Here is a 144179-nt window from a genome sequence, read left to right as displayed (position 1 = left end):
TTTACTTGGAAACATTTTATGTCTTGTAAGAGTGTAATGTTCAGTGGATACCTAATATAATTGGAATAACTCCTCGGTTACGAATTCAGTTGGTTCGGCATGGCCAGGTGATTAAGACACTCGACTCGTAATCTGAGGATCGCGGGTTCGAATCCCCGTCACACCAAACATGCTCACTCTTTCAGCCGTGGGGGCTTTATAATGTTACGGTCAATCCCACTATTCGTTTGTGAAAAAGTAGCCCAAAAGTTGGTGGTGGGTGGTGATGACTAGCTGCCTTCCCTCTAGTCTTACACTGCTAAATTAGGGATGGCTAGCGCAGATAGCTCTCGAGTAGCTTTGCGCGAAATTCAAAACAAACAAACAAACAACCGAACTAACGAATTCATAAATTTATTTAAATTTCACACAAACTCCTCTCGAATTGCAAAGTGTTGTTTCCCGGTGAGACAGCGAGCTTACGAACTTACATCGCTAATATCTTGGTCTCGACTCGTTGCGGAGGACATGAAAGATAGTTCAATGTGCTTTACTCTAAAACAAACGAATATTACCACCTGTTTCAGACATTGACAAATATAAGTTACTAAGGTTTGAATTTCTTCAAATTCTCTTATACCGAGAAAATAAAACGTGTCTCACAATGAAAGAGATCTAAGTTTACAGACTTGCAACGCTATGATCTAAGTTTCGTTTCCCCGTGGCGGACACGGCAGACGCCTCAATGTAGCTTTGCTCTAAAAGAAACAAACAAGAAACAAAGTTTGTTTTGAATCAAGCACAAAGCTACACAATGGGCTATCTGTGCTCTGCCCACCACGAGTATCGAAACCCGGTTTTTTAGCATTGTCCGGAGACATACCGCTGAGTCACTGGAGGGCAAGAAAGTTTAAAGACGCTGATTCTTAATCTTATTTATAACTGCTTGAAGAACGGAATTTTCTTTTTATTGTGATTAATATTACAAGAGTATGAAATTCTGACAAAATATTGTTACAATCTAACGGTTTTGGTTTAAATTTCGCGCAAAGCTGCACGAGGGCTATCTGCGCTAGCCACCCTTAATTTAGCAGTGTATGACTAGAGGGAAAGCAGCTAGTCATCACCACCCACCGCCAACTCTTGGGCTACTCTCTTACCAACGAATAGTGGGATTGATCGTTACATTATAACACTCCTACGGCTGAAAGAGCGAACATGTTTGGTGTGATGGGGATTCGAACTCACGAACCTCAGATGACGAGTGGAGTGTGTTAACCGCCTGCCCACGGCAGGCCCACAATCTAACGGAATACTTTATAACAACTCATTGCTCTGGCAAGAATATCGGAAAGCTTGAGAAAATGTATTACATATTATAATTTAGAATTCACACAATGTGTATACAATTATTATCATGATTTTAATCTCTGTTTGAAATTTTGCTGTTTAATTTTTGTCATTAACTCATAATAGTTTCAATTTTTTGGTGAACAAAAAATCTGCTTAGGCCTAATTATTTCTTGTCTAGTCTATTTTGTTTATTATTTTATTTTATATCCTTTTTGTTTGTCTGTTTGGAAGTAATCACAAAACTACACAATGGGCTATCTGTGCTCTGCCTATTACGGGTATCGAAACCCGTATTCTAACGCTGTAAGTCTGCAGACGTGCCGCTGTGCCACTGGGGAGAACATTGTTTGTCACCCAGTTATTCGATAACTCTCTCTCTCTCCACTCGCTTTCGATACCCGAAGTTAGAAAAAGTACAAATAGTTTATTGTACAGTTTTGTCATTAACAAAAACAAAACGTCTCTTATACATTATGTGTATGGGTGTGTTTAATATATATATATATATATATGTATATACGCACATACGTCTTTCGTTTATCGAGATGAATTCATATCATAAACCGGCCGGGAATAATATACATGTTTATCCTTTCTTAAATTTGAGGGCTTACATCGGAAATCAAGACTTTGCCTATCGTTATTAATTACTTTCTTGGACTACTACAGACCATCCGAGAGCGCCTGATGTCCTTCTGTTACAAATTCATGAATTCTGCTATACTGACGAGGAAAGGGCCGAACCTACACTGAAATCTCATTTATTTCTGTCAAAGCTTCATAAAGAATAGGCATGGTTGACATACTCGAGACACAGTCGAAGAGATGATAGAAATGAGATTTATGAGTGCCTGTGTGAGTTATGAAGAACTTTATCAGAAAGAAAAGTTTGCCCTCGTCCATCCGATTAATGATCGAGGAAGAGCAGACTTTTTCTTCTTTAATTTGTTGATAATTCAAAGCTTTGTCACACTTTTTTTTAAGAAGTAACTGAAATCCTGCAATCACAAAACTTACTTATTCTGTAATTTCAGGAAAACTATTAGTTTTTGTATGTGTATATGTATTTGATCCGAACAGACTTGTCACATTTTGGAAAAGATGAAGAAATATCGTTAAGACTTGGATCGAAACGTCAGATTAATAAGTACTCCTTTCATAGCAACGTTCATTTTTTCTGTGCTTTATTTTGTTTGATCCTCTTAATTTCGCGCAAAGCTACACGAGGGTTATCTGCGCTAGCCGTCCCTAATTTTGCAGTGTAAGACTAGAAGGAAGGTAGCTAGTCATCACCACTCACCGCCAACTCGCTTATCAACGAATAGTGGGATTAACCGTCACGTTGTAACGCCCTCACGGCTGAAAGATGAAACATGTTTGGTGGGACGGGAATTCGAGCCCGCGACCCTCAGATTGCGAGTCGAATGCCCTAATCACCTGGCCATGCCGGGCTCCTGCTGTACCGAGCGGAGAATGCTTGGGTATTCATTGTAAGGTGTGCTATTACATATGTTGTTCAAGTGTGTGTGAGTATTGGAATGACCTTCTTCGTTCGGTTCGAGATTTTCCTTGATTCACACCACCAGGTTGCATGTCATGAAATAATATAAACCTGACGAAATAACATAAATAATACGTCGGGTGGAGAAGCCTTTATGAAGACTTAGTGATATCTCTTAATTCTTCTTTTCCGATATTATTAAAATTGTATGGGTGCTGCATGGCCAGGTGGCTAAGGCACTCGATTCGTAATCTGAGGATCGCGGGTTCGAATCCCCGTTACACTAAACATGCTCCCCTTTCAGCCGTGGGAGCGTTATAATGTGTTGGTCAATCCCATTATTTGTTGGTAAAAGAGCAGCCTAAGAGTTGACGATGGGTGGTGATGACTTGCTTCTCTCCTTCTAGTATTACACTGCTAAATTAGGGACGGCTAGCGCATATAGCTCTCGTGTAGCTTTGCGTGAAATTTAAACAAACTTCTGGGCATTCTCAGAATTTGGTTGCATTTCCTTGAACTTTTTAACCCCTATGAGGCAACAACCCTTCCAAATGTTGTCAAAAGTCTAGAATTATTTGTTTTCCGGAAAAGTGTTTACGGATGTAAAGTTATAAAAGTAATGAATGAAAATTATAATTCATGAAACGCAAAAACAAACCTAAAAATAAACAGAAACTGGAAGAAGTGCGTCAGTGATGAGGAAGTTTGAACGTGTTATCAGTAACAATCTAGTTATTAGTTCTAGGATACTGTTTGTTTTGGGCCAAAGGTTCGAGACATTGAAACCATGATAATTGTCATACTATTCAATTAATAAACAAACAAACAATTAATAGAAACCACGTAGGCTGCTGGTGCTACTTGTTGGCTGCATTTCCTCTAGCCAGCAGTTTAGGATAACAACGCCTGAACCCTAAGAGTCTCTGACTTGGTTGCTTAGACCCTAGCAGTTTATGTATGAAAATGCCTGATATCTAGAAGTTTCTAGCTTGGCTGCTAGTCTCTAGCAGTTTAAGGATAGCAACGTTTGAATTGTAGAGTTTCCGACTTGTCTACTAGTCCCTAGCAGTTTAGGGATGAAAACGCCTGAACTCTTAGAATTTAGTCTTCTGTGGAGTCTCTGACATGGTCGTTTAGTCTCAGTCATATTAAGGATAACAACGCCTGAACCTTAGGAGTTTCTGACATGACCATTTATCTCCTGCGTCGGATAAAGTGTCGTTTAGGTTGACAATTCAATAGTTTATATTAGGATACCGATATATACCTAAATATTTATATGAGATTAGAAAAAAAACCACTAAAAAGAAACGTTAATATAAAGCAGAAATAATATTATGTATTTTAATCAAAATTTGAATCAACAATATTGCTGCTACAATAATTTTCAAGCATGGAAAAACCTAGTCCACTGACAAAATGTTTCTCATGATATTGAAGTATTTTCTCAAATATTCGTCATTTTATTATATAATCACCTGCTGTTATTTTCAATGTTCTAACCTGAAAATCCTCTCAGTTCTAATTGCAAGTGGACATTTTAAAATCTAGTGTGTAAAAACAGAAGTTTTTAAAAGTAAAGTAGGACCTTATCTTCGGAGGAGTGAACAATGAGAGTCCATGTATTCAACTGTCTGTAAAACGATCACGTCTGTGTAACATAAGCACCCGAATTCAGTTCTCAACATCTGCCACTTTCTTCAAAGTGTATCTCCTCCGGCTGGAACTTCTAAGAAATTCAATTCACATTTTTCTGAGGTTGACACATGAGAACACTGAAAAAAAAATCTAACAAGATTTAACATAAAAGGTACTGGGACTAGATCTTTGTTCTTATAAGCTCATAACTTTTGAAGGCTTTCAACCATATTGAACAAAACGAAGCAGAAGCATGCCATGTTTTATTCACTTGGCTACGATGCGTAAAAGCAGCTACCAAGAAGGAGATTGAAGTCCCTGATCGTCACTAGAGGACGCCAACGCATGAACACTAATTTGTCTGTTTCTTTCCAGTTAAGCGCAAAGCTAAACAGTGAGCTATCTGGGCTGTGCTCAAAATGGGTATTGATACCTGGTTTGTAACGTTAGAAGTCTACAAACTTACCGCCTCATCAATGAGGTGGAAAAACGAATACAAATAATAAATATAATTTACCTATCTTGATGTACTCAATTAAATCCACTGTTCTCATTATATCAAACATATGGAACTTTACATTTGTTCCGTATCTTTGATATAATAACGAATTATATATTATGATTAAGTGAACTATTTTTATTTTATACTCAAAACTATGTTTAGTGTTCTCGTAAGTAGGTGTTATCAGAAAAAATCAGGTAATAACGTTTCCTTAAAAAAATGTGAAGAAGAAAAAAGCCAAAATTTCTGGTTTTTCATTTTCAAACTTAGGATATTTCTATTTCATCTAGAGAGATAAGACAACGAAGTTAGAACTTTTAACTTATATTAACTTGGTTAATATTAAGATACCTCACCTAATTAAACAATTAACTATTAAGAAAAGGAAATCTTAACCTAATTTCAATTTTTATTTATGGAAAAGCAACTGAGAATATCATGATATACTGCCCTAATTTTGATCAACAGAGTAAGTCGTGCCTGAGCTTTTCAGAAAAGAAAGAATGGTTTATGTGAAATATTCATTATAGTAATAATTTTATTATACATTTTAAATGTTTTTATAAGGTATTTATTGAGGCTGATTCTTTAAACCCAGTATAAATGTTTGTTTTCCCAAGGTTGAAAACTTTGAAAGTCTTCAAACCACTTTATATCTCTTTTATTTATACTTGGCTGTGGGTTTGGCCCTCTGATAGATCGCATTTTAAGCGTTATGAGAGCAACAGTCAATCCACCAGTGTAGTTAAATGCAGTGATAGATAGTCTAAAAAGCTCCGCCATGAATACTAACAAACATTCATGCATGCCGTTACTTATAAGTTATTATATCATATCGTACACAGCAAGAGATCATCTTACACACCTACGTTTACAACTTCGTAACTATTCTGCTTATAAGCTAGTTAACACAAACACTGCCTCATGTTTATATTCTCTCTTTGAACAGATGGGTTTCACTGTAAATGTCATGTTTGTTTTCCTTACGTGAGCAACTTATACGTCTTGAAAAGCAAGAGGTGTTTCAAGAATGAATATATCTGTGAAAGAGGAGAGGTTGACTTTATGTGAAATAGGAGAGGTTGATTTTATGTGAAATATTAGAGATTAACTTTATGTGGAATAGGACAGGTTCACCTTATGTGAAATAGTAGACTTTTAACTTTATGTGAACTAGGATAAGTTGAATGTATGTGAAGTAGGAGAAGTTGACTTTATGTGAAGTAGGAGTGGTTGACTTTATGAGAAACAGGAGAGGCTAACTCTAGGAATGATAGCTTTCAATGATTAAAATTAGTGTGGTGGTCCTGAAAGTACATTAACGAGGAGGGAGATTTTGTTTGTTTGTTTTGTTTAGGAATTTCGCACAAAGCTACTCAAGGGCTATCTCTGCTAGCCGTCCATAATTTAGCAGTGTAAGACTAGAGGAAAGGCAGCTAGTCATCACCACCCACCGCCAACTCTTGGACTACTCTTTTACCAACGAATAGTGGGATTGACCGTCACATTATAACGTCCCCACGGCTGAAAGGGCGAGCATGTTTGGCGCTACCGGGATGCGAACCCGCGACCCTCAGATTACGAGTCGCACGCCTTAACACGCTTGGCCATGCCGGGCCAGGAGGGAGGGAGAGAAACTGATTTCTTAAGATATAGTTTATTTTAATTTCGCGCGAAACTGGTCGAGTGCCACCTGTGCTATTCATCTCTAATTTAGCACTATAAGACTAGAGGGAAAGCAGCTAGTCATCACCACCCACCGCCAACTCTTGGGCTACTCTTTAACAACAAATAGTAGAATTGATTGTCACATAATAACATCCCCACGGCTGAAAGGGCGAGCATGTTTGATGTGACTGTGATTCGAACCCGCGACCCTCGGGTTCATTGTTGATTTTGACTTTTTAGAACTTTCATTTGGCTAAGAACGTAAAGAAGTAAATATTGTTTCATTTCTGTCAGAAGCGATTTCTCTTAATCTCCCGGCTTGGGTGTTTATAACAATAAAAATTCAAGCACCGATACCCACGGTGGGCACAATGTAAATGGTTCATTAAAAAAACAACCGATGTTGAATAAAACGCTATCGAGATATTTTTATTAGGTTTGAGAAAAAACTTTATCAGATCTCTAGGATAGTGAAAGGAACTCTCACACAAGTATTTGACACATACAGAATTTTATTAACTAAAAAAACAAAGTTTTCAATAAACTTTCCGAGACAAGTGGGGTTTCTCACATAGATACTTATCAAATAACTATGAACTATCTTATTCAAACCAGCGGTATTATTATATTCCAGGACGAATTGTAAGTAAAACTAGTTGACGCGCACATTTACAAGAGGTCCCAGCATGGCCAGATGGTTAAGGCATTCGACTCGAAATCCGAGGGTCGCGGGTTCGAAATTCCCGTCACACTAAACATGCTCGCCCTTTCAACCGTGTGGACGTTATAATGTAACGGTCAATCTCATTATTCGTTGGCAAAATAGTAGCCCAAGATATGGCGGTGGGTGGTGATGATAGCTGCCTGCCCTTTAGTTTTACGCTGCTAAGTTAGAGACGGCTAGCGCAGATAGCCCTCGTGTATCTTTGCGCAAAATTTAAAGACAAACAAACATTTACAAGACAGAAATGGTGGTTGTAACCAAATTATCATGTTTTTCTTTCCCGTTTCATTAACAAAGGAGATTGGTGTTTTGACATTTAAAGCTATTATGCGGAAATTTGGAGTCAATAAACCTTAATGCTGAGCACAACTCTTTCTTTTGACTTTATAGGTCAGATTATGTTGTGTTTAACGTACTATTGTAGACACGGTGATATTCAAACAAGTATATACTGTATTTCGTGCTTTATCCACCGTTAGTGTGCACAAAGAAACAGCCTTATTGACGTTCCAATGTAAACTACAACTTAGAATGAAAGTCATTTACATAGTATATAAATTTACACAATCGTGAAGCTGTCTAATTCTGACTGTTACCTAAAGGAGCAACATTTCATTCATTCCAGTAAATAATAAAAATAACAACTTCTAATCTATTTTCCTTTTTTACATTTCACTGGTTAAGAAAAGACTGCTGAATCCAAACTAAAAATTTGGAAAAATAAATCAAATAAAGATTTTTACTTTAGAACACTAAGTCTCTAATAACAATATGGAAAGCAACAATGGTGTCAATATTTTAGAAAAATAAGCCTTTAATGACGATTTAGAAAACAACAAAGGTGTCTATACGTTAGAACACTAAGCCTCTAATAACAATATGGAAAACAACAATGGTGTCCATACTTTAGAAAACTAAACCTCTAACAACAATGCGGAAAACAACAATGGTGTCAATAATTAAAATAACAATTTCTAATCTTTTTTTTTTTTTTTTTTGACGTTTCACTAGTTAAGAAAAGACTATTGAAACCAAACTAAACCTTTGGAAAAATGAACCAAATAAACATTTTTTTGAATTTCATTAAATTTTCTTGGTATTACTTTTCAGCACTACAAACAATATCTTAAATTATTTAAAGCAAATGTGAAAACAAAAAGTTATACGAAAGGTTCTTAGGTATAACTCCATCTCAAATACCTATTTTTAACCTTTATTACCTAAAGAAAGGTTTAACTAAACACAAGGCTCGGAAGTATAAAAACATCAGTAAATAGACGTATGCAATGTTTATATTCAAGGTAAAATCAGGATTTTAAATTCAACTTCCCAAAGAAATAATACTGAATGAAAGGTTCTTAATAATAAATGTAAAGGCCCGGTATGGCCAAGCGTGTTAAGGCGTGCGACTCGTAATCTGAGAGTCGCGGGTTCGCATCCCCGTCACGCCAAACATGCTCGCTCTTTCAGCCGTGGGGGTGTTATAAAGTTACGGACAATTCCACTATTTGTTGGTAAAAGAGTAGCCCAAGAGTTGGCGGTGGGTGGTGATGACTAGCTGCCTTCCCTCTAGTCTTACATTACTAAATTAGGGACGGCTAGCACAGATAGCCCTCGAGTAACTTTGTGCGAATTTCAAAACAAACAAACAAATAAATGTAAAAAAAATGTTTTTTTTTCCTGTTGTTAAGCCTAAAGCTGCACAATGGTCTATCTGTACTCTGTTCGCCACAGGCTCGAAACCCGATTTTTTTAGCGTCATAAGCTGGGAGACTTATTGATGAATTACTAGAGGGAAAATGCACAAAAAGTATATTGGTAAGATTTAATGGGCGATTTTTCCACAATGTTTTTCACTATTGTTTGTTTTTGGAATTTCGCACAAAGCTACTCGAGGGCTATCTGTGCTAGCTGTCTCTAATTTAGCAGTGTAAGACTAGAAAGAAGGCAGCTAGTCATCACCACCCACCGCAACTCTTGGGCTACTCTTTTACCAACGAAAAGAGGGATTAACCGTCACATTATAACGCCCTTACGGCTGGGAGGGCGAGCATGTTTAGCGCGACTCGGGCGCGAACCCGCGACCCTCAGATTACGAAGCGCACGCCTTAACGCGTTAGGCCATTTATTCACTATTAAAACTATCTAATACTTTTTTTCCTCATTAAAATTTTTAGTTACTAAGTACTAAATAAATATGAATGGAACTGAATTAAATGTATTTTTTTTAATGAACAACTCAGTTAAGAGAGTAAAAAGGGTTAATATCGCATTTCATAAATATGTGTGTGTTGATGTTGTCGTGTGATGATGCAGTTGCGATGTTTGTCATGAGTGGTGACATATTTTAACAACTATATATTTGATTCACAGTGAACTTTCGAACATTCGACAGTATTGTACCTATACGGAAAATTTCATGGCTGGAGAAATTTATGTCACAGCACTTTCTGCAGAAAAAATATTTTTATAGCGAGATTATTAAGCGATGAAGAGACAAAAGACACATCACTTCGAACAAGGAAGTTTCCAATATTCTTAATGGAAGCAGAAAATCTCGCTCAGGCCCTGAAGTTAAACCTCAATCCAATTTGAAACAGCACCCTCATCAAGAGAGTAAAGACCATGTGTACGAAAGAGAACCTTTTCACCACGAAAGCTATTCTAAAGATGATGGTCATACTTACTGTAGCATTATGAAGACAATAAACAAATATTTGAAGTTAAAGATGAACAGCAAGCCAAACGTTCACAAACTTTCAGACACACCTCGAAATCAACAGATGTTTTCACAAGAAAAACGTCAGAAGAGATTGAAAGCCTAAAAATCCGATTCTATGATATATACACCGAAAGTTGTCCGATGAACTTTTATATTTTTGGTTTCATTAAAAAAATTGTTTTGGCAGTTTTTAATGTTAGAAAATCATTATAATAAGATTGAGTAGAGTTAAAGATCGATGAAAGAGTTCTTAGGACAACACCTAACCTGGAATGTCGTTTTTCAAATATGTGATTAATCTTTAGTAATTTTGTTTTAAGAAATAAATGGAAGGGAGTAATCAGTACCTTAGGGTACCCAATAAATCATTCTGTATTTTTGTGTGCGTGATGATATAGTTTTAATTGTGGAAAGTGTAACGGATTTACTGTTATACAGTTGTTTTGATATATATATTAGTTTTATATGTATTTAGAAATGCATGTAACAATTCTCTAAATTTGTAGAAGATGTTGTTGTTTTGAATTAAGCACAAAGCTACACAATGGGCTATCTGTGCTCTGCCCACCACGGGTATCGAAACCCGGTTTTTAGCGTTGTAAGTCCGCAGACATACCGCTGAGCCACTGGGGAGCTTGTAGAAGATTCACGAGTGTAAGAATCAACAATGTATGACGTGTAAGTAAAATACCAGTGATTGCCAGTCTTATTGCCAACTGAAATTTTGAGAACATCGTTAATGATTATAAAAGGTAGTCATCGCAACACGCGGAGACACAGTTTAATATTGTTCGTTTGCTAGAGTTTGTGTGCTACAAACCTTGGAAGCTTTAACAGTGATAAACGCTTATTAATTGGAAAAATTAGAAATATCTGACCAGAACGTTTATATATTTCGAACATTATAAACCACTTAACTTCAACGAATTAATTTCAAACGTTAATATTTCCATGGAGACATTGCATATAACTTCAGAGGGATAACTGACTTCCTGTCAAGTGAGAGTACCTGTGTATCAACACAGAATTAATTCGCTCATCGTGAAACGTCGATAAAATATTCAGTTCCAGATAGATAAAAGACTCAATATTGTTTTGTATATAAACCATTATTTGTGATAACCGTTATTATAATTTGTATTGTTGTTCGTATATTAAAGTATATTTGCATTAAGAAAGAAAATTTTATTTATCAATCTTTTTACCAAACATCATAAATTTCATACATACCGATATTCAATTGACTTCTAAATTAAAATTAAAATTTCAGGCTATTTGAAATATCAGTACTTAACATTATAAACTGCAGACTCGTCCGGGATGAATTATGATACGTAATACATGCTATCGCAATTTTGCTAGTGTTTAAAAACCTAACTACTTGGGATCTAAAAGGAAAATCTGCTAATACCTAAATGAAAAAATACAACCATTTATTCAAAATCACAATGCTTGTAAGCGATAGCAATATACTATTAGGAATGTTTCCCCTTTAAGCATTAAAGTATATTGATAGTTACAATTTTTATTAATATTTTTACAGTAACAGAAATAAATTAAATAAGTTATTAAATTACATCTAACGTTTACACGTGGCTTATTGTAATTGGAAAGTGAGATTTGACTGACTCTCTTAAAAATGAACCTGTGGGTTCATAGCTCGGAGCATGATTTTTAATGTTTTTCTGTGGTTACGGTGGTGCGAACAACGAAACTTTGGATTCCCAGCCGTACTACTATGCACTGAGCCTTCCTATATCACAAATGTACAAAACATTTAAAACGGGTGAAAAAAAGAAAAACAAACAACTGAGAAGTCTACTTATGCATTAAATGAATTTCGACATATATTTTTTACGAATTCAGTTCCAGCTGAGTTATCATTGGTATTACCTGCCATCTAGTGTTAGAAAAGTTATTTCAGTGATAAATATGAAAAAAAAAAGTAAATATATTTGTACGTGATTTAAGAAACTGATTATAAGCCAGTTCAGTATCTCAGCAACTATGTTAACGCTACTTTATAAGATCAGTACCTAAGTGGAAATAACAATAAAAACAAAGTCATTGTTTATGCGCTACAAAGATGACCGAATTCACGCGAATGTACTATTTACTTTATTACATTTCAAAATAACTGCACGATTACATTACTGCCTAATGAATTCATTTTTCAAATTTGTTTCACATTATAATTGTCTTTATAGTTTTTTTCAGGTTTTTAAATAACAATTTTTTACATTCAACATTGGTTTCTATGAAATTTCCCTAACCTCTGTAAGAATAAAAACTATAATCATAATTAAATCACTAAAAAGTTACACAATAATTTAAATAAACATTGATTATCTAACGCTTTGATACTTATGATATAAGGAATATTATTGTAACAAAATCTTTAACACAGCTTTGTCGATACGATTCAGGTTTGTGCGTGAACCTTAAATAAAAACCTTAAAACGTACTGAAGTTGACTTAGGGAAAATTTTAAAAAGTTTTTCGGTAGATGTCGTGATGATTTATCAGATGTTGCACATATGTTTAAGTTTGCTTGTTTGTTTGTTTTTTAATTTCGCACAAAGCTACTCGAGGGCTATCTGTGCTAGCCTCCCTAATTTAGCAGAGTAAGACTAGAGGGAAGGCAGCTAGTCATCACCACCCACCGCCAACTCTTGGGCTCCTCTTTTACCAACGAATAGTGGGATTGACCGTCACATTATAACGCCCCCACGGCTGGAAGGGCGAGCATGTTTGGCGCGACCAGGATGCATATGTTTAAGACAATTGCATTGGTCTAGAAAAACAAATCAAAAGAGCATGATAAAAAGTTATTACACAGTTAAAAGTTGGTAACGCTAACTTAATTTCTTTGAAGCCTTTTAGATGTGTAAATGCAGAATATTTTTCATTGTATTAAAGTCAAAGAACCATAATTAAATATAAATTTTCAATTGTTTGGCTGTTTTTTATGCCATGCATAAAAGTATCAAAATTCAATTTTTAGCGTCATAAGAAAAGCCACTCGGAAGGGGCAATCTATAATGAAAATGAGTGTTTCATAACAATAACATATTTGGAAACTGAATAAACTCGCGATAATACATGCAGACAAAATGATAAATTAATACTTTACATAGAAATATATGAACATTTGAATGCAAACTACTAAACTATCTGTAAGCCAAAGAAATTAATAAGCAAATAAACTATTTTTGGATTGATTTTTAGTTTTACATCTGTATTGTACACTAAGCTATATAGCTCAGTGGCACTGTTCTATTAAAAAAAAAAAAAACTTTAAATTTAAATTCTGGACAGTAAATATATTAATTAAACATCTATACGTACTAAACTGTGTACTGCAACTTTGTCAGGATATTGAAATATTACCATACGAACAATATCAAAATGATCGATCGTATTGAACGTTTTTAGACGATAGACTTTCTACAATTACTTGTTTATTGTTTTAAATTTTTGTAAGCTCGTTTTATTAATTTTATATTTGAACGTTCGAGAACGATAAGTAGGACATATTAGGTTTTAAGCCTAAGTTTGAAAACAGGCTTAATTGTCGCTATTTGAGATATTCACGGTAAAGGGAAAGAAAGCAAAAATACGTTCTCTGCTGAACACTTGACAAGATTTTGACAGTTTGTTAGCTAAAATGACAAAGAAAAGTTACTGAAAACACAACTGAGTGTAGCTCAGCAAACACTTATTTCACTAGAAGCAAAAGTGAAAGACATGAGAGAAGAACAATTTATTGAATAAAGAAGGAGAACGTATCAAATGAGTATACATCAACACTATGCTTAATCCTAGGCCTAGAAGTCTTACAAACATTGTCTAGTAGCCTCAGGCTAAACCATCATGGACGTAAGATTTAATGTTATATCTAAATGGAAGTTTTTATTCAAGCGTTATGATTCTTCAATCGGTACCCAACAAGATCACAATGTATTTACTCAACTCGTATTGAAACTTCGTTGATTCGTTAAATCAATATATTATGAATCGTTTGTTATCGTTGTTTTTTTTTTTTTTACTTTTGATCTACATGGTCATAACATATTGCTTAAATGAATATTCGAAATTTTGACTCGCATTGCAATTTGTTTTAACTTCGTAACTGATAAATGTGGCTTGCCATAAACCTCACTATTTCCTATTCTAATGTTTTTCTTCATTTTTATTTTTTGTGTCAAAATCCCGATCTCGAAGCAGTATTAATTAATGGACCTCTACTTTCAAGTATTGACTGTACTTTGTGGTTGATTGAGATAATGAATTAACGCATAATTCTGCTTTATTAGAACATTTTATCTTTGGATTTACAAAGCTAAAATCAGAGGTTCGATTCCCTTCGGTGGACACAGCAGATAGCCTGATATGGCTTTGCTATCAGGAAAACACAAGCACAAATAGAACATTTTAAACAATCACAACAAGTTTTCCTAATTCATTCACTCATGACTTAGGAAAACATTTTCGTCATCGTCCTGAGTTTAAAAGCAGTTTTCCGTCTTTAAAACGCATAAGATCAAAATTATTTGCAAAAATGTACACAGTCTAATTTAATTTAGTCAAGTGTAAATAAAGGAATGACAGTCCGAAACTCGTAATTTTGCAAAGTGTTTGATCTTTGACTCTAGTAAAATGATATAGCTCATAATTGTCTGCTTCAGTCTCTGAAAGTGATCGCGAGATATTTTCGTGCAAAATTTTGTCTGGAATGGTTAAAGTATAGAGAAATATTACATTTTTTAAAAGTATATAATCCGTATGAGATCAGCAGAAAGACACAAGTACGAAATATGTCTGCTTTAATCTGTATGGGTTGGCACTAAATACATTTGTGCCAATTGTTATTCGGATTAATGGAAATATAAGGGAACTGCTGGCTAAAATTTTGAACCAATAAAAACGAAGCAACGGACTAAATGAGTACAAAAAATGGCGAACATATTGAACCAAGATATATGTTTACCAAATATCAAAACGCTCGATACAGAATTAAAAGAACTTTACATTATTGTAATCGTTGGAAAGCAAAAGAAAGAAATTTAGGAAATAGAATATTTTTTCCTCCCAATAGGCTGTCTTTCCTTTAGTCTTACACTGCTAAATTAGGAACGGATAGCACAGATAGCCCTAGAGTAGCTTTGCGCGAAATTCTAAACAAACCAAACTTCCCAATGGAGAAGATATAATAAATAAAATCAGTATGATATATGATTATTATAAGAAAAGGTAATGTTCAACATTACCTTATTGCAAATAATATATTACATTATATTTAAATTTTAAGTTTGGTCTCCACACAGTGTTAACAAACTGACACGAAAAAATCCCTTTTATTGGTGGATTTTAAAACTCATAGGGCCATAAGTTTTTAAAGAATACTTCAGTTACTTATAAGTTTACATTTTAATGAGTTCATTTTAGAATATGTTACCATCACTAAAGCAAGTTCTGTTAAGTACTTCTGTTGAGTAGTTAATAAACAATTTGTACTAAATTACTTCTGAGCAATAAGTTGGACAAATTAATATTCTAAACGTTTTTGGATTTAAAAAAAAAAATTAAATTACTCGTTCTGATTTTAGAAAATTTCATCTACATTGCAGGTACTATATAGATTAACCGGAGAAGGTAAATAAAGTTAGTATTTAAGAAATGTTTAATCTTGAAAACTAAGTTCAGGGTTGATCCAGTTCAGTTAACATTTTGTTCATCGTGTATTACTGGGTTATACTAGTTTCGAAGAATTCCGTTTCTCATCAGTTACCCACCGGAACTAGTATAACCCAATTACACACGTTGAACAAAGTACAGATTGATTTGGACATTCTTTGAACTTAGTTTTCGAGATTTTTAAACAATTTTATAAATACTAGGTTTATTTATAGTATCCGCTACTGTGTGGCTATATAACGTCAAGAACTGAATAGTGACTAAATATACTTTTTTTCTTCCCTTAACTTATTTAATATAGGTTATTCTCATAGTAAATACAAAGCACCTTCACACCAACAGTATTAAACAAACACAGAGATGATTATACTTTTCACATCAACCAGTTTTTAGAATAACTAAACCCACAAATCCAAGTATAACGTTGCACGTGAGATGGGATAAAACAATAACAAAGAAATAAAAAATATAGCTTTTTAAATTTATAAAGAAAACTTGAAACGTTCGTTAATACAAAATAGCCTATGCATCCTTACTTCAAAAAAGATATATTTTTTCTATTCTGATTCTACGATTAGTTGCTCAAGACATGCCATAAGCCAATTATTTTAAAATACTCAATGCAATGACCATTGGTTGAAGGGACAAGCTACAAAATTATCTTAATATTTGACGGCAATGACGTGAAAGCACTTTTGTATGCGTTGAACGAGCGTACAGCTGTCTTATCTTACGAAGATCTGGTCGTAGTTGTCACAAATAAAACAAGTTAAACCTTGAGATGTACAGCTGGTATAACTATTACAGAAGATGTTGACTCAGGCCCTTAATATATTATCAGTGTTAGGACAAATGTTGTGTTTGCTCCTCTTGCAATTTTTCTGGCAATTTCTAGCACGATCATGCTAATATCTCGTTTATAGGATACGATAGGTTTGTTAGCAATATATGAGCGATCTGTGTGATGATTGATGGCGTGTGAGTACACGGAGAATGTATTTATGATCAGTGCCAGTCGGTTTGTAATGTATAAAGTTGGCGAAATGATTATTGTTCACGGAAATATTTTTGTAAAGACACGATGTGATTTGCATGAAATAGAAGACGTGTATAAGCGTGATGGATTAAAGGATTTAATACACTAAAGTAGATGAAATTCGTTATTAGTGTATGTAGTTGCGTGAAAAAATATCATTGTATTCTTATCATATAAGATTGGGTGGGGGCTTCAGTAGGTACGAAATATGCAATTTTTAATCTAACGAGGTAAGCTAAATAGAAACCGATTTTAGTTGTCATGGCTACACCTTTCACTTGTTTGTAATATATGTCGTCAAAAGACAAGGGATGTAATAGTAGAAGACGTTTGATTAATATGACCTTTGTTTAAGTAGGAAGATTTATGGGCTCTTTTTTCACAGTATTGTGGGACTTTTAGTTCATTTTCATATTCTAGTTCTTTTAAAATCAGGGTTGACATAGGATGGCGGTTAAGGTGTTCGAATGATTGCAGATTCGAATTGCCGTAGTCGAACACGTTCGTCCTTCTGCCGAGAGAGAGAACAATGTAATGGTCAGTCACGTTATTCGTTGGTAAAATAGCAGCCCAAGAGCTGGCGGTGGGTGATATTGGCTAGGTTCTTTCTATTCTATCACTGGTAAATTTGGGATGGCTAGCGTGAAGGTCAAGATAAAACAATAAAACTCTTACACTTAAAGTTTCAGCTTCTTATCTCCTGTTTTTTATCAATAATTTTATAGTGATACAGAGAGTGTTGATATTTATCAAGGAGAGTTATGACAAACAATTTTGTCAGTTGAGATTATAGTTATGAGGTGAAATGCCCGAAGATAAAACTATTTCTTTCAAACAACGAAGATTGTGTGTAAAACCGTTTCTTTGTCGATAGTGAGGTTTCCAAAAGACGCCATAGCTGTGAAATCCAAATTTGGAATTTTCTTTCTTCGTTTCTCATATAATAATCGTAAGTAACAAATGTTACAGATCGGGGTGTCCGTGTGTTAGTATATTTCTGTAGATGAGATTAGAAATAATGTAATATTGTTAGTAGGTGGCATTCTTTGATTTTTTTATGTTTCGCGCAAAGCTACGCGATGGCTGTCTGCGCTAGCCGTTCCTAAGACCAGAGGGAAGGCGGCTAGTCATCACCACCCATCGCCAACTCTTGGGCTACTCTTTTACCAACGAATAGTGGGATTGACCGTCACATTCTAATCCCCCACGGATGAAAGGACGAGCATGTTTGGAGCGACGGAGATTCAAACCCGTGACCCTTAGATTACGAGTTGAACGCCTTAACCCACCTGGTCAGGCATTTTATGAATGCCATATGTATCAATAGATTCGTACAGTCGACAAAGCACAATTCAAATAAAAAGAACCTTTTTCAGAACAAAGTGTCTTAAGGTATCAAATCGGTAGAACATTTCTTCAATTTGTTCATTATCACAGCTTTATAATGTGAACAAAGGTAATTGGACTACCATTAAAAACCCTAGAGTATTAATATTAGATTTGAACAAATGGAAAGAAACGGTATATAACTACAGTGCTTGGTTATAGATATAATAGTTTTGTTAACTGTCGTTTCATATGTTTCATATACATATGTTCTTAATTATATTTTATCTCCTTAATTTTAATCAGTAACTCGTCCCTATTTTCCTTACATTTGTTATTCTATTATTTAATGTTCGAGTTTATTTCTATCGTTTTTTGGTATTTTTCAGAAGGACCTTCAGTGATTTCTCAATAACTGACAGGCTTGTTTCGTACTTGTAAAAGAGTGTTTTCACGAAATGTTGTCAAGAAAATAAAAAAATAAAATTATTTTTTCGATGTTTATCTGGAATTTTCATGTACTAGTAACTAATGTCATCTGTAGCTAAGTTTCAACATTAACGATTTACAATACTATGAAACGTCACAACGAATAATGGCTTTACAAGTTTTTTTGAAACTGCTTCGTGTATTACAGGTACATGAAAACCTGTCCACTGTGTATATAATTTCAAAAATATCTTATGAAAAATTTAAATCCACGATGAAAAGAAATCCAACAAAATTTCAAAGCTAATAACAGAAATTCTAAATGTGTTTTCCACAATCTATATTGCAACATATTGTGGTTACTTTGGTTCGAGTCTAATTACTAGTGATGTACATATTTTAACAAGTGATATATATAACATACGGTGTAAGGATGTATTTTATAAAATAAGTACGGCCTTTCGACAGATGAGATGATCAATATTGAGGACTCGATTGAGGACCACCTAAATAAATTATTCTGACACAGTAATGACTAGACCACATCAGTCAATAAGAAATCGCTATCTACATCGAGATATACAATTGAGTATAAATAAAAACGTCCATACTTTCTACTGCTTCAATATAGAATATATAATTCATAAAATATTATATCGTATAACAATGTGACCCTCTTATATTCCCAAGCAGTGGCGGAACAAGTACTTCAGGTACCTCTCAGAGCAAATAAATGATCAGCGTCATTTCCTCAAAAGATAACACCAGACAACAACACTAGGTGGCGCGGGCCATAGTCCAGTCTGCCCTGCCCTAATTTCAACTCTATTTCCAAGTCGTCATCGTGAGCATATTTAACTTTTTTGTCACGTTTACAGACGAAAATCTCTTCCGGTGGCAGTTTACTTTTTACATATACGTTACAAAAAACAAATAACAATGTTACTTTGTTACCTATCTGGGGAATTTGAAGGGGAATATCCTTTATTCCCTGTAGGAAAAAAAAATATCAAACTTTTATGTCAGTGCTCTTGTTCGGGACATACATCTGTTAAGTTTTCCAGTAAATACCTAAACCGTCTAAATAGATTATAAGAATGAATAAAAAGTATATTTTAACCAGAGTAACTATATTGTGATTTCTACGATATATTGTAAGGTAGGAGATATGAGTCATTTCTCGTACCCAGTACAATGAGCAACGAAAAACAGCAAACACGTCTATAACTGTTTCATATAAGTTGGAGATATTTATAATGATTATTGATTTTTTCTTCTCAGAAACGTCACATAAGAATACAATAAATATATTGAAGAAGTCATAGAAAAGTAGCAAGTGAAAGCTGCTGAGTTATTTGGCGAATATTATTCGAAACAAAGGTAAGATTACATTTCGAGGCGTCACTATAAAATTAATGAATTTTTATATCAACTACATCTTTTGTTTATGAAAAGTAATAAATACAGAAGGTAGTATCAAATATGTAATTTGATCTGTGAGACAACTGTAAAACAGTATTTTCTTATTCCAACATAAATTTTCCCATAAGGATTTGGGCCCGGCATGGCCAGGTGGTTAGGGCGCTCGACTCGTAATCTGAGGGTCGAAAGTTCGAATCCCGGTTGCACCAAACATTCTCACCCTTTCAGCCGTTTGAGTGTTATAACGCGCGGTCAATCGCACTATTCATTCTTAAAAGGGTAGCCTAATAGTTGGCGATGGGTGGTGATGACTAACTGCTTTCTCTTTAGTCTTACAGTGCTAAATTAGGGACGACTAGTGTAGATAGCCCTTGTGTAGCTTTGCGCAAAACAAACAATAAGCACTTATTATAAGCCTTTGTAACTCAACGGTAAGACTTCACATAGATGAAATATTCTATTATAAGAAAGCTAGAGTGGCTTAGTAGTTAGCCTATTGTACTAGTGTGATATTACATTATGTTTCTTGCTAACTTAGACTTTTGTTTGTTTCTAAGTGCAAACTAACCCTGGATATTGTTCGAATTTAACGATATAAGCCTTCATAACTAAATGATAACAATTCACTAAGATGAAATATTCTGTTATAATAATTCTAGTGTGGCCTTGTGTAACATATTATATTTTTAGTAAATTCGATATTCTCTGCTTTTTTTTAAGTGTAATCACCACAAACTCTCACTTTGCATTTTTAGGCCAAAGAGTTATAAGAGTGTCAGTCAAATCCCAAGAGTTCACTATGTATACTGTTGACTAGCTGCTTTCTCTTCAGTCTACCGGTTTACTCCCTGATTTTATACTTGTCTATTTTTCCTCAGTTATTCGAAACAAACAGACAGTTTTGTGAATACAAAGAGTGTTTGATTATTTTTGTTCCCTGTGCGTCATTTACTACAGAGACACTGAAAACTTTTAAGAGCCGTCCAGCTCCAAATTTAGGCTTATTCGTCGATTTCTAGTTTGAACCATCAATGTCAAACTTCACGTACTTGCTAAACAAACTCAGAAAGTAGAAGAAACGAAAGAGACTATGTATATCACTTTCATTTGCTAGGTTTTGAAATTTCCCAACATAAAAAGAAATATCAGTTGAAAATAGAATAACGTAATGTTTGTTTCGAATTGAAACACAGCGTCGCATATGAACTTCAAAGGAAAGGAAAAAAACCAATTGTTATTCTTAATTTTGGTTATATTTTCTCTTGAAAGAGGACTCTCTGAAAGTATATCTTTTACCTTTACTACAGAAAGCTAAGGCAAAAAAGAGGAAATTATCCAATCTCACAAAAAGCAAACGACTGGGTTAAAGAGAACTCTGACAGAAAAAAAAAAAGCATCTTAGCCAAACTGAATCTCCTACTGGCTGACTTGCAGTCCTACCAATGAATAGAAAGAAGGCAGACAGCACGCATAAAGCAGCTTGAAAAAGAGATTGAAGAAATGAAGCATCGGACTTTTACTGCAATGGAAAAACTTAGAAAAGAACTACTAAGGGTCGGATAACAGTTTAAACTTAGTAGTTTGTTAACATTCTAAACATTGTAGTTTGATAAAGTCTAAACGTAGTAGTTTTATAAAGTCAAAACTAAGTAGTTTGTTAACACTCTAAACATTGTAGTTTGATAAAGTCTAAACTTGGTAGTTTGATAAAGTCTAAACGTAGTAGTTTGATAAAGTCTAAACGTAGTAGTTTGATAAAGTCTAAACGTAGTAGTTTGATAAAGTCAAAACTAAGTAGTTTGTTAACAGTGTAAACTTAATAGTTTGTTAAAGTGTACATTTAGTAATTTGTTAACAGTCTATACTTAATAGTTTGTTAAAGTCTAAATCTAGTGGTTTGTTAAAAGTGTAAACGTAGTAGTTTGTTAACACTCTAACCTTAGTAGTTTGTTAAAGTCTAAACTTGGTAGTTTGTTAACAGTATAAACTGAGTAGTTCGTTAACACTCTAAACTTAGTAGTTTGTTAACACTCTAAACTTAATAGTTTGTTAACAGTCTAAACTTAGTAGTTTGTTCACACTCTAAACTTAGTATTTTGTTAATACTCTGAACGTAGTAGTTTCTTAACACTCTAAACTTAGTAGTTTCTTAACACTCTGAACTTGGTAGTTTCTTAAAAGTGTAAAGTTAGTAGTTTGTTAACGCTCAAAACTTAATAGTGTATTAGCACTCTGAACTAATAGTTTATTAACAGTGTAAATTTAGTAGTTTGCTAACACTGTAAACTTAGTAGTTTGTTAACAGTGTAAAGTTATTAGTTTGTTAACAGTAAACTTAACAGTTTATTAACACTGAACATAGTAGTTTGTTAACACTCTAAACTTAGTAGTTTGTTAACAGTGTGAAGTTAATAGATTATTAACACTCTAATAAAAACTCTAAACTTATTAGTTTGTTAACAGTGTAAATTTGGTAAGTTATTAACTGTGTAAACTTAGTAGATTGTTAACAGTCTAAACTCAATAGTTTGTTCACAGTCTAAACTCAGTAGTTTGTTAACAGTCTAAACTGAGTAGTTCGTTAACACTCTAAACTTAGTAGTTTGTTAACACTCTAAACATAGTAGTTTGATAAAGTCTAAACTTGGTAGTTTGATAAAGTCTAAACTTTGTTTGATAAAGTCAAAACTAAGTAGTTTGTTAACAGTGTAAATTTAGTAGTTTGTTAACAGTGTAAACCTAATAGTTTGTCAAAGTCTAAATTTAGTGGTTTGTTAGCAATGTAAACTTAGTAGTTTGTTAAGGTGTACACTTAGTAATTTGTTAACAGTCTCTACTTAGTAGTTTGTTAAAAGTCTAAACTTAATAGTTTGTTAAAGTCTAAACTTGGTAGTTCGTTAACACTCTAAACTTAGTAGTTTGTTCACACTCTAAACTTAGTATTTTGTTAATACTTTAAACGTAGTAGTTTGTTAACAGTCTAAACTTAGTAATTTGTTAACACTCTAAACTTAGTAGTTTGTTAACAGTGTAAAGTTATTAGTTTATTAAGAGTAAACTTAACATTTATTAACACTCTGAACATAGTAGTTCGTTAACACTCTAAACGCAGTAGTTTGTTAACAGTCTAAACATGGTAGTTTGTTAACAGTTTAAACATGGTAGTTTGTTAACAGTCTAAACTAAGTAGTTCGTTAACACGCTAAACTTAGTGGTTTGTTCACACTCTAAACTTAGTATTTTGTTAATACATTAAACGTAGTAGTTTGTTAATACATTAAACGTAGTAGTTTGTTAACAGTCTAAACTTAGTAGTTTGTTAACAGTGTAAAGTTATTAGTTTATTAATATCTACACTTAGTAGTTTTTTAAGAGTGTATACTTAGTCGTTTGTTAACAGTTAAAACTTAGTACTTTGTTTTGGGAGCAAAGTTTAAAACAACAAGTAGACATGTGAGTGGGAAACATTGGTATTCAGTACTCAAATTCTTATGTTTTTGTACATTCATATAATGTTAAATAAGTCACCAACTGAGTTCTATCGTTTGAAAGTAGTAGGCGATAATAATGTAATAGTATTCCAGAACTAGCATTACACTATCCTTTTTGTTGGAGAAATGCTTCCTTTAAATAATCGAATTATCATATTTTAATTATCTTGACAGCACAAAGAAAACGACTGAAGGTACCGAGAATAAGGAAATTCGGCGTTTAACCAGAGATATTACAGAAAATGCTTGTTTATCTTTGAAAAATTACATGAGAGAAACTGTAGAGAAAAACAGCGCCTTCAGGAGAAGGTTGAAAAAACATTTGCAAAAACAACAACAACAACAAAATTATTCTGCAGAAGAAAAAAATCAGAACTTTATGAAAATTTCAAACAGCTGACCATAGCGCATGAGTACCGAGAAGATTTGAAAGAAATGGGTCTTTTTTGGTCTTATCACTTAACTGGACAGCTAAAATTTGAGCTTGGTGAAAGATTGTTACGTGAAAACTGAATTTCTCTATTTTAAACTCTGGCGAAAGATATAAATTTAACAATAAACATATAGATTTGCATTGGTGCCCTTGGTTTATTCTAAATTTATATATTCAACTCTAACGGTACCTTATGCGATACAAGAGCTGTACTTTGAGGTCAGAGCTTGGGCTCCTAAGGTTCAGGCATAGCCATTCGTAATTTAGAACCAGAAGGAGGGAAACAAGTCAGGCTATTCATTATCCAATACCAGGATTGACTGTTACAACTATAACGCTCCTACAGTTCAAAATATGTAGCGTGTTCAGCAGTATATTACACCTCGAATCTTGGACCTCTGATTCACAGTCCTTCACGCTAGTTACTTATAAAATACCTAAGAATGGGGAAAAAAACGAATTCTCTATACATTTAATAAACTGGCCACACGAATGAAATGTTAAATTACTTGGTATTTCAAAGTTCGTGACATTTAACTATGATGACTTCTAACTAATTGTTTGGAGTAGGTTTAGCTTCAAAGAATGTATTAGATAGTGTCAAATGCATAAAATAATAATTAAAGATAAGTTGCCATAGAAATCAACAATAACAAAACAAGTACTATCCTTTTCAGTTATGAAAAACAGCAAATGATCCAGTATCTATTTCAACGATGTGCGTAAAACTAAAAACACGTAAGCTGGAATATAAATCGTATGGTTATGATGCGCAAATAATTATCTGAAGCCACGTTGTATGACATAAGTATCTGTACAAACTAGAAATAAGTTACTATGGAAACAAAAGCAAAAGAACAAAAAGAAAAGAAAAAAATAATGTAAAGAAAAGTGTTGAAGTGTGACACACATTGTGGATATTTTAACAACTTAAAATCAGTATTATCTATCACATGTAACAAGATAAAAAGAGGGAATCTTCTATAGCCGCGGCTTGAAACTATTTTAGGCAAGATTAGAGTAAATCAGTCAATGAGGCCTTTTTAATTTTCTTTTTATTAGCTACTAATACACATAAAAGATATAAAATATCTTTTTTTTTCCAGAAACTTGCTACATATTGCTTCTGAATACACTGCATATTACTGAGCAAACATGTTACATATGTACATGGTACCTTTGGATGAAAGAGTAAAACATACAATGACCGGATGATTACATATACATCTATTCCTTTTCTGAGGAAAAGTCGTCCTTTTTCTTACAGATAATTGATATCTTCAGTTTATTTTAACAAATACGTTTTTCGTAATAATTTCCAAGCTTATATTCGCGCTAATTTTTGACTTAATTTTTACAGGAGTCTTCCCGACTTTCCTATTCAGATCCTATCTAACTTGACGTCATAATGATGTGGATGATGTAGTGCCACACATATAACGCCATGTCTGATCTGGTCCTGAGAACTCCTTTTCTGAAAGTCTCTTATATCTCTGAAAAACTGCTGAAATTAAGGAGTTACTTACGCTTGTGTTAGCGATTAAATTCAACTAAAATGAAAATAAGCAATCAAAAAAGAAGTATTATAGGAGAACAAAAAGAAAATTGGACCCACGTAACTCGAGAAGTTCGGAGAAATCGAGCGTGACCGACACTTGGTTTTTATACGTATATATATTGATATTTTTGTACACCAGCAATACCAAGCACTGGACACTCCTATACTTGATTCGGTTATATTACTCATCAGGATTTCTACCAGCTTATCCTCAAATTGAAATTATTTTACGCAGGATTGGAGTAAATTAATGTGTGAGACCTTGGACGTACTCAAACATATCAATTAAAGAGGTTTGACTTCATGTGTCCAAAACTATAATTAGATCTCAAATCAGTCAAGAGATGGCAGTGTTATAGCTTTTAAGTTAATACTTGGAAAAAACTCAACTCGGAACAAAATTTGAGCGGCATAAAATAAACACTTCTGTCAAGCTATTATACGACTAGATGTAGTAAGCGACATCTACATTGGATTTTCTTTCATATTTTAAATATATTAGATTGTTGTCGATTATGTGTTTTAGCGTAAAGCCATACTAGGCAATCTGCTCTGTCCATCGTGAGGAGTCAAACCTCGGTAAGCTCATAAACCTATCGCTGAACCCCAGTGGTTGACAAATAACTATAATAATATCAAATGAATGCCTTGCAAATAAAAATCATGTTCAGGTTCGACTTCACATTTTTCTAAATTTAACAAATAATCAAGCAAAAATCCGGTCAGTCTACTAACTTTTAGGCCTAACCTATAGCAAAGAGTAATAGAAGTTAAACCTGGTGTATTGTACCTAATCAAAAGATTTTATAACGCATCAAAACTTCTAAGAAGCCTAAATAGTGGAACATGCCCATTTGAGGGAAAGGCTAAAATTGTTTTTTTTTAAGAAAAATGACGAAAACGGTATAACTTTTTTCTTTTAATAGTAGGATTTGTTTAAGTTACAGTTTATAACACTTTTAATCATATAGTGTATACCATATTAATAATTTATATTTACTTTTATAGTGTATATATAATTTATGGAAGTCAAAGTGATGAAACATCTTTATTTCTGGCTGGAAATTTTGTAATATACAATTACAAAAAAACAGTGAATATATATCAGTTACTTTCAGTTGATGGTTTACTTCGTGAGTAGTTAAAAACCTTTGCGTTTCCTTTTGCCATATTAGTTTTGTATAAACATTTCACAACTTTTAACTAATGATAACTGAACATACTTGATAGCAAAGATTTATTTGCTTGAAGTTAAGTATAAAGCAACACACTAGTTATCTGTGCTCAGTCCACCACAGATATCGAAACTCGATGTTTAGCTTTGAAATCCTACAAACTTGCCGCTGTGTAACTGGGAGCCAATAGTAGGGAACTAACTGAAGAGAGTAATCAACAACCAGTGCCATTTATCTTGCAACTGATAAAAACACCAATTAAATTTAATGGAAAACGTTTAAATATTATAAACATATTTTTTCTGAGGTGGAAATATTTTTCATTTTGGTGTCTCTACAACTATCTGGAGGGTTAAAAATATCTTTTTTTGTGCTTCAGAATTTTTACTGTATATTGGAGTGATTTAGACATTTCGACAACAAAATTAAAACATACGTACACGTTTGAAACAATTTTTACTCTTTAGGTAACAATAAAAACTTTATTTCAGCGAATGTTTCGTCATTGTGTCTTTATCAGGGCTAGTTGTACAAGACCTCGTCTTTGGTTTGATGAAAATCAAAATTCAGTATTTTGGAATAGTGCAACATATATGGAATTATAAGACAGATTCTCTGAATTTGTAACTTTGACGTTCATCTATCAAATAGTATAAAAAATTAAACATTTTAATTTTCATGATCGACGTTGTTTGGTTACAAATTTTGTAAATAAACAATACTAATAAGTAATTGCGCGATATCGAATATTTCTGCCAAATGTAGAACAAACTGTAGACCTATGAGAGAAGGGTGCGGACAGAATAAATCATTCAAGAGTAAGACGGGGAGGGAGAGGATGATATATCTATAAAGATAGATCAAACTGTCTATTCCACAAACATTCGATTCAAATGGCCTGATAGTGTTGAGCATAAAATGAGCCACAAAATTTGGTGTTCCAACGAAAAAACGTTTAATCTCAGAAACGTGGATTTCAACTATTCCATTTACAGAATATGCAAGCTTAGAAATAATGAGTGGTTAAGTAAGATTCATTCGAGACTTAAGCAGCATTATATCTCTATATACTGACATAAACGATGCATGGTTAACTTTAGAATGTGAAAAGTTTCTCCAGAAATGTTTGAGAAACTGAATCAAAAATGTCAGTCTTTTAAAAAGCTCAAACGTGGAAGGCCTGTTGAAAACTAGAGGTAGTTCATTATTTCGAGAAAGAAACGAAGAATAGCTTACAGTTGGGTGTTTTGTAGCTAAAATAAAATTGTTTCTTATATACTCTTCAAAAAAAGAAACGAAAAAGGGATTTTTTGTTATTTTAAAGAGAAATATATGTAATAACGTTACAAGCTCAGAGTATGTGATGTTACACGTGTTAAGGCACTGATTGTCAGACCAAAATGACAATAAAAGTTGTGCACTTTGAAAACGGAGGAAAACAACGGATTTTTCGCTAAAACGCATTCGTGTCCAATAAATTTGTTTGAGAGATCTGCATGTTCTGCAAGTGCAACTTGTGCAAAATTTCTATAAAAGTGACGGGTTCTCGGTTTCCATAGCTCAGTGTTAAGCCACCGACACGCAATACAGTTACGCCAAGACTGACTGAAGCACAACGCAACCACGCCATTGTTCGCTTGGAAGCAGACGAATCTCGATCAGATGTTGCCAGAGCTGTGAATGCCCACCCAAGCACCATCACAAGGCAACAACATGGATCAACTCGTGACCGTCCACAATCTGGCAGACCTCGTGTGACCACGCCCGCACAAGATCGTTACATCCGGTTACGTCACCTTCGGAATAGGACCACCACTGCGACGTCTACTGCCTCAACCATACCAGGGCTGCGTAGGATTTCCGATCAGACCGTACGCAACCGTCGACGAGATTCTTAGGCCCCATGTGCAACCCATCATGGTGAACGTCAACGACGTTTTTCAACATGACAACGCCCGATCTCACATAGCCCGACTCACCACTGTCTTCTTGAGACACCACAACATCAACGTTCTTCCCTGGCCCTCCAGATCACCATATTTAAACCCCATCGAACATCTTTGGGACGAGTTGGACCGACGTCTGCGACGGTGACAACCTCAACCGCGGACTCTACCTCAGCTTGCAGCAGCTTTGCAGGCTGAGTGGACAGCCATTCCACAAGATGTGATTCGTCATCTCATCGCTTCCATGGGCAGAAGATGCCAAGCAGTTATTGATGCTCACGGGGGGCATACTCGTTATTGACGTTGAGTGACGTTAAACTTCACCTAGTGAGCGTGGACTTCGCCTTTGCAGACTTGGATGTTCAGCAGTGAATGTGCAAAGTTTCACACATATCATATAGAACTACCCGGAATAAACTTGTTAACAATTTGTCTCAAATTTTGCCTTTTGCGTTTCTTTTTTTTAAGAGTATATGATTAATCCTGTGAACGTAACAGTCCAATTTTTGTTAAAAAATATAATTATAGAACGTTTTTGTGAATCGTACTCATTGCAGAAATAAATGGTACAACAGATGTGGTACCTCTAAAGTACAAAGCAGCATACATCTTGTAGAATTTTCAATACACCCAAAATAAAAACGATCCATGTGAAAACTATGGCTAAAGTGAGATTTAAATAGACACAATGCATCAGGTTTTCTTACTGTTGTAAATTTGCATATGTTTAACCTTATAATTATTGGACTACGATTAGTGATTGCAATCTCCAGCACTCACATGACATTCAGAAAGGTATATCATTTAACTTTTCCCAAATTTTCTTAATATGTTTGAATATTTACAGTTCGTCGTTGCAAAGCATTTTAAAATTACTACTTTTGTTTTTACTTCTTTATAACTTTATTTCTTCTGTTTCATTTGTTTCCTGTTCAGTAACGGAAGTGTGTATTTAAACTAGAAGATTATGAAGAAAGTTTCACAGCGTCACATCTTACAAACACTATGCCATAGGACTGTTTGTTAAATTTCGAGCAAAGCTACTCGAGGGTTATCTGCGCTAGACGTCCCTAATTTTGAAATGATAGACTAGAGGGAAAGCAGCTAGTAAACACCACCAACAATCAGTTCTTGGACTACTTTTTGTGAACAAATAGTGGGCTTAGTTATCACACTATAATGACCCAACTACTGAAAGGACGAGGTTCGATCCCACAACCCTCAGATATGAAGTCGTGCGCCTTAACCATAAGGCTGTATGATATAGGAAAATAAAATAGCACAGGAGTGTTAAAGACATCATACGGATACAAAGTTGTCACATGCTGTCTATAGGGGAACCACTACCATTTTATTTACATGTTATGCAAAGGCTTGTTTTTTGTGTGTGTTTTGAATGAACCCGGCATAGCCAAGCGTGTTGTGTTCGACTCGTAATCCGAGGGTCGCGGGTTCGAATCCAGGTCTCACCAAACATGCTCGCTCTTTCAGCCGTGGGGGCGTTATAATGTGACGGTCAATCCCACTATTCGTTGGCTAGCACATATAGCCCTCGAGTAGCTTTGTGCGAAATTCAAAACAAAATTGGATGCGAACCCGCGACCCTCAGATTACGAGTCGCACGCCTTAACACACTTGGCCATGCAAAGGCATAAATTAGTTTGTCGGTCGCAATGCAGCTCATTCAGCCAACATTAAACTCTGGGTTAAGCTAAGTTGGTGGTGTTAGTATTATACCTAATAGCTTTTGGTTAACGCTAAATTCTTAGAGTAAATATTTTATCCCATTCTTCTGAATTAGAAAGTGTTCGTGTGGTTCATGTTTCAACTACCACTATGTGTAAAACCGAGTTCACAAAGTACATGTTTTAACTCATTCTTCAGGGTTAGACTAGATTCGTGGTGTTCATGTTTCAGCCCACTCCTCTGGATCAGATTGAGTTCGTGAATCTTATGTTTTACCCAACTCCTTTAGAGTAAGTTTAGTTCATAGAGTACATGTTACAGCTGACTCCTCCGAATTAGACTGAGTTTCTGAAGCAAAAATTATACTTATTCTTAGGGTTGGGACAAGATTCACAATATGTAATATCTTTACTGAGTAAGAATATGTCAGATCAAAATGGAAGACTTCCTCGAACATTACTTAAAGGATTGTGTTAATTTTACATGAATAATATTGTTATTGTTTAAATGTTGCATTCAATACAATTGTTAAGTTAAACGAATATAAAATTTACTCCAGTATTCTATTTGCTACGAGTCTGTCGAGATGTGTTAGGTTAATGACGATAAGCTAGAGCCATATAGTCCATTGCTGCTTTATGTGAATTATAATACAGTACATTACTGTCTGGTTAGCTTGAAAAACAGAAATGTGGAAAATTAAAACGATAATTCATTCACTTAGTACAATTTAAGCTTAAGTATAAGACGATAAGGTAAATAATATTCCTATGTATTTAATTGTATCAAAGAAGTCAAGAAACCCGAACAAGAAAATAAGTGCTTTAAATTAAACAATATATGAGGTTCTTAATATAATAATTGGTCGAAAAATGCATAACAACGGATAACAATCGAATGACAGGATGTCCAAAACAGGTCTCTTTCACACAGGTTACATCGTTAATTATGTTTGTTCATATAGACTATAGCTACAGTGTTGTGTTTGTCTGACCATTTAGAATACAAAACACTTTGAATTAGTGATAATATTATTTTAACAAAAAAATATCTCATTAGAAAAAAATATTAAAAAGCTACTTTTCAGTGGATAATTCAATTTATATCTGAATGCTGTTTAACTACTTCACTTTCATAACAAAAATAAACTATAAATAATCTTAAATTATTCATAAACTTAATTTCTTTCTGTGTTTGTTAATTAGATGATAAAATATTATGTATTAACCATTTCTATGGTGAGTAAATTTATTTTCCTGACATTGTTTATTAATTTGATTTAATAACGGTAGATGGCAGGTTTTCCAAATCTACATATTAGTAACCATTTTAAAATAACGTGCTGGTATCTTGATTCTTATGAGGTTACCCACTTTGCCTAAAGTTCTCTATTAGTTTTTCATTGTATTTCCTTGTAGGATTGATTGCCTGATTGAATACCTTTTCTACCATTGTTATTACTATCCAAGGTTGTTATAAGTTCCATCGGTCTGAAAGCAATAATCAAATTCTTTTTTGTTGTTCTTTTTATTGCTTTTGAGTAAACTATTGTCCAAGTGCTTTTTAGCGATCTACTAAGTTCATAAACTCCTTGTTACGGTCAACCGAATAGATATATTTTGTTCTTGTCTAAGTATAGCGATGAATTATAGACTGCTGGCTAAAGTCTTAAGGCCAATGAATATAAAGACAAAATATGCATTTTGTGTTGCTAGACTCAACTACTTATTTCAGTAGAGCTTCAAAAGATGAAAATAATAAAAGAAAAAGAAAAACCTTTTTTAGAATTTAATAGGGAAAATGTGAACACTATGAAATTAGCCTAAATACCAGCTGATCAAAAGTTTAAAACCATACTGAAACGAAGCGTTAATCAGTTAACACGTAACGAAATTTAGTCATTTATGTTCAAGCATTTGCGTTGTCAACATCTCCAACTGACATCTCTTGTGTTACATTGGGTAAAAACATGACAAAGGCCAAAAAGTTGACAGAGTTTGAACGTGGCAGAATTGTCAAGCTGCAAAAGCAAGGTCTCTCTCAAAGTGCCATCGCTGGTAAGATTGGGCGTAGTAGAACTGCTGTTGCAAATTTCTTAAAAGACCCTGAGGGATGCGATACGAGAATTTCAAGTTGTCGGCCCAAGAAAATTTCGCCGGCGTTGAGCAGGAAGATTCGACGGGTTGTCCGACATGACACCAGCCGATCGTTGAACCAGATTAAGGCCCTTAAGGACACAAAATGCAGCTCAAGAACAATAAGACGGCATCTACGAGAGAAAGGCTTTAAAAACCGTAAACGTCTTCAAAGGCCACGTCTCTTTCCACACTACAAAACAGTTCAGTTAAACTTTGTTGGGAAGCTCCAAACACAGAACGTAGAAAAGTGGAAGAAGGTTTTGTTCTTTAATGAGAAAAGATTTAACCTGGATGATCCAGATGGCTTCCAACGTTACTGGCACGATAAGAATATCCCACCGGAGTCATTTTCTACACGACACAGTGGAGGAGCTTCCATCATGACCTGTGGTGCTTTCTCCTTCTATGAAACAATATAGCTTCAGGTTATACAGGGGCGTCAAATAGCAGCTGGTTACATTGACATGTTGGAGAGAGCATCCTTATTGACTGAAGGCCCTCGCTTGTGTGGAAATGACTGGATGTTTCAGCAGGACAACGCTACAATCCACAATGTCTGCAGAGCAAAGGACTTTTTCATGGCGAATAACATGATTCTTTTGGACCATCCAGTATATTTGCCCGAACTGAACCCCATTGAAGATGTGTGGGGGTAGATGGCAAGGGAAGTCTATAGAAATGGACGTTAATTTCAAACAGTGCATGATCTTCGTGAAGCCATCTTCACCACTTGGAATAACATTCCAGCCAGCCTTCTGCAAACGCTTATATCGACCATGCCAAAACGAATGTTTGAAGTTATTCGCAATGACGGTCGTGCAACTCACTACTGAGACATCTTGTTGGGCATTTCCTACCCTGTTTAGGACTTCTTTTTGGTGTGGTTTTAAACTTTTGACCAGCTAGTATTTAGGTTAATTTTATAATGTTCACATTTTCCCTATTAAATGTTAAAAAAGTTTTTATTTTTATTTTCCCTTTTTTTATTTTCATCTTTCAAAGCTCTACTCAAATGAGTGGTTGAGTCTAACAACGCAAAGTATATATTTTTTCTTTATGTTCATTGGCCTTAAGATTTTGGCCAGCAGTGTATTAGATGTTATACTTACATTCCAAAGAAACTACACCTCAGAGAGCCACTTTATTTCGGTTGTACACGTTTGTCAAGGATTACAGTTGTTAGGAAAATCGGCTATTGTCTATAGTAATCTAACTAATATCACTGATTTGTGTTTGTAAATGTTTATCTGCTTGTTTTAATATCATTTTTATCGCTAACAGAATTTTGAAACAAACTAATTACAATATTTTAGAGCTGTATGTATTAATATACGGTGTATGCAGACTTTTTTACAAAAATACATAAGCGGCTACCCGCACTAGCCGTCGCTAATTTTGAACTATTTTACAAGAGGAATGGTAGTGAAACAAAAGCATTCACCGATAAGTTTTGGGCTACCTTCGACGAATAGTTGAATTTAAGTGTTTCTCTAATAACGCACTCACTCTTTAAAATGTGGGGCGTGATTTTGCGGCAATGGGACGCTTACCGTTGATCCTTGAATTCACAGTAAAACAAAATACCTACCACGCCACGCCTCTTCACTAACTGACTATAGTTCTTTAACAAGAACATAGTAGCTGATACACAGTTGAAAGTGTTTCCAATAGTCTAATTTAAGGAACTATACTAAACAGTTAACGAACTAAGCAATGAACCAGGGGGTCTGTTTATGTCCCCACAGCGGGCTACGTGGGTAGTTAAAATACTGTGATTTGTATTCCAAACAAAATTGTTTTTTTTGTCCTATCACACAAAATGTTAAGATATACGAAATTCTTACTAGTTTTTAAAATACGTATAAAAAACAGAACTACTAAGTTCAGAAAATAAGGCATTTATCAAATCAGCAAGTCCACTGCGATCCAGGCGCAGATGTTTCCTCTCTGTACATATAAATATTAATACATTATTGATGACGAGAAACCCACTTGAAATAAAAATTTGTCTCAGAGCGCCTGGTATGATAATTTTATTTTGCTTTTGTTAACCTTAAAATGACTTAGGAAGGTCGAAACGTTGTTCTCTCCTTATCAATAAAAGTGTTAATACCCATACCAGCCGTTCTGATATGCATGTAAATATTAATACATATTTCTTAAAATACGTTTGTTTCAAACTTAGTAGTTTCGCAGTTCGTCAAGTAACGCAGTTCTAAATTGTTTTTTGGTTTGTTTTTGAATTTCGCACAAAGCTACTCGAGGGCTATCTGTGCTAGCCGTCCCTAATTTAGCAGTGTAAGACTATAGGGAATGCAGCTAGTCATCACCACCCACCGCAAACTCTTGGGCTACTCTTTCACCAACGAATAGTGGGATTGACCGTCACATTATACGCCCCCACGGCTGGGAGGGCGAGCATGTTTAGTGCGACGCGGGCGCGAACTCGCGACCCTCGGATTACGAGTCGCACGCCTTACGCGCTTGGCCATGCCAGGCCAGAGTCCTAAATAATCACGAACCTTTACCATGTTTTTATGATTTATAGTTTTTCAAGTATTTTATCTTTTAGCGATTGTAGTAGTAAGGCCGAGTTTTAAAATTATATTTCTGTTGTTTAAGTGTTGCCATGCGAATCCACATAATGTCAGCGGTTGGACGTTTTGGTTTTTCTTTTATTTACGCCGGTTTTCTTTCATATTTGTCAGGCTGAATTGGATTTTTATGCAAAAATAGAATAAGAGGAAACAAAGAAAAGTCTGCCAATGAACCACCGGTATGAATAATGTCAGTTTCTTACACGTAAAGCAGTCTTTCTCGATTGGTTGCACGGATCGCTTAGCAACCGTGGAAATACCCTTAGATCAGGTTGTGTGTACCTCAGAAGTACTCAGTCGAGTACACTTATGCTCTTTTATGTTCAGTCTCAGCTGATGCTCACGTTCCGGTAGTTCAGCGGAGTATGGAGTAATGTGTTTATCAATATTGTCACACGATCTTTCGTGAGTAACTGTAATCAATGCATTATGGTCTGTGATATCATTTAAAGTGTTATACTATCGTTACAACATTCGCTGTTAACACTCGTGTTTATTAGCAAGGTGTGTGGACGTCGGAATTAATCGCTAAACACTAACACGTGGATATTTTTGTGTAAGATGCGCGAGAGTCCCGACTTGCCCACCTAGTGGCCGTTACAGCGTTAACCCGAGGACGCCTTAAAAGTCTGTCTTCGTGCAAGAATCATGAAGTGTAAGGTTTAGTTTATATTATCTATTGAATAAGAAATAAGAAATATTACATTTCGAGCGTTCGTATTCCGAGTTTTCTTTACAACCCATAAAAATGTTTAATTTTACTTTGAATGTGTGGCTTTCGTGCCTCACCTGTCACTGATTAAAGTCCAAAATGTTTGTGGAATATGCGTATGATGCATCACATTTATATATATATATATATATCGCAGGTGAATAAGGTCATTCTAAACTAACATCTTTCATTCAAATCTATGTTTTTGTTTTTAATGTGAATTATTTAGATAGAGTTTGTTTGTTTGTTCGGAATTAAGCACAAAGTTATCTGTGCTCTACCCACCATGCATATCGAAACCCAGTTTATAGCGCTGTGAATCCGCAGACATATCGCTGTGCCACTGGGGGCATCTAGATAGAGAGTGTTGTTACAAAAATGTGTACTCTAAGAGTTCTATCACCTTTGGACCAGCCTCTATACAGAGTTAAGAACCCACACAAACAAGATAATGCATTTTTTCAACTATCCACTTTCGAAACCTCATAAAATTACAATTATCGTAATTTATTCTGTCGAAGTGTCAAAATGTCATGACTTAGATTTCGAGATGAACTAGCTTGAAATATCATAAATATATATAACACGAAAAAAATGATTTTTCTATCACTTCGTATGCGTACATTATACATTAGTAAATAAACCTCAATTTTTTGAAACAAAAAAAACAAAGAGTAACAAAAAGACACTCATCAAGTATACGACACCCATTTCAGAGTAGAAGTTACTGGTACGAGTGTGTTTTCTTATAGCAAAATCACATCGAGTTAGGTACTGTGTCCACTGAGAGGAATCGAACCCCTGATTGTAAATCCGAAAACTACTAGTAGGGACACAAATGTGCATTTATAGATATTTTTGGGTAGTAATTGCCCCCCGCTAGTACAGCGGTATGTTTCCGGATTTACAACGCTAACATCAGGGGTTCGATTCCCCTCGGTGGGCTGAGCAGATAGCCCTTTGTGGCTTTGCTATACGAAAAACACACAAACACACACAGGTTAGTAATTATAAGTCATTTTTGTAAGTATGTTTATTTGCTTATCAATTTAATATTTATCGAAAAATTGTCTTGTTTTTGTCCCAAATTAAGCTACAAATAATAGACAACTACGTAAAGAACACTTTCGTTATTATTGTATTCTTTACTGGTGTTAAAACACTAGTGTTACTAGCTGCATAGGGGGCTCGTAAACATTTTCAATGTAATGCCATATGTAGCACTAAAACCTAAACTGGCCAGTTTCACAAATCTTTAGGGTGGTCCTTGAAAAGCCCTCTAGCGTTTTGCGGGAGAATCAACATCCATCAAAGTCGGGTATAAAAAATGGACTTTTTCAATGTGTAATAAAAGCGCACCTGATTTCATTTTGTTTCTTAACGTATTTCTACGTTGTGTTTTAACATCGTAGTTACATTATGCTTTTGATATTCTCAGTTTATTACAAAAAAGATATTTATTGCTTTTTGAGAGTTGGCGTATTTGACTTGGTTTGTTTTTATGGATAGGAGAGGAGCTCTAACTATTCAAACAGAAAACTATATATAAAACAAGAATAGCAATACGTTTATCCTGTAGATGCAAATAACAAAACACTGTAATATCAAACTATTCATTTGTTTTTCTCTTCTCTATTAATACCTGCTACCGGTTTCGTGACTTCAGAGGTCACTGTTGATAGGCCCGACATGGCCAGGTGGTTAAAGCACTCCACTAGTAAACTGAGGGTCATGAGTTCGAATCCCCGTCACACCAAAGGTGCCTGCCCTTTCAGCCGTGACGGTCAATTCCACTATTCGTTGGGGAAAGAGTAGCCCAAGAGTTGGCGGTGGGTGATGCCTTCCTCCTAATCTTACGCTGCTAAATTAGGGACGGCTAGCGCAAATAGCTTTTGAGTAGCTTTGCGCGAGATTCAAAACAAAACAAACCACTGTTGAGTAAAATGTTTTAGTGAAAATCTATAACAAACACATTTTTTTCAATGAAATATAAATAATCCAAATTAAATATATATATTCTCTAAGTGTACAAACATACAATACAGTCCATGTATATACAAAGCATATGAAAAAAGCTGAAATAAAAATAAAATCAGTTGAATGTTATCCAATATACTTGTATTTTTAAATTAAAATATTACTTTAATTCTACGTTATCCAGCCTTTACAGAATTACAGTTTCATACCTCTGACTTGCGTTATTATATTTCTATAAGTTTTAGTAACAGTTTTCACGGTTTCAAGTTCCTACTAACTTTACACCACCAGTTAATTTTGCTCTCTTTCTATTGTTTATGCTCCCCAATAGCATAGCGGTATGTCTGCGGACTCGCGCTGCTAGAAACCTGGTTTGGATACCCGTGATAGATAGAGCACAGATAGCCGCTTTGTGCTCAATTCCAAACAAACTACCGTTTATTTAAAGTTGCGCCAAAAACAATGATGAAATATTTCTCGAAAAATAATAGTTTATGTTTTATATTACATCTCCAAAAAATAAAACATGAAAATATGATTCTATTAGAATTTAATTTGTTTTTCAAAATACATTCATTAAAAGGCTTGCTGGCATGTAACGGGCTTTCTTTTTCGGGACATCTATCAAGGAATGTTTATAAAGGTGTCATTAACCTTAAGACGTCTGTTTCATCAACATAGAATTCACTGCACATTACACATTCTAAAAGATATATTACGCTCTTAGATTTGTACATTTGGAAAATACGTGTATTTAATTTAATTTATTTATGTTTAGTTAAGAAAATGGTATTTGAACATCTTTGCTACAGTTTTTCAACAAAATTAGATCCTGAAGTGTGACCTTTGAAGTCGCAAAAATGGTCTAAAAAATTGATAAAGAAATAATAAAATAGAATAGTCTGATATTTCAGTGTTTGTTATATACTGTATATCATTATTTTTATAAGTTATTAAACTGTTTTTAAACAGAAAAATTATAAAAGTGGCTTTTGAAAAAAATTGAGACTGTAAGTGTATTGGTACTTTTTGCAGCATAGAAGCAACAATGAATTGACTTATTATTGTTCTTGTAAGGGTAAAATTCTTAGTTTGATCCGTGCAGTTGACGCAGGTCAGACAACCTGCGTCAACTGCACGAATCAAACTAAGAAGTTGCCCATTGCGCAACTAAAGCCTAAACAAAGACATTCGTAGTGGCGAGAAACCTACTTGAAGTAAAAATGTATCTTAGGACGGCTGGTATTGGTATTATCACTTTTACCAGCTGTCCTGAGATATAAACAAGACATTCTGTATTCTGTTTGTGAAAAACTAGCAACTTAAGGTTAGATTCATTGTAACTAAAGGTTTGCACTGTTTACTAGCATTTACTACGAAAATTATAACATAAATATAAGTTTGTCTTAAATTGGAAGTTTTGATTATTGGTCAGATAAATTTCTCTCATTTACTAAAGTAACTTTTATCAGGGTAGATTTGTGTGTAATTTTCTATAGCAAAGCCAGATTGGGCTATCTGCTGAGTCCACCGAGGAGATTCGAATCCCTGATTTTTGCGTTGTAAATCCGTAGATTTACCGATGTACCAGTGGGGGACTATCAGGGTAGAAAAGAAGTTTCTAACAAATTATATCATACAGTCTGTTTCTATGATATCGTTTAACTACACCCTCATAACTGGAAACTGATCAGTATGACCTTTTGGTTTGGCCGATGTTATCAAAGGAGGGTGTAACTCTTAGGTTAGCATGGGACCTGAAATTTCTTTCGTATAAAGATTGATTATTTCAGTACTTTTAATTTGTAAAGAAATTTGTCCACTGTTGTAACACTTCAGAAATTATTTTTCTTATTACAATAAGTTAATTATTCTATAACTATACATTTACTACAGCAAAAATTATATCGCGCGTTTAATTTCAAGTTTCACTTAAAATGATTTGGTGTGAATTTCGCGCAAAGCTACGAGAGAGCTATCTGCGTTAGCCGTCCCTCATTTAGCAGTGGAAGATTAGATTTGAAACACTTGGAGACAGGTTTTTAACTATTGTTTTTTAGTTTAATTATTGTGTTTGCTGACTCAAAGGACCGAGCGTGGCCCAATAATTAGTGTGTCGGACTGTAGAATCTTCAGAACATCCTGTTACGCACTTTGAGGGAGTTTATTTGTTTGGGATTAAGTACAAAGCTACACAATATCAAATCTCACTATTTGGTTTGGCAAGAATAACCGAAGGATTCGCAGTGGGTGGTGCTAACTAGTTGTCTTCCATTTCAAAATGAAATTTATGGACAGTTGGAGCGTTAATTGCGTAACAGTTTTCGAAATCCAACAAAACAAAGACACCATAGATTAAACGTAATATGTTCATAGCAAACTAAACTTAGATTTGTTTATTTGTTCTAGAATTTTGCGCAAAGTTATACGAGGGCTATTTGCGCTAGCTGTCCCTAATTTAGCAGTGCAAGACTAGAGGAAAGGCAGTTAGTCATCACCATACACCGCCAATTTATGGGCTGCTCTTTTACCCACGAATAGTGGGATTCATCGTCACGTAGTACCGCCCCCACGGCTGAAAGGACGAACGTGTTTGGTGTGACGGGGATTCGAACCCGCGATCTACGATTGTAAGTTGAGCTCCCAACCCACCTGCGACCCTCAGATTACGAATCGAGCGTTCTAAATATGTTTTTTCCTACATTTATTTTTATAAAAAACATTATCTTTACTCTATATTTAATATGAAAAATTTTACATACGAAAGAACAAAAACATTAGAAAATATGGAGCAAACAACTATAATGTGGCTACAATAATTATAAGACAATTACGAGTACCGCTTTCAAAGTATAAAAAATAAGATGTTTCAGTATTTCATATAACCCTGTGATGAAAGTCTGTGTACGTGGGATGTGCTACATATGAGTTTTCATAATATATTTCTTACTGGCTGATAATTCAATCTAAGTTGACATTTACACGTTAAAGTGAAGCTCCATTTTTATTTTGTTTTCTGTTGAAACTAACATGGTGAGTAAAGTGATATCTGTAAGAGAGGAAATTATTGTAGTATATTTTTCATGACTTAACTTGCAACAAAAATCTCTGATTAGATTTCAAACATTCGAAATAAACCGCTGTGTGTTATATTTAAAGTGAATGAAACTGATTATTTGATACCACTTAGAAATTCCTCATTGAATTAAACTACACAAAGTTCCAAATTTATAGGGAGAATATACATATAAAGAATGTTCATCCGAAACGCTGCTTAATTTAATTTATTTAAACAGGACGTTTTCTAATTTATAGCCCAACAGGGGGACGTGAACTTCATAACGGTTATGAACTCACTCTGTTAGGAATACTATGTGCCCCACCTAACGGTTAAATGAGTTATACATTAAGTAACCGTTTATTCTTCACTGCAGTTCCACAACGTAAAGCCGTAATTTGTGTATATACTGTAAACGATATACTGTAAACGCGTGTCAAGGAAATCATGATCTTATAACTAAAATAGATTCCGATGATTTGATGTCTATTACATTACCTATTTGGAACGTTAAATCATATAAACTGCTCGATTTTAACGATTGGGATTATTTTCGCAGAATATACACGCTATTCGTCAATCTAGAATTTAAAAAAAACATACTCCATACTTGGACAGAGAAGGCAGAAGTTGCTAATCTAATCTCGTGAGAGAATTAAATTTACTAACCCAGTGAAGCATCGAATTTCCTTGTACTTCAGGTGGTATAAATGAATAATTTACTGTCTAGCGGTCAGTTTTTCTCATAGTAATAGCTCGTCCGTATTTCGTAGAAAACATTGTTTGTACTGTACAGGCTAGAAAAATAATTCAATTAATGTTCGACAGATTTTTTTTTACTTTTCAAAGATGTCTTCCTAAAAACATATGTAATAATAGTTGTAGGTAATTCAGCGTTTTTCTGTTTTTCATTACACTTCCTAGACGTGAAGTGTTTCCTTGTTTCTCCAGTATTGTTTTGTTTTATACCACGTGATTTATTTACTTGTTCTCTAGATGAAAAAACGTTTAATGATATTCTCAGATTCAGACTCTAGCTGAGCTTCTCTCCTCCCTGAAGTAGCTCATAACACAAAAACTATGTTTCTATATTAACTGTGTTCTGCATAACATAGAGTCCACTGTGTAATATTGTACTGAAGAACGAACAAAACAAACAAACCCTAGCTAGTGAGTCCCGAGATGGTGTTGAACGAAAACTCTCTGGTCGTTAGGATAGATTTGTTTGCGTGGAATTAAACACAAAGGTACACAAAGGGCTATCTATGCTCTGTCCACCACGGGTATCGAAAACCTATTTTAAACGGTGTGAATCCGCAGACATTTCGCTATGCCACTGGAGGGGGGAGTATGATAGATTTGAGATGCTGTGTTTTACACACTTTTGACTTGAAATGTGTATAAGTGAGTAATTATAATGGGTGTGGTAAAAAGTACAGTTAAATATAATTTTGTTTCTTTTGTTAAGCTTGTTATGTTTCAAAGGCATTCTTTGAAAATCATGCAAAAGTTCATATGAACGTGTAGATTCTTTCAATTCAGCCATGGCTGTGAAAACGGGTAAAAAAAAACAGTATCATTGGAGGCTCGGTAACAAAAAAATTACGATATGGAAAACGTAAAATCACATAATATAAATCATGATTTTGTTAGTTAAACTCGAAACATAGAAGTTTTTATAGTTTTTGTTCCTGGTTTTACGACATTTTTCTACAAGGATGGTTGTTGTAACCTTCTGTGTCAACAAGTTGTTTACAACATGTAGACAGCAACACCAATGAGACCTAGCCACGGGCTAACTACCACCATTAGTCTTTAGTAACCTTTACGTTTTGAAGATAATTCCATTAAAAATCCTTTATAAACTCAAGATTTGACTGTTTCTTTACTTCATGGTTACCAAGACTCGTAATTGATATACCATTAACGTTTAAAGGAAACTCGCAGATACACGTAAACAAACAAGCTACAAATCAAACCAACCGACCAATATAAAGACGAGGGTCATTGATTATCTGTAATATCGAACAAACTGAGAAAGAAATAATAAAACCACTTCACTACATCCTACCCCCTCACAATAGACACCCTGAGCGCTTGATAAAAACAAGATTAATCGGGAATGATTTACAGACATACAACCGTATTTTTCTTACGTCAAAAGTTTTGCTAAAACATTCAGAAAAAAATATAAAACACATGAAAGATATTCAGGAATTATAAAACAATAGGATAACAACTAACACACACCAAACTTAATAAAGATCTAATGTATAGAAAAAACAATTACAACATCCCCAACTAACACATAACTTAATAAAGGTCCAATGTAGAGAAGAAACAATTACAACATCCCCAACTAACACATAACTTAATAAAGATCCAATGTAGAGAAGAAACAATTACAACATCCCCAACTAACACGTAACTTAATAAAGATCTAATGTAGAGAAGAAACAATTACAACATCCCCAACTAACACATAACTTAATAAAGGTCCAATGTAGAGAAGAAACAATTACAACATCCCCAACTAACACATAACTTAATAAAGGTCTAATGTAGAGAAAAAACAATTACAACATCCCCAACTAACACATAACTTAATAAAGGTCCAATGTAGAGAAGAAACAATTACAACATCCCCAACTAACACATAACTTAATAAAGATCTAATGTAGAGAAAAAACAATTACAACATCCCCAACTAACACATAACTTAATAAAGGTCCAATGTAGAGAAGAAACAATTACAACATCCCCAACTAACACATAACTTAATAAAGGTCCAATGTAGAGAAGAAACAATTACAACATCCCCAACTAACACATAACTTAATAAAGGTCCAATGTAGAGAAGAAACAATTACAACATCCCCAACTAACACATAACTTAATAAAGGTCCAATGTAGAGAAGAAACAATTACAACATCCCCAACTAACACATAACTTAATAAAGATCTATTGTAGAGAAGAAACAATTACAACATCACCAACTAACACATAACTTAATAAAGATCTAATGTAGAGAAGAAACAATTACAACATCCCCAACTAACACATAACTTAATAAAGATCTAATGTAGAGAAAAAACAATTACAACATCCCCAACTAACACATAAGTTAATAAAGGTCCAATGTAGAGAAGAAACAATTACAACATCCCCAACTAACACATAACTTAATAAAGATCTAATGTAGAGAAAAAACAATTACAACATCCCCAACTAACACATAACTTAATAAAGATCTAATGTAGAGAAAAAACAATTACAACATCCCCAACTAACACTAACAATAAAGGTCCAATGTAGAGAAGAAACAATTACAACATCCCCAACTAACACATAACTTAATAAAGATCTAATGTAGAGAAGAAACAATTACAACATCTCCAACTAACATACATCAAACTTAATATCAATGTAATGTAGAGAAGAAACAATTACAACATTCCTCTTGAATGTGGACTCGAATACACCGAAGAAACAACACAAAGAAATTAGAATATAAGAGCATAATAAACATCCAGCACTCTGTAACACTAGACTACCTACATTATTTCTCCATGTTAGAAAAGAGCATAATATGTCTATAACACTGTAATACCAATCTGTCTACATTATTCACCATGTTATAGAATAACTTAATAGGCCTACAACACGATAATACCAATTTATTTACATTATTCATCATGTTATAGAAGAACATAACAGACCTACAGCTCTGTAATTCAAACTATCTTGTTTCATTATCTAGACGCTAAATAATAACTTTATTGTAAAAACGTTTAAGTTATAAGTAAAAATTGCAGAATTCCCTCCCTACCCACATGTAGTTAATAAAATATATCTTTGTATGTCATGTCGTGACTCGGTACGGGCTGTTAGGTGGGGTGTGGATCGCATGTACAAGCGTGCTGTTCATTGGTCGGTTTTACTTTGAACAATTTCCACTTTAAATCAGAAAAAAAAACGGGGGTTATTTTTAAGTCTTTTCTTTGTAAGGAAATGAATCGAAACTCCCCATAAGTAAGTCATGTGCGATTGTGAGTTGCCTTAAAAGATTAAAATTATTGTCTGATATGTATGTATATATAAACAGTATCAGAGTACCGACCAGTGTAATTAACAAATCGTGCAATACTTACCTGAAAATGCCATTTCAAGTTACCTGGAAGTTCGCTCAGCATTATTCGCACTTTTTACGACTAAATTGAAAAATGCTGGTGTGTGAACCAAAGTTCGCGTGCTTCTCTTTAAAAAGATGGCATATTTAATTTTGTAAAGTTTTGTAAGGTCCAGTGGTTTGACCTTTAGAAATACACATTATTAAGGACTTGTAGCTCATTGCTTCAAACATAAAATACACACAGTTTAATTATGACAAGTCTTTACGCTTCTGCAATATTTTCAATAATGCACCACGTACGTGAGGTAAACATTTTCGTACTAGCCACGTTTGTTACGTTAATATATTTGCTTTTACCACGTAAGTGAGGTAAACGTGTACGTTCTAGTCAGTGTGTGATGTAAACATTTTTATGTTGACCACGTTTGTGAGACAAACACGCTTATGTTGACGAAGTGAGTGAGATTTGTTTTTTCTTTCTGGAACTAGTGTTTGTGTTGTTTACATGCCTGCGGCAAACATGTTTGTGATCTAGATAAATGTTTAGAATGTTTGTTTGTGGACTTCTGTTCTTCCAAGAAACAGATATAACCCGAAACTACGTAATTTCAAACATATTTGGTAACAAGGAATGTAGGCCTTCAACGTTTGAGCTCCACTCAGTTGCACAGCGGCATGTCTTCGGATTTCAAACTTTAAAATCCCAGTTTCGATGCCCGTGGTGGGTGGAACACAGATAGTCCAATGTGTAGCTTCGAACTGAGCTACAAACAAACAATCATGTATATCAAGACGGCTGGTATAGGTAGAAACACGTTTACCAGCCATCCTCAGATACATTTTTACTTCAAGTGAGTTTCTCTTCATCGCAAAAAACAAACAATAAACACCAGATAACCTTTATTTACCATGGTAATGGGAAAGTATTACTTAGTAATATATTTTCCTTAAGCTCATTATATATTTTTTTTATTTATTATGAAAATCTATTATCAAGTTAGCAAGCTCCAAACGAATATGTACTATTCAAAATACTTATATTAATGTAATAATAAACAACATAAAGATATCTTTCATTCTGTATATAACTATATTAACATATTTATCCTAAGTTCTTAATGCACTTTCTGAACTCACGTTGCTATTTATCTCAGCATATTTTCTTTAAAAATCTCACACCCGAAACGTTAAAACCATACTTTGAATAAAGCGATAACGATTAGGTTAAAGTTTTCATTTAGATAATGCCGAGTTTCCGAGAAACAACTTCCCACGTGAACAAGTGGACAGACAGCTCTAACTATAATCAATAGCTGTCGGATTTGAAGCCATAGAGTTGGTGAATTCATGCATAAAAATTGAAATTGAGTTTGCTAAGCTTACTGTATCTCAGTTCTAGTATGCTGTGGGAAAATTCGTCACAAACAACAGGGAAAATCAACTAAAGGAAAGTATTTTCCGGTCAACTAGCGTTTAATATCATAATTGTGTATACTTATGAGGCTTTCAACCAACATTTGAAACTATACTTGTGAGGCTTTCTTTCATATGCTGTACGAATCCTCGTACTGAAGGAGACAGTGCGGGATGTACTACGTAACGTGGACAGATCGTTTGGATCATGTACGATTTAAATCCTGTTAGAGCGATAAGCGAGTTTGTTTTCTTTTCCTATCACGATTGGAAAGGATAAAGCGTTTAACTGATCAAAAATTTATCAACATTGTTCGCTTAAAAACAAAGGCTTTTAGTTAACTCACGTGACCAAGCAATATGACACGCCCCCTGTCGGTTTAGTTTTACGACTGTGTACCTATAGTTATTACTTGTTCTCTAATGCGATATTCGATAGTTTTCAATCGGAGAGGTTACCTTGCAGTCTCAGAGATCGGAAGTACTTCCTGTGTTAGGGTTTTAAAAATCCCTGCAGACATCAAATTTTGAGTTTTGCCGTTCTGTACAACTGCGAGTGCAGGAGACGCTACTCGAAACTTTTGTGAGTTATGTTTTGCAGAGTAGTTATTTATCTCAGCAGTACTGTAACTTGTATAGCAAAATTTTTATCCATTTTTTTCTTTCACACTTTGGCATAGTTTTAGCGACATTAAGAAAAGTTTCCGAGGATCATTAGTTCTTACAACTGTATAGTTATTTTACGAACAAAAATCGTCCAAAGCTCTTGTTTACTTTGATATTTTTTGTGCATATATATATATATATATAAACGTCTCAAAACTATTGTTGTATTCACGTTTAGGCAACACTTTAACATTTCCGCGACCTTGTTTATTTTGTTTGTTTGTCGAAACTACGACATTCTTACCTTCTGCTATTGAACTTGGTTTGTGTTTGTACTCTGTACTCATGGCTAAGTTCCCTAGTCTAATTACCGTCCTCGCAAATACTGAGTTACTTATCAGGTAAAAGGCAGTCAGTAAGTCGCACCCTACCATCCACCAATCAAAGTAAGAGATTGATTACCACACTTATGTTACACCTACGGCTTGAAGTATTTTTGACTCAGGGATTCAAGTGTGGCTCACCAGTTCCGAAATTCGAGGCTCTACCACGAGGCCAATCTCTACTCTATTTAATTTAAGCTTGGAACAATCTAGTACCTGGAATGTAGCAATACACCAAGATAAATTAAAAGTAATTGGATTTGGCTGTGAAACAGGTAACAACAATGAAATACGATTTTATGAGAAAAAAAAACAACACTTTTCATTCGAGAGAATACCTGCATCTGAGAAGAAAGTTCTGGTTTGTGGAATAATAACAGTTTTTGCTCGTTTGTTGTGAAGGATAAAGCCACACAAAGAAGTGTTTAAAATGTAGCCACCACAAGTATCGAGCTATGGAGTTTATTTACTCCAGATAAATTACAATGTTACCAGAATGATTAGAATTTATTTCTAGAGTGTACAAAACAGAAATCAGACGTTTATATCAAACAGAAAATAAATGCACTAGGTCTTTACTGGGGCAGTTTCTTTATTTATATATAACTTTATGACTACAACACAGCATATACTTTTATAACTCGGTTCAGTTTCTTTTGAATTACGCGATAGCCGTCTTTAATTTAACACTGAAAGACTAGGGAAAAAGTAACTAGTCATTACCACCCACTGCCATCTCTTGGACTACTCTTTTTACCAACGAATGGTAGGTCTGACCGTCACATTATAACGCCCCTACGGCTCAAAGGGTGAACATATTTGGTGGGACGGGAATGTGAACCCTCAGTCTACAATTGTAAGTTGAGCGCCCAACCCACCTGGCCATGCCAGGGCCTTTAATTATTTATCCACCTCATCATACCGATAACGACGAGACGTTGGTCAGCAGCTACTACAGAAAGCCCAGCTTTGAATAGTTATCTAGCATGTAGACTCGTAGCTATGTAGTTACTTATGTCTCTTGTAGTGTTAATTTTCTAAATTCTGTCCCTAATTTGTGCATATCGCTAGATGGAGCTCTTAAAATGAAAGAACTATAAATCAGAGAGCATTTTATAAGTGTCATTGCAATTTCTAAACTCAAAAATGTTGTCTCTCTCTAGGTTTGATTTATGGATGTTAACATGGTTCCAGCTTAGCCTGTATACTATTTTATGTATATTAATTCATCAAAGACGAAAAGGAACATTTTTGAGGCAACACATTTTGGCAAACCCCATCCTCCCCACCATCTCCTCCCAACTGTTCGTGTTGGAAGAAATGAATAAAAAGATTGTGTCTTCACCAAGATATCCAAGTGACATCTCATGCTGGTTTTTAGTCCATTTGGTAAGCATTCTCCTGATGGGATTCGGCGTCGTTGCTCAAGGTAAGACTTAAATGTTTTAATGTATTTTTGAAGACAGCAATTAGTAAGTGAACTTTGACGTTGAAAATAAAAGAAGTCATACACACGCTTATAACTTATCAAGTAGTTGCATCATAATAATATATTTTGATTCAAGTTAGACTTTACTTACCTTCAATATTATGTTTCGATGACATTTGGCACACGTGTTTCTTTTTTGGCAGTTTTGAAACGTCACGAGAACGTAGTACTTAAGGCAAGATGTCCGATTGTTGCATATTTTCCTAATTCTATTTAATTTCTGAAACAGCAGTTGTTAGTACTGCTTAATGTGAAACATTCCTTGTTAAGGTCAAGTGTTGGTGATTACAGGGCTATAATTGTATACATATTTAAACATTCCTTGTTAAGGTCGAGTAGCGATGACTACAGGATTGTAATTGTATTCATATTTAAATATTCCTTGTTAAGGTCGAGTAGCGGTGACTACAGGGCTATAATTGTATTCTTATTTAAACATTCCTTGTTAAGGTCGAGTAGCGATGACTACAGGATTGTAATTGTATTCATATTTAAACATTCCTTGTTAAGGTCGAGTAGCGGTGACTACAGGGCTATAATTGTATTCTTATTTAAACATTCCTTGTTAAGGTCGAGTAGCGGTGACTACAGGGCTATGATTGTATTTTTATTTAAACATTCTTTGTTAAGGTCGAGTAGCGGTGACTACAGGGCTATAATTGTATTCTTATTTAAACATTCTTTGTTAAGGTCGAGTAGCGGTGACTACAGAGCTATAATTGTATTCTTATTTAAACATTCTTTGTTAAGGTCGAGTAACGGTGACTACAGGGCTATAATTGTATTCTTATTTAAACATTCTTTGTTAAGGTCGAGTAGCGGTGACTACAGGGCTATGATTGTATTTTTATTTAAACATTCTTTGTTAAGGTCGAGTAGCGGTGACTACAGGGCTATGATTGTATTCTTATTTAAACATTCTTTGTTAAGGTCGAGTAGCGGTGACTACAGGGCTATGATTGTATTCTTATTTAAACATTCTTTGTTAAGGTCGAGTAGCGGTGACTACAGGGCTATAATTGTATTCTTATTTAAACATTCTTTGTTAAGGTCGAGTAGCGGTGACTACAGGGCTATAATTGTATACTTATTTAAACATTTTTGGACACATTTTTGTTTGTTTGTAATGAAGCACAATGCTATACATTGGACTATCTGTGATCTGCCCACTAAGGGTATCGAAACCCCGTTTATAATGTTATAAGTCTGGAGAAATACGGCTGTGCCACTGAGGAGGTTTTGTCGTTACTATGAAGAAGTTAAGTATTTTAAAATTCAAATAACAGAGGTAACTATATATGGAATCTCTAAACAGTGAATTGAAGGGATTACTGAACCACGCTCTTGCTCAAAGAGGTTGTTACACGCTCGAAAATTGTGATTTTTAGTAATTTATATCATTTTAAAACTAAATTCACTTTGTTCACTGAGTTAATTTTGAGTTCATTGCAAGACGACTTGCAATATCCAGGCTGACCCTCAACACAGTTCTCAGAAGAAGAGCTGTAACTGGAAGTATGAGTCCCTATCAGATCTACGGATCATCCACGCGCCACTACAGCAAGCGATGATCGCCGGATCCTCACAATTGCTCGTCGAAACTGTAGGATGTCCTCCAGATCGATTGCTTCTGAGTTACGTGCGCAACAACTGATTCGGATTTCACATCAGATCGTTAATTGACGGTTGGTGCAAGCTGGATACAGAGCAAGGCGGATTGTCAAAAAACCTAAACTGACAGCTAGACATCGGAACAACAGGCTGCAGTGGGCTCAGCGATACCGTAATCTGACGATCGCACGCTGGAATCATGTAGTTTTTGCTGAAGAATCCAGATTTCTGCTCTGATGGATGGACACGAGTGTGCAGGTTTCCTGGAGAACAGTTGAATAATGAAAATGTTCAACCAAACGTTGCAAGAGGCTGAGGTTCAGTGCACGTCTGGAATGCATTCTGTTCTGCAGTTATCAACCATTTGGTCATTCTGGATGAAAACGTCATTGGTGCTGTGTATCAGGATATCCTAGATCGCCACTTATTGCTATTTGCTCAGGGTATTTTTCAGGACAATTTCCGGCTACGGCAGAGCAATGATAGGGATTTCTTGCAACAATATGGTGTGTTGGTTTTGAGCAACCACCTGTAAGCCCAGATACCAAACCGATAGAGCATCTCCGGGATGAACTTGCCCTGCAGTCAGGAATAGGAAAGATCCCCTACAACCCCACAGCAGCTATGACAAGCACTGACTGAAGATAGGAATAGAATTACAAATCAAAGACTCGTAACGTTAGTTGATAATATGCCACGCCCCCTAGCTGACATTATTGCAGCACGTGGGGGCCACACACGTTATTGAGTTAAATATTCTGATGTGAATGTAACTGTTACACGTTTACTGAAAGTTTCAGATTAATATTAAATATTTTCACAAAATGAAGGTCTTATTTGTTTTGACTTAGAAGTGAAGGAAAAAAGTCCATTTCTGGTAGTACAGATCTTAAGTTCTGCAGAAATTCCATAAAAAAGACATAATCATGAAATATTACACGAATGTTTATGTTACAAACATACTTATCAATAATGACCGATTGCACACGTTAAAAACACAAGAAAAATAACAAATGAGTGACAAACAAACTCAAAATATCACATGTAAGAACCTCTTTGAGCAACAGTGTATATTGGAATAGTGCATGGACTGGATTTTGTAACCGCACGAGTTTTATACATCATACTTATAAAATGCGTGTTGGATAGTATATATGTATATATATAGCGGTTTTGTTTTTTTTTAAGTTGTAAAGCCATATGAATTTTTCAAGTTGTATAGATGCTTATATATTTAATGCAAATTTAAAACAATGTCTCATAATATAATAACATACGTACTTTAATAAGTATTTTTAATGCTTTTTGTAGTTGTTATACATTCCTTCCTCCTCCTCCTAAGACCGGTAATAGTTTTTCTGCAACTGACTATATTTCCTCTTAGAGTGGCATTTTACTCACTCCACAATGTAAAAAACGTGTCAGTTAACAATTACGAATTAATTATATCAATATACCTTTACCCCACACCTCTATTTCTGATAGAGTTTGTGTCGTGAAACTTCTATGACTCTCTTGCACAGTGATGATTCAAAACTCTGGTGGGCAGTCGCTGCTGCATGCTTTATCTGAAACTAAATATACTCTTCAAAAAAAGAAACGCAAAAGGCAAAATATGAGAAAAATTGTTAACAAGTTTATTCCGGGTAGTTCTGTATGACATGTGTGAAACTTTGCACATTCACTGCTGAACATCCAAAGTCTGCAAAGGCGAAGTCCACGCTCACTAGGTGAAGTTTAACGTCACTCAACGTCAATAACGAGTATGCCCCCCCGTGAGCATCAATAACTGCTTGGCATCTCCTGCCCATGGAAGCGATAAGATGACGAAACACATCCTGTGGAATGGCTGTCCACTCAGCCTGCAAAGCTGCTGCAAGCTGAGGTAGAGTCCGCGGTTGAGGTTGTCGCCGTCGCAGACGTCGGTCCAACTCGTCCCAAAGATGTTCGATGGGGTTTAAATCTGGTGATCTGGAGGACCAGGGAAGAACGTTGATGTTGTGGTGTCTCAAGAAGACAGTGGTGAGTCGGGCTGTGTGAGGACGGGCGTTGTCATGTTGAAAAACGTCGTTGACGTTCACCATGATGGGTTGCACATGGGGCCTAAGGTACGGTTGTGTACGGTGTGATCGGAAATCCTACGCAGCCCTGGTATGGTTGAGGCAGTAGACGTCGCAGTGGTGGTCCTATTCCGAAGGTGATGTAACCGGATGTAACGATCTTGTGCGGGCATGGTCACACGAGGTCTGCCAGATTGTGGACGGTCACGAGTTGATCCATGTTGTTGGTGACGATTCCATAGCCTTGTGATGGTGCTTGGGTGGATATTCACAGCTCTGGCAACATCTGATCGAGATTCGTCTGCTTCCAAGCGAACAATGGCGTGGTTGCGTTGTGCTTCAGTCAGTCTTGGCGTAACTGTATTGCGTGTCGGTGGTTTAACACTGAGCTATGGAAACCGAGACCCCGTCACTTTTATAGGGATTTTGCACATGTTGCACTTGCAGAACATGCAGATTTCTCAAACAAATTTATTGGACACGCATGCGTTTTGGCGAAAAATCCGTTGTTTTCCTCCGTTTTCAAAGTGCACAAGTTTTATTGTCATTTTGGTCTGACAATCAGTGCCTTAACACGTATAACATCACATACTCTGAGTTTGTAACGTTATTACATATATTTATCTTTAAAATAAAAAAAAATATCCCTTTTGCGTTTCTTGTTTTGAAGAGTATATTTCCTGTAAACAATATATAACAACAAAATATCTGCCTTACTTCCATCTAGAACATCGGTCTCTAGGATCTATAATATGCTTAATCACGCAGTGTTGGTTATAATTCGACATTTATCATCAGTCATCACCATGATTTGTTCTCCGATGCTCGAAAATGAGCTTGGTGCTGTCTTTTTAACTGCTGCTTAAATATTTCTGTAGTGGGAGACAAACAGCCTAGACGTTTGTGTAACATAGCCGAAACTGATCAGGCAGTGGTTTAAAAAAAAAAAAATCATAGCGATTCTGATAGCAGCGTTGTTTTCAAAAGGGCAGGAAGCTTATACATAAAAAACAAACAATACATCATGTATTCGAAAGACAGCTAGTTTGGGTATTAAAATTTTGATTAAAATAAAGTACAGGACAACGTTTCGACCTTCTAAGGTCATTTTGCTAAGCTGAAGATGACCTAAGAAGGTCGAACGTTGTTTTGGTCATTATTTTGGGCCTGGCATGGCCTAGCGCGTTAAGGCGTGCGCTTCGTAATCTGAGGGTCACGGGTTAGCGCCCGAGTCGCGCCAAACATGCTCGCTTTCCCAGCCGTGGGGGCGTTATAATGTGACGGTTAATCCCACTTTTCGTTGGTAAAAGAGTAGCCCAAGAGTTGGCGGTGGGTGGTGATGACTAGCTGCCTTCCCTCTAGTCTTACACTGCTAAATTAGGGACGGCTAGCACAGATAGCCCTCGAGTAGCTTTGTGCGAAATTCCAAAACAAACAAAACCAGCCGTTTTGTGAATACATTTTTACTTCAAGTGAATTTTCTTCATTATGGTATACAGCCATTTTCGCTATAGACTCGCGGAAGTATATTAAATGACAATAATAAAAACAAATGGACGATCCTTATTATGTACCGCTACCGTGAATCGTGATAGATATACGTATGTAAATATGTGCATTTATGTTTACGTCTATACCAATTATGATAAGACTTCGAGTTGTTACCTGGATATTAAACATTGCTCACTGCTGACTGTCCGATTTACCCACTAAAGTTTGCCTTCGGTATGCAATAAAAATACGAACTTATTTCTGCAGTGAGAACTTATTGCTATGTATGTAAAAGAAAGGTTTTACTGTTGTAGAGAATAAACAGTAAACTTTAACAAGATCGCAATGATATTTCTTTGGATTTCAAAGCTATTTCTGACTTACGTTCTTAATGGCACGATTCGTTCTATTGTGTTTCACTTGTTTTGTGGCTCTTACACAGTTTTAACACGCTCTAAGCAACTGCATTAAACGTGACTAGGCCTGTTGTAGAAATTATTATACGCAATCATTCTGGCTGTAAAGAAGTGTGTCAGCATTTGGTGAAAAACAGAGCATGAACTCGGAGTTCTTGTAAAACAGGCATGAGAAACAAACTGTTACATCGGAGCTTTACAACGTTCTACGTAAAACAAAAATTAGTCCCGGTAAAATTACACCATTAATTGTTTAATGTATTTTTATGACAGTCTTTTAGAAGAAAATGTAGGCAGTGTAATAACAATAACTTATGCTCCAATAACAAGGATAATGAAACACTTCGGTGAAGTTTTTCAACTTCCAATTTTGGGGTTTGTACCTCGCAAGCATTGTTTGTTTTGTTTTTTTATTGGACTGATAAAATGTCGCTGTGAATAGTGGCTGTGGTCGTTACTCTGAATAGTCCAAGCATGAAGAAGCTAGTGTTAGTTCAAAGTCTGCGAGATTAGCTCATGATCGCGTCACGTGTATGAGTGGAAAGCACTAACAATCACATAGTAAAATAATAGTAATAAATGATGGACTGGGAAGCAACAAATAATATCACAGTATATTGTATACGATTCATTGTCGTGGTTCAGATTGTTAGGCTGTTTTAAAAACAAAACAGAGCAGCCAATGTCTAAGCTGGTTTTCTTTCATGATGTTTTATGAAATGTTTTATGGTTGTCGAAGAATATCGCTATAGGCTTCTCCTCCGATCTGCCAATACCTCTAACTACCAAAAACAAAGTCAGCCAATATAAAGACTTGAAATTTTCGTTTGTTGTTGAGTACAAAGCGAAACAACAAGCTATCTGCGCAGTGCCTAATGCGAGTACCAAAAAACTCTACTTTCAGTATTGTAAACCCTAATACTTTCCGCTGAGCCTCGATGGGATGGCGAATTCAAAAGGTGTCCATTTTATTATTTGATGTTATTATTTTACGGTCCTTTATTCAAGGAGCGGATTAAGTGACCCCTAAATTATGCCCGAAAACATAATAAAGATCATTATTTATTTGTCAAAGTGTACATTATTATTTTCCTGGATAATGGATGCAGAGGGCGTTTTTCTACATATGATACACAGGGTTAGGAAGGGTTAATTCACCAGAAAGCATTACAGTTATATCTTGTAAAGTAAAGAGGGTGGAAACCGCAGAAACAAGAGGTATTGTGCATACAAAGATATAAAATGCATCTCAATTTGTATAATCAGAAACACTCTGCAAAATTTTAACTGAAAAACACCATAAGTTCCTCTTTATTAAAAAAGCAAAATTCTTGTCAAAGAGAAACTGTTTTGAAACTGCAAACATACACTTATATTCTCAACCTAGTTAATTTATCATATTTCTTTCGTTTTCGAGTTATATTTGGTTATTTAAAGTTTTAGTCAGTTGTAAAGTTATATTCAGTTATATAAAGTTTTAGACAGTTGTATATAATTATACTTAGTTGTATAAAGTTATATTTAGTTGTATGAAGTTGTAGACAGTTGTATAAAGTTATAGTTGTATACAGCTACATTTAGTTGTATAAAGTTATATTCAGTTTTAAGAACTTATAGTCAGTGTATAAAGTTATACTTCGGTGTATAAAGTTATATTCAGTTGTATAAAGTTATAGTCAGTTGTACAAAGCTGTAGACAGTTGTATAAAGTTATATTCAGTTTTAAGAAGTTAGAGTCAGTGTATAAAGTTATACTTCGGTGTATAAAGTTATATTCAGTTGTATAAAGTTATACTTAGGTGTATAAATTTATATTCAGTTGTAGACAAAGTTATAGTCAGTTGTACAAAGTTGTAGACAGTTGTATAAAGTTATATTCAGTTTTAAGAAGTTACAGTCAGTGTATAAAGTTATACTTAACTGTATAAAACTAACTATAACTTTATATAACTATATTTAGTTGTATACAGTTATATTAAGTTCTATAACGTTATAGTCAGTTGTATGAAGTTGTAGTCAGCAGTATAAAGTTATATTCAGTTGTATGAAGTTACAGTCAGTTGTCTGAAATTATAGTCAGTTGTATGAAGTTGTAGACAGTTATATAAAGTTGTAGTCAGCAGTATAAAGTTATATTCAGTTGTATAAAGTTGTAGTTAGTTATATAAAGTTATATTCAGTTGTATACAGCTATACTTAGTTGTATAAAGCTGTAGATAGTTGTATACAGCTATATTTAGTTATAGGCAGTTATAGACAGTTGTACATAGTTGTAGACAGTTGTATAAAGTCATAATTAGTTGTATACAGTTATAGTTAGTTATATAAAGTTATATTCAGTTGTATAAAGGCGAATTTTTATCAAATCCGAAAGAGTTAGTAAATATCACTTCTCATTAACCAAAGCTGTAAACAGTGATCTGAAAGATTGCTGGTTTTTTTTTATCTGTAACCGATGCAACGATAAGTTTAGTGTTTATAGCTGTGGCCAAAACTTGATGAAAATTAGTGTTACTGTGTTTTGTCTTACAATAAATTTTGTGCCTTTGAGGTTGTGACCAACGTTATGAAATATATTTGTTTTTGTTACCTGTGATGTAAAACTGCAAAAACATTTTTTTCTTTAGTTTTTGTTTGGAATTTCGCGCAAAGCCATACCAGGGCTATCTACGCTAGCCGTCATAACAACCCACCGCCAACTATTGGGGATCTCTTTTTCCCAGCGAATAGTGGGATGGAATGTACATTATAACTCACCCACGGTTGAAGGGTCGAGTATGTTTGGTGTGACTGAGATTCGAATCCACGACTTTCAGATTATGAGTCGAGTGTCTTAACCACCTGGCCATGCTGAGCCATCTTTAGTTTCGATTATAACTACGATATATTTCGTGTTTTTAACTGCGATCATACAACGAAATATTTCGTGTTTTTAACTGTAATCGTACAACGTCTTTATGCTTCCATTTTCGTGTTTTAACTGTAATCGTACAACGATCGTAATATTTAAAATTTATTGTTTTAGGTTGTGACTAAATTTATGAAACGATTTTATGTTTTTAGCTATGATCTCTATTATGGTAGGTTACGTGTTTTGAAATATTCAAAGATTTAAACGATTTCATGTTTCTAGTTATTTATGCACTACTATATGTTTTGTGTTCTTTGATAAATCGTTTAGACAGAGTATTCATGGTGAAACTTTGTAGAATTGACAGCAACTGCCTGTTGTAGAGAGGACGGCGTTTCTAAAGTCTTCGGCCTTTCGTCTTCAGGCCTTTCGACATGTTTTGTGTTTTAAACTGCGATTAATAACTTTTCCAAGTGTTTGTGTTTTTAACTACATATTATACTCAACTGTATTTAATAGTCGTGAACATGCTGAAATATGAAAGTCATAGAGTTTGAATCCTTTCGTAGCCAACAAACTCCGTATTTTGGGACTGTGGGTACTCCACAAGAATTGGTGATCAAATCCCACTATTCAATTAAAGTAGTCTCTTTGTTGGGGATGGTTGCTGTTGACGAGCTGCCTTACCCAAAGCCCATCAGCCCAATGTCGAAGATAGCTAGCTAGCGCAGATAACCCTTGTGCAGCTTCTAGCACTAAATTTCCAAACAAATCTTATAATTGATCCTTTGCAGGAGCCACGTTTGTACTAGTTATTGTTGTCAGTTTACAACAAAAGTAAAGCGTACGTTTCAAATAAACGTGTCGACATTGAAACTGTTAAAGCATTTGTAGTTTTAGTTGATAATGTACTTTTATGGTGTTAGGCTTAGTATGTTATAGCTTCAGTTAATAGCTAGTTCGTTATATGAACAAGAAAACGCTCGAAGAACCGACACGCACTCCTGAAACTATCTTGATTCAAACCACCACACATAAATCATTTTGATCGGTAAACTAGCTTTATTTAAGAGAACAGTATACATTGTAGGCTTAGCCCGGATTACAGGAATATGATATTAATCAACAACTTAGTTATAATAACTTTTGTTTAGTTGTCTAGATTTCTCTCTCTACATTGTCTCCATACATGCATAGGAAATAGATAAAATGTACTCTGCTAACCGAAAAAAAACTGTATGTATACATAATTATATATTCAAGCTAAGTGAATGTTATCTAAGACTGAAACAGTCTAATAAACAACTTTATACACAATTAAAATACTTTAAACGTTTAATTTTAAGGCTTAAACAGTCGAACAAATAACTTTATAGGAAACTAAAATACTTTAAACGTTTAGTTTTAAAGCTCATAGAAACTAACAAACAACTTTAGAGACAACTAAAACAATTTTTAACTTTTAATTTTAAGGCTCAAACAATCTAATAAACAACTTTATAGACAATTAAAACTGCTTTAAATATTTAATTTTAAGGCTCAAATAGTCTAACAAAAACTAAAATAACTTTAACAGTTTTACAGCTCAAACCGTCAAACTCTAAGTTTTTTAAGGTATGAAGAAGCAGAAGGTATGAATGTCATAATTTTCGTTATTCTGTTCCACTTATTTCAAAGCAATTACCATGCCTCTGAAAGACCTAAAACGAAAATGAGTCCATCATTTGTCTGTTTAGATACAGGTAATGAATGCATAATAATTTATTTATGGCTAACACACCCAGACTTTATTCTGTTCTATATATAAACTTTGAACGTGTACATAAGGTGTTAATTTGTTCCTTGAAACATGCACCTCTCTCAGCTCGTTTATTTATTTTCACCCTCAGTATAAAACCACCTTAAGGTAACAGAACATTTGCAATAAAGCTCTTGGTGACGTATCAATACATTTATAGAAGTTTATCATACGAAACTTAAAGAACCAAAATAAAAATAATTAGGAAATGCACAGTATGTCAGAATAATTACTTCTGTTATTCTGTGGATTAAATCAAAATTGAATTATTGTATTGAAACAAACGGATTTGTGCCCACATGTATAATTAGGAGAGCTATAATTGTTGAACTATCCATACGGCCTGCAGTACCTTCCTTTAAAACCTGCGTCTTAAACTCTCAAAGATTGTTTTAAAAAATGTTACAAGTTGCGTTGAATCTTTATGACGCTACCGCGTTTCACACGAGTAGATCTGCAGTCCGAATCATGGTTTTTATTTTTACATTGTTTGTGTCTTTCGTTTGTTATCAAAGGTAGACTTCAGACAACAATACTTACACAGCCTATCATCATAGGTTGACTTTCTGTTCCAAAACTGCTGAGTTATTTAGTAGCACTCAAACTACATCAAACCTTTTATGATACTACAGATATTTATAGTTATAAGATTGAATAATGTTTGTTCGTTTGTTCTGAATTTCGCGCAAAGCTACACGAGGACTATCTGCGCTAGCCGTCTCTAATTTAGCAGCTAGTCATCATCACCCACCGTCAACTCTTGGGCTACTCTTTTACAAACGAATAGTGGGATTGACCGTAACATTAAAACACCCCCACGGCTGAAAGGGCGAACATGTTTGGTGTGACAGGGATTCGAACCTACTACACTCGGGTTACGAGTCGAGCGCTCTAACCACTATAGCCTGGTCAGGCTGGGCGATTTAATAAAGAATCGTATAGTTTAATCAGTAATATCTTTGTGCATATTATAACACTATGGATATGAACAGATATAACAGTTTATATACAATATTACAGTCAAATTAGGAGAAACCACATTATAATACTATGGGTGTATATGGTTGTAACAGTTAATACAGGCTAAACAAAGTCCATTAAAACACTGTGTTACTGTACGGCTATAAAAATTAAACGAGGCCAAAATTCAATATAACACTACAGATCTATAAGATCGTAACAGTTAAGCCAGCTCAAAACTCATCCTACTATAGCAGAACTATACAGTTATAATAGTCGATACAGGAACTCATTTAAAGCAGGTCAAATTGCATTATATTGCTGCGTGTATGTACGGTTATATTGATTAAAACCAGGCCAACATTTGCTGTAGCGCTACGAATCTGTATAGTTGTAAAAGTTAATACAGGATCTTCAATATTATTTTAAGGTGAGTTTGTTTCCTTGTGATAATTACAAAACCCAGTTAAAGTGTAAGTTTTTATTCACGATAGTCACTGTCCTTGTCGAAGCATTTTTCTGATATAGTTTAGAGTCTGCATGCATTTTTAAGCATGCTACTTTGTGGTCCAACTGTATGTCTGCGTTATAATACAGCTATTATAAAGCTAGAATCCAGGTTTCGATACCTGTGGTGGGCAGAGCACAGGTAGCTCATTGTGTAGCTTTGTGCTTAAACTCAAACAAACATACTTAGTGTTATTCTTTATTATACACTTGAGTTCAACAACCACGTTTCTTCCACCGAAACGTTAATGGGCTGAATTTGTTACGAAATTCTGTTAAAGTACGTGTTTTGTACTTTTTACTTCATATTACATTTTTCATAACCAGTACAGAAATATATCTTCCGCTGCCTTCTAACAATCTTGACCATTAAAAAAAAAAAAACACTACAAAAATTTAGCTCCACCTAGTGTATTCTAACACAAACGATAAGATCACCTCTTGACACCTGTGCAGGCATATAAATATTCAGCCTTCGAGAAAATGGAACAGTCGTGATTCTAAGTTGATGTATATAATAGTGGATAGCTGTATACGTGGGCGTTGGCAGCAGCGTAGAAAAGTGGAACACTTCTCACAAGCTTTAAAAATGGATGGGGGGGGATAAATAAATGGTTGGACACTTTCTTACATACAAGGTAGTCCAAATACTACATTCCGCTCCCTTTGTGCATCACGTGACACGATACAGAACCGACACGAGAGAACTATATAGTAAGGAAGTCACCAGAAGCAACTAAAAAATTCTATTTCAGTTTTATTCAGTACTATGAATTGTTACCTGTTTGATCCTATATCAATGATTGTACTTGTTTTGGTATTTGCATACACACAGCTGTACGTGCATACTTGTCATACTTTCACCATAACACATTTCAAAATAATTCGTAACGGAAGTGTAACTTTTCGAATTGTTTTCATGTACAGTGAGGTCTATATTTGTTTCTTTTTGAATTTCACGCAAAGCTACACGAGGGCTATCTGCGCTAGCCGTCTCTAATTTAGCATTGTTGACTAGAGCAGTGGTTTCCAACATTTTTTATGCCCCACACCCTTAAAAAAATTTAATATGTTCTCACACTCCTCACAGTAATTATTTATTTGAGAATAAAGGTGAAGGTGACCAGAACAAATGCTATCTCGCACCTCTGGTTGGGAACCACTGTACTAGAGGAACGTCAACTAGTCATTACTACCCACTGCCAACTATTGGGCTACTCATTTATCAACGAATAGTGGGATTGACCATGACAGTATAACGGTCCCACGGCTAAAAGGGCGAGCATATTTGGTGTGACGGGAATTCGAACCCGCGACCCTCAAATTGCGAGTCGAGCGCTCTAACCACCTGGCTTCATATCATTTAATAGATATTTTTGTATGTTCGTTTTAGAATTTTTGTATATAGTTTCACCAGATTTATGTATGACAACATGAACGGTGCATAGCTTTATGTAGCTGGCTATCAAGTGAAGCCAAGAATGCACGTCACGGTTTCCTAAGTATTAGCTACACTCGTGATGACGAGAAACCCACTTGAAGTGAAAATGTATTTCAGGACGGCTGGTACTAGTATTAACACATTACTAAAATAAAGCAGATAACGACTTTTCGACTTTCTTAGGTCATCTTCAGGTTAACAACGTTTGAAGATGACCTAAGAAGGTCAAACGTTGTTCTCTGCCTTATTTTGGTAAAAGTGTTAATACCCATACCAACCGTTCTGAGATACATTATCAGCTACACTGTCAGTTAGCGCCCACTAGTGACCATTTATGATGACTACAGATTCGCGTTCCTCATGATGTTACAAGGTATATCCACCAAGAATTATTGCTCTGTGATGTATAGTATTGTTTCTACTAATATTCGAATAATAATAATAAGCTAAGAATCTTTATAAAAGTCGTGGATGTGTATATGTCTGTATACGTAGGTTTACAGATATATTTATGCGTGTGTGTAGTTTGCATTATTTCAGTGTTTTCTACATTTCGTGACTCTTGCCAGAAGTTCAATAACGTTATTAAACTAGTTTTTATACCATTTGTTATAAAGTATTCTGAAGATGTGCTAGTACATTTTATTTTTACTTCAGTCCTGTGTAGTCTGAAGACCCACGGGGTCGAACAGGCGTTGCTTTAATTAACGTATTCCCAAGCAATTCCACCTTTTTTTATTCCTATTAAAATTGTCGCAATACGACAGGCACCTTTATTATGTGAACCGTTACTAGCTTTCGTAAGTTCATCACAGGACACGGTATGGTTTATTCTCACAGTGGCAGAACAGTGTTAATTTAATCTCACGTTTTGTTTGCGTAATATCATTTTTTTTTGTTCGTGATATATCCTCTGAAACGGACCATGACATTTTGATATTTAATTAAACGTTTGGCCTTCTCATGTGCACGTGGTCATTCAGGTGTATACAACCAACTTAATGCCTGCTTGAGAAACATCGACTGAACAGAACTACGTCTCAGAAACCAGTGTACGAGTGAACATTTAATAACTGTGAAAAAAAAAAATAATCACGGTCATATCTAAAACGTAGGGATCCGGTTCAAGAGTATATTTTCCGTTAGGTTACCTTTTTTTTTAGATACATTGTTTACACTTTCGAAACTTTTGTTTACTTTAGCTTGGCTAATGTCGTTGTAGCATCTATTTATGTTTGTTGGTTAACCACAAAGCTACACAATAGGTTGTGTGTTGTGTCCACCACAGGTATTGAAACCCGATTTCAAGTTTTATTAGCATACAAACTAACTTCTGAGCCAATGAGGGTAGAGGATAGATGTTATCTATTAATACTATATGTAAATTTTGTGTTATTCACGACTATCATCCCGTATCTAGTACTCTTTAATAAATGGAGACTTATACACGTCTTTAATTACAGATGTTAAAAATTTTATCTCTAAAGTTTTGTGTTTACTATTTAAAAAAAAAACACCTCAAAGTTACGTGTGAAATGAAAAAATATCGTGTTTTTTAAGTCATGACTAATGAAAATGTATTTTGTATTTTCAACCCCTGCTTTTCATATTTTCCAACAGGATAGACAATCTTACTCGCAATAGTTTCTGAAAATTCAGATAATCATTTGCTCCCGCGTGGCTCATTGGTGATTCGAAAGTGTTATAACAATACAATTCGAGTTTCGATAATGTTGATTGATAAATCATGTGTAGCCCTTTATATAGTTTTGTGCTTAACAACATACAAAAAAACAGACTATATATATATATATATATCTTTTTAGATTAATGTTACGTAGCGCAATTTCGTTGTATTTCTATGAGGTCCATCCAGTCATTTCCTTAAGAAGGCCCGACATTGTCAGGTGGTTAAGGCACTCGACTCGTAATCCAAGGGTTGCAGGTTCGAATCCCCGTCACACCAAACATGCTCGCCCTTTCAGCCGTAGGAGCGTTATAATATTACGGCCAATCCTATTATTCGTTGGTAAAAGAGTAGTTCAACAGTTGGTGGTGGGTGATGATGACTAGCTGCTTTCCCTCTAGTCTTACACTGGTAAATTAGGGACGGCTAGTGCAGATAGCCCTCATGTAGTTTCGCTCGAAATTCAAAACAAACAATCCTTAAGAAACCAAAAGTCTCCCGCTTATACAGCGGTAAGTCTATGGGTTTACAATGCTAAAATCAGGGTTTCGATTCCCGTCGGTGGACTCAGCAGATAGTCCGATTTTGCTTTGCTATAATAAAACAAACAAACAAAAAACCAAAATGTTACTTCATTGAACTAAAATGAAGGAGTATAAGAGACAGGATACAGAATCGCATGATAGAACTTGACATTCTCTGGTACACGTCTTCTTACACCAAGATATAACAATAATAAAGAAATTTAAATTACCATTATCAAAATTTTAAAGACAGAATACGAATAAGGGTTTTTTTAATTTTAAACATTTTTATTTGAGTTACAAAATGCATTAGGTTTTATTTTTAAGCTATGAAATCTGTAAAAATGTTAAGAAATCCTTTACAAAAGATCACGTTTTGATAATGTTAAGCCAACAGTTTTATTTATTGTTCATATTTTTATTAATATTCTCTGCATTTTGAAACATTCTTGATTTTTTTTAATTTCTTTCAAAGTGACATGAGTGACAACTGTGCTAGCCATCTTTTATTTAGCAGTGATAGTTTAGAGGGAAAGTAGTTACTCAACTAATGGACTACTATTTTAATGACAAATAGTGGGATTGACACTCACGAATGAAAGTAAGAGCGTGTTTGGTGATAGGGAATCGAACCCGAAATTCTCATCTTGTAGAGCACCTTAAGCCCCAGATCGTACCAGGATTTTTAAGCTGAATTATGAATATTACTATCTATTTTAAGATAACAACCTTGTTTATTGTACCCAAATGTAAGTTACATAGAGATTTAGGTTGTTAAAATATTGAAAACGACAAAAACAACAAAAGAATTTTCCCGATTGTTAAACAAAATTCAAAGTTTATCCATTTGTTCTTCATATTACTGTTATTGTTGTTTCACAAGCTTATAGTAGAAAAAGAAACGGCTATGAATAGTTTAGTGGCTTCCTTTGTATTCAATGCTTGTTAAACGTGTGTTTACATGAAACCTCAGACACAAAACCACTTGGCTCAGTAAATATTGGTTATGTGTAAAGAAAAAAGTCAGAGCAGCAGTCAGCTGTTGAAAAGTATATGACATTTAACTGAATACATATGCAAATATGTAGCTTAAACTTTATTCCCCGTAAATGGACATAAAAACTGTAGAGTCCCTAGTTGTAGGTTTGAAAATACAATCTTTGTTGTTTTCTGATTTAATTTTCTTCTGTACTTCTTGACGATCACTATTCCTCCTTTTCAAATTAACAATTTTAATTAACTTTTCTTTAAATTCCTTTCACACTGTTGTTTATTCTGTTCATATCTAGGCACCTTAAAATAAAGCTCTGTAAGATAAAAGGTCTTGTATATCTTGTATAGAACAAAGACAATAGTAAACGAAGTAAAATACACTTTTTTTTTTGTAAAGCAAAATAATTCTATATTTTCATGGCACGTTCCTTCACGTGCTGCCAATAACAATAATAAAAAACAATGACTGAGGTATAACAAATCAAATAAATACGTTCTTGTGTATTAGCATACATTAATGTATCTGAAAGTAAATGTTTATATTCATACTCGCTTCCATATGGCTAACAAAAAACGTGTTAATGATTCACATGGCTAACAAGGCTGTGTTCAAGGTTCACTGGCTAACAAGAATGGGTTAGAATTCGGAAATTGACTGTTTAAGTTAAATCTATTTAATAAAATAAATTAGTAGTACTGCATTTTATGTCTATCAAGTTCAATGCATTTTAAACGCTTATAAAAGGAAAGTTAAATGATTTTATTTTGTTACGAGATATTTTTAACACTTACAGATAATCGATGTTACTTGACAAGTGGCGGTTCATCCGAAATATTCACCATAAACGAAGCGCTACCTGTTGGTAAGTACATATTTTATTTTATATATATTTGTTTCGAATTTCGCGCAAAGCTACACGAGGGCTATCTACGCTAGCTGTTCCTAATTTTGCAGCGTAAGACAAGAGGGAAGGCAGCTAGTCATCACCACCCACTATCAACTCTTGGGCTACTCTTTTACCAACGAATAGGGTGATTGATCGTCACTTTATAACGCCGCCACGGGTGAGAGAGCGAGCATGTTTGGTGTGACGGGGATTAGAACCCGCGACCCTCGGATTACAAGTCGAATGCCTTAACCACCTGGTCATGCCGGGCCATATTTGTTTCTCTAAGTGAACCTTTGTGTTAAAAGATATTTCTATTTTGAGGTAGCTGTAACTGACTTTGGTAATGAGTCTACTGATTTACCATCTATAGAAGATACTTGATCTGAATGAATAGACAGTTACTTTTTGGTCTAATTGGAAGTCAGAATTTTGCGTAACTAACATTGCCGACTGGTGGTAGAGAAGACAATAAAAGGCGAGATGTTACTCTTAAGATGTACACACATAACATATTCATATCGAAGGTGAATAAGTTACAAAATAAAATGTTTTTCTTAAAGCGCTACTGGAAATCAGACAAACTATATGTTTCAATGTACATTTATTGATATTTATAGTAATAAGCTTTCCTCCAAAGTACATCTCAAAGGGAAAGGTTCAAAAGTCAAATCAATGAATATAAAATATGCTAATGACTAAATGCTTGCTAATGGACATTGTGTATCACAATAACTTGTATTTAAAAGACTCAAGTTACTCAAGTTTCTATGTCTAATAAATAATAAATTGATTAATGAAAAGTCTTGTTACAGATTTATTTAGCAGGTTAAAAAGTGTGATTAATTATAAGTGTGTTTTTGTTTTGGTTCGGTTTATGTTAAATCTACTTATGTTCTCCCAGATTCCATTCTTGGTAGAATAGAGGTTAACGGAAACGCTGCTAAAGATGGGGACATAGTGTTATCCCTAGAAGATGACAATCTTCCAATCGCTATTGAATCTTATACTAAAAACCTTATCCTCAGACAGAAACTAGACAAGGAAGGACTGGAGGGCGTTCAGAGCATTAGTGTGGACGTCAGTTGCACAAAAACAGGGGTAGAGGAGCCGGTAGGTCATGTGGCAGCTGTGTTATCGACCCCGTTTTGTATCCTGAATAACCCAATATCCATTATATGCACGTGCAAAAAAAAAAAAAAAGCAACATAACTCTATAGAACAATGTTGGCTTGTTGACGAATATTTAATAATCTCAATAAACCAGTTACTCCTGTCTTAATTCATTTTTAAATACCTTTCTTTTCTTGTGGTTACAGTACGATTTTCATGATGTAATGTTCCTCAACTTATTACTGTACATTTCGTTATTAAATTGACGCAAAGTTATACGCATATTTGCATTTATTTCACGAAATTGCTGACGTCAAGACTATTTGCATCTTTTTTAATGAAATATTGTAAATTTATTTGTTAAGTTGATGTAAGGTTGTACTACACTTCCATTTTTCCACATAAGTGCTTACGTCATGTATATTCTGCCTTACCGTAGTAATTGTCTTCCCTCAGAGCATTTTCATTTCCTCTCAATATGCGTATTATTATTACTGTTTTTTCACAATAATAAATTAGCTTTTTTAACAGCATTAGCCTTTAAACTGAAATTTTAATATTAAAATATATTATTCTATCCTACTGAAGACAGTATTCTCCTTTAAACTAATAATTTAACATTAAAATATATTATTCTATCCTACTGAAGGCAGTATTCTCCTTCAAACTAATAATTTAATATTAAAATATATTATTCTATCCTACTGAAGACAGTATTCTCCTTCAAACTAATAATTTAATATTAAAATATATTATTCTATCCTACTGAAGACAGTATTCTCCTTCAAACTAATAATTTAATATTAAAATATATTATTCTATCCTACTGAAGGCAGTATTCTTCTTCAAACTACTAATTTATTATTAAAATGTATTATTTTATCGTATTGAATGCAATTATCTCTTTTGTTGTCGTTTTCAGAGTATTATTATCCCAGTTCGTGTTATCGTCACAGATGCTAACGACAACAGCCCCAGATTTATAGGAAGTCCCTATACTCTCAACATCAGCGAGGTATGTTTTCTCTACAACAACAAGTGCGTAATATAGTAATAATAACATCATCTAATAAATAAACGAAGGGGAACCAAAATGGAGAAATCAACGGTTACATCAACATGAATATCACACCCGCACAAAAGAAAAACATCAGATAAAAATAAATAAGTAACCATGAAACGTAAATTAATTGAATATAGATTTTTATTTTCTTCGGGCTATTTGATCTTTAAGAAACATTTTAGGAATATTATTGTTGTGGCTGGATTTATACCATCGTATTCATCTGTTTTGAAACGTAACGGATTTGGTTATCCAAGTTGTTACCTAAATTAGTCATTTATTTTGGATGTCTAGGACCTTAACAACAACTACATTTCGAGCTTTATCCTAAATTATTATTAATCTGGAATAACTAGAATACTAAAATAAGTTTATTAAAATTCCATTATTATTATTGTTTAAATCCTGAATGCCTGTATTAACAATATTACACATTATAAACTATTGTTCGTGACGGAATATCCGAGATGCAACTCAGAGAAGTACATACTTTGTGATTGTTTTCCCTTATCTATGTCTAACGAAATAGTTTAGAAAAAATTGTGGTGTGTTCTGGCCTGACATAACAAGCGCTTGTAGTTCCTTCTTGTTAACAGTTAACTGTTATTAGGATCGGCAATTACTGTTTTGTGGTCCTTTTTTAACAGGTGATATTTGTTAGAACCAGTAATTACAGCTGTGTAATCAACTTTTGGTAAAAGATATTGGTTGTTGGAACTAGTCATTACTGCTCTGTGGTTCTTTTTTAACAGGTGATATTTGTTAGAACCAGTAATTACAGTCCTGCAATCTACTTTTGTTAAAAGGTATTGGTGGTTAGAACTAGTCATTACTGCTCTGTGGTCCTCTTTTAACATATGATATCTGTTATAACCAGTAATTACAGCTCTCTAATCAACTTTTGTTAAAAGGTATTGGTGGTTAGAACTAGCCATTGCTGCTCTGTGGTTCTTTTTTAACAGGTGATATTTGTTAGAACCAGTAATTACAGTCCTGCAATCTACATTTGTTAAAAGGTATTGGTGGTTAGAGCTAGTCATTACTGCTCTGTGGTTCTTTTTTAACAGGTGATATTTGTTAGAACCAGTAATTACAGTCCTGCAATCTACTTTTGTTAAAAGGTAATGGTTGTCGGAACTAGTAAATACGGTACTTTAAACAAGTTTCGATGCAGATAATACAGTGAATACTGTTCTTTGGCTTTTGATAAACAGTTAACAGTTGTTGTGACACCAATAATCACAGAACTGCGGTCCATGTTTGTTAACAGATAACGACTGTGAGAACCGCTAGTTAAAATTTTATAGTGCTTTTTTTATTAACAGATAACAGGATGAGAATGTGTTTAATAATGAACATGAATCATTCAGGTGTGAGTGGACATTCTTTAATACAGTGTTCAAGATCTGAATGTTATCCAGCGATGATATAAATATCATTGAATGAAATATCCTGACCTGTCGTTTCAGAATGTGTAGGAATTGATGAGTGGCCTGGGTTTAAGTAGTGTATGGTTGGTTCTGTTAGATATTCATAAATTTCACAAACGCTAGTTTTATAAACTTAAGAGTTCAAACTTTATAAATAAAATCTTGTATGTTTCATCAACTGTCTTAATCTTTATTATTAAACTTCGATTTCCTCATTATGAATCCATTTCAGGTAATTAGAGTTCTTTAAACTTACAACCAACCAAACCAAACGACGGTGGATGGGCCTGTGATAATTAATGTTTCGCCCTCCATGACAAAAATTAGTGTTTCATCAACCTATTTTTAACAGATAATTGTGTGTCGGGTCTGTGGTAATTAGTGGTCTCGTTCTCTGTTTTTCACAAATAATGACGGTAATTACATTTTTGTCATTCTTTTCTAAACAGATAACAGTGGTTGGGACTGTGGTAATGCAAGACATTAAAGCCATCGATGATGACCAAGCGGGCCTTTTCAACATTGTTGAATATTTTATAGAACGTGGACCTTATTCAGTGAGTAAACCTGAACAAAGCTTTTTTTCACAGATTTCATAAGTTTATTATAATGAGTTTCTAAATGAACTTCTCATGTATTCTTGTTCTTCTAAAGATAGTAAAGCCTGTTCCACGGAAAGATGTAGCTGTTTGTTTATTTTTTGGATTTCGCGCAAAGCTACACGAGGGCTATCTGCATTAGCCATCCCTAATTTAGCAGTGTAAGACTAGAGGGAAGGCAGCTAGTCGTCACCACCAACCGCCAACTATTGGGCTACTCTTTCACCAAAGAATAGTGGGATTGACCGTACATTAATAACGCCCCCACAGCTGAAAGGGCAAGTATGTTCGGTGTGACGGGGATTCGAACCCGCGACCCTCGGATTACGAGTCTAGTGCCTTAACCACCTGACCATGCCGGGTCGAAAGATGTAGTTTTTTTACATGGCTGCCGACTTACAACGCTAGAATCTGGGTTTCGATACCCGTGGTGGTCAGAGCCCAGATAGCCCATTGTGTATCTTTGTGCTTAAATACAAACAACAACAGCATTTTACACGGATAATTTATTGTGTGTGTCGAAACTTCGGTGTCTTAAATCTCTTATTTTTATCAAATCTTTTGATAAGTGCTGTCAGTCTAAGACATTCAAGTTTAGATATGCTGGTTGATTTTTAAACATATGTAGTCTTTGTCATAATAATAAATAACTTACATACGTGCACTTCGGGAAATCCTTGTTCATGAACAAACACTAACCATTCACTATTTCCCTGAATTAATAACAGTATGGCGAACTGTTTACGTTGTTGTTTTCGAATTAAGCACAAAGCTACACGATGGGCTATCTATGCTCTGCGCACCATGGGTATTGAAACCCTGTTTTAAATTTGTAAGTCCGCACACATACCGCTGTACCACTAGGGGGCGACAAACTGTTTAATGGAGAATTCTCGTAAAGGAATGAATAAATGTTTTTACCATCTTTTAAGCTAAATAACATACAATACATTTTTGTACAATATTTACCAAACCTCATTAGTCTTGCTATGAAAGTATGATGAAGCGCTACCTGACGGAGGCAAGCCATAAACATTCTTAATCAGTTTCTCCTTAGACATTTTTTTCATTACAGTAAATACTGCCACTTGCTTGTTGGATGACGTTTGTCCATCTCAAGCACAATGAGTTGATTAGAGTTGATGGTACATAAATATTTGTGTCCTTACTGAAGGTAAGTATATATATTTGGTCAACGACTCGAACCTCAGTTACCAGAATCGAGGAGAATGCACATAGCAACTCTTTCAATAATTCTGGAATTTACAATCACCTAAGCAAAGACTGTGGCAGAAAATCGAACAGTGAACACTTCATAATAATAGACAAACTAACAGATGAATAGACGCCAAGAATAAAGGAAGCACTCTTAGTTCCTATGACCTAAGCTGAAAAATCAACGAGCTAAATTACTGAATCTCAAACTATAATCAACTAATCGTACCTAAAATAAAGATAAAGTGGAAAAATTCTCCTTAGAAATTCATATTTTTTAGTACAAGCAGCCTCCTCGATGGCTCAGTGTCAAGTCTAAGCTCTTATAACACTGACAATCGAGTTTTGATACCTGCGGTGGGCAGGTCACAGTTTTGTTTGGTTTCTTTTGAATTTCGTGCAAAGTTACACGAGAGCTATCTGCGCCAGCCATCCCTAATTTAGCAATGTAAGACTAGAGGGAAGGCAGCTAGTCATCACTATCCACCTCCAACTCTTGGGATACTCTTTTACCAACAAATAGTGGAATTGACCGTGACGTTATAACACCCTTAAGGCTGAAAGAGCGAACATGTTTTGGTGTAACGGAGATTTGAAACCGCGACCATTGGATTATGGCAGGTCACAGATAGCCCGTTATGTAGATTTGCACTTAACAACAACAAAGAAGCATAGTAAATCTTAGTAAGAACATAGTGTTCAAGTAATCAAAGCGACGTTACTTAAATAAGAAAAAAATCAAATAACTGTTTGTATTGTTAAAGACAGCTAGTTATCGCTTGGGGGCATATTATCTCTGCGCAGAGCAGTTCCGTAAAATCATGCGTAACGTTCGTCGGGACCGAGGTCACACACGATGCTTGGACTGGTTTTACCCGAAGGTTTACAACAATGGTGTAAAATTAATACTTTAAGAAGTCGTGAATGTGTTTCAGCATTAAATTCATCCCCGGTAATAATATTACTGACGTAATACGTGCTTCTGACTGCCCCCAAATTGGTTTGGTCGATTGTTCTTTTTTGCTTATTTAAATGAAATGCGTGTTACATGTCCGTAATATAAAATTCATTTGACCTAGTAAATAAAATGATTAGCAGCATTTAGGTAGTTTTTCTTTTGTTTATTTTTTGAGAGGAAGAAGAGTTCGCAGGTAGAATAAGGACTTGATTTTCTTTTCTTATTCTGCAATTAGCCCCCAGAAGTTGCCTTTGTAAATGCCGCTGATTATGACTAGGCTAGAGGTTAATGCTTGTTTTACCGCAAAGCTATGTGATGGAATGTCAGCGTTGTGTCTGTTGCAGAAATTGACCCTTGAAATTTTGCTTTATAAGGTATGAAATGTCTACCACTGAGCTGTCATGGAGCATTTGGTTAGTGGCATTTTGTGTCGTGGAAGCCATGTTTATTCCTCCTTGATTTCTAACCAATTAAAGATGGAGGTTTGTTCCTGTAATTTTGAACAAGTCTGATGTAATTTAGAGTTTGCTCTTTAAACTTTTTAAGCTGCACCAAAATTAATCGGAATTGGTAAAAAGTTCTTCGCTGGAAAAAGACCACAGAGGTCTCTGATCACTTCCATTTACCGAAATCTGATTATCTATATAAATATACTGTCCAGTTAGAAAAAACTCGAGGGGCATACATAGCCCAGTTAAATGCAAAAGGAAAAAATAAAAGAACATACCTTACCCAGTAAAAAGTAGCAACGTATTTCTAGTGTATGTTATCCATCGAAAACATTTTACATACAGAAACGATGACGTAAAACGCTAACATTAGGGTTGATCTGTTGGTCGTGATACAACGTAATATTCTTAAGACACAAAACAGCAACGTTTGATTTGACCTAAACCTACATTTGATGGCATAAGACTCGAAAGTTTAATGTGCATTTCACATGTATCTAGCCGTACAGCCTCACACGCCAACATTTGTTCTGACTTTGACCTGTAACATATAATCAAAATACTAAAATGTATTCAAACTTTGAAAGATTGTATCAAAATACACCAGAGCTTTTATCAGATTTGTTCAAAACGGACTTCGATGACGTCCACTTACCCGAACCTCAAGTTTCGTTTACTTGGAGCTAAAGCAATGGTCATGTTTGTTTGTTTCTTATGTTAGAAGTAATGAGTTATGTGATAGTAGTTGGTCTTAATTAACAGTGCTTTATTTATGTAGGTAAAACAACTTAACCTAGCAACATATTTCGAGTCAATATTATGCAACGAAAATATTACAAACTGAGAAGGCAAAAGATTGGAATAATTCAGCTGAACTAGGCTTTGGATTGTTTGGTTGTTTGTTTTTTGAATTTAGCGCAAAGCTACACGAGGGCTATCTGTGCTAGCCGTCCCTAATTTAGCAGTGTAAGACTAGAGAGAAGGCAGCTAGTCATCACTACCCACTACCAACTCTTAGACTACTTTTTCACCAACGAATAGTGGGATTGACCGTAACTTTATAAAGCCCCTACGGCCGAAAGGACGAATATGTTTGATGTGACGGTGATTCAAACCCGCGACCCTCAGATTACGAGTCTAGTGGCTTAACCACCCGACTATGCTAGGCTCTCATGGACTTTGGATTGAAATACAAGAAAGAATTTGAAATATTAAATGTAAATAAATAAGATTGATGTGTGTTTGTGTGGTATTTGGACACAAATAGATATGTGGATAGACATGTCAGAACTCCCCCTTTTAATTGAAATATTACTTCTTATTCAAAATATTTAACACATTAGAATTAGTAATAAAAATACCACCAACATGATGAAACCGCGAATTAAAAACTATAGCTACCATGGCATTAGTTTTGTTGCACATTGCTTTCCATCACAACAAGTTTGTCATTGTTGTTATTATATTATTAGACTACAAAGACCATCTGTGCTCTGCTTACCAAGGCTATTGAAACCCAGTTTCTAGCAGTTTAAATTCGCAGACGTGCCGCTGTGCCACTGGGAGAGCAGTGCAACAATAACAGTTACTTCTATAATATCAATTGACATGTTTATTTCTTTATATTTAGCATCTCTTGGCGTTTGAAAACCGTTTGGAAGGTGTTCTTCTCTTAAATTCGCCACTGGATTTTGAAACTCTCCCTAAATTTTCAGTGAAAATAAGAGCTCAGGTAAGTTTCTCTTTTCCTGTTGTTGTATATATTGATGTTTTGGTTATGATAAGCATTTAAATGTTTTAGCAAAATCCACTGTTAATTTCAGTTGTCACTGTAAATTAGCAACGAATTATGTGTATGATAATAGCTCCAAAATGGATTTGGGACAACTTTTCTGTTACACAAAATTCAAACATAGATGTTAAACCAGCCCAGCGAGTGTGGAAAATCAATTCAGTTAAGGGTGTGGAGTAGATGCACATCCACAACGCCTTTCACTGTCTGCTGTCAGTTGTGGGAAAGCAGTTACCCTTAAAAGTTCTTATACTTCTTAAAATACAAATAATATTAAACTACCCTAATATATTTGTACAAAATGCAACTCCCAGCCTCCGAATATAGTAACAACTGAAACATACAGTACACAGGTGTGTTCCAGTAGTAACAACTGAAACATACAGTACACAGGTGTGTTCCAGTAGTAACAACTGAAACATACAGTACACAGGTGTGTTCCAGTAGTTACAACTGAAACATACAGTACAGAAGTGTGTTCCAGTAGTAACAACTGAAACGTACAGTTTACGCTAACCTATGGGCCATGTTTTACCCAGTTAACGTACTGATGTTATGATAAGCACCATACATCTATAAATATTTTCTTATTTATTTTTATGTAGGATCAAGGGGACCCTCCAAAAAGTTCTTTCGCGACATTGACAGTCCATGTCCAAGATGCTGATGACCAGAATCCGAAGTTTCGAGTAGAAAAATACACAGCTGTATTACCGGAAAACCTTCAAAAGGTACGTTTCTTAATTCGTTTATCATTGTTTTATGTGGTGGTTTGAAACATAAGCCACAGTTTAGTTTAAATGTTCTGAATAAAATATTGTGAGTAAATTATTTTCTTAAAGTATTGGAATGAAGGAAATTACTGCAGAAAATACTTTAATATACATACATACAATGTTTAAGTCGGATAGCTCTTATATTCTTTGATCTATTTCTGTTACATAATTTTTGTTTTAATTTTAAATAAAGGCTGTGAAGGTAACAAATAAAGACCTGATATTTAACCTTCCAGTAGTAATTTTGTACTGGACAAAAATGTTTTTAGATTAATTCGATTAAGCCTAATAGGTCTGGCATGACCAGGTGGTTAGGGCTCTCGACTCGCACTCTGAGGATCGCGGGTTCTAATCCCTAACTTACCGTTTCTAATTAAGCAGTGTAAGACTAGAGAGAAGGCAGATAGTCATCACCATCCACCGCCAACTCTTGGACCATTATTTTACCAATGTATATTAGGATTGACCCATACTTTATAAGGCCCTTTCAACCGCAAGTTCGTTATAATGTGACGATCAAACCAACTCTACATTGGTAAAAGAATAACCCATGAGTTAGTGGTGGGTGTTGATGACTAGCTGCCTTCCATAGCTGTCTTACACTATTAAATTAGGGACGGTATGTTTGGTGTGATGGAGATTCGAACCCGCGACCCTCACATTGGAATCGATTGCCCCTGATACGCGAAGCACTGAACATTTAGTATTCTAATTGGAAAATTCATTCGCTAATGAACACAGTAATCATTAACAACTGCGTGAACTAATTAAAAATATTATCTAGGTTTGATCACGCACGTACCTCCAAACGTCGGTGTTCTGTGGAAGGAACGAAACTGTGGTTGGTTGGTTTACTGTAGGATATTAGTTCCACGCCAACGAAGTCAATAATGCACGATTCTTTCTACACTTACTAACTTATTGCTTGTGACAACTTACGGGGAACAAAGAGAGAGCTACTGCGCATAATTCCAAACGAGGAGGATAAGTCGATTAAACACCAGAATTCAATGGTAATCAAAGGTTAAAAATATGAGTAAGAAAAAAATTAACTTCAACAAACGTAGCTGAAACAAATATAGATATTGACCTATGACCTTGTGACTTTCCAAGAATTAACGGTTAATATTTTTTAATTAAACATAGACTCGCTATAGGACGTACGATCCGCGAGCAGATCTCCAGCTTTAGGATATGTAATATACGAATATTTGTTTGTTTTGTTTCTGAATTTCGAATCCCCATCGCACCAAACACGCTCGCCCTTTCAGCCGTGGGGGCGTTATATAATGTGACGGTTAATCCCACTATTCGTTGGTAAAAGAGTAGCCCAAGAGTTGGCGGTTGGTGGTGATGACTAGCTGCCTTCTCTCAAGTCTTACACTGCTAAATTAGGCAGGACTATTGCAGATAGCCCTCGAGTAGCTTTGCGCGAAATTCAAAAACAAACAAACAAAGAAGCCAAATTTTCGTTAGGATAAGAGCAGAAATAACTGGGATACGTGTGAGAAAAAGCGGAGTATCGTCAGGGCTATTCAACATATACTACCATGACAACCGTAAATGTTTTGTTTGCTTTTAAATGCGCAAGTGTGACCATGTTTCGTTATTTAATCGGAAAATGAGATTGTTATATGTAAATATTGTTCCTGTTGTATGTAAAGAAGACGGAAGGAATTAGTTTAGAATATTCAATTTAAAATGGAAACTAAAAATATTAACTAAAAAGAAATTAAATAAAAACACGTGGACAGTTATCATTAATAAACTTAAAATTGAAAGGTAAAAATAAAGAACTTAGACAACATGTGATGATTTTATTTGTCAAACAGGAAACTAGTTAATGATCAAAGATCGCTGACGCCAGGACATATGTTTGTTACATTGTATTTAAAGTGGCGAACTAGAAAGCTTTTGTTATTCTTCCATCAGCTTTAGTTTTGAAACCTGTTTGAATACCAGTAAGAACCACCCGATTAATAGAATAACCGAGTTGGTTAAAGCATTAAGAAATGGGGAAGTCTTTTTTTTTCGGTGTTAACAGGAGATTTATGGTTATTAAAACTTTCTTTTAGGGTCGTTTGGATCTGCCCTACCTGCATACTGGTGATTATATATTTTACTCTGTATAAGGTACATGATGTTGTGTAGATAGTTTCTTTTGTAATCTTAAAGTACTTCGGATCGTATTTGTTCCAAAAAAAAAGAGTCCACAGCTTTAATGAATGAGTTTTACTACATGGATAGCAACCATTCTGTGGTTGTAGGAACGAGGATAGTTTCAAGATAATGTTATCTTAAGGAAATATTTGTTTCAGACAGTCGTTTAATTGGAGTAAATGAATTTTTTTAAATGGATAAACGGAAAAAGAGAAGTTCGTTTGTTTTAAATTTCACGCAAAGCTAAAACAAGCTAGTTATCACTACCCACTTCCAACCCTTGGGCTGCACTTTTACTAACGAATATTGGAGTTGACTGTCATATTATAACGCTCCTATCAAACATAGACCCTCTTTCAGCTATGGGAGCGTCAGAAATTCTGTTTGAAGTTTCATTGTTACAATGTTCAAGGACTGTATTTTGTTGAGTGTTGTTGAATATTTCAATATTTGTCTCCCTATTTCAGCGTCTTTTTTTGAGTTTTTTTTTAAAGCGAAGTCACATTGGGCAATCGAACCCCGGATCTTAGAGCTGTAAATTCGTAGATTTATTGCTGTCCCACAGAGGGGCTTGATATCTTTATAGTGTATATATAACGTGATTTGTTTAAGATAAATATGGTTTTTCCGTTTCATGTTCAGTAGAGTAAGCCATTTAAATATTAGAATATTAAGTGAAACTCACAACAATGCTTACTCTTGCAGTATATTTATATGTTTTGTATGATTTTATTTCAAAAACATTAGATTGCTTTGTTAATTAGTTGCTAATATACTTGGAACGGAATTTATTAGTTAAATTTGAAAATATTACTCCGTTTTTGCTGTAGGGAGAAGAGCTAATAATATCACCAAATCCCATAGAAGCTGAAGACCCGGATGTTGATATTAGGTCACCCGTTGAATACTTTTTTAATTCTGGTAAGTTACAAAGCGTTTTCGTGTTGGATGTAATCACAAGGCTAATAACTTTGTTTAGCAGTTTGATACAGAACCGTTTGGTTTAAAAAGTGTCAAGTGACGAATCTTAAACCTTGTTTATTTTAAATATATTACGTGTAAAGAGGAAAATTTATTGTGTTTCCAAAACCACATCGGACTATCTGCCTTGTCCATGATTATAACATTGTAAATCAAAAGACTTGCTGTTCTCCCTCCTGGAGATAGAAAAATAAAATTGAAAATTCATTTAAGTTGTCAGCCGTAGAAAGAGGTAAGGTCAGTCAGGCCATGGCCTGTCCACTTTTTCATACCATCTATAATCACAACTCGTGAATTAGAGCCTGCTTCCTTTATTTCAGTTCATTAAGTTGGATGTATGCAGTATTTGTTGTTAAAATACTTCAAAAGGTTTCTGGGGTAGTTTTTCCCCAGCCTCTTTAGAAATCGCAATGTTGCAATGAACTGGCTAGTTAAAATCGCTTTCTACACCTTAATTTCTAATACATTAATTATGTTAATACCTTAACATATTGGTATATATGTCTAAACATGATATGGAGATTTGCTGTCTTCCTCCGTTAATGTATTGTATTATGTTATCTAGCTTACTGCTTTTTTCATCTTTCAATTCTTTTTTATTTTGTTTTTTTTATTATTGTGAGCAACCATCTTCTCACATCTGGATACAGACAGAAAAAAGTGCTAAAGGTGTAGAACATCATGGACCAGATCATTCACATTTACTCAATTGTTTTTTGTTAATCATGGGAAGCCAGCGAAGTTGAGGTTAAACTTACTCCAGCCATACCCCTAAAAACAAGGGCGCGTTACATGATGACCCATCTAACGATTTGTGCCCTGGTGTTGAATGTTTTTATTGTGGCTGAGATGTTTTTCTTATACCTCATGAATTTAAATTTAATTGTATTTAATCTAAGGTTTTATATCCTGCATAAAATTCCTGCTATCCTTCCTTGTGATTTATTTTTTTATTTTTACATTTTCTAAATAAATAATTATGTATGTATGTATGTATGTATAGTACCCTATTTACTCTGTTGAGTTCCCCCAGTGGTTCATCGGTAAGTTTGTAAGCTTATAACACTACAAATTGGGATTCGATACCTTTAATGGGCACAGCAGAGATAGTCCATAGAGTGTGGTTCTGAGCTTCGCAACGAAAAGTAAACAGTTTGGGGCACTGAATGTAAGTGATGGACTACCGTTTAAAACAGCAACAAAAACTTCAGTTTTCCTTCCATCCTGCACATTCCAACGACCATTAAGTTCCATTTAAAACATCAAAAATTGTACTAAGATATACATCTTAGTATATTTATATGTTAGTAACGAGTGAAGGGCTTGATATCAAAACTTACAAGATACTAAAACCTGTTTGTCTCTCGTCAGATTCCGAAGAGTATTCCTTCTTTGAACTTGACCAACATTCTGGAAGAGTGAGCATTAAAAGACCCCTACCTCATAATCTACCTCTACCCTTAACCCTGGTTATTCGAGCCACACAAGTGACCAATAAAGACAAATACTCTCTGACCACACTCACAGTGACCACTGACCGACCAATTCCTAACGTTCTCAAGTTCTTGCAAAACGGTTACGTCACATCTGTTTTAGAGAGTACTCCACCTGATGCTGTGATTTTGACTGTCCAGACATCAAAACCCGTGGATATGGTAATGTATTTTTGTTCATTTCACTGTTGCATGTTCAATTACTTTGTAAAATTACTGTGTGTATGGTATAGAAATGCATCTTTATTGGACATTTTTGTTTGTTATTACAAGAATAACTTTTATGAAAGTTATGTCGTCATGTGTATGTGTCTTTTAAGTTTATAATCTATTACGTACCTGTTTTAACGGTGAATCTACTAAAGCTATCTATTGTTTTCTCTAATTTTAACCCTTTCACTACACAATTACTTTTCAGGCGGAATCTCAAAAATATGTCAATTATTCACCAAGAAATAAATCTATTAGTTTGACCCTTTGTATTAATTTTTCAATATTGAAAGAAGTTGTATTTTCTATATCTGAAAGTAATATTCCTTGGAAACCGTACTAGATAGTGCCAAATAATGATTCAAACAAACAAAAAAAAACTCAAGAAATTTGAGAAAGAAAATTTCTCCAGTAAATGATATAAATATAGGCAAAACTAAATCGATAAGAGGCCAAAATCGTTACAAAATATAAAATAAATCATTTAGATGAGAGTATTCAAGATATAAAGAAGCTGTCTATATAAATGTCTTCCAACAAAGTTGATAATGTTGTTATGAAACACACAAATATCCAGGTTTCACGCCGTAGCACACAGATGGCAGCTGTTGTTTCAAGTACAACGGGGATATATTGATAGCCATGGGGTAAATCCGAATTTCGCAGTCAGTGTGTATAAATGTTTTTTTTCGAATATAACCGAACTGCACTAGAGGATTAAGCTACACTGCTTAGGAAGAAGTCAGCCAATTAGCAACATCCTATTACCCACCATCTATGATAACAGTTAGGCTGTCTCCTTTATATCTCACTCATAGCGATAAAATATATCGCTGAAAATATTTTTTGATATCTCAAGAATTTGATGCTAGCTCCAAAATTCAGAGCTCTACAATAGGGTCGCGTCTCTGTTAACTGGACACAGAATGCTTAGTATAAGTCGTATGTTTCAATTAGTTACAACTTCTAACGAACAACAATAAAATCAAGACATTTTGCGAAATTTCAAATTAAGATGGCTGATAAACAATTTTTGTGAAGCTAGAAATCTCTATTTCCTTTCTTGAAAGCGTATGCGGTCTCCATTTTGCGATCATTGATATTTTATAAATAATTTTTTTTAATGGAAAGAATTAGAAAGCTTAAGAACTATTTTTCACTGTGAATTCAGATCAACGACTCTTAAAGGAAATATTTGTTTCTACTAATTTTATACTTTGTTATTTTTCAGAAGATCCGGTTAAAACTATTAGGTAATTCAAATGAATACTTTGCTGTGAGAGACACGTAAGTTAAATAGTAATTTTTTTTGCTATAGTTTAAAATATTTTAATTAAATTGTTGACCTTTTAATCTGAGATTAATCTAATATAGAAATATATTAATATTTGCTTTAATTTTATTTGTTACAATTCTTTGTCATAGTTGTAACTTTTAAAGCGTTACCTATTGACCATGATTATACATGTATACATATTCGAAAAATAGTTTTATTGTTCTTATTATTACAAGTTATAGCTTTTATAGTAATGAAAGTAAAAGAAAATCAGTGAGTAAACTCAAACGAAACAATCAAAAATGTATTTTATTATACTGAATTTCGATACAGGGGAGAAGTAATGGTAGCCAAGCCATTAGACTTCGAGACACAACAACAGTTCTATCTTCGTGTAATGGTTTCTGATGGTCATCAGGTTTGTTTCCTTTATGTCCCTGTTTTTCTTCATTGGAATTTTACAGAATATACATTTGGCAGCATGTAGATGTTAACACAAACTTGTTCTTGGTAATAAATTTAGTCTGTGTTTCTATAAATGTAGTGAACTAAACATTGTAGAAGATTAAACGTTGTGACAGGGAACATGCATAACTGAATAACGTTTTAACTTCTTAAATAACAGTTTAATTCCTTTACTGCCTGACAGAGGGCAGAGCTGTTGTTGCTATTGCTTTCGCTAGTCGGTTATCCTTCAGCATAAAGCTACACAGTGGGCTATCTATACTCTACCCACCTCGAGAATCGCACCCTAATTTTTAGTGTCGTAAGTCTATTGACTTATCGTTAAGCCACTGAGGGCGTGGTGGGATGGGTGGTATAAAGGTACTCAATGGACTGTCTGCGTTCTGTCCACCAAGAGTGTCGAACCCTGGATTTTAGCTTTGTAGGTCCATAAACTTACCAGGAAGCACAGAGAACAATGAAATGTATATTTTATTTCTCTGTTTCAAAAATCCCTGAAATGCTTTAAATTAGATTGCTATTTCAGATACGTTTAGTACGCTGACTAATCTTTGTATTAATTTACATGTGTGAAATATATGTCTTATACCGATATTTCTTGGTATTGATTTACGTAAACTAAAAGCTCCCTGGTATAATAGCGGTAAATCTTCGGACTTACAACTCTAGAAATCGAGTTTCGATAACCGTGGCAAATACAGTACGAATAGCCCACTGTGGAACTTTTTGTTGGACTTGGAAAACAAAAACAAACCTGAGATACACACCACCCCTTTTGTGTATTTACAGATTTTATTTCCAGGACCTTTGTAACTATTGGCGATTTTTGTTTTTTACTTTTAGAAATAGAATTATGCTAATCAGTGGCTTAGGCATGGAGGCACGCTCAAAGGTTTGTAACATTTTCTAGTGTAGAATGTTATTAAAAGAAGCTAGACAAACAATCATATATTGGATATACATATATATATCTTGATAGTGTTGCTCTTGTATTGCTGAATGTATAAAATTTAGATAGCGTAAAGGCTCTTGGGTGTAGATCCATTTCAAATAGGTTTATTATAGATTCTATGATTTGTTTAAGTTACTTTACATAAATCACCACTATTTGTTTCTGCTTTTTTATATAAATATTCTTACCGACGTAAAGATTGTAATATACAATATTGGTTTCATTTTACCTATAATACTGCTTTGTCTAGAGTGATATAACCAGTATAAACATCACTGTTATCAACGTTAACGACAATGATCCAGTCTTCACGAAGCCTAGGTACACATTTGAAGTTACGAATCCAGATATTCGTCCAGGAACCTTGATAGGAAAACTACAAGTAAGAAACTTTCATACTACTAACGTGCTGGCCTTTAAACTTTGGTATTTTATTTATATCAGAACCTTATTGTTCTACTTTAAGGAATCAATGAAATCACGAAGAATTATTATGGATTATGTAAACACCTAAAGTAATTTGCTCAGTCTGGTCACCTCATCCGAGATGTATACACGTCGTATGTAGTACCCTCTATTGTGATAGAATTATATTTAAAATAACATATTACTCTGGTACAGGTGACCGATGGAGATATTGATGACGTCGTGGAATTGAGTATAAAGGGACCATTTCCCAAGTAAGTTTCATATTTTGTCATATAAGTGGTAATGTCTGAAAAAAAAACACAATAGAAATTATTAAATTTCTTATTACTTCTCTTTTTTTTTCTTTAGCTTTCCGGATACGTCTGTTTCTTGGTGTAGTAACCAAAGATTGGAAAGAGTGACACTCAAACACATTCCTGGTCGCTCAAATAATGGAAAGTGACACTCAAAAACATTCTTGGTCGCTCAAAGAATGGAAAGAGTGACACTCAAAAACATTCCTGGTCGCTCAAATAATGGAAAGAGTGACACTCAAAAACATTTTTGGTCGCTCAAAGAATGGAAAGAGTGACACTCAGAAACATTCTTGGTCGCTCAAAGAATGGAAAGAGTGACACTCAAAAACATTCCTGGTCGCTCAAATAATGGATATTGACACTAAAAAACATTCTTGGTCGCTCAAAGAATGGAAAAAGTGACACTCAAAAACATTATTGGTCGTTCAAAGAATGGAAAGAGTGACACTCAAAAACATTCCTGGTCGCTCAAATGATGGAGATTGACACTAAAAAACATTCTTGGTCGCTCAAAGAATGGAAAAAGTAACACTCAGAAACATTCTTGGTAGCTCAAAGAATGGAAAGAGTGACATTCAAAAACATTCCTAGTCGCTTAAATAATGGAGAGAGAGATACTCAAAAACATGGAGTTTTTAACATTTCTTTACAATTAGCTTGTTTTCTTCCTCTTCAACTGACTACAATATTCACTACTGAATCAAAAAATATGTAAATTACTGTCATATTAAGTGCATTAGATGTGAAACTGCTTTTCTTAAACTTTGTCTGATATTTAGTTCAGGAACAAATACAAACGACATGACTGATTAAAGACCTTTATTATCTGCATTGTACCAGAGTTGCATTAATCTAACAATCTGTTGGTTATTGTGGCACATTTCCTACCAGGATGACAAGTAGCCTGTTCTTGGAGACTTTATCATATCATCTAAATGGGTTTCTATGGTAATAATTAGGAGTTAAGTACAACTGGACGTTCTTGACCTCTTGTGTTCTTTCTCAGTGTTTTGATAAGTATAAGTTACTGCTTCGGTCACACATGATAATAACGCAGAGTAAGAATATTATTTAAAACTGGCAAAGCTTTTCTGTAACTTTTGAAGTTTTCTCACTGATAAATGTTCCATCAAGGGCTTTTCTGTAACTTTTCAAGTTTTCTCCCTGATAGAAATGTTCCATCACGGCTTTCCTGTAACTATTGAGGTTTTCTCATTGATAAATGTTCCATCAAGGGCTTTCCTGTAACTCTTGAAGTTTTCTCACAGATAAATGTTCCATCAAGGGCTTTCTTGTAACTCTTGAAGTTTTCTCCCTGATAAAAATGTTCCATCAAGGGCTTTCCTGTAACTCTTGAAGTTTTCTCACTGATAAATGTTCCATCAAGGGCTTTCCTGTAACTCTTGAAGTTTTCTCACAGATAAATGTTCCATCAAGGGCTTTCCTGTAACTCTTGAAGTTTTCTCCCTGATAGAAATGTTCCATCAAGGGCTTTTCTGTAACTCTTCAAGTTTTCTCCCTGATAAAAATGTTCCATCACGGCTGTCCTGTAACTATTGAGGTTTTCTCACTGATAAAAATGTTCCATCAAGGGCTTTCCTGTAACTCTTGAAGTTTTCTCACAGATAAATGTTCCATCAAGGGCTTTCCTGTAACTCTTGAAGTTTTCTCCCTGATAGAAATGTTCCATCAAGGGCTTTTCTGTAACTCTTCAAGTTTTCTCCCTGATAAAAATGTTCCATCACGGCCTTCCTGTAACTATTGAGGTTTTCTCACTGATAAAAATGTTCCATCAAGGGCTTTCCTGTAACTCTTGAAGTTTTCTCACAGATAAATGTTCCATCAAGGGCTTTCCTGTAACTCTTGAAGTTTTCTCCCTGATAGAAATGTTCCATCAAGGGCTTTTCTGTAACTCTTCAAGTTTTCTCCTGATAAAATGTTCCATCACGGCCTTCCTGTAACTATTGAGGTTTTCTCACTGATAAAAATGTTCCATCAAGGGCTTTCCTGTAACTCTTGAAGTTTTCTCACAGATAAATGTTCCATCAAGGGCTTTCCTGTAACTCTTGAAGTTTTCTCACTGATAGAAATATTCCATCAAGGCTTTCTCCTAACTTTTGAGGTTTCTCACTGATAGAAGTGTTCCATGTACGAACTGTAGGTTCATAGATATATATATATTACCTAAATATGCAGGACATGATTAGGATTGTAACGATATTTTTAAAATTGAAAAATTAACAACAAAACTCTTTTTTTTCAGCTTTTTTTCTTTTTTCTCCATTAAAGGATTCACTAAAAATGATCACTACGCTACATTAGTTGGATGTATAGAAAAGTATGGTATTAAATTGGAATTTTCTCTTCTCTAGTCTATTCACCGTGTCCAGTGAAGGAGAAATTCGGATTCTTAACTTGGAGTCTTTGAATACCAGTGTATGTCACGTGTTTGTTGTTGCTACGGATAACGGAATCCCTCCCCGCCAAACTAGTGTTCCTGTGACTGTGCGGTTTCCTAAAGAGCTGTTGCAAGGGCATATGATGGAAAGTAATGGAAAACGTAATCCTTTTGTGTTAATGGTTGTCTTCGGCGTACTTTTGGCATCTCTGTTTATTGTGATTATTAGTCTTACCATTTATATACTGAGAAGGTGGGTGTATACAAAAATATATTGTTTCGTTTTTTATATGGTTTTATTTTCTAAGTACTCAGTAAATAAGGCTGATTCACTATTCTCTGTTATGACCGAATCCTTCATATTACACTATCAAGCTAATTAGGATATTGTTTTACAAATCATATAGGTTTAAGATATAACGTGGACTTCTAAAGATTTATAAATTCTTTTCCTTGGTAATGCTTATTTACATATTATTAATTCTTTTCTCTCAGTTATTTTAACTACACTCTCATTCGATTTGGTTACATAAAAATACCTTATATATCATGTCGCTTCTTTGAATGCGAGCTTTATAGACCTGTTTCATAGACTTCTCTTGATTTGGATTGACCTTACGATAACGTTTTAAAATTATGTGTTTAATCATTTGTACATTATGGAGTCCAAAATTTACCTCAACACAAAACCAAGACAGTAAAAGTCCATGAAACACAGTTTACACTGAAGAGAAATGCATTGTCTTCAAACATTCATGGAAGTGATTAATTATGGTCATATATTATTGTAAGCCTTTTCTCTACAATATTTTCATTTATATTTTTGGAAAATGCATAAAAGTTAATAAAGATCAAATTGACAATCGTTCAGGGTTAACCCTATCATGATAAGTCACATATCAAAGGCTATGTCAAGGGGTTTGTTGATTCTCATTCAGAATTTTATTATATTATTATTTTATTAATTATATCATTACGCTTGGTATCGTAATGTAGATTATAATCCGAATTTTTATATGTTACATCATTTAACGTCTTAATTCAAAAATGAATATCTAAAAAACACACCTAAACATCGATTTTTGTAACGTAATGTAATATATAAAATGCAGCATTGGCTCAGACTGAATGCTTGTGAAGTCAAAGTACAAAATCTATAGTTTTGTACGAATGAGGAACTCAAATTACCGATTTTTATAAGCTAGAATATAAAACGAAAACCTCCTGTCTTTTTTATATGCTGATAGGTGACTATTATACCAAGTCATACACGGTGTGCCCTTGCTTTCCGTTTTCAATTTTCGGAAATAGTCCCTTATATATACTTAATTCTATATATGACATGTAAATAACCAATCAAAAGCTCAAAATACCCCACAAGGTGGTTACCATAAATATTTTCACATATAACGTCGTCATTTCTTTCTTTTTGCATGACCAGGTGGTTAGGGGGTTCGACTCGTAATCTAAGGGTCATGGGTTCGAATCCCCATCACACCAAACATGATCACCCTTTCAGCCGTGGGGCGATATAATGTGACGGTCAATCCCACTATTTGTCGGTAAAAGAGTAGCCCAAGAGTTGGCGGTGGGTGGTGATGACTAGGTCCCTTCCTTCTAGTCTTACACTTTTAAATTAGGGACAGCTAGCGCAGATAGCCCTTGAGTAGCTTTGCGCGAAATTCAAAAACAGACAATTTTTTCGAGACAAACTTTTGTGCTGGTGAGTTGAGTCTTTTAGCCCGTTTGAAATCTCTTATTATAATTATATTATTCTAACTTTTTCGATATATTGGGTTTGTATTTGTGGAGAATGTATAGAAGTTAATAGCGACCATATTGCCTAACATTTGGAGTTAATCAGGATTTAACTGTCATATGGATTAATATTTTCTTCCCTAGAAAACGGAACCGTGAACGTCTTCCAACCACCACGATTACGACTGACCATCCTCCGACCAGTAAGTTGACCGGTTACGTGGGTAATGTCCAGCTAGCTACGAAACCTTCAGAATATCTTCAGTCTCAAACTCACCATGTGGGAAAGGATAACCCCGTATTTCACGTGGATGATGACGTAGAAGCAGACGCTGTAAACACTGTAAAACTGGATGATCCTAAATCGCTGCACATGGCGTATTTTACAGAAGAGTGTGTTCCTAAAGGACAATTTATCCACGAAGAGCAGCGCGAAACTAGTCTAGAAGACGTTAAAGTAAATCCGCTGCCCAGAACTGGAAATGGTCACCTGGATGATGTGAATCTGGATTATAATTGGACTAAAATCCGTAAAAAACATTGGCTTAATGGATCTATTCCTGAAATAGCAAATAAAGTAAGTCGGTAAAATGAGTGGTATCAAGATGCAGTACATTGAAGGCAATAATTGGTTTTTAAATTGTATGAGTGTGTGTGTTTGTTTGTTTTATTTTTCGTTAAGATGAAACACTACACGATGGGCTACACAACAGGTATCGAAGCTGGTGTTTAGTGTTATAAGCTCAGAAACTTACGGCTGAGTCACTGTTATTCATGATATCACAATTTATTGAGATGACTGAATAAATTCTGAAGAACTTCGGTGAAGGAACTCTTTTGAATCTCCCAAAAACCTAGTTTAAATGATGAGCAATCGGGTGGAGGATTTTAGTTTGTCAGCCATCCTTAGATTCACTAGATCTAAAAGGAGATTCATATAGATTTTCACTTTTTGTGTGTTTTCTTTTGGTGGATCTTCACCAAATTCGGTATGAAGGTTTTTTTGGGTTCATCCGAAAAAACGTGCAAAATTACGATTTCACATTTTTTGTTTTGCAGTTTTTTAATGGGCATGTTTTACAACTACATGGAAGAAAAGCAACTTTTCACCCTCTAAGATAACGTTTCATTAATTATGAATTTACATAACTTCTGCCCGGGAGACGGGAACTCCAGCTAATACATAATCTAAGAAAATAGATCTACATTATAGGGTACAGTAACATGTACATTTCAAGTCAAGTATCGCCTTTAAGGAAACTGTAATTTAACTGTAAATCGTAATACCGTAATCTTTATGTATATAAACGTGGTTCATAGAATACTATTTTTTTCTGCTTAAAACAGACTAAACTAATGTAATTTAAATTGTTTGTGATAGTTATAATTTACTGATCAGTAAAATCAGTTTGAACTAGTATTCAAAATAATGTGTGTATACTAACGTGATTTAAAGTTAATTTCATTTATTTAGAGTGTCTGTTTGTTTTTGACAAAATGGTGATTCAAAAAAATAAGAAACACGAATCTATTGTTTATATCTTTTGTTATTCTCAGAAAGGGCTTTTTGGCGGTAAAAGTACTGCTAGCATACAGTTTTCACCTTGTCTGTAAAATATATTGAGCTTCAACTATTTTTTGATGTTGTGAGTATTAGAATAAGGTTGCTGATTTCAGATTATAATGATTGTTTGTTCTTTTATTCTAAGCGCAAAACTACATCATGGCCATCCACACCATATCCCTCGTAAGAAATCGAACCTCAAATTTTACAGTTGTGAACTACCGAAGAACATAAGTGTGTCGAAACAATCTTTCATACCATGATCTTTGATCATACTTACAGATTCACCGTGAATGTTTGGTGAAAGAGGGAACGGGTGTGATCGAAAACCAAAAACATACTTTATGAGTTTATTATGAAAACTGTTGACAGGGTTCGAAGCTACGATAATCTTTTTTTTTAATTATTCATATTTCTGTTTGGACATATCAAAATTATGTTTAGAAATGTTCCAAGTTGTTGAAACAAATTCAGGTCTCCCAGTGGTACAGCAGAGTGTCTGAAAATTACAACTCTAAAAACCGGATTTCAATACTCGCGGTGGGCAGAACACATATAGCTTATTAATTAGGTTTGCATTTAACTAAATACAAATCCAAACATTCAGAACCCTGAATGTTTAAACAACTTGAGTGAGAACAATGCTTCTATCTTCATCAAGAAGAACATTTTTGGTAATATTTGTGTTGTTTAACGTTATACAACTCGTTATTCTTATACAAAATCTGGTTTAAATATCCTTCTTCCAACAATAAAATGGGTTCTTTGTTTTTTCTTCCAGACGGAGCTTGATCCAGATGTTAGCGTGACACCCTTACCGAAGTCATCAGGATCAAATAGACAGTCTGATCTGACCGTGTATTTCTGATTCAGAGGGAAGAACTGAAAGTCGATTCTATTTGATATATAACGAACTGTATAAAAAAATAATTATATCCTAGTGGATGCAATAGAGGCTTATTTTGAACTGTTCGCACTAAGCTTTAACGACGAGATTTAACTTAAGTATAAGTCTTATGTTTGTCCATCTTGTTGCTGATCACGCTGGATAACAATGGTGAATATTTTATATCGTGATACGACACTAATGATGGTTGCTATAAGCTGCTCAAACTAAATAATATAGTAACCCAAATTTAGTGAAAAACATTTTCGTGGAGGGTGAGATGTTAACCCTAAGTGAAAGTATCCTCATGTGGGTTTGTGAGTGGCAACCCAAGTTTTGTGGAAACATCTTCGTATGGGTTGTATATAATAACTAAAATTTAACGAAAACATCCTCTTTGGGGTGGGGGGCTGTTTGTGGTGACCCAAGATTAGTAAAACATCTTCATAAATGAGCTGTGCGAACAGTATTTAAACAGTCATGAAAAAAGATTGTTTGTTTTTTACACTTATTTTCAAGGCACAAGGTTTGATCATTCCAATAACACTCGTAGTGTTTATTAAACACAGCTGTTCTTTAATGATACAATTTGAAAAAAAAGAATGTAAAATCTGTATTTGCCAGACAGTCAGTTTGAATGTTGATCTTCTGTGTAATAATATAGTTAGATATGTGCCCGCGCATTTTGGAAAATAACTAAAAACATACTGATGAATTTAATTGTGAGATTGGACACGTGTGCGTGTGTGGATATAGAAAATGTATAATATATATTATTTATAAAAAGATACATTGGAAAGTCTTCTTGTCTCGCGAACTAAGTGCCAATTTGGTTTCATTTTCCCAACAATTCGATTCTTAACTTCAATTTGTAAACGTTTGTAGTGAGTATTCGAAGAATGTAATTGAAGCTAGTAAATCGGCTAGTGTGGTTAGAGATGATTTATATGGGGAATAAACGTATAAGTTTTTGAACAAACTCTCGGTGTGTGTCTGCGTTTCATATGCCATTTTTGAGGTGTAAGTATTAACAAATTTATTCTTTATTTAGTTATTGTAGTAAAACACAGTACTATTTAACTGGTTTAAAAAAATCTCACGGATTTTGACCTCAGATAAAACCTTTCTCCGACGTTTCGGTTTCGTACGCCCCTCATTGGCATAGTGGTATGTCTGCAGACTTGTACTGCTAAAAACCGAGTTTCGATACCAGTGGTGGGCAGAGCACAGATAGCCCTTTGTGGGGCTATCTTCATGTTTGTCCATTGTATTATTATTAAGCCTTGTGCTTAATAACAAAACACAAAACGACTTTATACTTTCATGAGGGCGCTGCAATAAGGAATATTGGTCAAAATAAGTTTGAAATTACAACAGCATAAAGGCCGAGCATGTCCAGATGGTTAAGGCACTCGACTTGTAATTCGAGGGTCGCAGGTTCGAATCCCCGTCTCACCAAACATGCTCGCCCTTTCAGTCGTGGGGGCGTTATAATTTACGGTCAATCCCACTATTCGTCGGTAAAAGAGTAGCCCAAAAGTTGGTGGTGATAACTAGCTGCCTTCCCTCTAATCTTACACTGCTAAATTAGGGACGGCTAGCGCAGATAGCCCTCGTGTAGCTTTGCGCAAAACTCAAAAAAACAAACAACAGGAAAGCCCATGTATTTTAAGATTCTTAAAATTGAACTAATCTTTGACTACTTCGTGTTTAAGGTACAAAGTTGATTTTTTTAGGCATAACACGTTTAGCTCTTTAACTGAACATTCTGAAATCATTCAACGAGCCGTGTTTATATCGTTGCATTGCAAAAAAAAAACAAAACAATATTAAAGTTAAGTTGTACAAAAAATATTTTTGGCGAAGAATGGTAACCTAAATTTATAATATGGGTTACAAGTTGAGTTCAAAGTTTCTCTATTCAATGTTTTAAACAATCTAATTTTCTGGATAATGAGAAAATTTACATATAGGGAAAAATCTTTTTCTTACAATCTGTTCAGTCTTTGTTGTTTCTTGTTTGTTTATTTTGTTTTCAGTAGTCGTTTGTATTTAAAGTACCGCTAACCATGTAAGGTGTTGTGCAAAATATCGTCCAGTCAAAATCCTATCTCTCTGACTACAACGCGCATGCGTTTGCCATGACTGAAACTTAAACATTCATATCTCTAAAAGAAAAGCATAGTCCTACAAAAATTCTAATGATGCGAGAAATCTTTCATTTGCTTCTTTCAGGTAGATTGGTCAACTCGATAAAGTAGTTCGTTTTTGTCCTCTTGCATTTATTATCAATAAAACAAGAATTAGAATTAGAGACGAGAATGACTTAAAATTTAGCACATAATAGTGACAGACAGGAAAGGATGTAACGGCAGAACAACATGAGTGTATTCTAGCGACACCTGAATCAGTTATCTAAAGAAAGTTACAATGTTTAATCAAACCGACCGTAAAGACTGAATAATCTTTAGATTCAGTGAAGCTTTATAACAAGAATTATATCCTTTTCTGGATTGATTCTTCTATAGCTATTCTGCCTAGAATTTTGCGAGTGTGATTCCGTTTATTCACCAATAAAATCCAACAAAAATTTTGTAGGATACAATAAATAATACAAATTTTCATAAATTCATTGTTTTGCGGTATTAATTTTTATATAATTTCACATGTACAAATACATAGATAATACGATTAACGTTAAACCAGCTATTTTAAGTATCAGTTTTAAATCAGCAACAGATGGCGGGACAGTAATGATCGAGGTAATTTTAATGTATATTTTCTAAAGTCTTTGTGTATTTTGATGGGTTTTTTGTTGTTAAGTCATTTACCTCTGTAACGTCTTTTTCTTTGACATTAATTAGTATTTCCTAACGGCTCATCCGGGTTATGAACACTCCAGAAACCAACACAATATATTTACATGAATCGTGAAATCTTTGTAGCGATTTTTCATTTTTAGTTTGTTCTCTCTACCAGACTACAATTCATCCAAGAATATCTAACCTGCTTTGTTCAGTGATGTAAGTGAGGTCAGACAGGAATACGAAATAGCATAAGCAAATGTTATCCATAAACAAAAACAACAAATGCTTGAAAATATAGATAAGAGTTAACCAATTAAAATCTCTCTTACATCAAATTATCTTATTCTCATCAATGATTCGACAGTTACGGATGGTAAAACTGATGTTTTGTCCAAGTACTTTTTATCATTTTCTGTAGATAAGAATTTCCCAAACTGACAGTTCAATGTTTCTAACATAAATAATAATTGTTATATTGTATGTTGTTCAATTGTTTTTGTTATAAAAAATAATAACGCATTGAAGCACCTGAACTGTTCTTAAAGGGGGGTCCAAGGATTGGTGGCGAGTTTTATTCAGTAACTAACTTCCGCCTATTTAATCAGTTAAAACTCTCGAACGGCAATGCGCAAGTAAATCATATATAGCTATGAGTGAAAAATATGCTCAAATGTATATTAATCGATCTTTTACTGATTAGTGTAAATCTGTATTTGTGTGTGTTTAATCTTAACAAGAGGCTATTTGCGATAAGTCCACAATAGCTATTATACCAACTTTATTTTTTGAAACCATCTTTTGTTTCTAGCTCAAAGATTAAAACTAATAAAGAAAAATTTAGAAACGTTAAGATAAAATCTTAATGTATTTGTGATATAAAAACGAATTAATGATTCAGGTAACTTTTATTTAAGTTTAAAATGAAAGAAAATGCTGATTGGTAGAAGATTAAATAGCGTCTAAACTAGCTTTGTCTTAATACCTGGTAAGGAACCTGCTAGGCTGAATAAATAATATTAAAATACAATAACAGTAACTTTTAAACAAGGTAAATTTTGACTTTTAATAATTTCATCCTTTCGACCTTTGGTATGGCATAATCATCAGCTTAAAATAGTTGTTTTTGTATTTTGAAATTATCTGTTACCTTATTTTCTGAGGTATTATGTCATGATACTTGCCAGGTTAGTTTTGTTTTCCCTGTAATGAATTAACTTGAAAATAACAAGTTGAATACATAATTCTTTCTTATTCGGTTATATTTGAACTCACGAAATATATTAATAAACTAGATGTGTGGAGAAGCGTCCTCTAACGTGATTTTTTCAAGAGCAGATAAAAACAAAATGAAGGGTAACAAATATTTTTATATCTTGCTTTTCAAGTTTATGCGCCATACTGTGTTGTATCATTCAAACTTCATAATTCTTCTTGTGATTCATGGCATGTGCACGTTTTACTAACGTCACGGCAGTACGAATTACAACGTTAAGCACCCCTTACGTGACATCATTTTAGTGTTTACTGACTGAGTGACAGACAGATAACAATACTGTACAGTGATCTATATGGTTAAAACAGATGATCCCCTCAGGCACTCTTAGTCCTCTTTTGTCGCAATAATAATAAAGAACTGCTGTTCTAATACAAACAAGAAGCTGCTTACCTTTGTTGTTTCTGATCCTTCCGTGAGCTATGAAATAAACAAATTGCATTTTAGTAGCTTTTCTTAGTTCCACTACCTGTAAGCCACCTCAATGAAACTGAACCAGCCGATCATACGTGCAATCGTAGAGGAATTGAGAATTCATATTAGTATCCTCCGGCAAAGAGTAACATGAGTGGGGTTTGATACGTTACGCGAGGAGAAAACAGTTGTAGTTAACGTACAGATTTTTGTTCCTCTTTTATATTAACATGAATTAAAAAAGTTAAAATATGTAATTAGTGTCATGCCACACGGATGATAGTAAAAAAACATAAATAGCACATGTTTATTAAAAGAAGTTGTGTTTGTTTTTGTTTTCGAATTTCGCGCAAAGCTACACGAGGGCTATTTGCTCTAACCGTCCCTAATTTAGCATGGTAAAACTAAAGGGAAAGCATCTAATCAACACCACCCAACGTCAACTCCCGAGTTACACTTTTAACAACGAATACTGGGACTAACCGTCACTTGTAACGCCCCCAGGTCGAGGGGAGAAGCATGTTTGGTGTGACGAGGAATTCGAATCCGCGACCATTAGATTATGGATCAAGCGTTCTAACCACCTGAACATGCTAGGCCTATATAGGGCCTAACTATGGTTACGATTTTAAATTTCGTGGTGTTATTTTATACTTTGAGTAATTATTTTATTGAAGATATATTGATAGTCAAATGTTTTCGTAACGTCATAAATGCTGTGTTTGGTTGAGTTGTTTTGAATTTTGCACAAAGCTACACGTGGGTTATCTGCGCTAAATGTCTTTAACTTAGTAGTTATACACTAGAAAAAGAAGGCATCTAGTCAACACCAACGATCGTCAAGTACTGGGTTACTCTTTTACCAACGAATAGTAAGATTGATCATCATATTATAACAGTTCCCTCCCTCCCTCCCCTCAGCTAAACGTGTTTGGTGTGACGGCAGTTCAAATCTGCGTCCTGCAGATTGTGAGTAGAGCGCTCGAAGAACCATTTAAGCCAGGAGTCAGGTTTACTTTAAAATACATACCTTTTGAACGAAATGGCTTGTTCGGTACGTCACAGAGTATGTTATGTTTAGCACCTTTGGTACACGAGTTACTAGTTTCCATTGAAACAGACGTCGTCTTCTTAGGTCCTTTATTAAAGTTCCAAACTTTACAAAATATAATATTAACCCTAGCCTTCTACTGACATTCCATTCTATGCCAGAAATTACTATTCTCTAGAATAACTTGAGCATTGGCATTAAAAAAAAACAAAAAAAACTAACTAAAAGAACAAGTATATGATGCGAATGTATTAAGGAATATATTGTAGAAATATCATAATTATTGTAAATAAAAGTAAAAATACATAAAGATGGTACGTGTAGAGATGAATTACAGATACTTTTCTTAACGTGTCATCAATTTCAATCTGGTCACAAAATAAGTTGCAACAAAACTTTTCTCCTACGCTATCCTGAACGTAAAAGATGTTTGTCATTAAACAATACGACCTTTCTATTGATAACGGAGATAACGGCTATAGTTACATCAATCATATTTGGCTATGTTTATTCACCAACCGTAGGTTTGACCAGCCTTGACCTTTATCTATAACTCTATCACCTAGTGAAAAAGATTTATTTTACAATAAATTCTTACGTATTTTGTTATTTTACTTATATATAAACCTTGTAATGCTGATTAAAGATCATACCTGAAAAAACACACATCAATATTCTGTAGAAACGTGTTGCACATTCTCTCAAAGGAAAATTACTTCATTATATTTATAAATCGTTGTTTGCCATCTCATTGTAATATTAGCATAATGTGGTTCTTTACTCAAGCATTAAAAGGAACGTCTACTTGTACCTTAAATTCGAGGTTAATTGTTAGTTAATGTGTTTAAAATAAACAAATATTTTATCCTATATTTGAACCGATAGATAAGATACAACAAATATTAAATGATACTCTAAACAACATACAGTTAATAGAGAAAGCTGAAATTTATAAATTTGAATGTAGACATGGAAGAAACTGTAATGGACAGGCAGATCGTGATCTAACGTATCGTTTACATTAAATATCTAGAAAAAAAGAAAATAATGACAATACGGCTACAGCAGATTATTTACAACAAACATAATTAAAATATTATGAGTTAAGATAGTCATTGTGGGTTTAACCATAAGGTATTATAGCCAATGATATCCGTGAAACACTGGAAATACGTAAGAGGACACAAATATAATGAATCATGAAACAGAGACGAAGGTCAAACGTATTTCTTTGTAAGGTACTTCTCATAATGTATTTGTTTTATCTGAGATACACTTGTTAGATAGACACTGTACGACAATGTTTATAAATGTCATTAGTTGTGTAAAACTCAACATTATATTCACGTTCCACAGATTGGTGTTTAACCTATGATAATCATTAGAAGCACGTGAATGTTGTTGATACGTACATCTTCTATAGGAAAATAGTGTATTTTAGATATGCAATTGGAGTAAATCTGAGAAAGGTGGGGTAGGTTTTCCTCTGGTCTACAGATAATACAAATGTTTTAGAAAGATTTTCACAGAAACTTTTAAAAATATATTTTACCTTCTTCGTTGGAACATGTATAGACATGTTACGAAATTTTAGACTGATTGCAGGCCTTTAGTTTCGTGTTATTCTAGTGAAACAAAAAATATGTATATTTAACAAAAAGTTTGTTCGCTTGTTTAAACTTAAGCCAAAACTACACAATGGACTATCTGTCCTCTGCTTATTACTGGTATCAAAACCAGGTTTCTAACGTGTAATTCCTTATTTTAGCCATTGTGCCACTGGGGGATCATATCCAAAATTTAAAAATGATTTTCGTGTGTGTACGAATAAGAAAACATTAAAATGAAAATATCTGATTTTGCTTCCTTTTTTTTTTTTTTTTTGGCGGTGGGTGGTGATGACTAGCTGCCTTCCCTCTAGTCTTACACTGCTAAATTAGGGACGGCTAGCACAGATAGCCCTAGTGTAGCTCTGTGCGAAATTCCAAAAACCAAACCTTTTTTTTTTTTTTTAATTTCTTCTTATGGTTTCATAATTTCAAAGATCACTGTTCAGGAACTAGTTTTACTGAGAATCTTTAACAGATAAACATACAAATACTATTTTTTAACTAAATATAAAAATTTAAAATACGAGGTCTGTTAAAAAAATACGCGGACTTACGTCATAAAACAAAATGTACTTTATTTAGAAGTTACAGGTCTGGGACCCCTTCAAAGTACTCTCCTCCCCAACGCACACACTTGTTGAAACAGTCCTGGTACGCTTCTTTTGTAATGTCCTCCAGCTCCTTCGTCGCATTTGCCTTAATCTCGGGAATCGTCTCAAATTTTCTTCCTTTCAAGGGTCTTTTGAGTTTGGGGAACAAGAAAAAATCGCAAGGAGCAAGGTTAGGGGGGTGGGGGTGGGAAAGAACAGTGATCGAGTGTTTGGCCAAAACCTCACGAGTTCTGAGGGCTGAATGGGCTGGAGCGTTGTCGTGATGGAAAAACCAGTCGCCACTCCTCCACATTTTTGGCCTTTTGCGACGGATGGCGTCCCTCATACGTTTCAGAACTTCAATGTAGTAAGTCTGGTTTACTGTGGAGCCTTCGGGGAGGTACTCGTGGTGAACAACACCCTCAGCATCGAAGAAAACTGTCAGCATCACCTTGACCTCGTAAATACATATACTTTCCAAATCTACGAGCATATAATACAGTCCATGTATAAATTAAGTATATTACAAATGTTCAAAAATAAATCATATTAATCAATATATAGTTTCCTTTTTAAATCAAAATATTATTATAATCATATTGTTCCTTATAATTATAATATAAATACAAGTAACTTTATATATTTTCATATGTTTACTTAATTCTTGTTTCTTAAGTATTTGTAAATGTTTACATGGTTTCACAATTCCTACCTGCTTTACACAATCAATTCATTCTGCATAAGATATTTAAAATGGCGCCACAAATTGTATAAATTATTTTTTCGAAAATAAACTTCTGAAGATGACCTTGGTAGATTTGGTGTATCTTCAATCTCACCCCCCACTTAAATAAAATCATAGTGAGAGACCAACTGAACTACAAAAAAGCTAATTGGCCAGTTTTCCAAACTATATTAAATGAAACCTTACCTCCAGAAGTACTACATATTGCCGCGGACGCATCAGATATAGATGCATACTGTCATATCATCTCTGAGTGTCTAAAACATGCAGCCAACAGTTCGATACCGAAACAAAAACACTTCACAACAACTCATTCATGGCAACCACATAAAGATATAATACACTTAATTAAAAACAGACGTATACTCCGCAGACAGTACATTCAAAATCGCAACCCCACACTTAAAACTCAGATAAACACAATAAGGAATAAAATACGAAACTTAATCAGACAACAGAAACAAGAAAACTGGGACACCTTCTGTTCCGATCTAAATCACAAAACTGATCCTAAACAATTCTGGACACATTTGAAAAGATTTACAAACACAGGAACAACAAACACAGTATATCCACCACTGGAACTGGATGGAGAAACAGCATACACTAACACAGAAAAGGCCGAGATATTTAAAAAACACCTAGAAAACACGTTCAAAACACATCATGAACCAGACATGAACAGATACTTTTATAATACAGTCACAAACTATATTGATCAAAACAGAAGCATTTTTACACCTAAATTTCCAGTCAACACTATCACACACCAAGAAAAAACAAAAGACTGGAGCACTCATCAACTGGTAAAACATATCACTGTAACAGAAGTCGTAACTGCTATTAACAACACAAAAAACAAAGCCCCTGGAGAAGATGGTATTCAAGCTATCCTCCTAAAACAAGGCACTCAGTGATTATATGAACACCTAACAGCGTTATTTAATCTCTCACTATCAGCTGGATATATCCCCGTTTCTTGGAAGGAAGCAATAATATTAATGTTCCAGAAAGAAGGAAAGCCAGCGAATAAGCCAAACAACTACCGCCTGATTAGCTTAACCAGTTGTATTGGCAAAGTATTAGAGAGGATAATTAGTAATCGTCTGTCAGTTTACTTAGAAGAAAATTCAAAATTACCAGAAATTCAAAACGGATTTCGAAAAACCGCCAAACTACAGACCACCTGATTCGACTTACAGAATCAATTACCGACAGCTTCAACAAAAGAATGCACTGTAGCTTGCTTTCTCGACATTGAGAAAGCATTTGACACAGTGTGGCATAACGGCTTACGACATAGATTGCTTGAAATGGCATTACCCCAGGAAACTATTCGCTGGCTGTCCAACTTCCTGGATAACAGAATGTGTAAAGTAAATGTAAATGGGGCCCACTCAGGGTCCTTTTCACCCGAAGCAGGAGTCCCGCAGGGAGGGGTTGTTAGCCCTATATTATTTATCATATACGTGAGTAATATGCCTCTGTCGGACCTAAATTTAGGTTATGCATCACAGTTCGCTGACGATGTAGCAGTCTGGAAAAGTGCCCCACTCCGTCAATAGCAGCAACGAACCTACAACCAGTCCTAAATAACATCGAAGAATACTGCCAGAAATACAGAATCAAAATTAATATTCCAAAAACCCAAGTCATAGTATTCAGCAGACTGAATAAGCTGAAAAAAGATCCACCAAAACTCTATATGAATGGGTCACTTTTACTGACTGCTACTTCTGCTAAATTTCTAGGTCTGACCTATGACTCAAAATTAACGTGGCTACCACATATTAAAAATGTACTGATACGAATCTGGAAAAGAGCAAACTATGCAAGAAGTCTTTCAGGTAAAATCCAAGGAACATCACCAGACAACATACTTAAAATCTACAAAACGTACATTAGACCAACAATAGAATATGCATCACCTGCCTGGATTAACATAGCACCCACACATGCACAGAAACTTCATCGTATACAAAATTATGTACTAACTTCAGCATATAAAGTACCACGTAGTACCTCAACCACATTCATGCACAAGTATGCAAACATAGATACAATAGCTGAAAGACTCTTGCATAATTCTCTAAAATATTTCAATAAGAATTGGCATAAAAATGACTTAATGTGTGATCTCGACAGATATCACGTACATGATGTAAATGGTCCTAAATACCTCTCCCCTTTCAAAATATATTTAAGAAATGTAACACAAGCTGGCCACTATGCACTAGACACTTAGTCCTTGTTTCTTTTTATTTTTATAATTATTATTTTCTTTTTTAATCATTATTATTTTTTTATTTTATTTTTTTTTATTTTTGAATTATTATTCAAGTATTGAATAATAATAATTATTATTACTTTCTTTTCTGTGTGAGTGTTTGTGTTACTACAAGTAGTAGTAGCATTCTCTCAATCGAAAAAAAGGAGAAAAATACAAAAAAAATATATATATATATATATGAAAATACAAAAAAAAAAATATATATATATATGGAAAAAATTAAATGAAAAAAAAAAACTTCTTGTTCGTCCATGCATGGACTGAGCCCTGAAATGGACCCGAGTATGATGTTATACTTTTACTCTGGCCCAAAGCTTTAAAAAAAAAAAAAAAAACCCTAAAGACAGACGCTATAATCGTTCGGGAGGGAGGAAGAGATCAAATGTACCTGACCCTCCTGGGTATTTAACAACATCAATACCCAAATACCCACACAGTCAAACTTGGTAGGTTGAAACGTTGTTCTCTGCTTATTAGTAAAAGTGTTAATACCCATACCAGCCGTTCTGAGATACAACAATCTACAATGGCTTGTCATTTTTATAATGTAAGGATGCTTCAATGAGTATTATATAAGCAAAAGAAGTTATTATTGTTAAAGAATTTTCACCTCTAATGGCACAGATACTTCTCATATAACTTTTGTTTTTGTAGCTCTTTTTGAAGTTCATACAAACCTAGGGTTATCTCCACTATCTGTCCTTAATTTTGAAATTACAGAACTAGACATGGCCTACTCTTGAATAACGAATAGCGAGATTTATCGTCACAGTATAATAGTCACAAGGCAGTAACAACAATCATGTTTGAAGGAGGGAATGAATCTCGCGACTCTATTGCACTAACCACTAGGACATACCAGTCAATCTTTTGTACAAAGTTGCACAAATATTCGAAAATATCATTCAGAAATCATGAAAGAATACAAAATATGTTTTACTGAAAGTTAATAAATTTTTTGCTTTCAAACTAAGTCTCTCCAGAGGTAAATCTGAAGGTTGAAATTGAGTATTGTTACCAATAGTGGGAACAGTGCAGATAGCCAGTTGTGTAGGTTTATGCTTCACAATAAACAAACAAAAGTAAAACTACGTTTCTGTGTTCAGTTCATAATTTTCAAATAGAAATATTCCTCAATAGCACCTTGGACTAAGTAGTTTGCTAACACTGATGTCATTTTTTGTTTGTTTGTTTTGAATTTCGTGCAAAGCTACTCAAGGGCTATTTGCACCAGCTGTCCCTAATTTAGCAGTGTAAGACTACAGGGAAGGCAGCTAGTCATCACTACCCACCAACAACTCTTGGGCTACTCTTTTACCAATGAATAGTAGCATTGACCGTCACATTGTAATGCCCCCATGGCTGAAAAAGCAAACATGTTTGGTGCAACCGCGATTCGAATCCGCGACCCTCGGATTACGAGCAGAATGCCTTAAACACACTTGCCCATGCAACACCGATGTCATAAATTTCTGATAATTTTTTGTTTGATGTCTTTGAGTTTCTTCTGGATGTTCTTTGGATTCTACATTAAAGTATCCAGTTTGTGGATGTTTTACACAATTCAGGTTTATTTCTATCATTTTTACCTTGAAATATATTAGGGTCTGGGTTCTTTCCAAATCATAATACTAAAAGAAAAAGACGTAACTTTGATAAATATGTCTATAGTTACAGACATCAGTAGATATACATTTATATTAAAAGTAACATGAGCTAAGTGACAATAGTAACAGTTGTAATGTAATCTATTAAACTTTAGCGTCATTATAATATTACAGTAGTATATTAGTACACTGGATAACTGGCACATTTATATGATAGGATTCTTGTTCTATTAAATCAACATTAGAAATTTTCATCATCGGAGAACAATTTTAAATTAGATTCTAGATCAGGGTAATAGAGGACGAAATAAAAATGAAAACACCAATTTTATTCTGAACTATTTGATTGGCTATTAAGCAAACATAACTAACACCAACAATTAGTAATTAAATCAATTATTTTGCCAACTGTAAGTACCAATTAAAAAATTTGAGTTTAATTATATAGTTTTAAAACTCCACACCTTCCTGGGTCATGAGCCGTTTACAAGTTAGAAGCATTTAATCATTATAAGAATCGTAAATACCATTGCAAATTTTTATCATAAGAAATCAATTTCAAAATAATTTTACTAACATTAAATAGATTGAAATATTTCTAAATTTTTACCCCATCCAAACAATTATTTCAAGTTTAATAACACTACTATTAAGAATTCGATCCTATTGGATGGTTCTGCACGTAGCAATAAACAACTTTAACCTATAGAAACTTTATACTTATCATAATAAAAAGGTATTATAAGTGGTACTACCACCGTGACAAATACCATTAGAAATGAAAATAACATTATCATCATGGGAGCTGAAATGAAAACAATAATATAATTATTTAACACTGTTATTATTAACGAATAACTATTTTCTTACAAAGTTTTAATAGTATTATTTGTTCCAAAAAAAGTATTTTCATATGAAAGACATTTCAAATTACACCAGTTAGATAATATTTAACTACAGCCATATCACATTAAGTCCTTTGATTTGTGAGAATGTATCATTGAAATAATTACGAAATATAAACACATTTTTATACAACAAACAGAAAAGTCAGAGAAAATTAGCAAGAAACGGTGATAATGAAAGCATAGTGCAAATTTCTTCAATCACCATATAAGAAGTGAACATTATCAAATTATGTAAATAACACGATTTGTTAATGACACTGAAACAAAGTTGTAAAGTTATTTAAGAGTTAAGCACATGGAAAAAAATTCTAAATATAATTCAGATAAAATCTTTGATGTATTGTACAATTATATTCAATGTGTATGTGTTAGGTTTGTCTCTCTCTTATAAAAACACTTCCCCATATTTTTCATGTAAAAAGGTTAATCTCTATACATTTCAAATTCACTCTGTGTTAAACTACGTAGCATTTGATATGTTTCAAAAGTTACAAATTAATAAAATAATTTTCATAAACCGACCTGAAAATATTTGAAAAATGTTTTTTGGCAAATGATTTCCCATAGTACCCTTACAGGGCTGGATTAAGGGCAACTGATGCTCCAAGCACATCCCAACAACTGTGCCACCTCAACCCCTCCACTGCTTAACTGACAAGACATTAAGACTCAGTAAGTACTGAAAGTGAAATAAAAGTTTGAAAATTTATAACCCTTCAATTTTCTTCCAGACCAGACCCCACAACTATACTAAATAGAAACTTTTCTATTTTATTTATTTAACAGATTGGGCATGGATGAAAAATCAAGCAATGACTCAGGCCTATTATTTAAAAATGGTAAGGGAAATCATTTCTTTGATTAATGATTATTAAAAATAATTATTTTTATGTATATTTGTTTTCAATCTGAGTTAGCAATTCTCACTTTGATGTTAACAAATTCATACTTTGATCTTAACAAAAATGAAAAATTTACTCAAAACCCTTTTATTAAAAAAATTCTCACTTTGATGTTAATAATTTCTCACTTTGAACTTAATACCCTTTAAGCAAATTATTTACTTATATCTTAATATTTATTTAAATTTTAAAAAGTTTTCTTCTAGATTTTTTAATTGCAAAGTTTTTGATCGAGACCTCTAAACTAATTTGGCGTAACAAATCTGCTTCTATACTTAGCAGAGACAAGTTTCTCGAAACTTTAGTTACTCTTGCCGATCCAAATAAAATGTTTTTTTAACAAGGCAGAGTGAAGTCGAACAAGGTAGATAAGGACAATTACAAAAAAAAAAAATTGACTAAAGTTGAATGTGGCGGTGAAAGAGTTAATGGCAAGATAGCTAGGGGGAAAACTCTGTGGTGCTCCCTTCCCTTGGTTCCCTAAGCACATGCTTATTTTGCTTAATGGTTAATCTAGGGCTGCATGCTGTGGCAACAACATCAATTTTTGAAGTCTTAAGATTTTGGAAGCTTCAGAATGTCTAGTTGAAGAACAGTCACAAAAGGGAGACACTAGAAGAGAAGCAGACAATATTACAAACAAGATGCAAGAGCTAGTATTTGTTTTTATGTTGATCAAGTGGGATGAGATTTTACAAAAGTTTCATAAAGCAACTCAAGTTCTGCAAAATGAAGATGTGAACTTAAAAACATGTGCAGATCTGTACTGGTCATTAGCTGACCAACTATGCACTTTAAAGGATGACTTTGAAAGATTTGACACAGTTGCAAAGGAAATACTACCAGTTGTTGATTACAATGCAGCTCAAACTCGCAAACGTGTCAGAAAGATATTCAATGATGAAGATGCACAAGAGGTAGATCTGAATGCAAGAGATAAATTTCTACACAACTGTTGACAAAGTATAAACCCAAATAAGAATCCAAAAAACCCATGTTTTATTGTTTTCCCTTTCTATCTACTAATAGAGACCCAAATGGATTTATTTTCCATACTATTATCTTTAATATCCTCAATTTCAAAAGGATATAACCGACATTTTACACATCAAACCACTCCTCTTCACTTTCTTTAATACTCTATCTTATCATATATCCTATATAAAAATTGTTTTTGTTTAATCATGTGTCAGTTACTCCCATTACATCAAAACACTTCATTACTGATATGGCTGCTTTATATCTTATACTTCTAGCATTACAACAGTAACAATTAAGCCTATCTTAGTAATTACGTCAATGCTCATGTCTTATGCTAATCATTTATCTGCTTCCTATTCATTTTGCCTTAAGTTTTTCCTGATCCTTACCACTGTCTAGGCCTAGTTTAAATCTTTTTGTACAACCGAGTTAATTTCCATAGCAAACAAGCCAGTACATACCCTATTTAAATGTTTACTTTCCATTCCAATAAACCTCTCTTCTTCCACTGAACTGATCCCATAAGTGAAATCAGTCAATATGCTCATCCATACATACAAAGTTAAGCATAGAATTTAGCCTTAGTGACCTATTTATAACTTTATCTCCACACCTAAGTTAAACTGGGGCAATATCCTTTACAAAATTAAATTATAGCATTTTTGCCTTTATCTACTAGCTCCATTTATCATATCTTCTGTTTTGTTGGGTATATTCTCTATCTGTGTCCCTGGGTACTATAATCCGATTCTTTTCTTCCATATCTACCACACTTTTTATTGCATTCAAATAGACAGAGAAGAATGTGAATGATAAGGATGTTATAGTTACTGGCAATTCCTTGATAAACCTCTCTTAACTTCCTGAAAGTTATTGTTATCTGATGTATTCCTTGTATGTTAAAGCTTAAGCTCTTCCCAAAATCCTGCAGCCATTTTCCACTGTCTACACTTCTCTTTATCTATTGTCTCTACTTTAATTATGATAGTCTCTAACTTCTCATCCAACCTATAAATTCTACATTAAAAGTTCATATCTTCATTACTAGCTTCCTCAAAAGTATATGCCAGTATTAAGTTCCCATATTAAACTCACATATTACATGAATAAACTGTGAACACTTATCTACTACACTAATCTAAAACCACTGTACTTATACTTATGGCCTGAAAATAAATAATAAGTTCCAAATACCAGTGATCTATTGTTAATTTTGTTGTTATTAATACTAAAGTTTATGAACCAATTATTAAAGACATATTTACATGAAAACATTTTACAACAAAATCATTAACACTTACATCATTATTATATCTATAGGATCCAAATTTACATACAAGTATATACACTTGTGACAACTATAACCCTTGCAGAAAATTTTGAACGTAAGTCCACTTTTAACAGCTATTCGTGGCAAATTTTCTAATTTTGAGATTATGTTGAGGTAATCTTAGTGGATCAAAATATTCTCCTTCAGCCACAGAAAATACAGACCCAGTTACTACTGGGTTTATAGCTCGAATGCAGGTTGACGATGCTTAAATGTTTTCCTACAAAATGGCTTTAAGCTATAACAAACAAAAACATTTATGACTAACAGAAAGGGTAAGAAAGGTTTAACTTCGCTGAACTATCCATAACATAACGACAAGCTGAAAACTTATAAAATTAAAATCTGGGGTTTCATTTCCTGCTCTTCACCATCACTAACCCCTTGATACCCTTAGGAACACTAAAAATAACCCTTTTCGTTTAACAACCCAAATTGATTTACCCCCTGCTCCTTGGATTTCTTTGAGACGAATCAAAACAGCGACATCTATCATCTCAGCATTCTCAAGATGCATCAGCATATGGTTTTAATGTTGCCAAAAATACACTTTAATTGAGCACAGTTTAATCTAAGCTAAATATGAACTGCTTCTAAAAGTTTATATATGTTTGTTTGTGTGTCTGTATCTTTATACATAATATATACAAACGCTGACCATAATTTTCAAACTTCGAAGCGTGACAGTTTTCAATTTTTATTATAGGTACCGGCACTGCTATAATAAAGAAGTGCTTTCATAACCTAACTCCCCTTAAGCTTTAATGCTGCCACAAAATGAAAGGAATAGTAGTAGTTTATATGTTTAACATTTATTTAAATTCTGCAAGGCAAGGAACATCAAAATTGCATTAAGTTTTCACTGAACACTTTTTTTTGTGAACATTCATATTTTTCACTTGAATGAACTTTCTTCAAAAAATCTTTATTGGTTTTAATTTTTTCAAAGAACTCACTGCACCTCAAATCAATATTGAGTTTACTGTTGATTCATTCATTTGACCTTTTTCATGAGATCAAATACTATTCATCACTGAAAATATTCTTTCAACGGGGTCAAAAGTACCTGATAAACAAAAACTGTACTCCATAATTTGCCTAAGATTAGGTATAGAAATACTTTGATTTTTGAAGTGGTTAAAAAGCCCTACCCTTTTTGTTTTTCACATCTTATTTCATATGCTTTCCACTCGTCACATTTTGATAACCAGAAGGATTTAGCAAAAACAACTTCATCAAATAAATCATCAACATTGATTGCAGTATTCCAAGTGTTTCACTAATTTTTCAGCAGCTGCTTCTATATCAGGGCCACACGAAACGCTTTTTTATCTAAACAAAGTATTCCCCACCACCAAAACAGCTCAATATAAGACAGGCAGCAATCATAAAAACTGGTAAATTCCTTTCTGATCATCAGTGATGGCGATAAAATCTACTTGTAGAGAAAAATATATATTTAAAAACGGCTGGTATGGGTAGAAAAGGCACTAATAGAGGAACAAACAACGTTTCAACCTTCTTTGGTCATCGTCAGGTTCACAAAGAAACAATGGGTTACTTATCAATAGCTGACCACATATTTCAAGGCGATTGTGTAATTGAGTGTAGGAATGTAGAGGGCGTGCTTAGATGTTTGATTATATTTATTAATATAGGTATAAAGGTGTTCCTTTGTATTGGTTTATTTTGGGCTTGAGTTGTTGTATAAGTAAGGCTTCTTTAATTTTGCGTTTGTTTATGTTTGTTTCTTTATTTAGTATTTGGGTGTTTTCTATGGTTATGTTGTGTTTGTTTGATTTGCAGTGTTCAAAAACGTGTGAAGGCGACTTTTTGTGTTCTTTAAATCTGGTTTCCATTTTTCTACTTGTTTTTACAATATAGAAGTCGTGGCAGTTATCACATTGTACTTTATAAATAGTGTTGGTGTGGTGTTTGTCAGTGTAGTTTTTACAGAGAATATAGACCTTTGTGCCTGTTTTTTGAATAAATTTAGTATTAACTGGAATGTCGTATTTTGTTACTAGTTTTTGCCAAATGTTGGTTATTTTTCTGCTGGTGTCGAGAATATATAGTATGCAGAAGTATATGGTTTCATGATTTTTTAATTCGTGGGATATATTTACTTTTGTTAATTGATTTTGCTTTTTGTCTAGGTGTGTGCGTATAATGTTTTATACGATTTGTGGAGGAAACTTATTGATGTTGATAAGGTATTGTTTTATTTTGTCTAATTCGTCGTTAATTTTATCTGGTGAGCATAGTTTTATGGCTGTGTTTATTTGGCTTCTTAGTATGTTGAGTTTTTGTTTCGTTTCATGTGCTGAGTCCCAAGGAATGCGTAGTCCAGTATGGGTGATTTTTCGGTGGATTTCTGTTTTAAATTGTGTATCGGTTTTTGTAATTTTGAGGTTAAGAAATGATGCTCGATTGTTTTCTTCCTGTTCACATGTGAAGTTAATGTTGGGATGTATAGAGTTAATGTGACTGAAAAAATTAAATGTGTGTTCTGTAGATGTGAATCCCACAATCGTGTCGTCTACATATCTGTACCAGTATAGTGGTGGATGTAATGCTGTGTTAATTGCTTATGTTTCAAGTTGTGTCATAAAAATATTGGCTAGAACTGGTGATACTGGGTTGCCCATGCTTAGGCAATTTGTTTGTATATAGTTGTGGTTGTTGAACATGAAGTTCGTCTTCATCACAATGAAGATCCGTGATTTTCGGATTACGAGTCGAGTGCCTTAACCATTCGGCCATGCTAGGCCCAAAATAATTGGTAATATAAATGTTAGCTAATATTCAGAATTTTACTTTAATGAAGACCGTAATTCTTTCTTTAAGTTAAAACACATACATATTTAAACAATTTAAGTGATTTAATTAATGTTATGGTACAACGAGAAAAACATAATTTTCATTGATGCTCAAAATATCATGTCGCACGTAGTGAAAACAAAGTTCAAAATCACTATTCCTGTTTAAAGAGCTGTAATATAACTGTGCTAGTGACATTAATATTTAAAACCTTGCTAACTTATCAACATAACCAATGTATAATTTAGCCAATGTGTTGCATTATGTAACTGAAAATCCCGTAAAAATTAAAATAGCTTAATGAACTGTTGTATTTTAAATACTATACAAATGCCACAATCCAGCTAAATAATGTAACATTTATGTATATATAATTTATATATTCTAGGTTATTGATTAAACTCAAGTATTATCAATTATTAACGTTTTATTATTTGACATTCACAGATAATTTAAAGCTAATGGTGACTCTTAGGTGAACAAATAATGTACTACTCAGAACTTAAAAGGTTTTCAAAGTTGTTTTTTTTCAAAAAAAGTAACAAAAAACAGAGAAACAGTCACTACTGACAAAACATATTTATTACAAATATTTACGGTAAACAATACCAAGTAAGCTACAGAATTAATATAAAATTACAATATTCTCCTGCGTAAATATCCAAGAGAAATAACTTAAGATGAACAAACTTAAAATGAGTCTTTAGTAGCTGGTAGGTTTTTCTCTGATGTTTTTATGTGTTAAGAGTTAAGATGAAAGTTATCCTGCTGATACACAAATTCATCTGTTATAGCATCAGCAAAAGGGTGAACAATGAGTAGTAGGATTTTATCCTAGTAAAGTCTCCTGTCAGAAATCTTCCATCCACAACACAGAGGTCTGCATGCAGATACCATCTCAAGGCACAATCGAACTTCCTTAAAGACAATGTGGTAAATTAAATTACAGGCTGAATACTGTTTTCCTTCATGACCCCAGACTTTCCATGCGAACCCCTTGATATACAGAACTTACTCTCTCTCCCCTGTAAACATTATAGGGGTCCATTGCTAAAAGGTTCATCTGATATGTTCCCAAGGAAATGCCAGCTGAGATGTTTGTGCTTCTTAGTAGTACAGGGACTCTAAGTGGTATCTTGGCATTCATCACAGCCTCCTGGAGCTTGTCCCTAACAATTATGTATAATATATGTAATCAAGAGGCTTGCTGAATCCTTTATCATGGACCTCTAATGCCCCTGATGGGATTTAAAAAGGTTCAATTCCTTTACGCTTGGTCATCTAATGCACTTGCAGCTCTTTTGCAACTTTGGCGTAACCTATTATTGCATTGTGATGTGATATTTTATCTAAAGGTTACAATGTACTTACCACGGATTATGACACCATCATGACCTGTGCTGACTCGGTTTAGTTAATTCGTTTTCAACAGCTAATATATTCTTACCAAAAGAAAATACCAGCAAAAACTAAATAAACCTAGCGTCTCTTCAACTGAACATCGTTTCTAATCAATGAAAACTAGTGTTTGCTTTGTATAAGTTGAGTCATTTCTTATAAAGATTTATTACATAAACTTGTAAATCTTACGTAGGATTAGACATAATCCTCTAAAATAAACATGTTATATTTGAGAAACTGATAACTTAAAAATATAAAAATGTAAACAAGCCTTATTATCCTTGATGCAGTTTATTATACAACTTCTTGTTTTAATTCACCTATCTACATACCCATTGTTCTCATGAATTACTAATTATAGATCATATCATGCTAGACATCACTTATACTAACTGGTATTAAAATGAAAAGATAGTAAGAAGAGAGACTCGTGAAAACTGCCGAATTGATTTGCTTTAATGTGATATTCAATTTTTATTGTATTACTTCTGTGCGCAGTCTATTTCAGTTGGTATTCCTTCAGAAGGTGATGACAACTCATGCTCACTTAACACATAGTCAAACAGATTTTGATTTGGTTCTAACTCTTCTACAGAAAACATCTGTCACGTCACGACCACCGCCAACTTTTGGGCTACTCTTTTACCAACGAATAGTGGGAGTGACCGTCACATTATAATACTCCCACAGCTGAAAGGGCGATCATGCGACGGAGATTCGAACCCGCGACCCTCAGATTAAGGACGCCTTAACCCACTTAGCCATGCCAGCCCCCCAATTGATAAGTGTTCATCATATTTATAATTTCCGAGATTTATGATATATTAACTGTAGCAAACCAACAACAATAAGCGCGTCAATTTATAAACTTTAAGACAAGGATCTAGAAAGTTCAGTTTGTAATAATATTTTACTTACATACATTGTTGATGCATACACTCGAGAATCTTTTACTAATTTAGGGAATAAGCGCGAATTTTGTAATACACATTTAGTTGTATAAGTTACATGCATTTCTAAATATATATTAAGCTGAAACAAACGTTATTATTAAAATCATTATGTAACAGTAAATATGTTACAACTTTTATCTCATATTCAAATATCCTTTTCGTTATGCTGAATTTTGAAACACCAGAAATACTCTATCGAATAATTGACTATTTATATCATCCAAGAACTTTATAGTTAAAAGTATTGTTTTTTTTTTCATGGAATGATAACAGTTGTTCTAGTAATTATAGGCCTATCAGTTTTATATCATTTGTGGGAAAAGTTTTGAAAAGTCATTGAAATGGTACAAAGTTATTTAACAAAGTTTAGAATTTAATTATACAGTCAACACAGTTTCAATAAGGGAAAAACCTAGAGTTTGCTACCCCTAAATATTATGTTAAAAGTCATAACCAATGACCTTGATAAAATATTTGTTAATGGAAAACGTAGGTTAACCAGAGCAGGATAATTATTACCAACATCAAAACTGATATTATGTTGAAGCACAGTGGATTTACATCCCAAATGGAGAAAAATGGCATCGTGACAAATAGTGAAATGACAAAAAATAAAATGAATGTTGTTGTTTGTTACTATGCACAAAGGGTTGTTTGTACTCTGTCCACCACGAGTATCGATACCTTGTTTCAAGTAGTATAAGGGTGCAGACATACCACTGTGCCACCGTGAGACATAAAATTAACTATTCTTAGAATGTTACATTTCTTCACCTTCCTTTTCACGTGCATAGATAGCTTTATTTTGCCTAATTCAAGGACTCTCTCATTAATCCCACTGTTATATGATTTTACTATATTTTTATCTTTGTTTATTTTATTTTATTTTATAGCCCGGCATAGCCAAGCGTGTTAAGACGTGCGACTCGTAATCTGAGGGTCGCGGGTTCGCATCCCGGTCGCGCCAAACATGCTCACCCTTTCATCCATGAGGGCGTTATAAAGTTACGGTCAATCCCACTATTCGTTGGTAAAAGAATAGCCCAAGAGTTGGCGGTGGGTGGTGATGACTAGCTGCCTTCCCTCTAGTCTTACACTGCTAAATTAGGGACAGATAGCCCTTGAGCAGCTTTGTGCGAAATTCCAAAACAAACAATTATTTTTTATTTATTTTTTGCAAGTTATACCTTGCTTCCTGTCAGCATTTGTCGTAACAGGAATCTTTGAAATTCGGAACAGAAAGAAAATGTAGAATTAGAAAAGTAGATGTCAGTACTTATTTAAAAAAACACAGTGAACAATTATTTGTCATCGTAACCGCAGATGGTTTGCACGGGACAGATACCCCGGGGCATGTAGTGTCTCGTGCAGCAAAAACATTCTGAGAAAGGCTGTTAGAACATTCAAGCTTTTTCTCCCAGGCAGTAAAAGGATAGAACTGGAGGGAATCATAAGGCACATTCTCATTCAGATTACTTAAAGCAGGAAACCAAGGATAAATAATATTTGTGACTAGTTCACAAACAATAATACATTACATTGAAAGCAGTTGGTTCCCAGATGGATGGCAGAAGACAAAGCGATGACGTCGTAAGACTTGAGGTACATGCCAAGTCATACAGAGTTAAATCTAAACGAGGGGACCAACAAGTTCGAAAGAAAAGCCATTTTATATCCAGTATAACCTTGCTAAGAAACTGATAACCTTCTATGCATTAGTAAGGTGAAAACAGTAGTTTTGCTTCAATATTCAGAGGGCATTAAAGTAGTGAGAAACTAGATTTCTTATGTAAATAAAAAAAACATTGAAGTAATGGGAAACTACATAGCCAGAAGGACAATGTTACCGTTAATAAAAGGTCATCATGAGGGGTCATCGCCTGTCGATGCATTCCCTAGGGTTGTCGTACAACACCATACTTTTGTAAAAATTAATAGAAGAGTTTAATTATTAGGCGTTTTGTCATTCTTTAAAACACAACTAAAATTTCGGTAACCTCTCTTTTAGCTCTATGTTGAAAATAATTCACAAAATACACTTTTATTTCAAATACCAAAGTATATGATCGTTTAATGTGTTAGTTCCTTCGGCAACTAAAACGTAATGTAAAGCACGTGCACGTATTTAAATCTGGTTACTTTAAAACAAAACCAATAGCCTTTCTTCGTTACCTCATAAAATCTGTGCAATTTGTTCTGTCGTCAGTTGCGGTACAAGTTTTTTTTTATTTTACATGAACTGAAATCGGTCAAATTAAGGCGACAAAATGGCGTTGAATTAAAACATTATTAATATGAAAGACCTGACACGTTTCGAAACACCCTGGTGGGTTTCTTATAACTGTTGATGGTTATCGTTGATGGCGATGTTAAACGAGCATTCAGCTTAAAACCGGCTCAGCAGGATTAAGAATTCGAATTGCTACATTGCTAGCGACTGTTTCAAACTGCTTATGTTTACATGAGGCCCAAAGTACAACAGAAGCCGAGATAACGAGGAAGTTTTAAAAATTAAGAATATATTTCAGCTAGGAAACAGTCACGACAGTTTAATACATTTCAAGTTAACTTTCTTCACATCGTCACTATTGTAGACTGTGAATCTCATGTCTGAGGTGTCATAGAAATTTAGCTTACCCGATAAGTTACATGATGATACTTTGTTTAATTTCTCACAAAGCTAATCAAGGCCTAATTTAGAAATGGCAAATTAAATTAGAAGTAGCTAATAAAAACCAACTGTTGGACCAGTCTGTTTCCAACGAAAAGTGTAGTTGGTCGTGATATCATAACACTCTCACAGCTGAAAGGGCGAGCACGTTCGGTAACGGGAACTGAACCCGCGACACTCAGATTACGAATCGCACGCCTTAACGCGCTAGGCCATGCCAGGCCCAAATTAGTTCGAATTAACAGCGAATGGTTGTAAATCCGACTAATAATTTAATTAAAACGCACTTTCATACATTTTTATTAATTATATCTTCCTAGGAATAAAAATATTAATACCAATAATAATGTTAAAAAACAGTAAGATAGTTGCAAACCATCTTTGTTAACATGAAGATGACCTCAGGTCAAAACGTTGTTCTGTACTTTGTTTTAATACCCATTCCAGTCGTCTTGAGAATACATCGTCTTTATGATTTGTATTTTTATGTCTTTAGTTCTTCGTTTTGGTTATGTAGACAATTTTAACAACTTTTCAAGATGTTTTCTGGCCTGGCATGGCCAAGCGCGTAAGGCGTGCGACTCGTAATCCGAGGGTCGCGGGTTCGCGCCCGCGTCGCGCTAAACATGCTCGCCCTCCCAGCCGTGGGGGTGTATAATGTGACGGTCATATTATGGCGGTGGGTGGTGATGACTAGCTGCCTTCCCTCTGGTCTTACACTGCTAAATTATGGACGGCTAGCGCAGATAGCCCTCGAGTAGCTTTGTGCGAAATTCCAAAACAAACAAACAAGATGTTTTATTTTAATTAAGATTTCCGGATATCTTTGTATTTCTTATCTAAGGTATCCATCCACACACACCAAGTGACACAGTGGTATGTCTACGGACATACAACTCTACAAACCGGATTTCGTTACAGATAACCCATTGTGCAGCTTTGTGCTCAACTACAAACAAACCAAATCTTCTTACGTTCTTACTTATAAGGGTTGGAATGCATTGTTCAGTCAGTCAAGTACTGTAGCTGTTAATGATACTTTAGACTGTAAACCCGATAATATATTCGGTCAGTTTAGGATATTTAGACTAGTCTTTAATCCATATACTAATCTAATATCACGAAACAGTCTACTTAATAAAATTATAATAATAGAAAGATTGAAGATAATAAAGCTAGGTTACCATATAGGTTTTTACCATAACATACTATTAATGTAATATATGATCACACAACTGCCATCACATAGCTTCGATTTTTTATTGAAAGTTTCGCAGCATTGTTCAATTAAATATCTTGTGTTTTATTAATATTTTTAAACACCGTAATTAGTCGTATTTCCCCTTTAACTCAAACTCTTCAAATTATTTCTTTTACGCAATTACGTTTTGTTATTTCAAACTTACCTAACACTGTCATGAATTCTGTTTCGTTGCATTTAATATTGCTTCAGATTTCAAAAAGATGTTATAAATAAAAACCTTAAACAAATTAAACACATATCGATGAGTGGTAATAGAAAATTAACTTATTAACTCCCTAATTCCTTTGAAAAGAGCCGTGTGTTTTTCATTTTGTGTACACCAATAATAATGTTATTTGTCCACTACCAATGCTTATTCGTAACTGCCTGAACAGTTTTTCACAAAACGTCAAGGTCAACTAGCTTTTGCCCAATATAGAAAGATAAACAAATAGATAAGTAGGTTATGAGATGTTATAGTTCTTTACGTTAATGTATGTATACAACTCTCTCTCCCTCCATAGGTGTTAGGGTATATAAATTTGTATACCCGGGAGAGTCAGGTACACTAGACCTCTTCCTCCTTCCTTTACATTGTTAAAGTGGACTTATTAATATACTTAAAGTAAATACATGAGAACCAGAGTAATTAGCATAACTCAGGCCCTTTTCAGGGCAATTTCCATGTACATTGCTCTTTCAGATTTTCTAAGTCTAGAACATAGGTAGCCTGGTTTATTTTAGCACAAGTATTTTTTTATTTATATTTATTTTATTTATTATTATTTTTATTGTTTTTTATTTTTAATTTTAATGATCTAATGTACAAGTTTATCGTGAAGAGGTGTTTAGGACTCTCTTCATCATATATGCAATACCTGTCTAGTTCACATAGCAGCATATTTTTCTCCAATGTTTATCGAAATATTTTATTGTACTGTGTAGAAGTCTATCTGGTATTGTTTGCGTATTAGAGTATTTGTGCATGAACTTTGAGAAAGTGCCAGGTATACAACATGATATGCTGTTGTAATTAATGTATTTTGTAATGATTGTAGTTTGGTTTGCATTTGTTTTTTACTTACGTTAATCCATGTAGGAGCTGCATAGTCTGTTACTGGTCTAATGCATGTTTTGTATATTTTAAGGATGTTTTTAGGTGTTGTTCCATAATGTTTACTAGTTAGACTCCTAGCATAGTTTATTCTTCGCCAAATTTTAGTTTTTATGTAACTTACATGTTTTATTCACGTAAGTTTAGAATCATATGTGAGTCCTAAACATTTTGCAGATGTAGCAGTCTGGAGAAGCGCTCCGTTCATGTAAATCTGGGGTTGTACTTTTTGACGTTTCGTTGATTTTGAAAATATCACTAATTGTGTCTTTGCTGTGTTAATTTTAATTCTATGTTTTTGGCAGTATTCACTTATTCTGTTTAGTTGAGGTTGTATGTTAGTGGCTGCAATTTTTGGTGTAGGGGCACGTTTCCAAATTGCTACATCATCAGCGAACTGTGACGAGTATCCATGATTCGGTTATTTAAGTGGCATATTATTCACATACATGATGAAGAGAATAGGAATAACCACCCCTACTTGAGGGGCACTAGCTTCTGGTGCAAATAACTCCGAGAAAGTTCCTTCTACGTTTCCTCTGCATTTTCTATTTTCCAAAAAGTTAGATATGTATACAACTTTAAGTTTGTTTGTTTTGAATTTCGCGCAAAGCTTCACGAGGGCTATCTGATCTAGCCGTCTCTAATTTAGAAGTGCAAGACCAGAGGGAAGACAGCTAGTAATCACCACCTACCGCCAACTCTTGGGCTACTCTTTTACCAACGAATAATGGAATTGGCCGTAACATTATAACGTCCCACGGCTGCAAGGGCGAGCATGTTTTGGTATGACGGGATTCGAACCCGCGACCCTCGGATTACGAACAACTTTAAGCCTACAAAATATTACCCCAAGCGTAATCATGTTTTCATGATGCCCCCCGCTAGTACAGCGGTATGTCTTCGGATTTACAACGCTAAAATCAGGGGTTCGATTCCCTTCGGTGGGCTGAGCAGATAGCCCTATGTGGCTTTGCTATAAGAAAAACACACAAACACACGTTTTCATGATAAATTGTTTTTTAATACTGCTCAGCCACGCTAGTGACACAACGGTATGTCTACGAACTTGCACCACTAAAAAACTGGCTTCGATACCAGTGATGGGCAGAGTACAGATAGCCCATTGTGCATCTTTGTGCTTAATTTCAATCAATCACTTTTAAATATGTTTAATATTACTTAACAAAATAAATTACTATTATTAAAATTAAAATGTTTTTAATTTTTGGTTAAAACATTGGATTTGATTTATTAATACCTTAATAAATACTTACTTATCTTTACTTCAACTAAGAACTGAAATTACAAGTTGCGTTTACAATATTTTTACGGTTAGATGGGAAAAAAAATTGAAATAACTTTTTTATCTACTTAAAACTAGCTGCACTTCAGCTCCTTTAAATTTTTTCATTTCTCGAACTCTGTCATTTTGTTTACACCAAATTCACACCTTATCTAACACACCAAGTCTTACGAAATGTTCGTAAGAAACTGTTTCGTTGTTTTTAGGGAAATTTTTTACTTCTGGTACTTCAATATCTGTTGTAATTTTTCATGCGTTTAATATACAATCGAAACTCAGTTTGTGCTGCCCTACAGGTCCTCAGCAGGAGGTCACATAACTTGCACCTGTGGTAAACACAGCAGATATAGTCCACTGCGTAGTTTTGCGTTTAATAATATGCAGTCTATTCGTGCTACAATATCGTAATTTGTAAATGTAAATAGGAAGAAAAAGTTTACTAAAGAAAAGTTAGTGTATGTTATAACTTGAATAAAATGGCAGAATGACCAAATCAGGATATAATTCTAAGCAATCTTGTAACCGTAATTTTCCTTCTTTTGATGTAAATCTAAACAGTGGTCAATTTGTACTCTGTCCACTGTAAATAATAGAAGATTAAATTTTAGTATTTTAAGTCCACACACTTGGCCAAGCATTGCCAGATGGTTAGGGTACTCAACTCATGATTTGAGGGTCGCAGGTTCGAATCCCCATCAACCAAACATGATCGTCTTTTTAGCCGTGGGGCGTTATACTTCTGTCAATTCCACTATTCGTTTATAAAGGAGTAGCGCAAGGGTTGGCGGTGGGTGATGATGCCTAGGTACCTTCAACCTAGTCTCACACTGTTAAATTAGGGACGGCTAGCGCAAATATCCCTCGTGTACCTTTGCGCGAAATTCTAAAAGAAATAAGGTGTACACCTACAGTTGACCCTCTCGGAGTACTTAACCTTAACTAGATGAAAACTAATGTTATTAATGTATGTTTTATTGTTCCATAATATACAAAGCATAACTTTATATAAAGTATAGAGCCAAGCCAAGTGTGGCTTGTTTACAATATTTAAATGAGCCTGGCATACCTTAGTGAGTCTGGGTTAGCAATTACTTGTCACAAAAAAAAAAAAGAACACATGTTTCGTACTTTGTTATACTGATGACGGTCAAATCCTATTATTCAATCACAATAATGTAGATATTATTGAATAGATACCTTCTCTCCCTCTCCGTCACTGAACATTAGCGACTGTTATGCTCCGGTTACCCTTGTCTTCTATTTACCCAAACAGTTGGATTGCGTATAAATAATATTAAGCGCTATAGAGTCACTGCTTATACAAAACAAAGATGAATTCTAAGAGTGAAAGTAAAGAAGAAACTATAGCAGTATATCAACCATATTATATCTTCTACAACCAGCGCCGAAAAGGCTCTTTATTTAACGCCAGGGTTGGTAACGTTTGTTTCTTTGGTTGTTTCTGAATTTCACGCAAAGTTACATGAGGGCTATCTGTGCTGGTCGTTCCTAATTTAGCAGTGTAAGACTAGAGAGAAGGAGCTAGTCATCACCACCCACCGCCAATTCTTGGGCTTCTCTTTTACCAACGAACAGTGGGATTGATCGTGACATTATAAGGCCCCCACGACCGAAAAGGCGAGCATGTATGGTGTGACGAGGTTCGAACTCGCGACCCTCAGATTGCGAATCGAGTGCCTTAACCACCTGGTCATGCCGGGCCTAGTTGGTAAGACCGGCTTTAATATGACAAACATAGCAGCGGTTGGAACGATATTTATACAATGATTGTTATTGTGTAATCGATTTTATACAAGTAATTTACAACTTACACTTCTGATGAAGTAATGAATTATACAGGCGTAATACTCCTGTAGTTTGTATAAAACGGTTTTTTTTCGTTTTAATAATAACTAATCATGTCTGAAAATGTCCGTTGTTGTATAAAAACAAAATTATCTGCATAAATTTAAAAAAAAAAAAAATAATCTATTATACATACGAAGAAACTGGCTCGTACTATCATTTGTTGAACATCTTTGGAAAATAACAAAATAGAATTGCATTAAAACGTCGTAACGTGTGCTCATGTACAACTATCATATGAAACTGTTAAAGTTTCTCTGATTAGACTTTCAAACTTTCATGCTATTTTACCCACAAGACAACCATAAAACTTGAATGCTGAGAAACAACTAATTTCACTAGGAATTTATTTACAATTCTTTATTAACACGAGTAGCAGTAAAGCAAATACCAAAGTTCTAAGTATTTACTCCATGCATCATTTTAGTAAAGGAAGGGGTGTATTTGTATATTAACTTAAGGAATCCTTTTGAGATAAATAAGAGAATATACTAATAATAAACAATACGTTTTCCTAGTTATAAATATTTATATATACACATATAGATAAACTGGTGAATAAACAGGTTATGTCCATTGAAATAAACCTCAAAGTAATATAGAAAAGAAGTATACGATATTACATAAATAGGTGTGTGTTTGTGTGTTTTCTTATGGCAAAGCCACATGAAGCTATCTGCTGAGCCCACCGAGGGGAATCGAATGCCTGATTTTAGCGTTGTAAATTCGTAGACTGACCGCTGTACAAGCGGGGAGCAAAATGAATGGAAGTAATAAAACCACATAACAAAATGTTAAGATAAGTAAACTCGTGTCTGGAGAATAAAGTGTTTTTAAGAAAAATATCAAAAAATAATTCATCCACTGAAAGTACCGATAGTTTTTAATTATAAGTTAAGGTGGAACTACCTATTGCACAGTTCATATACGTATTGTTTGATAAATATGGTTGTATTAATTCGAGGGTTCAGGATTCGAAACCTTTAACTCCGTGCTCAGCAACAATTGATACGCACATCTGCCACACCAGAGTACCACAACATTTAGGGGTGGGGTACTGTTCTATCGTTCCCTCCAAATATTAGTTCAAAATATATATTTGAGCAAAAAGTTTAAAAGAAATACAGAAATCTGCTCAACCTGATAACGTGTGTATTTATTATCTGCAGTATAGTTGCACGTTATTATAACAATGATGTTTTTTATTCGCTATGAATTTAATACGCTTCCTTCACGAAGTCATTGTACATTTCTAAAACATTACTATTACACTGTTGTTAATTTATTACCCTTTTCATTTTACTTTAAATTGAAGTCTATATAATTACCCGTGGGTTGTGATACTTCGATAATGTCGCTTTAGAAGATTACGATGTATATTTTTCTATTCAAACATAAACTTGGTTGTTAACGTGGTTTATGTATTTGACGTCATAGACACGTGGTAGAGAAACTCTACTACTCTTTGGCAAGTTAAACTCGTTTGCTGTTTTTTATTTTACTTTTTGAAATATAAAGTTGCGTTGTAATAGCCAAAATAACATACGCAATACTGTAATAATATCATTTCGTTATGTGTATTATTCTGAAAGGATTTTGCTACATTTCTAAGACCTGGTATATGAAATAGATTATTCCGTCTTTATCATGTCATACCATCCGTAAAAACAGTGTCGTAATCAAACATAACTTGTTTAATAATTGTGTGCATGCAGGTAACGTCATAGACACGTGATAGGAGAACTTGTCTTGGTAAGTTCACCCGAAGATAGGTGTTTTTGTTAGTTAAAAAAAGTCGCGCGAAAGGAGGTTATTTTTATATTTTCCACTCAAACCATAAAAGTTCCATCGGTCATTGCTACAACAAATTAAATGTCATGCTTCAAATACCAACTGAAGGCTGTTTTTAATGAACAAAGACCTTACTGAAGTATTTGATTTCTAATACTACAATGCACACAAAGATTTATAACTGCAGTAGTAAACCTTTCTTTACTAAGCGCAAGCCCTGAAGAAGACCAGGTAAAACTGGAGTGGTAAACCTTTCTTTACTAAGTGCAAGCTCTAATGAAGACTAGAAGCCGACACGACAACAACTAGAGACAAATTTTCTACTGAAATTACAAATACTTCTTGCTGTTTTGTATTTAAACTTTGTCCTCAACATTTGAAGAAAGATAACTTTTGTTATTAAACCGCCTTCACCACTGAATCTAGCTAAAATTAAAGTTTAGTCACAAGAAAGAAAGTAAACTTGGGAAAAAAGATTTTAATTTTACTTGTCTCCACTAAGATATATGGGTCATTTGTGGAGAATACATCTTAGTGAAAAAACTCATTAGGCTTGAATTGAATAAAACTTTTTTAAAGCATCGCTCTTTCCCCTAATGTCATGTAAATAAGAGCAAAATATTTCTTTGAAATGCTCAATTATTATATCTTATTTGCTAGTAAACTTTTGTTGTCGTTTTACAATGAGTTAAACAGCATTGCGGTGTACATTTAAGCGTTCAGATATTTAGAGCTGTTATTATTTAGAATCTTAATCAATTACGTTAATTACGAAATTAACAAGTAGACGTTCTAGACACATTTCTGTTGGCCTTTTTGATACATCTAGAGACAAAATTGCCTCATCAACTTGCCAAGGTCAAGCATTTTATAGGTTTAAAAGAAAACAAAATGTACCAAAGTCCAATCATTCATCTCGAACTGTTAGAGTTACTGCTAGAAGAAGCCACGTAAACAGACGGTATTTTTGATTCATTGATAAATTAGGTTTCAGAATTACAAAGTTATATTGAAATGACTGAAGCTTTTGAGAGGAAGGTTAAAAACATAACGTTTTTTGTCATCAAAGGGCAATATACATTTACATTCATCACCGGACTTACCTCTTTGTATTATTTCTCAGTCAACGTCTTCTAATTTTTCTAAGCAGCATCAGTGATGTCGAAAAAACCCACTTGTAGAGAAAAAATATACATGTAAAAACGGCTCAACCCAATCGAGCTGTTTTTACATATATAAAGAAGCAGAATCATTAACCAGTTCATTTGTTTCGTCCGGTTTTAACAGCGTCTGTGCTTGTGTCATAACAAAGATGAAGACATAACATTTTATTTACAAAGTTCAAACGTTTCGAAATACATTGATTTCATCTTTAGCGAAATCACTACTAATTTAGTTTGTGGTAAACGGAAGGAAAAAAAAATTACAAAATATATTTCGGCCATCTTTGTTTGATACAGTCACTACTCTCATAATTAAATATTCGCGTCTCCTACATACCTACACTTGTACAATAGTGACTTTAAGGTCACGTTTATTGGGAAACAAAATATAACCGGCCGTCCATTATTTAAATTCAGCCATTCATCTATTCATTTACACGTTAAAACCACAGGTCACAATATTTCATGTAACAATTTATCTATCATTAATACAGGGTATTCAGACCTTGAACTCTAAATTGTAAAACTTTTACTCACAGCTTAAAGCTCAACTCTTTCGTAAAATAATCTATAACCTTTTTTTCCTAAGAGATGGCGATGGCTAGTTGCCTTCCCTCTAGTCTTATACTGCTAAATTGGGGACGGTACCGCAAATAGCCCTCATGTAGCTTTGCGCGAAATTAAAAACAAACCAAACCGTTTAGTCAGTATCTTAGTAAACTGTGGTTAATGAATAGCATTTGTTAATAAGGTAAATAAAAAAAATTGTTTATTTAAAAGACTGCAAATATGGTTCAAGAATATAGTGAACTTTTATGGTTTGTGATACTAAACTCTCCCCTACATCGGTTGAAAAAAACTAAGTGTGTGTTGTGTAGATGTGAAGCCAGCAATTATATCGTCAACATACGATCGCTTGAGATTCAATCTGTATTATAACAATATTGGTTAGAACTGGTGACACAAGATTCCCATACTTAGGCTATTTATTTGGAGGTAGTTTTGGTCATTGAACATAAAGTTAGTTTTGGTAGTAGTTTAAATAAATAATCCATCAGCAAAAAACAATTCTATATTATTATTATTATTCAGCTACCATTTAAACGAAAACCACTTAACAATTATAAATAGAAAATACATAATACACTGGGTGAAAGTATGTCGAACTACTAGTTGTTAAAACAATACCCTTTCGTTATTGTAAATATAAATGATCATAATAATGCCCCCATTTGGCTCAGCGGTAAAAATGAAGTCTTATAATATTTAAAACCGGAGTTTGATGCCTTTGGTGGGCACAGCACAGCCAGCCCAATTTGTAGCTATGTGCTTAGAAACAAACTAACGCAATATAAAGTACCTGGTACTGTTTAAACAAAAATTTTTTTAAACTATTTCTTGGTTCAAAAACATCCATAACAATGACTGAAATCAAGACCCGGCATGGCCAGGTAAGTTAAGGCGTTCGACTCGTAATCCGACGATCGCGGGTTCGAATCCCTGTCCCACTAAACATGCTCGCCCTTTCAGCCATGGGGGCGTCATAATGTGAGGGTCAATCCCACGATTCGTTGGTAAAAGTGTAGTCCAAGAATTGGCGGTAGGTGGTGATAACTAGCTGCCTTCTCTCTAGTCTTACACTGCAAAATTAGGGGGCGGCTAGCGCAGATAGCCTTCGAGTAGTTTTGTGTGAAATTCAAAAGCAGACTGAAATCATATATATTTCCATTAGTATATTATTTTGAACTATGTACAGTTTAGATATAATTTGTGCACGTCGTTACACAAATGACATTATTAAAAAAACGTTTCCAGCAGTAATTATCCCTCAGCATACATACTTTGTTTGACTGTTGTTTTATTTTCATGCATATCAAGCAAGGGCTATCTACAAACAGCCATCGATAATTTTTAACCGACAGACTCGTGGTAAGACAAATATTACGCTCCTTACATCGGAGACCCAATATGGTCAGGTGGTTAGGGTGCTCGACTCCCAATCTATAGGTCACTCCACACAAGCTCGTCCTTTCAATTATAAAATGACACATCAATTCACTATTCGTTAGTAAAATAGTTTGCGGTGGGCGGCGATGAGTAGCTGCATTCCCTCTATTGTCACAATCCTAAATTATAGACAATTTCTAGCTGATTGAAATAATAATAAAAAAAGATTTGATTGTCACTCTCATAACATACACAAAGCCTCATATGGCTGAGTGCACTTTTGCGACAACCGGAGAGGCAGCTACAATATCCCCATTGGTAAGACTACAACGCTGCAGTTCAGAATTCGATTTCCGCGATAAACCCAACGTTTTGCTCAAAGCATACTACAGTCATGATATACTAGCCACTCGACCACGCCTACCTCTAGATTTTTTTTATCTACATCGCAAATAAATCACAATATTTTGTCATGCTACCTAAGATTTATTATTTGTAAAAAATCAATAGTATAAGTTACATTAACTTAGTGAATATAACTCTGTATGACCCCTTTCAAACCTCATAAGCGTGTCTGTAAATAAGAACATTCAAGGACAGAATAAGCACAGGAAATAGAATAGCATGTGGTCGATTACCAAAACAAAGGAGTGGCCTAGGAATGCAGTGAAAGGAAAGTGTCTTAACAAGTATTATATTTACCTTTCATAAAACTATGAATTTTATAAAAACGAGGAAAGGCCTAATTGAAATACAAATCAAATGAACAATTATTACATTTTTGTTGAGAAAAACAAAAAAAATATAATATCTCAATTTTTCATTTAGTGTTTTTTATAATGTACTCATGTTAAAAACCCTCCAGACGATTTTATAACACTAAAAATATGGTTTTGATATCTTCTGTCTAAAGAGCACAGACGGATTTACAAAAAACAAAACTTATATTAACAAACACGAAGAATACAATTCCCACTAGAACTATAGAAACACACGACAAAAATATGTATTAGAAATCCAAATGTTTGTAGTCAATTTAATGAGTTGGATTTTATGGAAAAATATTACACTTTTGTTAAGTATTTCTGTAGGATTTAGTCATATATTTATGTATAGATTACTAAGTAGAACACAGAGTTAGGTAGGACTTACGTCATACGTGATTTCTCTTCCCCAGTGGTCAGTTGACCTAGATTGCAGAACAGGATTTCCGTAACTTTAACAAAATATTTTGTAAACTACTAATATCAAGACAACTGGCTTTTAGGATTCAAGGTCAAATTAATCTCAGTTGAACCCTTTAGCCAATAGTGTCAAAGAAATTATGTTATCTTTGTTTGAAAACTGATATAAAAAGGGAATGGTTTGTTGGACAATATTGGACATAGTCACAGTGGTTAGAAAGTGAACATAAGATAGTTTCTTTGGAATACAATTGCAAGATGAAGTTCCAGGGAAAACTGCTATTAATAATAACCATACTTATGATTCTCTACTTGAATTATGCTTGTAAGTACTTCGTTCTTTTACTGTTGAAATACTATAATAACTCGTAAATTTAAGATGATAGATATATTTTTAGAAATTTTTAAGTGTAATTTAATAAAATCTTTTATAATTTTCCTTTAGTTGCCCGAGATGGTCGTGTGTTAAAACTCGCTCGACAGGCACAGATAGCTGATGTGGTTAGCCGAATTCGAGATTTCATCACCAATATCAACTGGTCAGCTCTAGCCACAACTGTTGCAACCACTGCTTCATCTTTGGCATCTACTTTATCAGGTCCACTGGCCACACTTGGTTCAGGTGTTCAGTATGCGTTCATGGGTGTTGGCATTGTCTATCTCATAGTTTTTGTTGCTGCTATCTTCTATCCTGGTCTCAACATCCTTCCATTAGCCTTAGGCTTAGGTCCAATTACTCCATTTTTCAGATCTCTCGGCGATGCAGTTTCCAAGATTGAGGTTGGCCGAATGATTAGGGCTCTCGAAGCTGCTGACCTTCCAGAAACGTCGTTCAACTATTTAGACATTAAAGAACCTGATTGTCGTAGACGTGCAGTGTGTGAAGCGGGAGAAATGATGGCCAAACGATTTCCTACAATTGTCCGGTATTTTGGTATATCTTTGTAAGTACTTTTCTTTAATGACTATTTGTTTTGCTTTTAAAATTTAATATCGCAATAACAGTTTTGAAATTATTTCATTGATATTGGAATCGTGTACAATTTGTCTTCTAATATTTCTAGGTCCGTCTTTCCCGGAATGAAAAAATATGCTGAAGCTTTGCTGAATGGTGCGAACACCAATCATACACAGTGTCAACTGCAGTATCCAACCTGCAGTTATTCGCCCTTGAAGAGACTTGGTCTATCTTAAAGACGTTCACTTTTTACCTTTGTCTTCCCGGTTTATTTATTTTTAGATTGTAAATATTTGTCTATACGACAATTACATGATAAGTAAAGCTTTCTTACGAATTTGCTAATATCTGTTTCGTTTACGCGAAATGAGCTGAAAAATAATTTCATTTTATTTTCGTAAAACTGTCTTAAATCATATTTCTTAGGTATACTTTAAATAGAATAGCCAGGGTTCGTGCTCAGTTATGTATTCAAAATTCAGGATGTCTTCATATAAAACGATAAACTTTTGTATCCCAAGACAACTAAACTTCTAAAGAGGTGAAATGTTATAATACAAAGAAGTTATTTTGTATGGTTTCTTATTTATACCTTGTACAACTAACGAAACTAAACTTACTTGTGACGTGTAAATTTGTGGATGACACTTTAAAATAAAATGTATCTGCAGTTATTTCGATGAAAATATCCGATTATTGGAGTGTATTTCTGCTAATACATGGTGTACAAAAACATCTACGTATTCGTAACAAAATGATATTAAAAAAAAAAACACCTTCCGACAACCGTGACCAGATGGTTAAGGCACTAGACTCGTCATCCCAAACATGCTCGCTTTTTCAGCCGTGGGAGCGTTATAATTGACGGTGAATCCCACTATTTGTTGGTAATAGAGTAACCCAAGAGTTGGTGATGGGTAATGATGACTAGCTGCCTTTCCTCTAGTCTTACACTACAAAATGAGGGACGGGTAGCGCAAATAGACCTCGTGTAGTTTCGCGCGAAACTCAAACAAACGATCACAAATGACATTCTCATATTATTCATCTGAAATTTTATAACCCAAACTTTAGGCAACGAATTTGGAGGATTTTTTAATGTCAACCACATTAGTTTTCTTAACCCTTATATTAACCTCAAAAAGTTTTCACAAAGATTATCAGTATTGATTACTTAAAATACTTTTTTTGTTTAATGATATGAAATTAATATTCTTCCTTTAAGATTTTTAATCACATGCCAGATCAGACCATGCGTGAGGAAATCAACTTAACTCGTCTCCTTCCACAACAAAGTTACCCTAGTGTGTTTTATTTCTTTGTTTTTGGAATTTCGAGCAAAACTACACGAGGCCTATCTGCGCTATTCGTTCCAAATTCAGCAGTGTAAGACTAGAGGGTAATCACCACCAACTGCCATCTCTTACGCAACTCTTACCAATGAATATTAGGATTGACTGAAAAAACGAGCATATTTGGTGTAAGGGGGAATTCGACTCTACGACTCTCACATTACGAGTCAAGCGCCCTAACCACCTGGCAATACCTGGTCGTTACAACCCTGAAACCTGTAGTGTGTGTGTTTCTTATAGCAAAGCTACATTGGAGGAGATTCGAACACCTGATTTTAGCGTTGTAAGTCCTTAGACGTACCGCTGCACCAACTGAGGGCAGTGATTAGAGAATAGATAGCCCACTGTACCTTTGCGCTAGAACAAATTATTTAAATCAGTAAACTTTAGTAAATAAATAATTTGATTATATTAGAAAAAAAGTGTCTGTTGGTTACATAAAAACCAGAATTAATGAATATAATTGCTGTTAAGAGTTAGCATTAGTAACTGATATCCTGTTAGATTCTAACATATATTGTTCTTTTAACTATGGGTCCCCCCGCTGGTACAGCGGTAAGTATGGATTTACAACACTAAAATCAGGAGTTCAATTCCCCTCGATGGACCCGGCAAATAGCCCGATGTGGTTTTGCTGTAAGAAAACTCACTTGAGTGGATTAGTTTTACAATATTTCGAACTTAAGCCTGCTTCTCGGGCAAATAATTTGAACATGATACTTAGATGAAGAGCAGGACAAGTCAATAATACATAAAATAAAACATTGTTAGTGAAGAAAAGGTATATATTAAAAATTATATTTATTTCGCGCAAAGCTACACGAGGGCTACCTGAGTTAGTCACCCCTAAGTTAGCAGTGTAGGGCTGGAAGAAAGGCAGCTAGTCATCACCACCCATAGCTATTCTTTTACCAACGACTTTTTGGGATTCACCGTAACATTATAACGCCCCCACGGCTGTAAAGGCAAGTATGTTCAGTGTGACGGGAATTCGAACCCACAACTTTCAGATTACGAGTATAAGTACCTTAACCATGGCCAGGTGGATACGGCACTCAACTCCTAATCCGAGAGTCGCGAGTTCGAATCCGTAACGCAGATAGCCCCCGTGTTGCTTTGCGTGAAATTCAAAACAAACCAAACGTTAACTACCTGGCCATGCCAAGTAGCTTTCTATTTGACCAGTAATAAAGTTGTCATCAATTAAACCTTAAATTTAATTGAAAATAAATGTGGATATGCCATCCAAAATGGAAAAGTCACCAGGAGACCGAGCCTGATAACTGGATGAGAATAATTCCACACACTCATGGGTGTGTATGTGTCTGCTTTTCTTATAGCAAAATTAGTACATTGGGCTATCTGCTGAGTCCACCGAGGGGAATCGAATCCGCAGACTTACCGCTGTACTAGCGGGGGACACACACTCATGGGACTCTCATATTACGAGTCGAGTGCCCTAATCACCTGGCCATGTCGGGCTAATTATAGATATATAAACGCCTTTATTGACTGACATACATATATATTCATATATCATTTAATTCGTATTAAGATGTCGTCCTCGTAATTTGAAAATCTCTCAATGTTGATTACCGGCCACAATTTCCTTAGAGTTCTTTCACGTTTGTAAATAAAAATGATCCCAGCTATCGCTCAATTTATTTCGTTTTCACTGTGTATAAAATTTCAACGAGCAGGACGATAGGTTTTTCTAACGTATGGAAGGTGGCAAATGTATTGAAACTATCAAAAAAATATATCTTTTTTTATCGTTGATACTTTCAGGTTTCACAGTGTTTAATTTGGTTTTTGATGTTTTTTTGTTATATTATTTCGGATAATTATTAGCTACAAGCAAACGTTTTAATTATTTTATCATTACTTCACTGGTTAATGCCCGTTGCACCAAACATGCTCGCCCTTTCAGCAGTGGGGGCGTTATAATGTTACGATAAATCCCACTATTCGTTGGTAAAATATTTGGCAGTAGGTGGTAATGACTAGCTGCCTTCCCTCTAGTCTCACACTGCTAAATTAAGGACGGCTAGCGCAGATAGTCCTCATGTAGCTTTGCGCGAAATTCAAAAAACAAATAAACAAACTTCACTGGTTTGTTGAGTGGTATAAGGTTGGTTACGTACATATTGAGAATAAGAACCAAAAAAGTTGAAAGATACAACACACCACGTACCTGGTTCTATCTTTCTGTACACTAATTAGAACGTCTGGAAAGTTAAGATGATTTCAACTTGAGAAGTTTCAGTTAAAATTAGATTTTCCTGTTTTGTTCATTCAAATGAATTTTAGAAATATTAAATTTATCCATTGGTATCAAAAAAATTTAAAACGTCGTCAATATATCAAAGATAAGAATATAATTTTATCGATGCTTCTGAAATGTCTTGAATCATTTGCTGTAGATGTGATCCGTGTAGGCTAGGTAGCAAGTCGTTTAGAGAATATGTAAGTAATTTCATGGTGATAGAGAATCTTGATACACATGTTGATAAGATAGATATGGAAAAAAAGATGCAGAGTAGAATAAAGTTATTAACCTTTAATTATGGATAAACACAAAGAATAAGGTTAATTGCAGTTATTCTAGAATAAAAATACAGAACTCAAGTTCAAATGGTAAAAACTACCGAAGGATATAAATAAAGAGTCACAATCACAAAGTGTATTTTCTTATTTCAAATCAGGTTAAGATATATTCCTTTTCATTTTGAATAGGTCAACGGACGATAAGAAATTGCCTAAGAATTGGAGCGTTACTAATGTTATTCAGTTTTTAAGGGAGATAATAAAAATTATCGTCCTTTTTATGATGTCATAAAAGACATTCAACATTGAATAACTAAAACTAAGCTTGGCTTACTAATCTTTCAATGGTTCTTGAGAATGCTACTTGTTATATGGATCATGGAAACAGTTTAGTCTTGGTATACTTAGATATTCAAAAGGTTTTTGTTCAGGGGCTACACGGAATATTAACTTAAGAAAATACGTTTTTGAATGTTCTTAGTGTTTAATAAAGGAGTTGAGGATTTCCTGAAATTTAAATTCTGAATTTCTTGTATGTTTGTTCTTGAGGCGACTATTTAGGGACAGCTCTGAAGGATTTATTACAGTAGTGACTTGAAGAACGTATGAGATTTTTATATGATGTGCAGACATATTATGCATTTACTTTCTTATATAGTGATATGGGAATCATAAAATATTTTGATTACTTTGTTTACATACTGTCATGGCGGCTACATGTGGTAAAGAAAGTTGTTAACATTGCTTTGTTATAGTTTTCTGTTTCTTTGTTCTCTTTATTAAATGACGACTTCTCTTTCGACAAGAATGTTTCAACATTGTAGCAAGATCCAGGCTAAATAGTTTAAAGATGTTATATCTTTTCTTGGCTGTCTATGACGTTGACCGAAGGGACAGCGTAGTAATGCCGTCAAGGAATGGAAGTTACAACGTAACGCAGTCTTCTGGACAACGAAAGAGATTTTCATCCGGAATTCATACGTGCATTTTAGCTCAGTTTTATACAAGATGACCTGCAGGAAGTACCTGCCTTTTTGGAGATTATTGTATTTAATTTAGTGACAGTCGATCTTGTGAGAGAGGAAAGTCACAAGTTAAACATAATCTGGTGTGTTGTATTTTATTTGTGCAGTAAATAGTTTGTACATTCTTAATAAGTTTTCAGAACTCTTTTTTTCTACATTTACACAGGAAAACTCAGTCAAATTATCTCTCTTAAAACTCTCATAAATCTATGAAACACTTTGCGGGAATTTAGGTAGCTTAAAGCTCTGTAAATGGTTGAACCTATACGTTTACTACATCAAAACAGTAAGAAAAACAATATTATTCAACAATCACAAACACTGAATGAAGCAACTCACTTCGTCATGTATACTTTGAGCTACTTTTGAAAACGCTGCGTTTCTAAAAACGACTGCTTACTCTTTAACAGTGTTTAATTTGACTTGTGTTGCGAAGTTGCCAGTACATTAGTACGTAAATTCTGATATCAGGAAAACATGCTTCACTGCGGTGTAAAAGTTAAAATTCCTTTAAAATAAAATAAATTGTTTAATATGAGAAAATTTATCTCATAAAATACATATAGTGGTTAGAATGTTTTAACTGTCAGTTTTATCATTTTAAGTAAACAAGCAACAGCTGTTAAGTAACATTGAAATAAAAAATGAAAAACTGTAATATTATATTTCCACCCTGCTGGTATGGGTATTAACACTTTTATTGATAAGCGGAGAGCAACTTTTCGACCTTCCCAGGTCATCTTCAGGTTAATTCCTGTACCAGCCGTTCTGGAGTACATTTTTATTTCAAGTGGGTTTCTCGTCATGAAGAAAGCACATAAACATATATACACATCTATCAAAGGTCTAGATATATTATTAAAGCATTCGCATAAGAAACTAAAAAAAAACATATCAATTAGCTGTGTTTGTCACAATTTCTAGTATTGTCTCAAACATATGTTGTAAAAAGCTGAGATGTGTTTAATTTTTTGAATAAAATTTAGAAAATTATAGTACTATGATTGAAGACAAAACATTGTATTCCTAATTAGGTTCTCCTCTCTGATTATCGCACCCTCGATATTAATATAATGCTTACCCTATGTGACAACTATAGTAATAGAACTTATATTACCTTCTTCTGTAATCCACTTTATTCTTGTAATTTCAACAGCATTAGGAATCCAACATGTAATCCATTTTTTTTACAGTAATATTGATTTGGAAAAATAGGAAGAAAATTTTACACACACATACTTATCAACAGTCAAGTCAACAGATCACGTGTGAAAAATTAGAGTTTCCTTTGTTTTTTGCAACGCTCTCTGGGAATACAGTATATCCTTATATATTATGTTAGCGTACTACACACAAATCTTTAACTTACTTAACACGAGACTTGCTGTTTTGGTGTCAGTCGTGTTTAAAGAATCCTTAGTGTTGGATTTAATGGTTAAATGGAATTAAAATGATTCACTGAAATCTTAAACGTGTGTATTATGTAGTAGCAAACCCTGGTAACTTGACGTGATTCTTAAACAATAAATATCAGCGTTGTGAATGTTACATGACTAAAATAAAGGACAATGATGAGAAAGCAGGTACGTTGACACGTAAACCTTCCATTAGAAAGGTCCCTCCACTGGGACAGCAGTAAGTCTTCGGATTTACGCCCCTAAACTCAGGGGTTCGATTCCCCTCAGTGGACACAGCAAATAGCTCCATGTGGCTTTGTTATAAGAAACACACACCGTTAGAAAGTGTTGTATGTGGATATTACGTGATTAAAATAAGGGACAATGATGAGAAATCATAAACCTTCCATTAAAAAGTGTTCTACCCAGCCTACTTACAACAGGAATGTGTATGTTATATATATTTATAGTTAGTTTTAGGACACCCCTTACCCTAAACAAACGGTACTAATGATGTAAATATTGTTATAATTTATACGATTTTTTTCATGGGGGAATATTTACATTTATTGGTTCCGAATATTAGCCTAAAGCTCAGCAAGGAATAACATTGTTACTAGCCTCTAGTTAGGAACTAATAGGCTGTTGTAATCTTATAACATGCCATAGCTTCCAGATTACAGAGTACGAAATCGTCTACCGGACTCGAATTCTGGATTCACAAATTCGCTCAGTAACCACTCGGCCCCATCTGATTTGTGTTCTAAACAAAGAAAAGTTGCTGTTACAAATGTCACACCTTCGCTGATAATGGTAGTGAGGGTCTTAAAAACTAACTGGTTGAGTGATCATGTAAATTCATTTTGAAGACTGACTGGTTGAGTAATTGTGTAATTTTATCTTGAAGACTGACTAGTTGAGTGATCATTTAGATTCATCCTGAAGACTAACTGGTTGAGTGGTCATATAAATTCATCTTGGTCAAGAACAAAGTTTATTTTACTACTTGCAGTTTCCTTTTCATCTACAAAAATATAACTTTTTTCTGTATCGCATGCACTACACTTGCTTCGTTGTGTAATCTGAGCGCCACGACAGTGTATAATACGATCTGTTTTCGAAACATCCTTAATTTAACAGAACAAATGTATCAAGTTTCTTTTCGTTTAAAATCACCATAGAAGCGTAATCTGCCTTTGTAATATATATTAAACATTACAAATTAATTAAGGCAACAGTTTTAATAACAGCTATAATTGGTCAGAAACAATCATCTTGTATATTGTAAAGATTATAATTTTTAAACGTCTTGGAATGTTGCAGTTTACAATCTCTTTTTGTGCTCCTCGAACAAAGGCTTTCCACTCACTTCTGCTTCCTTTTGTTTCTCTGTAAATAAAGTACAAAGTTCTTAAAGAAATCAGATTAAAACTATTTTTATCATGCACTAGAACTAAACAAGCGGGGTTGTATAATTCTATATATCTTTAATGGTTTTCTGCAGCAAATATAACCTGTAGATACATAACCTATAAATTATTATTAAATACATCAAAGACAGCCAGTGCAGGTGTTCTTTGGGTAACCTAGCGCAAAACTAAATAAAGAAAGTAGAAACGTGATGTTCAAAACTGTACATTTCACTTTAATCTTTCAGGTCCTAGTTATACCTGGGCTCACACATATAAGATACAAATAAAAGAAAGTGTGTTTTATCTTTAGCTGGATGAATACTTTCATGTCATATTTGTTGGTGATAAAATAATAAGAACATTTAAAAAGATGAAAAAAAATAAATAAAAAATGAAAATAAGATACTGCCGCAACTGTCTGCAGGCAGTGAATGGTGATATAGATGTGGGACGTTGTGGGCTTGAACACCCACATCTCGCTTTCCTAATTTCTAATGTTCTTATGTGAAGCTAGCGAATTGGAAGTTAAGACTGATAGGTGGTGTATCCCCACCGCAATGTGGGTTCTACTTCTTCAGTTATCTCCAAAACCTAGGATACATTTTATAATCCCAGGTTGTATCTTGTACCCTGGGATCCTTTTTTTTTTTTTTTAATATGCAGCGTATTTTATTTAATGTTAATGTGTTTTGGTTTATCGCTTGAAAATTTTTTGGCTATGATATTACATATATATATGTATACATAATCAATTTAAACATGCATTATAAGAAAAATATACAAAAAAACAGCAATTATTTTATCTTATTGTGTGTGAGAGCTATTGAAATACGTTTCTGAAATCTATGATGCTAGAGAAGATCCTTATATCGAAGACAAAATTAGTTTCCTTTTTGTACAAAAAAAAGCACAAGACGAAATTCCACATTCCTTCTCACGCCAGATGAAACTGGACTTTTTTTTACACTTGATCTAAACGATAAGACCATAAATCCCTATGAGTTAAGTGTAACTGTTAATAATCTTGACCCCCTGATTGGAACTGATGTAACCTTCCTTTAACCCTAGCCAGCATATGGACTGTGTCAGGCTCTGTTAACAGAATAACAACTGGAAACGCTAATCTTGTTGAAAAATTGGTGGTTTCAACCTCCACGCTTTCCACTAGGTTACGCCAGAGGGTCATTTTAAATTTATATATTTTACAGATTTTGATATGTGAAACTTGTGCATTTCTTAACATGAAACGAACTTTTACTTTCACTAATATTCCGACAGTCATCTATGCAATCGGAGTGTCTTAAATCTCAATTAATTACAAATATGTCGTTTAGAACTTTAACTGAACTATATATGTAAAAACGGCTCGTTTGGGTTGAGAAAATATTTTACGATGAAGAGCGAACAACGTTTCGACCTTCTTCGGTCATCGTCAAGTTCACAAAGGTCGAAACGTTGTTCGCTCCTCATCGTAAAATATTTTCTCAACCCAAACGAGCCGTTTTTACATATATATTTCTCTACAAGTGGGTTTTCTCGACATCACTGGTTTAAACTGAACTACTTTTAGTTTCACTTAAGTTAAAATTAATAAATGTTTAAATGAAATGCTCAGAGGATATGAACTCAAGCAGTGCATCTCCTAAATAAAAATACTTACGTGAGATTTTTCGAAAGCTGTTCGAAAACAGGAATGCGAGCCAGTAACTGACCAAAGCTACATATAACTTCAAGTTGAGATAACTCGTTTTCTTTCCCAGGCCATAATAAATGTGAGTTAACTGGCGATCTTTGAATGTTCGGCAAGTCTCTTAATCCTTTTGTGGTGGCTGTTCGGCGTTGCCGCACGACCTTGGTCAACAGTGGAGTAGGAAACAGCCAATTTGATACAGTAAAGAATCCTTGTCGTCCAGACGTTCCGAACACTCTCGTCAAGGCTGTGTCCATAAAATAATTTATTACAATTCGCAACATTTTTACAAAAATAACATCCCATTCTGCATCTTCAAACATTTTTAACAAAGAATTAAAAAAGAAAGCCCTGGGCTGGACAGCTGAAATTGTAGCAAGCTTTTTTGAATGGTCAACGTCAACTGTGGAAGCTGCACGTAACCAAAAGAACGTAAAAAAGATCATCATAATAGTTACTCGGAAACAGTTCATGACGAAACGTTTTAGTAACTTGGGTTGACTCAAACGGTGTAGTTCAGTTTCGGATTTCACAAATGTTTTTGTTGTTTTCTTGTCGAAAATTATTTCAACTGTTCACTGAAGAACCAATGTTCCTGAAGTGGATATTTTGACTAAAGTTAAGAGGTAATAACCGAGCCAACCAAGAATATGCAGGTGTAAAGGGAAGACACAAATCTGATATCTTTTTTTATATTTGCATATACTCGTTTGCATCCATAACAGTTCAGGCCAGAATCACAAATAGAAATGTACTGAAGGGGGAGAACTTAATGTAAATAATAGTTATACTATAAATACATGACAATTATTATAATTCTTATCCAAGATCACCTTTTATAAACCCTGTACTAGCAACGACAGAGCATGACTACAAAGATTTACTAAAGGAGAACAAAACTTTTTATGGTCGAGGACACGCGTTAGATGGCGCCACAAACCCCTCAGGCTTATCCGTGTCATCCGGAATCAACCGGAGAATTAAGCTGTAAACAATGACGTAATGTATAGAAGACGAAGAGAGTTACAAACGGTTAGATAACGTTCTCTTCCGCGATATTTTTATCCCGCAGAACTCGTTAAGCTTGCTAGAATATATTTCCCGCTTTTTTTATTATTTCAAGTAAAGAAGCAAAAAGTTGCAAAAACATAACTTAATAATCGTCTGTTAATAAACTAAATTGTATATTTCAACTGACATTTCAATGTTTTATTTTCTGTGCAGTGCTTAAAATGTTGACAACCACTGTTTATAAATTTCTCTAGATCAAATATAAGAAGCATAATAATACAAAATGTTCATTGTGGTAAATGTAATGATAATTTGATAAAAGTTATATTTTTTAAATTTTTCCCCGATTTGTAAGAATATCTTTACCTGACAATTGAGAAAAAATATATTATTTTCGAAATCTACGTAGATGAATTATGTAAGTTGTTAAAACTAAAACATCTTTTATGAACTTTATATACGCAGGCCTGTGTTAATGGTTAACATTTATAGGCATGGTTTTAGTTTTTATCAAAATATTTCGTATTTTTGTTTCTTATCTTTCAAGTTTAAGATACATAAAAAAACAAACCAAAACTAAGCTCACAGTGTTATGGTATCCACTGCATATTAAATGTAGCATTGACATTAACCACTTGATTTATAAGCGTCTATTGCTGTTATAATAACATGCAAATTCCGGTTCTTGCGTTTAAAAGTTCAACCGTTATTCGCTGAGGAAATCGTTAGAGGTCAGCTCAGCACCGTCTACTTTTTCCTTCTTGGAATTACATTGTGCTCTCTTCTCAATAGGAGTAAACCAGTTATTACAGACAATCTTGTGTGAATAGTTTTCAGGTAACTGTTTGTTAAACACTATCAGTTCTGTGGACAAAAACAACAAAAAAAGGAAAGAAATTAAAAACAAACATAAACGGAGATCTGTAGTTACGATACTAAAGTGTAAACTATGTTTGGTGAATACGACATTTCATGTAGAATTTTCAATCCTTCTCATATTCTTAATTTGTTGACACTTTACCGTGGTGTTGCACAAAAGTCACACAAAACTGCTCGTTCGGAAATATTCTGCATGCTATTACAAAACCTTAGTTTTCACATTCTCTGCAGGGTTTCACGAAGTAAGAAGGTAATTTAATAAGTTTGAAGCACGTGAATGTTTTGATAAACATGGCTGAAGTTCCACAAACAAAATATATGTGATAATTTATTAAACACGTTTATTAATGATAGTTTATGAAACTGTAATGAACATTTTGCAATAAGTCTGTATTTCTATCTATTGTTTGTTTTTTTCAGTAAAATGTTTTTGAAAATTCTCGGAACTTTTTGTATTAATTTTTTTTACGGAATACAATTTTCAATGCTGTAAGATGAACAATAATTTTTCGTTGCAGAGTTTTATTCTCTACTAACGTTTAGAGGGAAAAAACCGTGGCATTAACGACTTTGTATTTTCTAACAATCAAAGTTTATGAGCGGAATTTGAGTTGTACCTCTTAGACAGTATTAGACTGAGATAGAATTCCATCCAAGGTAATAGTTGCAGAGGTTTTGATCTACACATATAGAAATTCAATTATAAGTTGTACTCTAAAACCACAAAGTTTATGCACAAAGTTCCAAATCAGCAAGAAAAAAGCTTTAAACAAAGATATCAGCAGTAATAGTTAAACATAACTATTTACGTAGATTCTGTAAACTTTAACGGGACAAATCAACTTATAAAAGCTAAACATTAAAAATTATTGAATATTATTCAGAGATTTAAATAAACATTCTTTTCATTATGAAGAGATGTTACAGAAATTAATTATAAGTAAGCACATTACATATAAAACGTTAGAATATGCAAAAATTTATGTCATAGATTAAATGTAGTTTTGCGTACTAAACAAATACTTAAAAACACAATTAACTGTGCTTACTGTTTCATTCAATGTTTATAAAAACGACACATTATGTTTCTATTTATTTGACGTTAAACACATAGCTACACAATGGAATAATTGTATTTTGCCCACTACGGGTATCAAAGTCTGGTTTATAGCGTTGTAAATCCATAAACAAACCGTAGCACTGCTAGGAGGGGGGGCGCTAACATTGTGTATGATAAAATCCTTCCAGAACATATAAGTGTAAAAGCATGTAAAGAAAATTATTAGCTATTTTGTAATATTTGCTTCTTTAAAATAATGAACAAATTGTAAAAGTATATGTGATAAAACTAACATAACAGTTGTCATGTTACACTAATGTTTGAGAAGATATATTAAATCTATATTAAATCAATACCACAGTATTGATGACGTAATCACATCTTGAGACCACCTGCAATGAGCATCACCATCCAATTGGCCTATTGAACCATCTGTTCTAACAGCACTAACTTTAATAACATAATTTGCCTATATAATCTTATTAATACAATCTATTTACAGAACATTAATAACACTGTTTATAGAAACACTATCAGCTTTAGTGAGACGTACGAAATCAAATATATAAGTGACAACTATAAAGTTGATAAGAACTATCAGATTTAGTTTGTTACTTATATACTGTAGTTGTGATAAAACTTGTCATTAGTGGTAGTTCTTAAACAAAATCATGCAAACGAGATAAAATATTAATTTAAAGACTTTAATTGCTCTATAAAGATCCTGACATATTTATATGCATTACCTTCTGACCATCCACCTAGTAACACCAGATGGTTTCGCCCTCTGGTACTTCTTTATGGAACTATGACTCCTAGCATCATGCTCTTTGTCAAGTAACACTCGAACTATAATGCCATGTGACATCTCCTAACAATGTGTTCTCTAGCACAAGAAAACTTCCTTGTCAAGTATCATGGCGACTTAGCAACGTGATTTTTGGTTCCACTTCGCGTAACTACAATCTCATCGTCTCTATCCCTCCCCACTGAGGCAGCCAATCAGCTAGTGTGTCCAGAATATACTCCAAATACTAAAGCACATCCTTCTCAGTGGCTCAGCAATAACTCTGCCTACGTACAATACTAAATATCAGGTCTCGATAACTGTATGGGATGGTACACTTTTCAGATATTGAAATAAAGAAATATCACGTCTATGAAAGAAAACACAAAGTAATCACCAGCAAATGTTACGTGATACCTCTGGAAATCTAAACGCAACATAAACTTAAACTAGTTTCCCAGCAAAGTGTACAAGTTTTGAATAAAATTCAAACGTATAAAACACAGTATTTGCAAATAGAAATTAATTTTACTCATTATCCATGCCGTAACTACTAATATTTGGAAATACAGAAAGCTGAGTAAGTTATATGTACATTAGTTTGGAGCCTCACCACGTCATTATAAATCATGGTTTATTTGACGACCGTACATCTTAATAATAGCCCCTCAGGATGAATTGTACTGTAAAACGTTCCTTGTAAGGTTGCTACGTTCAAATAACAGCCGTATCCCCTAATATACAAAATCCCGCGATTGGATAGAACTTCCCATCAGACGTCGCCATCTTGATTACCAATCGGAAATTATTGTTCTAATCAAATAATTAAAAAAAAGTAGAGGGTGCTATAACCTCTAGATTTTTTCAATGTAAAAACAAAGATTTGTTTTCATTTTAATGGTTTTGTGTAGGCTTAGTCTTAAAAATAAAATATTAAAAATAAATTTAGTTACGAAGATCTTCCACCAGTGGTTCATCTGTAAATTTAAAAACTTACAACGTTAAAATTTACAGTTACGATAATATCGAACAAGCACTGAATATCCTAGAATATGCTGCTGCCTATATTATATTATACTATTTACGTATGTGGCAACTATTCATTCTCTTTGTGTATTGAAATTCAATTTTAATTTTACATGGGGAAGACAAACAAGAATGCTTTTAACTGGTATGTGTCGAGTGTCAATAAAACTAGAAAGAGAGAAATTTTACGAATTAAATCTCACATTAACATACAATACGTATAGGTCATAAAAATATCTCAAAACTTGTGTGATCCCTTGGTAACCTGTTGGCTTCATTACTACAGTATTCTTTAATTCCTTTGTCAGCACATTTTGTTTACTGTTACTCGATTCAAAAGTGTTTGCTGTTTTATTTCCGAGCTTTAAGACATTCGTTATACTTTATTTTCTGTTTACGTGACTTGTTTAAAGCGAAAATCCAATATTTTGATATTTTGGATTTGAAATCAGGATTTTTCAAACACTAAGCGAATATTCTATCGACTGAGCTAAATGATTAACTTCTAGTTATTGCTACAATAATGCAATTTGTAATGACTTGCACTCATTACAAATACCTCATACTATATTGGAACTCTTACTTATATGATACTGGAAAAACTTTTTATTACGCGACGTGCAACTCTAACTTTTGCGAATTTTTTATCCTGTGTGCATGTAGAGTTGCTATAGGGGTTACGATGATTTTTCCCATTTCGTTTCCGTTTCTCGTCACGTAGAACTTTATTTCTCTTCATTCTCAGGATGAAGATATGACGTCATGAATACCTCACACGTGAATCTAATGCATTAGCGCCACGGATATATAAAAATAATCTTTCTACTTATAAAATAGCAGAAATGATCTTCCGAAAAAATAGCTATTAAACTAAATAGATAAATGTAGAAACATTATTACCATTACTTGACACTTGCCGTGACAAAGAATGTGAAGGTTTTTAAACCCAAAACAAATGTTATTTACTTTTATTACGTAAGTAGAAACGCGTGAACCTTCTTCTGTATATAAAAATATCTATAAAACACTCAGCAACCATTCAATATACTCCTCATAAGCCCAAGAAAAGTGATTCCAAATATAAACTATTTGCATACTTACATTTCATAAACTTTCAAAGTTTATTTTTTGTTCTCATGACAGCTCTATTACACAGTTTTTATTCAGTAAACTTACATATACATTAGAATGTTTCCGATTAGAGAATGACATTGCACTTCCCATTGTACTGGCGACAACTACTTATCTAACCATATTTAATGAAATTAGCAGTTTTAATGAATCATAGGAGAGCCACTAATTTAAGAAATATTGTATTAGAATATTTTGTATCATAAACTGTAGGAAATGCCACAATTTAGAGAATAATAAGGTGTTTATGGTAATTTAATCAAACTTGTGTAATAAAAAGCCTATTATATACCGTGAGACAAGCGTGTTTACAAAAATTATTGTAGCTGTTTTTAAAGGCCAGATGTGACTTATTTGTTAGCGTACCATGTTACGGAACACAAAGTTCACGATTCAAGCCCGCTATGTGCCACTGTGGTTGCATTACAGCCGATCTTGCCATTTCGTTAAAACTTTAGTCGCGTAAGCAGAAGGAATGTCGACTTGTTACTCTCCTTCTACCTAGTAGTTCAGAATCAGGACACTAGGTGTGTTTAAGCCTTGTATTCTCTGACTGGCCAATTAGTCCAATGTACAAAGTAACATTCAAGTTTAAAATGTTAACAATGTCCATGTTACATTTTCTTTTGTATTTGCCACATCGTAACATGCCCTTTGTACTTCTTTGTTTAACAGAACTTCTGATATCGTCAAATATAAGACATCTGCATAATTTGTAGCTCATGAATTTTCGTTTGATGTAATTTTACAAGCTCCACGAGGGCTTTCTGTACTAGCCGTCCCCAGTGGAATTGACTGTCAAATTAATAACGTCCCCATGAACGAAGGGGCGAGCATGTTTGATAGAGGGATTCGAACAAGCGACCCTCAGATTGTCAAACACCCTAACCATTTGGGGATTGCAACAATTTGTATGCCTTCATTGACTTTTGAAGAATTATAATAATAAGTATTAGTTTCTTGTGTATTGTCTTCAAATGGATAAATATTTGTTGTTGTATCTGGCGTGAATATGTCTGAGACCTTCCCTATAATAATCACTTCTTAAAATACAAAGGAACACCTTTATACCTATATTAATAAATATATCCAACATCTAAGCACGCCCTCTACATCCCGACACTCAGTTACACAACCCCCTTCAAACATGTAGTCAGCTCCCGGTCAGTTACTTCTTTCTTTCTTTGTGAACCTGACGATGACCGAAAAAGGTCGAAACGTTGTTCGCACCCCTTAAATGATTTGGAAAGCACCTGAATTTGGAAAGTATAGATTCATCTATAGGTGTCGTTGTAGTAGTTTTGTAGGTCTGTAATTTGTTGTTATTTTTTCAATTCTCTGAAAGGTTACAGTGTAGAACCACGACATAATTATTGTGAATATTCATATTGGTGGCACTGTTTTAAAAAAAGTTCAGACTTAGCATAGAATTATTTATAGTTTTAAGTCTAGTATTTCTAATATTTTGAGGTTTTCATGAAATTGTGTTAACTACATTTTACTAAGTCTTGAATAATTCTTTTTTTTTTAACAAATTAGGCCCGGCATGGCCAGATGGTCAGGGCGCTCGACTCGTAAGCTGAGGGTCAATGTCCGTATTCGTTAGTAAAGGAGTAGTCCAAGAGTTGGTGGTGAGTGGTAATGACTAGTTGCCTT

The 144179-nt window shown here is 34.3% G+C and overlaps 3 protein-coding genes across 5 annotated transcripts; 2 read left to right on the top strand and 1 right to left on the bottom strand.

Annotated features, from left to right (window-relative positions):
- Positions 1–35300: 35300 nt before the first annotated feature.
- LOC143243978 (protocadherin beta-11-like) lies at positions 35301–92036 on the top strand. Its single transcript, XM_076487886.1, has 17 exons — positions 35301–35676; positions 48467–48732; positions 65926–65994; positions 66923–67131; positions 68054–68146; positions 70074–70181; positions 74476–74577; positions 75243–75368; positions 78404–78494; positions 79926–80209; positions 81489–81544; positions 81867–81951; positions 83201–83332; positions 83572–83630; positions 86048–86326; positions 87976–88408; positions 90177–92036. Exons 2-17 carry the CDS (start codon positions 48480–48482, stop codon positions 90261–90263), a joined length of 2466 nt encoding a protein of 821 aa, XP_076344001.1. The 5' UTR covers positions 35301–35676; positions 48467–48479; the 3' UTR covers positions 90264–92036.
- A 9347-nt stretch (positions 92037–101383) lies between these two features.
- On the top strand, positions 101384–127700 carry LOC143243977 (uncharacterized). 3 transcript variants are annotated; one of them, XM_076487883.1, is made up of 5 exons: positions 101410–101507; positions 104155–104248; positions 104363–104415; positions 126694–127192; positions 127313–127700. In XM_076487883.1, exons 3-5 carry the CDS (start codon positions 104370–104372, stop codon positions 127440–127442), a joined length of 675 nt encoding a protein of 224 aa, XP_076343998.1. In that variant the 5' UTR covers positions 101410–101507; positions 104155–104248; positions 104363–104369; the 3' UTR covers positions 127443–127700. The 3 variants fall into 3 exon arrangements, with proteins under 3 accessions (XP_076343999.1, XP_076343998.1, XP_076343997.1); XM_076487884.1 differs by lacking the exon at positions 104155–104248 and having other exon boundaries at positions 101384–101507; XM_076487882.1 differs by lacking the exons at positions 101410–101507; positions 104155–104248; positions 104363–104415 and adding an exon at positions 126471–126573.
- Positions 127701–134504: 6804 nt separating this feature from the next.
- LOC143243976 (uncharacterized) lies at positions 134505–137501 on the bottom strand. The gene is made up of 2 exons (XM_076487881.1): positions 136600–137501; positions 134505–134916 (listed from the first exon to the last, which is right to left on the bottom strand). The coding sequence occupies exons 1-2, from the start codon at positions 137100–137102 to the stop codon at positions 134778–134780; spliced, it is 642 nt and encodes a 213-aa protein (XP_076343996.1). The 5' UTR covers positions 137103–137501; the 3' UTR covers positions 134505–134777.
- Positions 137502–144179: the final 6678 nt, after the last annotated feature.

This window comes from Tachypleus tridentatus, chromosome 2 (genome assembly GCF_004210375.1).
Source record: "Tachypleus tridentatus isolate NWPU-2018 chromosome 2, ASM421037v1, whole genome shotgun sequence".
NCBI lineage: Eukaryota > Metazoa > Arthropoda > Merostomata > Xiphosura > Limulidae > Tachypleus > Tachypleus tridentatus.
This window is presented reverse-complemented; position numbering and strand designations above follow the sequence as displayed.

Coding starts and splice junctions, on each gene's coding strand:
- LOC143243978 (XM_076487886.1), top strand. CDS start 48,480: ATGTTAACATGGTTCCAGCTTAGCCTGTATACTATTTTATGTATATTA. Junction 68,147..70,073: donor ATACTCTCAACATCAGCGAG/GTATGTTTTCTC, acceptor TTTTCTAAACAG/ATAACAGTGGTTGGGACTGT. Junction 86,327..87,975: donor ACCATTTATATACTGAGAAG/GTGGGTGTATAC, acceptor TTTCTTCCCTAG/AAAACGGAACCGTGAACGTC.
- LOC143243977 (XM_076487882.1), top strand. CDS start 126,507: ATGAAGTTCCAGGGAAAACTGCTATTAATAATAACCATACTTATGATT. Junction 126,574..126,693: donor TCTCTACTTGAATTATGCTT/GTAAGTACTTCG, acceptor ATTTTCCTTTAG/TTGCCCGAGATGGTCGTGTG. Junction 127,193..127,312: donor CGGTATTTTGGTATATCTTT/GTAAGTACTTTT, acceptor TAATATTTCTAG/GTCCGTCTTTCCCGGAATGA.
- LOC143243976 (XM_076487881.1), bottom strand. CDS start 137,102: ATGAACTGTTTCCGAGTAACTATTATGATGATCTTTTTTACGTTCTTT. Junction 134,917..136,599: donor CAGCTTTCGAAAAATCTCAC/GTAAGTATTTTT, acceptor CTTTATTTACAG/AGAAACAAAAGGAAGCAGAA.